Source organism: Atractosteus spatula, chromosome 2 (genome assembly GCF_055471065.1).
Source record: "Atractosteus spatula isolate fAtrSpa1 chromosome 2, fAtrSpa1.hap1, whole genome shotgun sequence".
NCBI lineage: Eukaryota > Metazoa > Chordata > Actinopteri > Semionotiformes > Lepisosteidae > Atractosteus > Atractosteus spatula.
In genome coordinates, this window is record NC_142707.1 from 46756828 (window position 1) to 46889530 (window position 132703).

At 37.5% G+C, this 132703-nt stretch overlaps 10 protein-coding genes and 1 long non-coding RNA gene across 28 annotated transcripts in view; 5 read left to right on the plus strand and 6 right to left on the minus strand.

Moving 5' to 3' along the window:
- The first annotated feature begins 4256 nt into the window (after positions 1-4256).
- Positions 4257-12708, plus strand: LOC148839757 (protein FAM162B-like). Its single transcript, XM_088934351.1, has 4 exons — positions 4257-4419; positions 4908-5007; positions 11392-11500; positions 12190-12708. The coding sequence occupies exons 1-4, from the start codon at positions 4257-4259 to the stop codon at positions 12307-12309; spliced, it is 492 nt and encodes a 163-aa protein (XP_088790477.1). The 3' UTR covers positions 12310-12708.
- Positions 12709-13546: 838 nt separating this feature from the next.
- Positions 13547-28163, minus strand: kpna5 (karyopherin alpha 5 (importin alpha 6)). Of its 4 annotated transcripts, none has more exons than XM_088934327.1 (14): positions 28033-28163; positions 25109-25242; positions 24798-24899; positions 23700-23799; positions 23272-23366; positions 22584-22715; positions 21875-21963; positions 21254-21353; positions 20642-20805; positions 20384-20462; positions 19578-19703; positions 18715-18842; positions 18329-18507; positions 13547-16487 (listed from the first exon to the last, which is right to left on the minus strand). In XM_088934327.1, the coding sequence occupies exons 1-14, from the start codon at positions 28034-28036 to the stop codon at positions 16300-16302; spliced, it is 1620 nt and encodes a 539-aa protein (XP_088790453.1). In that variant the 5' UTR covers positions 28037-28163; the 3' UTR covers positions 13547-16299. The 4 variants fall into 4 exon arrangements, with proteins under 4 accessions (XP_088790453.1, XP_088790461.1, XP_088790466.1 ...); XM_088934335.1 differs by having other exon boundaries at positions 28044-28122; XM_088934340.1 differs by lacking the exon at positions 28033-28163 and adding an exon at positions 27723-27780.
- A 611-nt stretch (positions 28164-28774) lies between these two features.
- Positions 28775-50200, plus strand: zup1 (zinc finger containing ubiquitin peptidase 1). Of its 8 annotated transcripts, none has more exons than XM_088905694.1 (14): positions 28775-28832; positions 34616-35195; positions 35847-35945; positions 37193-37272; positions 38770-38896; positions 39467-39580; positions 39698-39807; positions 41668-41836; positions 42569-42757; positions 43697-43862; positions 44042-44205; positions 44630-44850; positions 45107-45203; positions 46399-50200. In XM_088905694.1, exons 2-13 carry the CDS (start codon positions 34637-34639, stop codon positions 45152-45154), a joined length of 2046 nt encoding a protein of 681 aa, XP_088761820.1. In that variant the 5' UTR covers positions 28775-28832; positions 34616-34636; the 3' UTR covers positions 45155-45203; positions 46399-50200. The 8 variants fall into 8 exon arrangements, with proteins under 8 accessions (XP_088761820.1, XP_088761829.1, XP_088761793.1 ...); XM_088905703.1 differs by having other exon boundaries at positions 46402-46471; XM_088905727.1 differs by having other exon boundaries at positions 28786-28882; positions 38773-38896.
- LOC148839760 (amine sulfotransferase-like) lies at positions 45560-53685 on the minus strand. The gene is made up of 7 exons (XM_088905738.1): positions 53664-53685; positions 53231-53385; positions 52603-52808; positions 49215-49341; positions 48441-48535; positions 48062-48242; positions 45560-46462 (listed from the first exon to the last, which is right to left on the minus strand). The coding sequence occupies exons 1-7, from the start codon at positions 53681-53683 to the stop codon at positions 46344-46346; spliced, it is 903 nt and encodes a 300-aa protein (XP_088761864.1). The 5' UTR covers positions 53684-53685; the 3' UTR covers positions 45560-46343.
- A 3588-nt stretch (positions 53686-57273) lies between these two features.
- On the minus strand, positions 57274-68828 carry LOC148839761 (amine sulfotransferase-like). Of its 2 annotated transcripts, none has more exons than XM_088909572.1 (7): positions 68737-68828; positions 66856-67007; positions 65890-66095; positions 61419-61545; positions 60738-60832; positions 60347-60527; positions 57274-58653 (listed from the first exon to the last, which is right to left on the minus strand). In XM_088909572.1, exons 2-7 carry the CDS (start codon positions 67004-67006, stop codon positions 58535-58537), a joined length of 879 nt encoding a protein of 292 aa, XP_088765698.1. In that variant the 5' UTR covers position 67007; positions 68737-68828; the 3' UTR covers positions 57274-58534. The 2 variants fall into 2 exon arrangements, with proteins under 2 accessions (XP_088765698.1, XP_088765699.1); XM_088909573.1 differs by lacking the exon at positions 68737-68828 and adding an exon at positions 67796-68556.
- A 4666-nt stretch (positions 68829-73494) lies between these two features.
- On the plus strand, positions 73495-81663 carry LOC148839762 (amine sulfotransferase-like). Of its 5 annotated transcripts, XM_088928610.1 has the most exons (9): positions 73495-73574; positions 76219-76317; positions 76414-76575; positions 77235-77443; positions 77712-77838; positions 78289-78383; positions 79629-79809; positions 80477-80583; positions 80943-81663. In XM_088928610.1, the coding sequence occupies exons 3-9, from the start codon at positions 76419-76421 to the stop codon at positions 81018-81020; spliced, it is 954 nt and encodes a 317-aa protein (XP_088784736.1). In that variant the 5' UTR covers positions 73495-73574; positions 76219-76317; positions 76414-76418; the 3' UTR covers positions 81021-81663. The 5 variants fall into 5 exon arrangements, with proteins under 5 accessions (XP_088784736.1, XP_088784764.1, XP_088784731.1 ...); XM_088928638.1 differs by lacking the exon at positions 80477-80583; XM_088928605.1 differs by lacking the exon at positions 76219-76317 and having other exon boundaries at positions 73523-73574.
- An 11334-nt stretch (positions 81664-92997) lies between these two features.
- rwdd1 (RWD domain containing 1) lies at positions 92998-98004 on the minus strand. Its single transcript, XM_088909500.1, has 7 exons — positions 97854-98004; positions 97199-97264; positions 95817-95947; positions 94640-94783; positions 94211-94343; positions 93434-93496; positions 92998-93323 (listed from the first exon to the last, which is right to left on the minus strand). The coding sequence occupies exons 1-7, from the start codon at positions 97924-97926 to the stop codon at positions 93211-93213; spliced, it is 723 nt and encodes a 240-aa protein (XP_088765626.1). The 5' UTR covers positions 97927-98004; the 3' UTR covers positions 92998-93210.
- A 10559-nt stretch (positions 98005-108563) lies between these two features.
- On the minus strand, positions 108564-112999 carry LOC148839764 (calcium homeostasis modulator protein 5-like). The gene is made up of 2 exons (XM_088909718.1): positions 112319-112999; positions 108564-109213 (listed from the first exon to the last, which is right to left on the minus strand). The coding sequence occupies exons 1-2, from the start codon at positions 112859-112861 to the stop codon at positions 108824-108826; spliced, it is 933 nt and encodes a 310-aa protein (XP_088765844.1). The 5' UTR covers positions 112862-112999; the 3' UTR covers positions 108564-108823.
- A 2287-nt stretch (positions 113000-115286) lies between these two features.
- Positions 115287-121949, plus strand: LOC148839765 (uncharacterized). Its single transcript, XR_016094686.1, has 4 exons — positions 115287-115355; positions 117429-117665; positions 118933-118994; positions 121879-121949. It is a non-coding gene; the product is annotated as an uncharacterized LOC148839765 (long non-coding RNA).
- calhm6 (calcium homeostasis modulator family member 6) lies at positions 120979-124421 on the minus strand. The gene is made up of 2 exons (XM_088939868.1): positions 123707-124421; positions 120979-121979 (listed from the first exon to the last, which is right to left on the minus strand). Exons 1-2 carry the CDS (start codon positions 124244-124246, stop codon positions 121560-121562), a joined length of 960 nt encoding a protein of 319 aa, XP_088795994.1. The 5' UTR covers positions 124247-124421; the 3' UTR covers positions 120979-121559.
- Positions 124422-131425: 7004 nt separating this feature from the next.
- klhl32 (kelch-like family member 32) overlaps positions 131426-132703 on the plus strand; it is a 78589-nt gene continuing 77311 nt past the window's right edge. For 2 of the 3 annotated variants that reach the window (XM_088928651.1, XM_088928670.1), the window contains exon 1: positions 131426-131613. Coding sequence is in view for 1 of the 3 variants with exons in the window: in XM_088928660.1 (XP_088784786.1) it covers positions 131609-131613 (5 nt within the window). In the remaining 2 variants the exon portion in view is untranslated. The remainder of the gene's footprint in view (positions 131614-132703) is intronic. The other variant, XM_088928660.1, reaches the window with a different exon arrangement.

The following is a 132703-nucleotide window of genomic DNA, read 5'->3' on the forward strand; positions in this document are numbered from 1 at the left end:
CCGCCACCACTGATTCATAAAAAATGTGTAGCAGTGTTCCACACACACCAAAGGACCTAAGCCTCCTAAGAAAATAGAGTTGGCTCTGACCTTTCTTGTACAGGGCGTCAGTGTTACTGGACCACTCCAGCTTATCATCCAGGTGAACCCCTAAGTACTTGTAGGACTGTACCCCTTCTGTGTCCTCACCCTGGATGGAAACAGGGTTCAGCGGAGACTTATTCCTTCGGAAGTCCAAGATCATTTATTTGGTCTTGCTGGTGTTAAGCTGGAGATGGTTAAGATGACACCACTCCACAAAGTTGGTAATCAAGGTCCTACAGTATATTCCTCCTCCCTCCCCTCTCTAATACACCCCACAATTGCAGAGTCATCCGAAAACTTCTGCAGATGACATGCCTCAGAGTTGTACCTGAAGTCAGAGGTGTAAAAGGTGAACAGGAATGGAGCAAGGACAGTCCCCTGTGGAGCCCCAGTACTGCTAACAACCTGTTCGGACACACAGCTCTGTAGCCATCCATACTGTGGCCTGCAGGTCAGATAGTCTTACAAGGCCCCCTAAAATTTTAAAGACTATGAATACCACACTCTCGGGGGACCCTGTAACCCCTAGAGAGCGCATCCCCCTTGTGGCGGATGGAGGAGCCCACCATAACAGTGGGGTGGCCCAAATATGCAGAATAACGGCCCGCATACCAACAGGGATCCACTGCCTTGTGGATAGAGGAGAGATCCTCAAAGGCTAAGAGAGACGACCCTAACAGAAAACAATTTAGTGCAAACGCTTTAAGGAGGCAGCCCCTCCATCACACTTGGGTGTGGGACTGACTACCCCATCCTGTAAAAAGTAAATGTTACGAAACCAAAAGCAAGCCTCAGAAACCGACCTGATCCTAGGAATCGACCAAAGCGAGGAAAAGGATACGATCTTTGGATGGCGACCTGGAATGTTCTCAGTCTATATAGAGAGGGGGCTCTTAGGAGCTTAGTAAATGAGCGAGACAAGTACAACTTGGAATAGCGGCACTACAGGAGATTAGATGGAGAGGTACCGATATAATGCAATGCAAAGACTATATGCTTTTCTATAGCGGTAATAAGACCCATACGCTTGGTACTGGCTTTGCAGTCCGGAAAGAGTATAAGAGTGCAGTTATTGCTTATAGAGCCAGGAACAAATGCCTCTGCACTTTACGTCTCAAGACCAGGATGTTTAATGTAATATTGATATGAGTGCATGCCCCTATAGAAGAAGACGAAGATGAAGAAAAAGAGAGTTTCTATAATGACCTTGAGGCAGCATATGATGAAGCTCCACGTCATGATGTTAAAATCATCCTTGGAGATATTTGCCCACCACAGGGAAAGAGAGCTTGCATGAAGAGAACAATGATAATGGATTTATGAAAATGCATCAGTTTTGCAATGAGCAAAGGAATGACCATAAGTAGCACATGGTTCCCTCATAAGTGCTTCCGCAAGGCCACATGGGGGTCACCTGATGGACCTACACAGAACCAGATTGACCATGTGCTGATTGACACGAGGCATGTATCTGACATACTGGACGTCTGAAGCTATCGTGAGGCCGACATCGATTGGGACCACTTTTTTGTTAATATCAAAAACCGACAATGAATGTCCATCTTAAAGACGAAAAGAGGAAGTAAGAACCGAAAGTACAAGAGGCAAATACTGGCTAGAGATCCGACAAAATCTGAAGAATATCAGAAAATGGTGAAAGATCGTCTTAATGAAGAGTGACAAAAGATACAAAACTCTAGTATCGAAGAGGAATGGGCGTAATTAAGAGAGTGGTTCTGCGCACATCTGAGGAGGTAGTGGGGCGTCAAGTAGTCAATAGGAGAGAGACCTGGTTTGATGATGAGTGTAGGGTAGCGATCAGAGAAAGAAACGAAGCAAGGAAGAAAAAGCTACAAAGACCTACGAGAACCAGCACTGCCGAGTTCTCCAGAAAACGGACACATTAGCCAAGAGGTTATGCAGACATAGGAAGAGAGAATGGCAAAATCGAAAATTACAGGAAACTGAGAAGTTAAACCATAACAAGGAGAGGAGACAAGTGTACCAGAAGATAACAGAAAATAAAAATGGTTTCCAACCAAGACTGGCCATGTGCGTGGACAAAGAAGGGAATTTGATCGGTGATGAAAGAAAGATACTAGAGCGATGGGCGGAGTACTTTGAAGAATTGCTGAATGATGCCGGCGATATGGATGAGACAGGAGAAGAAGAGGAAGCAGATGAAGATACCACTGAGAGAGAATCATGAAGTTGGAACCCCACCTACTGTACTGTCTTTGAAGTCAAGAAAGCTATAAGGAACATGAAGAATAATAAAGCGCCAGAGGAAGATGTGATAACGGCTGAGATGCTGAAGTATGGCGAAGAAGAACTGGCGGACAGATTGTAGAAGCTCATAAGCATAATGTGGGTGGAAGAAAATATACCGGACTAATGGGACTAATGGAGCATTACCCTTGTTTGCCCCATTCACAAAAAGGGGTCAAAACTAGACTGCTTGAACTACTGCAGGATCTCCCTGCTGAACGTTGTGTATAAGGTTTTCTCAAAAGTACTAGCCAGTCATTTAGAAGCACACGCTGAGCAAGTCCTTGGAGACTACCAGTGTGGGTTTCGATGTAATTGATCAACGACGGATCATATATTCACTATCAGATGCATCTCAGAGAAGTGCTAAGATTATAACATTGATGTTCATAAACTATTCATAGATTACAAGCGAGCATATGATAGTGTTGATAGAGCATAATTGTACCAGACACTAGGACAGCTCGGAGTAGCGTGGAAGTTGATCAGGCTAGTAAAGATGACCATGACCAAAACAAATGGTTAGGTGAAGGTGCAGAACCAGGAATCGCACGAGTTTCAGGTGAGACAAGGCCTTAGACAAGGAGATGCGCTCTCGAGCTTATTAGTTAACTTGGTTCTAGAATCTGTGATACGGAACATCGATATCAACAAAGGAGGAACGTTACTGAATAAATTGGGCAGTATTTAGCCTATGTGGATGATATCAATTTATTGGGTAGGAACGTCTGGACACTTAAAGAAAACTTTATTAAGCTGGAAGAAGCATTGACCAGGGCTGGGCTGACCATCAATATGGCGAAGATCAAATACATGGTGATGACCAGGAAGGGAACCATCACTGGCGCTGCACCGCTCGAAATCCAGGGCTACCAGTTCGAGAAAGTCAGTACTTTTAAATACCTGGGTTCGCTGATCTCCGAGAAAAATGAAAACACCCTGGAAATTAGAGAGAGAATCAATGCAGGAAATCGATGCTACTTTAGTGTACAGGATCTGATGAGGCCAGACTTTTTTCAAGGAGAATAAAGAGGATGATATATCGGACCGTTATCCGCCCTGTGGTTACCTACATATGCAGCGGAGACATGGGTGCTGACAAAGCGAGATGTGGAACTCCTTTATACGTGGGAGAGAAAGATCTTCTGAAAGATCTACAGGCCAGTCCAGGAAGGAGGAGAGTAGTGAATAAGAACCAACATTGAGCTCTACGAGCTGTATGAGGATCCCCCAATAACAAGCAGACGTAAGAGCAGCAGGACTACACTGGCTTGGACATCTAGAGCGGACAGACGATATCAGAGGGGTACGGAGAGTTTTCAGTCAGAAGCCTAAAGGAAGCTGGAAGAGGCCAGGGCTCTTCAAGGGCCGTAGCGCCATGTGATGAGATTAGGTTAGTTATGAATACCACTTTGGTAACTCAGGTTCTTGTGGGTTGAAGATTGAACATTATGATTTTGAGGTTTTTCAAGAAAACTAAATTATTTAATTTTACAAATTCAATTATCAACTAGTTCATTTCCAAATCGAAGCCACATCAGGACCAAAGCTTATCCTGGTTTCCATGGCATTAAGCAGAAGACTCCCCAGCAATGCTTATTTACAGTATACATCTAGGTGAACTGGAGTAATTGGGGTAAAGTACTGTAGTTTGCTCCAGATACAACAGCAGTTTGCAGTGGAAGCTTGAACCCACAACTCACCAGTCGTGCGATCAGAGACTTACCCACTACACTACGCTTCTTAATTTGTTTAACTGGTAATTTCATGCTGATATACAGTACGAAACCTGCTGAACTAGAGCTGTTGTTCTCAGAGTCTGTACTGATGTCATGAGCCAGCGGACTTGCCTATAAATACAGATGTAACATCAAAGTGACTTTGGAGAAACAAAGGCTGCTGCGATGCTGAGCACAACTCTAAACAGTTTTCCCGAGCTTCTGCTCAGCAGGGTGAAAAGATTTCTTTGTGCAAGGGTCACATTCAACAATCAAATGCATCTTTACACCACCAATGCAAAGAAACCTTGTGACAAAATTGTTCTTAAACCAGAAGGGACAGATCCAGGTAAGTTGTCTGCAACTGTTTTATATATTTTTTGGCATGTATCAAAATATTTCTATGTACTGTATATTGTTTACAAAAGTGCTGACTCAAGACATTGTTTTTCATCGAAGGCTGTGTCAAATCAGTTCATACAGTATATATTTGTAACTTTTTAATTGTCTAAATTTTTGCGTCAAAATACTGCTGATGCGATGTGAGCTAAAATTAAACACAAAGTCACAGCAGATTAAATTCACTAATATTATAATACATAAGGAGGAAATTCAGACTTATTTTCATGTACTTACATTACTCATGTATTAGTTTTACCCTTCTATTTCTGTATTACTCTGGTAATTGTGTCATTTTGAAAAAAAATATTATTCTGTAAGTTTTTTTTCCACACTGCCTATCCAAAGAGTTACAATTTTTTTAAAAAGTGTTATTTTCTTCTCCACCACACTTTTTCTTTTACTGTCCTCTCTAAAAAAACTTTTTCTTGGTATCAGTTCATAGGACTCCTGGCTATAAACCCTCCAGATTTGATAAAAAAATACTTCTGTGGTCCGGCCGTTTCAAAACTGAAGATGATATACCTGCCATTGTATCGTGAGTTACCATAAATTCTATTGCTCTAAGTCATTATTCTGTATTATTAGGAAACAGGTTGGAGCTGTACTGAATGAGCGTCTTGTGGAATTTCTAAGTGTAATTTAAAATTAAAAAGTATTTTGATGTGTTTACTCTGGTAGAATTTAACACAACAGGATAAGAGGTCTAAGAATAGGGGCTGGCAGGGAATTGTTGATGTACAGTATGTGTTCTTACACACTGAGTTTTCACAAATTCAGATCTATATGGTAAATCTCACAGGAAGCTGCAGCATTAAGCATAAAAATACTCATAGGATTTTGTTATTGTTAGGTTCCATTTGGTAAATGTCAAGGCTCATATCATTCTACAATATGCATATAGGGCAGCATGGTGGAATGGTGTTTAGCAGTGCCCTCACAGCTCTTGAGTTCCTGGGTCCGATTCCTGACTGGGGTGCCTTTTTCTGTGTTTCTTCATGGGTTTTCCCTGGGTGCTCTAACTACCTTCTACCTCCCAGACAAAGGCTATATGGTGTAACTGGTGCATTTAAATGATCCCTGTGTATCAGTGTGTGTGCCATGTATTTTGTTATCCAGGGAATAGACCTGCTTTCTGTCTTCTGGGAATAGAATCAAGGTTGCATGACTCTTGTCAGGAATAAGGGATTTCGAAGACTGATATATGTGCATATTTCCAGAACACTACTGCCGTATATTAAACATGCAAAAGTAATATAAAGTTATAAAAATACTATACCATACATAGCTTTCGATATTTCCTTTTAAGAGAGACAGTTTAATTAATTCGTTACATTTATATAGTATAGCACTTTTCATCCCAAAGGATCCTCAAAATGCTTTCCATTAAGAAGTCTGTTTATATCAGAGTCAATAAAGATTACCCTAGAAGATTATCAGATACAGAAAGTAGTCCTGTAGGGCTGAATACCTTACAGATAAATACAACGGTGTATTCATCCACAGTGGTGTATCCGTCTTTACCTACTGTACAATGCTGTAGACAGAAAAGTAAAGCTACAGACTTCATCCAAATAACTTAGCTTTCCTTAAGTGTTTATTCCACAGTTTAATTTACTGTTAATGCTGGCAACCATTACAATCACTGTTATAAGTCTATATGAAAATCTAGCAAGTCCATGAAAACACTGTCATCGCTGGGGAATATCTGGTATTACATCTTAAAAAAAAACAATTCATGGAGTTTATAACAAAAATTCAGGAGGGATGACAACAACCAAGTTCAATCAGACTCAGCTGTCAGTAATGAGCAATCGCTCATGACATCCATTCCTCTTCTAAAACGCTATAAATACCTACGAGATCCCTATCTCTCTCTCTTGCACGTCTCTTGCATCCCACCTCCACCCCATCTCCACCTCTGCGGCTTCCCCTTGGTCACCCTGCATGGGAGTCCTGGTCTCCCAGTCCCAGCCAGGAGGTCAGCCATCAGCCAAGTGGGTTAAGCCACAATTTTGTTCCATGGCACTTTCATCTTGGGTGTTGTCATTCCTAGTGAACTAAAGTAAAACATTGCTTTGAAAATATTTATATTTTTAAATCTGTTTGACCATGAATGAAATATACTTTTTATTCCTCACAGTAGATGAGATGGACAGTAATGCCTTAAGATCGTGGGAATGAATCTTGGAATAGATCTAAGATGTTTAATCGGAGATACAAGTGAAGATTTGCAGGGCACAGCTGGTAGCAAACAATATCCTTGGATGTTTTGCAAATATTTATACTAATCATATATTTTTCAAAATAACTAGGCCCTTGGGGTTTAGTGAGAAGACAGTTGTTGGCACACTGGAGCTGATAGCTGTATTGCATAAGAAAACACTATAATCCCGATAAGAAAAACAACAGTAGAGCTATAAGTAGAACGGAACTTACATTTGTTATCTGTGGGGTACGTGCAGGAATACTTTACAGAAAGAAAAAACTTTCAGATCTTTACACTGCTTTTTACATCTTTACATTTTTATTTCCTGTTGTTGTTGCCTACCCTGCAAGCAGTGGTTGCAGCCTTAACAAATAACAATATTTTCTGCATCATTACCACTGGGAATTTAAATTGTTTTTTAAGTTTAAATTGAAAAGCTATTTTAATGTTAGAAACAAAATAAAATACGATTATTTTTATTGGCTTTTTTATAAAGCCAGACTTTATAATGAAGGCATTCAGATACTATTTTTTTTTAAATTCTAAAATAAAAATGGAGGGCTCTACCTTAAAAAGAAATAACTCAGTTATTACTACTTAGAAATAACTAAATAGTTCAGCTACCAAAGGAGCTGGCTTCCAGTGGCCCATGTTTCTTGAGTTTTGGTTTTGTCATTCTGGCAGTAGAGAGTCATTAGTGGGTTAACTAAATAGATGGTGCTGCTGAATTATCCCAAAGGACCTGAATATTCATATACTGTATCAAATGTTTTAAAAATAAAAACACCTCGAATACATTTCACTTTGAACCTACCATTTACTGCCAACCTTATACTGTATACAGTCAACACTGTCTTCATACTGCTGTTAAATGAACCCTAATTTAATTTGTACAGCCTGCAGATTAAACAGATGTGTACTGTTCCTTTTACTGTTAGATTGGTGGTGAATGCAAACTAGGGTTATACAGTACTTTAATCTGGTCACTGCTGTAAAAATGAATAACTGTGAAATGCAAAATAATTAGTCCAGATATTTTTTTTATTATTTTACATGTAATGCTTATTGCATTGTAGCCCCGCATAGTAATAAAGCAACAATATCAGTCTAGTAAAGGCTTAGTACTCAATTTGCATGCTAATTCAACTCAGTTTCAAGACAACTTTAAGATTCTGTTCTGTTTCAAAGAGTTAAGGGCCGTCAAAAGATGAATAACTTTGATGGACGAGCTGGTTGAATGAGTGCATCTGTAAATCTGCACTCACTCTGTGTCCCTTTTCTGGAACATGAGTAATTTTGGTCATTAAAACTGTAATTTTACATGCATCTCGGTTCATCTCTCCATTTCCTGCAGGTGACCAGGGTTTGCACCCAAACCACTTAGCTGGGAAGCCTACTGCAGTGACCCATGACACTTTGTATAAAAACCTTTCTAGTCTTCTGTCCTAAATGAATTCCCTTTTCGTTTCCCAATATTATAACATGTTTTGGTTTCACTAATGAGTATTAAATAGTCCCACTGGGTAACTCTATCTTAAAATTAAAATTAACATTTTATGTACAGTATTTGCATTATGTCTTGCCTCAGTCACCTTTATTCTAAAATAAGCTATCTCTATATCACAATCTCTTGCAACCAGCAATCATTGTTGTTGCTGCTCTTTGAAATCTAAGACTGCAATATCATCTTTGGTAAAATTGTTTATAAAGCCTGAGCATAATTTCTCTGGATTTAAAATCCACACTTCATGCTAGAAAGCAAGGCATTCTCTGAGCTTTTTTTGTTACTTGCTCACATTCTTAATGAGGACATTTAAAAATCTTAGCTCAAATTCCATTAATAAAGTTTTTCTGCAGTTCAGAATCACCCATGTGATATACAGTAGTGTACAATAGTATATATTACTGCTAACTCAGTGGATCACTATGTTCTTCTCAATGTTAAATTTCATTTGCCAAGTGTCTGCCCAATCCATGACTTTGTCTAAATATTTTTTTATAGCCAGTAGCCATATCACTGTGCAACTCACAACTAGCAGCCCACTGAGGCTCAGCAGGTGTGAACCTGGTCAGTACCTGGATGGGAGACCTCCTGGGAAAAACTAAGGTTGCTGCTGGGAGAGGTGTTAGTGGGGCCACAGGTGGTGCTCACCCTGTGGTCCATGTGGGTCTTAATGCCCCTGTTTAGTGATGGGGACACTAACCTGTAAAAAGGCAATATCCTTTGGATAAGATTTAAAACCAAGGCCCTGACTCTCTGTGGTAATTAAAAATCCAAGGGTGTTTCTTGAAAAGAGTAGGGGTGTAACCCTGGCATCCTGGCCAAATTTCCCATTTGCCTTTACCAATAATTCCCATATATGAATTGGCTTCATCACTCTGTTCTCCTCCCCACTGATAGTTGATGTGTGGTGATCATTCTGGTGCACTATGGCTGCTGTCGCATCATCTGGGTGTTCATATGTTCACTTTTGTCCCCTTAATATGAATTTCTTACTGTTACTGAATTTGTGGATTAGAGCTCCAGTCCTTAGTAGAATATCACACTTAAAACTGCAACTCTTGTTTCCTTAAGTATGACAAAAAATATGAAAATAACATTTGTGATTTCTTAGTTTTAAGCCACCCCAGATCATGATACTAAAATTACTCTCAGCGTTGGTGCTTCTTCTATAACATGGGGTATATTATTGATGTCTTCTGCTGTAAAAGCCTGTATTAAATATTCACTTAGAATATCTATATCTTAATCATTTTAATTATTAATCCCCTATTATGATATCACCATGTATAGTTTTTCCTGAAAGATTTTTTTTGCAGTATTTTCCGTCTCTCTTTAGTAATTCTAATATCTTTTGCACTTTTTTCTGAGTTTACTCTTGATATTGAATGTTGGGCTCTAGAGTACTCTCTTGATTCTGATTCATTCCACTCATTTCTGCATTCAGTGGTTTGAATTATGTTTCAGTGGTTCAGTGTAACCCTAATTTAAGGTTTAGCAGAGGCGTAATTTGGCTTTATTAGCATCATTTTCTTGGTTAAGAAATTGAGGGCCTTGAGGGCACAGCTGTCAGAACCAACCCCCTACCTCCCCTTTAAAGAGATGAACAAGGGAGCTGCTGTAAAGGCAAAGTGGGGCAGAAGAAAGGATGCAAAATGCACAAACAAGCTATAAACATGAGATTTCAGTGCATGTAGGTGGAAAAGGGTGAGATTAGGGTTTGACCTCCTCCCAAACTTCTGTTTAAAATTTAATTTCAGTATTTTGCCTACATGCACGTCTCCTAAGTTTAAGCAAAACAGAGGCATCACTTGAACTAGTTTGCTTTACCAGCAGTAACCAGTCTGGCTAAGAGAACAACAGTATGTCCATGAGGATGAGGCTGTTGTGAAGAATTAAGAGAGACCCCGTCACAAAGACTATAAGTAGAATATGACAAGGACACAGTTAGCAGTTTGAATTAATAAATGTTATATGAAAAGTTCAATGAAAGCTTTACCAATATTCCAAGTCAACCTGTTAGAGTGGAGAATTCAGGAAATGATGGTCAAAAGAACATTGTTTTGAATGAGGCTGAAGAAGGGTTTAGTGGAATAATTTCTGAATGGGAATGAGTCAGCATCAGTTTCGAAGCAAAGTTTTATGTACAGCCCCAAGTCCCTCCAAAAGCAAAAAAGAGGGGGTGGAATTTTAATGGTCTGGCAGGCTCCTATGTGACAGAATAAAGAGGGTATCGAGGAAGGGAAAGAGACAAAACAGAGAAGATATTTCTGCAGCTGAAAGATTGTGGGTAGGCATTAGGTGGTCTCTAAACTGCTTAACCCTTTTCCTTTAGTTCTCTTGGATGGAGATCATTTTTGATGATTTATTTTGATTCCACACAACCACACAACCACCACTCTTTCCAATCTGCTTGAGTCATTTTAAATTATACATTAAGCCAAAGCCATCATTCTACCTTAGCAATATTTCAGTTGTTCCTATAATCTTATAGTTAACTTTGAATGCAGTAGCCTCAAGTTCTTAATTTTATATATTGTACTTTTCAAAGTACTGTACTTTTCTTTTAAAAGAAAAAAACAGAAAGACGTATACAGTATACTGTAGATAATATGAAAGAAAGATTGAAAACTGGTGATTGTGTAAGTATTCAAACCCATTGCTGTGGGAAACATAATTAATATAGGTGCACAAAATTACCTTAAAGAACCATGAAATTAAATGAGTAATAATAGTGGTTCACATGATTCCAGAATAAATACACCTCTACATGAATTTAAGCAAAGATTCAACTACAAATACCAAGGAACTTTCAAAACAACTCAGAGATAAAGTCGTATAAAGACACAGATCAGAAGAAGGGTATAGAAACGTTTCAAAGTTCCTTAAAAGCTCTTTGATCATGGTGAAGTTGACCATTAAGAAGTAGAAAGCACCCAGACATTGACTACATTATGCTGTCCCACCAAATTGAGCATCCTGTCAAGCAGAACACTTGTTACTGTAGGTTTGCCACTGTTAGGCTAATGGCAAATTTGAGGGAGTTACTGGATATATTTCAATAGCTGAGACAGGAATAAATGTCTATGGGTCAAGCAATATCCCAGACACTCCACAAAGTGGGCTTGCATGGAACTCAAAGAAATGCCTAAAAGTATTTTATGCAACAAACTAGAAAATATTTTACTATAAATTGTCTTATTTTAATTTAGGTTTGAAATGCTGGCAACGGCCAGAAACAAAGCCCGTGTCAAGATCTGCTACATCATGATTGGAATGACTGTCGTTGCCTGCTTTGTGATGATTGCTTCTGGGAAACGGGTAGGAGATGATTCATTTGCTAGCAGCCATCACACAAGCAAGGTGGGCTTAATAGCCTCTTCACATTTGTAGCCTTTGTTACAAACCATACTGTACAGTGTCAGGTATGAATTTTCCATGGCCATTTCTATTTAGAAGTATACTGTATAATCTTCTTGAATGTTAAAGGCAGACCAGTTTTCTCAATTTGAGATCTGCTACACAGTGTGTGAAATCTCTGTAGTGGCTTAATTGTGAGAAACAGTTGCTGCTACAGCAATGACTTCCAGCTTATTTTTGTCAACACTGGATTCTTGCCCTCACAGCCTGTATTATTAGAACTCTCAAGGGCCAGAGGTAAACATGACTCTTTTGGATCATGGGTTTTAAACAAGTTATTGGTGTGGGGAGGGGGGGTGTGGAGGTTTAAAGAGAGTTGCTCAGAGATGGGGTATTTCATTTGATCATATTTGTATGGATTGGTTGCATTAATTTAAAATTAAAGGTGAACAGAAAAAAAAACATTGCAGCAGATTAACACTGCATATTGTGTATTACATTAATTTCTCCGGATGAGAATGTTACTGTTCTGTAAACCTTTTGTGCCAAACAGATTTAATATGACCCACAATCGGAGTTACGTAAAGGTATTGCAGTGACTGTGAAAAATGTAGCACGTGAGGTGTTTTTACACCTATTTGTCCCTTTAGGCTGCAGAACGCCATGAAACTCTGACCAGCTGGAATCTTGCCAAAAAAGCCAAATGGAAGGAAGAAGCCAAGCACGAGCAGCAGCAGCTCATAAACACAGCTGCTTCCAAGAACCAGTAACTGCATGTTGTAGCACTGGGGTGACGGGCAGCCATATAAACACACAATTACTTTTATGACACCACAGGTCTGTCACTCTGGGCCTGGAGAGCCATAGTGTCTTCTGCTTTTTATCACAGCTGAGCTTTGACTCGCTGAATTAAATCATTCTGTTGCCTAATTAGAAGACATTAAACATTACAGATCTCTTCTGCTACCTTTAAACCCTACAGCATTATGGTTTTCCAGAACCAGAGTTGCACACCCCTCTATTATGCATATAAGTAGGCTATGTACTAGAAGCACAGTTCCCAGGATCACACCAAATATATATATACACTCACGTTTTCAAACGAAATACTTCCTTTGAACTGTAATTTGGTATTTTGAATAAAATCTTAGACTACTTTTACAAATGAACATTTACTTATATTTTTGCATTCACTGCTTTGGAAATGGATAAAAACATCTTCCATAGCACAACAGCTGACAATGTACAAAAAAAAAACTGGTGCTGTAACTAAATGCTGAAGAAACTACAAAAGATAGCATAAATTGCTTGGCAATTTGACCTCCCATGTACACAAAACTGGCAAGAACAGGGGGGGAAAAAAAAGTAGCGGAGTACACTGTACACACCCTCTTGCTATAGTTAAGAACGACATACACTATTCACTTGAATTAAGATTCCTGAGCAAAACGGCAAGCTTCTGTGAAATTATTGATTGTGGCCCGTCTTCTACAAGTTTGCGAAACCTCTGCAGCCAAACCCATCCAAATGCTGGTAGCAGGTTCCTTCAGGTAAGGTTTTATTGAGTGCCATGGGGTACAGTAGGGTGGAGAGTCTGGTACAGCTTTCAATGGGACTGTTGAGCAAGGGATTGTTTTGGCCATGGGCTCTTAAAACAATGTGCATTTCCTGTTACCGAGTACAATACATGCATTTGAGCTCCTAAGATTTTAGACAGTGAGTATAGTTAATTTTGAGAAGGGTGTAATACTTTCCCTTTCCATCCCTCACAAGGCTGCCTTTTTGCAATGAGGGAATGACGGTGATAGGATGCTATTCTTCAGACAGTAAACTTTTTAGAAGAACTGAGTAATTTGACCAGCAGGGCTTAAGCAGTGGGGTAAAAACCATTACACAGAAGAACCAAACCCATTGAGAAGCTGGTAGACATAAGCTTTCCTCTCCATCAGTAAGCAAAAATATTTTGTTCTACAGATTGTGTTATTAACATTCCTTTGTAAGACATACTTTGATGGTGTCCGATTTCTTTATTACATATACAGAAATTACCACTCTACCATAAGACTGCCTTTTTTAATTAAGGATCTTAACTGGCTGATAACAGTCTGCACAATAATTGTCAAGCTCAAGTCTTGAGGCAAGACTATGACAGCAAAGTTTTAAAGCAAAAAAAAAACAAAACAATGTACCTCAAGCATTTTGGGGAAAAAAAAAAATACACGACTAAATATTTCCAGCAAGTCAAAGAATAATTTGATTCCTCATATCAGGAATTTCCAATATGACTAAACCATTTAACAATCTTGTCAGAATATACATGCACAAAAACTTATTAACAGGGGTGTTAAAAAATGAGTTGATTCACATAAAAGGCTATTCAACAGCATAACATAGCTTGTTGCAAAGTTATTACATATTTTAAACTAGTGTAACTTTTGGATTTTGATTACCAATTGTCCTGAACTTTAATTACCAATTTTCAAAATGCAAGGATGAGCAGTCTGTACCTTTTTTTTTTTTTTTACACACCACCAAACGATTTGCATGTAATAAATTAGTTTTAAAAGGTAATTCCATATTAATGTTGAAATGCAATGTGCACATACAATAGTTACTACCTGGTAACACTCATTTCCCATAAAATTTAAGAAACATGTAAAAACATGGTAACCAACACATTTCGCTTTGTTACTGAGCTATATTGATGAAATGAAACACTTCAAAGTGAGGTATACCAGGTGTGGCTACAACCCAGATAACAAGTTGCATTATGAAGCTTAGAAGTATGTACAGTACATTTTCCCCCAAACGGTTCTATTGGAAAGAATAATACAACTGAAAAAGGTTATGTAAAAGAAACAGAAAAACCTTCACAGTAATGAGGAAAAAAAGAAAAAAAACTGTTCTTTATTATGCTTCATATGCTTTCCCATTATGCTACCAGTAGAATATAGCTACACCATGAAACCAATTTTGAGAGAACATATACCCAAAGAATAATTTAACATCTTCAAAGCAATAGGTCAAAAATACAATTAAAAAGGAAGATCACAATCAAAGTATAGATGACTTTTCAGAACACCATTTAGGGCACCACAATGTCTGCGATATTGCGCAATGAATCCACAATTTTATACTTGTGCCTCACCCTGTTGCACTTTGCCAGGACTGCATTTCATAGCACACCGGTTGCCACCGGTACCTTGACAGCCTACAGCATCTTGGGGCTTTCCCATTACATCACGGCCCTGCACGCACTAAGCGGACGTATTCCTGACCGTTCCCCCCCCCCCCCCCCCCCCAACTTCCCCCAAAAAGAGGACCTACAAGATCCATGTCTTAATCCATAACTACAGCTATATTCAGGGAAATGGGGAAGGGAAGAGAAAAATAATTCCTAGAGAGTGTAGAGTGTAAATAGAAAATCTTTTCTGAAAAAGAAAATCAATAGCACAAAAAAAGTAAACCCCACTTCCTTCCCTACAACATCATATATTGGGGGGCTGAGTAGTGGACGTCAGGTGTTGGTGTATATTTCAAGAAATGGCAAAACTTTCCAAAGCTAAAGAAAAAAAAACTAAAACTGGAGACCAATTCAATGCCAGCAGACAGTTCCTGAACTGTCACACTAACTACTCTTCGGCCATTTCTTACCCCTACTTACATAACGTTAAGTAGGCAGAGACCATGATGCCTCTATGTGTATACATACAAAAATACAAAGCATTTAAGATTGTGTACATCTTTAATTTCCTTCCTTAAATTTTCTAACTGAGATCATAACATGAATCTACCACCCCAAACTCACTGATAAAGTGAAGTTCCTTTAGTGCAGCTCTGGTTTGAAGAATCAAAACACACCTAAAAACAGGGTCTACTTAATGGAGGAAATACACATGAAAAGAAAAGGCATTGGAATACAAAAGCCAGAGTGCATCATGTACTATTCTCCCTTTTACCTTATAAATGTTCCACAAATGTATTGCATCAAACAAGTGTTTAGTGGTACTGCTGTATATGCAAGTTTTAGCAATAGATAACTTGTCAAAAATCTTTCAAAACAATAAATATAAATCATGTAATGTGGTCAAAATGCTGTACAAATCACAATCTTCACTGCCAACTTTGAGTCCAAACTCATCAAGTGTATGCATAATTTGATTTAAAAAATAATGATGCAAGATCTCATAACTGTATATATAAGACATTTTGCATTAAAAAAATGAAGTATGAGAATGAGAAACGCTTAAATTTAAAACTTTTGAAAAGTGGAAATTTAATGTACACCCACCTTATGTTGTTTGTTTTGTGCATGGTTCTATGTCATCTCTTTATATGGAATTTAGTCATCCCAAGATGTACATTATTCATTCCAAATGAAATGATTCACAGAAGAGGTAGTTGATACTCTGAAGGAGCTGGAGGCCAATGTCCAGTGTCAAACAGTTTCACTGTATTATTAATGGTGGGGAAACCAAAAAAAAAAAGCGCCTTAAATAATTACATTGGTTTCCACTTGCCTTTCGCAAGGATTACATACGGAGAAACTAAATTTTAAACCGATATACACACTATTACATGAAAGGTACATGTTGACCTAAAGAATTTTTTTAAAAAAAGCAAAAACAAAAAGTGCTGAGCTGCCTCATATTTAGTCCGCTAAATTAAAACAGAACCTTCTGTCCAGGTGCCAGCCTTGTGCAATAGACACACTAGTTTAAACAATCAGGAAGCCTGGGCTGGGGAACTGTGTGGAGTTGTTATAGCTGAAAGCCCTCCATTGGCGCCTCCTGCTGCTGAAAGATGAACTGCTGTTGGTTCTCATCCACCTGGGGAGCAATACTGGAGTCCTCCTCATCCACACCAAAGTAGTGTTCTATTAAATCAAATGCCTTCTGGTAGATCTCCTGATTTTCATGGCTTTGCAAGAATTCAATTTTATCCAGTCCTGAAAAACAATGTGCAGGAGTTACAGTTAAAGGAACATTGTACATGACAGCTGGTATTTTGCCATTTTTGTCTGTACTACCCTAAGCTACAGGACAAACAAGGTGGCCTAAAGATTTTTCCCACAAAAATTCTGGAAGCACAGATTGGTTTATTAATAAGAGTGGAAAAAATAAGACTTTATATTGAAATATTAAAACAATAGTTACAAGATGCAGGTTGTGCTTCATTAGACAAGTTACGGGACATTTTTAAAGTTGCACTCTTTCACTTCCCTTGAAGTGAATGAGTGCCTAAACAAATTGGAACGAACCTGCAACATTCCAGTTCCCAGAGCCTTAACCAAAAATGGCAAGTTCTACAGCAGGGCCTACTGTTAAAATACTGTATAATGGAGTACTCCTAAAAATGACATGTTTTAAAGAAATCTCTTCTCAGGCCAGTGAGTGATTTGCAATCTTAAAATAAAACTCTGTTGCTGAAATTATTCAGATACATGGTCTATAACTGCCTTAAGTCATGCACGCATCAACTTGTTGACAGAAGTGTAAGGTTCTGGCCATAACTGGGGAAATAAGCATACAAATTGTCAAACATCCAAATTCAAGATGAACCCTACAACTTAAATCACAAAGTGACAAACTAAAGCAAATGTTACTACACCTCCCCGTTTTAAAGTCAGCAAGAAGATTCCTAATATGCTGCACTGTGCAGCAGTGGCCTCCTACTGTCTGTGGCTCAGACCCACCAACCCCAGAATTCATTACAGAATCCCATGAAAAAAAGGGCATTTCTAGTACACATACAGGCATACCTCGGCATTGGTGAACTAAGGTTTAATTAATATTAAATCACAAGATTGTACAGTGGCCCGATGTCTTTCATAAAGACTGAGGAACTGGTCGTAAAATCTGCCAGACTGCAAAAGCAAAAATCAGCTACCTTGAATGTGATCGTGGATTGAAAATCCCAGAGATTTCATAATTAAAACAGATGTTCTAAATAATGATGATTGCAAACAACTGCACTGTGTAGCTTGAATGTTTTAACAGTTAGCGATGTTTTGCAGGAGGTTGGCAATATTATGCAGCTATTCAAGCCAAACTTGTATAGACGTACAAACTGTAGCTATAGAGTATTCTTCATCTTTCAAAGATGCACTAAATAAGTCAGTGTTTTGTGAGGAATTTTATTTCTGAAAAGGGGTATAACGTTGTGGAATGATTAAACCATTTCAATTTGCTGAAAGCTGGTAAATCCTGTAGACAGAAGCCATCCCTAAGATGGAGTGAGCATCGGCCTTTAGGGATACACTGAGCACAAAGCAGGATGAAACCCTGGATGAGGCACCAGCACAGCAGAGCATACACATACATGAGAGAACAACAGAGACACCATTTAATACAACCAGCATGCCTTTGGACAGCTGGAGGAACCTGTGGAAAATCCAGCTGAATGCCAAGATGCTAATCAAATATTAAAAATGAGTGCAACACAAAATAGGACTGCATGATTATTCATGTTCCAGATACTGGTATTTCAATCACCTCATCATGAATATACTTTTACTGCATCTAATGAAACAGGGATGTTTCCGAGATTAAACACTTGCACTGCATGTTAAAACTTTTCGCTCATTTTAGATTTGAAAACTATAACATCACTAAATTCTAAAGTGCACACAGACACTTAGACCACACTTTAAACTTCAGTTCCCCCCCCCCCCCCATCACTGTGCATGATGGGATATCAGATATTTCCTCTTGAACAATTTCTAATGAGAATGAAACCATTTCAAAATTAATTCATTAGTGTGCAAGGAAACAAAACAAGAAGGCATACCATATGCTTCTTCAATAAGAGCACAGTATGGATTGATTCCTGTTCCATTCTGTTTGGCTTCTTGCTCTCCCAACCTTAAAATATTCTCAAGCCCATTTAGAGCCACTTGAACTATCTTGGAGTCCATGACTGTAAGTAGGTCGCAGAGAGGCTTGATTGAGTTCAAGGATACCAAGTACCTGGTGAGAAAAACGGTTTAGGATATACAACAAATTAAGCAACAGCTGAAAGTTTCAATATTGATGAGAACTGCCCACTACATATTAAATATTTCACATCCTGCTTTTCAGCAACCACCTTTGTGCAGTGAAGTTTATGACCAACTTGCATTCTACATTTGACCAGAGCATTGAGGCAAACCGTCCTTCAGAATTAGATTACCTTACCTTATTTGTTCAGGGGTTCCTCCTGAGGTGGCATTAGTAATGGCCCATGCTGCTTCCTTTCTGGTTCGAAACTCAGCTTTTTGGAGGATCTCAATTAGTAGAGGAAAAATATTTGCATCTATTACAGCCTGAAAGAGGAATGACAAATTATTAAATACTTGTATTTGAAAACCATGATAGCAGAGAGATATTTATAGATGGCCCATATTTACTTATGGGGAAAAAAAAGAAACATGACATTTCCTGGAATGAGAATACTATAGTAATAGCTTATGTACTTTCGCAAAAAGTTGTCAATTTGTTTTAAGCCCTCTGACCAGCAATACAGCTTGTGCAGTGAGGCACTGAAACTTCCTCAATCACACAGAAGCTCGTTAGGTGCACTTTTACCAAATCAGATGGGTCCAGATGGAACACTGCCTGATCAGGTCACCTTTAAAAAGGCCTTAATTTAAAGCTTAGGTTACTGCAAGAAAGGCCACATTTAGTTTTCTGTGCATTCTGTAATGCCTCAGATGTCACCAGAAGCAAGGGAGAGGGCCATTGGCATGCTGCAGGCAGGCATGTCATGTGCCAGCATGCCAGACACTATAGAGTAAGCCACTCCCACTGTGTCCCGACTGCACAGAAGGTTTCAGCAGACCGGCAAGACAAACAACCGTCCAAGATCGGGTTGCCCGCCAGTGAGCACACCAGAGCATGACTGACAGACTGGTCCATCTGAGAGATTTCACATCTGCCACCCATATTGCTGCTGAAACTGCCGGCAGACAATGCCCGCATCAGTGAGCTGGGGAAAACGGAACAACTCGAAAAACCCTATTGCCAGAAAATGGAGTCAAAGAGACAAAAGAATGAATTACCTGGATCTGAGCTCTGTTTCCTGCAGTAATATTAGAGACTGTCCAACAGGCTTCCTTCCTTATAGATTCTTTAAGACTACTCAACAAATGTAAAAGACACGGTAAAGCAGAGCAATTAAGTATAACCTAAAAAAAGAAAGGTAAACAGAGTGAAGCATTTTTCAATCTATAGGTCCTATATGAAAGCTTTCCTTTCTCCAGACACTGGCCATTGTTAAATTATTGCAATGCATAGGGACATTGGTCTTTAGAAGTTTGAAGCTACCAAGAGGATAGGCCAACTGTTACTCCCATGTCCTTATGTGTAGTAGAATGAAATCCATTCTGCACACTTCTTTTAAGTGTGTACTTGCATTACTCTATTGCTAAAAGCAAAGAATTAAGAAACGGCAAAATGTCACTACTGAGAAAAGTCAGATTTAGACCTCCCTTTTATAGTCCAAGCAATATGAAAGACTTTTTAGAGGCATTAGGATATAAATTAGCGTTGATAAACTGTTACAGCTCAAAAACTACATCAGGGTATCAAACATACCATGCATATTCTCATCAACTCTTTTTGTAGTTTTTCCTTTCATCAGCAACTACAATATTTCCTTTTTTTTTTTTTTACTTAAAGTCCTTATTTTCTAAAGCTTTGGGACATTCCTGAAACAACTTCTTTGGCAGCCTTGGCAAACCTATTTTATTTTAGATCTGAGGTTTTACCTAGTTGCTCACGGAAAGAAGAAATCAGGGGAATCGCTAATGCTTCACTGCCAAACATTTTCTTCAAAACAAATACCTTTACTCTGATGCATCATTACCTGAGTCTGAATATCGTCTCCTGTAACTATGTTCCCTACGGCTCTTAAAGCAGGAGATACCACCTTATAATCGCTGTGCCTGTAAAACAACAATGGGAGTTTTATTAAAATAATTCACAAACTTGCAGCACTTTTACAAGAAAGATGTACTATTAATGCAACTTTTAAGTATTGTACTACAAGGACAGCATTGCTCTGAATTAAAGTTTCAAAACCATCAATATAGTTAATATAAACAGATAAAATAGTCCTTCTTACATTAACAGCTCCACTAATCTTCTGCATACGCCCGAGTCAATTACTGCTTGAATTTTATCATTGGGTCCATCCGAGAGGTATGACAGAGCCCAGCATGCATCTGCTAAAACATCTGGATCACTACTGAAAAGTAGTCTTGACAGCACATTCAAGCACGGAGATACCTATGAAAAAAGAGGGAGGGGGCCCCGTCATAAAAGATTAAATTTAGTACCAAAGGTTATGAGCTTTGTCGAAGGTCAAACAATTAACCCTTTAATAGACAAATTATCAAATTCTTATTTACTCTGAAATGTAGTATTATTAAACCGAAAACATTGTTATACCAACAGCATTAAGAAGTGGAATTTTCAAACTGGATTAACATTGAATTCAACATCTTTAGTCCAGAGGTGTGCTACAATTTACCACACAAAGGTAAAAATACAATTTTCACATAGGACTTTGCAACGTTTGTGAAGTTCAAGGCTTTTATCCATCTTTAAACCCCAGAGGTAAATACATAAAATATTTATCACCATGCCTCTGACACGTCGGAAAAAATTCAACTCAAAGAACCTGCTTCTTTTGTTTAATTGAGAAAGTTTGATGCTGTTTTGATGCGTACTGTACCTTTGTAAAATCAGGAGGAGGATTTTTCCCTCTGCATAAGTTTGATAGTGCCCAGACAGCATTTCTTGTAGTTGTAAGCCGACTGGATTTTGTCAGCAATCTAAATCAAGGAAAATGTCAGATTAATGTATGCAAGTGGCAATTAATATTCACACACTCTAAAAATACATAAATAGAAGTCAATGTCTATGGGTGACAGCACTGTTAAAACATGATTAACACTGTAATAAAAATACTGCATTCAAAGGTTTGTTAATTGTTTCATCACTACCCAGATTACATCAATTTTGACCAACAGCATATACATTTAATGAGTATTTCATTTTTGTAAATGTATACAATCCTCCTCAAATGCTGAAACATTTCATTATGCTGTTCAGTAGCATCAGACTAAACCATAAGATAAGTTTAAACAATTTTTCAAAAGAATCTAAACTGCCTCAAGGGGTGCCATCTGTTACCATACATGGAATACAGGAGCACCACTGAAAATAAAAAACATGCATTAACAACCAGAAGTGACACTGTCCAAGCTAAAAATTTGCCTTCATTTCTAGAAGATGTTTAACTTTATCTAACATTTTGTCTGAATGAACAAAAAGCCCATTATAGCTTGCTTACTGTAAAAGAGAAGGAAGTATTCCACAGTTTAGCACATAGTCTCTGCATTCCGCATTGTCGCCAGCAATATTCCCCAATGCCCAGACTGCCTGAGAAAGGTTATGCAGAAAAACACTTCAAACAAATATCTTAAGGCAAAGTTTTCCCTAAAGAAAGCTTCCAGTTCACTAGAAAACAGCAATCAGGAATTCAACCAAGCTCCTACCCACTCACATGAATGGTACTGATGAACTTCAAGTAAACAAGGGGAAAATTCAAACTAGAATTATACCTAACAAGTTAAGAAGCTTTAGTACTACAGGCTGCAAAAAAAATAAAAAATAAATCAGTGGTCTGGCTAGTGGTCTTGGTTTATGCAGATACTTATCCTGTTGGCACTAATATAGCACCTGTAAAGTTTGGCTTTTGAGCAACAAGAGTTTGTGCGATAGCTTGCACAAAGTGAAATTAATTCAGTTACCGCTTGGATGCCAGCTTCATAAATGTTCACAATACATAGGTCAGGCTGCTATCATGGTGGACACAGGACCCAAATTCTTGCCACAAATGCAGTGTCTGTCCCACTTTACCTGTGCAGTACTACATTCCTAAACACCCGCTGTTTCAAACAGGAAAAACATTACAATAGTTTCCAGTCACTACCTGGAGAGCTACAGTATATGACTTTACAATTTATAGAGACATCAACAGAAGTGTATATAATAGTTACCTGCTCCTGTACATCTTCATATTCTGAAGAGAGAAGCTCAATAAAAATTGGGACTGCACCAGTTTCAATAACTACTTTAGTATGTAGGAAAGTTCCAGATGCAATATTTGTCAGAGCCCAAGCTGCTTCAAACTGTAAAATGAAAAGTTTTTAAAAAGTCACAGGTTTACATATACCACAACTTAGCAAATCAATTACTCATGTGTATGCATAGCTATATATGGCCTGTTGCATCAAGAGCAGCACTTTTGACTTAAAAGTAGGTACAGGAGACAATACCAACCAAAACTACAGGATTTGGCTGCCTGCAGTTGTGCACATGCAGGGCCCAACACAGATGCTCATGCATATTAAACTACGAGTAAACAGATCTGGATAACCCTGACATATATGCATAGAACTTTGCATAGTCTTGTTTTCTAAAGTACAAAACCATACGCGTGTTAAAACTAGAACTAGCTAAAGTAAGAGGTACAGTAAGAGCATTAATTAGTGTCCAGTCATCATCTACTGTAAAGAAAAACACTGGAAACGGATCGTACAAAATTATAAATATGTATGGCCAGGTGCACAATTTGGATTAGCATGCTAAATGTGGTAAAAGCCGAAGCACACTTGGAATTTGTCTCATTTAGCAAAAAACAAGAAAGCGTAAATAGCAGAGAAATTATCACTACTAATAACATACCTGTAATGTACAATTTTCACTTCTTTTGAGGAACTCCACAAATCTGTTTACAACTCCTTGTGTAAGAATGACTTCATCTATTGGTGGATTGGGCTCTGATTGAAAGATAAAAAGATTAAATATCAGAACTACTAGCTCATGCATCGAAAAATGACAGTACACTGCATTTAAATCCTTCTAGACGTTTTGTGGTTGAAAGTGTATTGAGTTAAAAACATTTCTCTTGACTTTTTACTCATTAAAATACAAAAAAAGCAAAGAACAAACTTGATGTAAAAACTAAGAAACTGATTTCTAAGAGCCTACTAACAAAATCAGAAAAACATAAGTTTGTTTTTAAGTGTTATTAAACATTACAATGATTTAAGATTAGAAAGTGACACTAAAGCATTAGTAACCTGGACAGCTTATCATAAACTAACCCTTACCTTTAGACAATAATTTCCTAAATCTCTGAGTTGCTATCAATTGCTGATCTGGGTCATCAGAGAAAATCATCTGAATCATTTCAGGTGTAATCACCCCTTCCTACAAAATTAAAAGCACAATTAGCACAGATACAACCTGCAACAGCACACCACACATGCAAGGCAAAACATGACCACAACAGGAAGCGAATTCTGTTTTGTAGCTTTCACAACAAATAAAAATTAGAAGCATATGCACAATGGAAATGTGGTCTCTTCTGAACACAGTAAGGATGTGTAACATCTACCACAGAGAGGAGGAAGTAAAGCCCATGCACCAGGCGGAAACATATACCAGAGGCTAAGATTAACCTTCCACTACACTGCAGCAGCCAGCCAAATCTTTCACTGACCTGCAGTGATCAAATAAGAGTAGGAAGGGGGGAAAAAAAATACACTGCAACAGAAGTGCCAAAATTATCAGGCTTGGAACCAGGTAAAGAATCCAGGATCGTAAGCAGACACCCACAATATGAAAATGTGGCAGTTTATCCACAAATATGTAAGCCATACAGCACGAACACTACTCACATTTGTTTTGAGAAGAATGTGATGCCCCCCACCAAGTTATTTAAATAATGCTTAAGGAAAATCGCATAACTCGCTAGATCTTTTTGATTTCTAGGGAATCGTATAGCGGTTCCTCAGCTTGGCTATTCACACTCCTCTAGTTTTGGAATTGCCTACAGTTTCTTTTTGTCTTCGTTCACAGTGATATCTCCTGCACTGTGCTGGGGGGGAATGAAGGGCAGACAAGTTCCTCCAGGCTGCTTACCCACTGAGCCATTCATTTTTCTGGCAGGCCTCAAGCTCCGCAGCACCTTACAGGAGAGCCGACACTGACTGGACAAGGGGCATGTCCTTCACTGAAGTCACTACACACCCGAGAAGGGCACTGCCAACCAATCTCCCCCCCCCCCCCCCACAAGAGGATTAAAAATGAAAAATGTTTCATCTAGGTGTAATAAACATGCTTGATTTTCAACTAAGTGCTTTAAAATTGTAATAACAATCAAAAAACCATGAGGCCTCAATACATGGTGGCATGTAATAACTTACACCTGAAACAGGTACCGTTGAGCTGATATCGGGGTCCTGTATCGGACTTTCCAACATCGATTCGTCATTAACAGGAAGGGAAACATTCCTCCTCTTGAACAGCTGCAGAAATAGAAATCCTTCTCATTATGTATACAAAAAAAGAGGGACAGTGTCTTCTGTATGGTACAAACTCAACCCATGATAAAAAAACATTAATTTAATTAGTATAGCTAATACACTAGAACTAGCACAGCTTGCAGTTCACATTCCACTCAAGCAAGGAAAGACGGGGTGAGGACACATTCCAAGTGAAGAGGAAATGGCCCGACCTGTTCCTCCCGCTTTTGTTTTCGGAGCTGGATCCCTTCTTCTTCTCTTCGCCTGCGCATTTCCTGCGGATTCAGCGCTTTGTTCTTGTAACTCTTCATTCGGCAGTTGTCTTTCACGGGGCTCGCCATGGCGTCTGGTTTGAATACAGATAATAGAGTCAGGAGAAGAGAATAAAAAGGTTGGTGGGTCCTAGTGTCTTTGAGCATTTCAATACACCTTTCCCCTCATTTTACATGGGGGTTCACTCCTGGAAAGCCCCCTGGCTGAAGAAATCACATGTAATGAATATTTAAGTTCAAGGGGAAAAAGGGGATGAGGTGCAGATGACCAGCATTAGACTCGTAAACCTCGTAATAGACCCCAATTCTTTCTTTCAGTCACGTACAACACATCCCTACACTTACTAACCACTTCTCCCCATTCAGGGTCAAAGGGGAGCCGGAGTCTATCTTGGCAAGCAATGGGCGCAAGGACGGGTACACCCTGGGAGGGACTCTAGTTCATCATGGGGCAGACACTGACTGACACACACACACACACACACCAGGACCAGTCTTCCTAGAAGCCAATTAACCTACCAGTGCATCTTTGGACTGCGGGAGAAAACCGGAGTGCCTGGAGGAAACCCATACAAACTCCACACAGATAGCACCCCAGGGTAAGTAACAAGTAAATCAAGTGTACATACACAGCAGAAATAAAGGTAATTTAACAAAATTTCCCATACATTAATAAGAGAGAAAGTTTCAGATGTACCATTAATCTTTCCACTGTAACACATGATTCTAAATAACTAACCACATGGTGCTACGGCCCTTGTAGAGCCCTGGCCTCCTCCACCACCCTCCTCCATGCCCCAAGCCCCGAGCCAGTCTTTGCTATCCTCTCACTCTCAGCTTTCTGAGGTCTTCAGCATCGTCCATCCATCTTTTGCGGACCCTGTAACCCCTAGAGAGTGTGTCCCCTGTGTGGTGGATGGGGGAGCCCACCATAACAGCAGTGTGGCCCAAATATGCAGAATAAGGGCCTGCGGACCAACAGGGATCCACTGCCTTGTGGACAGAGGAGAGATCCTCAAAGGCTAAGAGAGACGACCCTAACAGAGGACAAGCCAGGGCGAACGCTTTAAGGAGGCAGCCCCTCCATCGCACTTCAGCGTGGGACTAACTACCCCATCTTGTAAAAAGTTAAAGTTACGAAACCAAAACATGATTCACCTGACGCAAGTTGATCCAACACATCTGATGTTATCACAGATCACGAAAGCGAAGCAACACTACTGACTTCCTCAGTCCTAACAATTAGGAGCCATGGTTTGTCTCTAGATAATTTAAAAAAAACAGGAGGAAGCCACAGTGAAAATGAAAGAGACAATATGCAGCGAGCGTCAACACAAACAAAAAAGGACACCTTGCTGGTTTTCTGGGAAGGGGGCAGAGACGTGCCACCAGTGACCGAGGCTGCGTTAGACCATGTATACACAAGACTTTGCCCATGCTTGCTGAAAGCCTGGCATCAACGAACACTATGTGCGTCCGTTTGTAAAATGTGTGTAAAAGCCAAAACTACATGAGACAGGGAAGACCTCTATTCTGGAATTGTTACCAATTCATATTGCAGTAATACAGTGCTATCCCATTTCAGTCTCCACAAATTATATCCGCTTTAGACCTTTCATTAGTTTTTTTTTGTTGGTCACTGAACATTCTTTGACAAGTTGGTACACTTGCAACTCTGGGAGCTTCACTTTCTTTTACCTTGGGAAACCAATACTGGTCATTTTTTTTCCCCCCCCATTTTACTCAAAGTATATCCACATTGACTGAAATACATAAAGCCGTTTCAGCTTCGAAGAATGCAGTCTAGATATTACAAGCATAGATCATAGACAAAGTGAAAATATTAAATGACTGCTTTAATGCACAAAAAAATAGTGACATTTTAAACTTAAGTAACCTTCAGCAACAGCTAGCGACATGTGCAGAATTAATGACAGGGGCGACGTCAATCAACAAGACGAGAGACCAGAACTGGAAAGGATAGAAATGTGAAGCAGCGTTATAAGTAGTTTGAGGGGTTCAAATTCCGGGAGAGGCACTGATGTTGCGCACTGATCATTAACTCGAATTGTTTCCTGCCCATGCCCAGCTGTATACATGGGTACAAATGCACTAAAACGGTCAGCCAAATAACGTTAACTCAGCGGAGAATACAAACCCGAACCCACACTTAGAGGAATGCCAATTATTTTATTCGAAAAACATTACTGCCTGACCTATCATCGCCCATCAACTATTTGTTCATACGATCACTGTACATTTACGATACACTTCAAACCAGACCCATCACAGGTACGAACTAAGGCTAGGCGACGTTACCAGATATGATTATAAGAGGTAAAACTACAATATTCAACATTAACCTATAGAGACAATTATATACTGCGTACAAGTCACTAAAAAAAAGACGCAAGTCGCCAAGGTTCCAGTACAAATGGCAAACACATGTAAAGACCACGGTTGCCTGTGTCTTCAGGTGGGCTGCACCAGGCGTGCTCACTAGTATCACGAGATACTAAACAAAACCGAGGTAAAACACAATACCGCGGCCAACCTTTAGATCTTCTTCCACAGCCTGCCTAGGACTTCCAATGACCCCAAACGCCTGGTTACGAGCCAGTTGCCAGCCTCTGTGGCCTACACTCTCCGCCAACTGGCCACCTAACACCGGAGCTCAGGAACTGCAGGCACTACAGATTTTCTAGTTACATCCCCTCCCGCGAAAGCCACCTTAACTGTAAATAAACAGCTGAAACTCCTTCAGCCTGGCGCCTGGCCTCCCCCATGTACCTAAAAGAGCACGGCATGCTCCGCTTGTCAATCGAGTGACAACGATGACCGTGTAAGGGTTAGGAAGCGCTTACCCATGTACTACCTTGCGTGCTTAGTAATTGCGCAGCTCTATTTCCGAGCACTGCCTCACCAGGACTGCTAACACAGTTCAGCGCAATATGGCGCACCTCTGTCAATTGCACAGAGGACTCCCAGCAGCCCCCTTATGTCCGTCACCAGGAGATTGTGGCCAATCAGCGCTGGAGCCCGGTAAGATCCAGGATCCACGACTGCTGCAGGTTTTTCTGACAGGCGAAAACGCCTGCATTGTACAGGGACACTGTGTTATAATAGAAGCAAAAAAATAATTTAAAAGCCTGACCCGATCAGGGATTTAGTAAAAGCATCTCCGTGCGTTACGGATACTTCAATGCGCTGCTAGACTGAGATTTTGAAATAGTATGAAAGAAGTATGAGGTATAGACTCGTTGGGTTAGGATGCCTCAGTCTTCAGCATTAGACACAGGGACATTGAGTCGCCAGAGTCCCGTCCTGACCACACAGGAGGTAGACGGAGTACATTAGCACTTATTCCCAACACAGGGAATACTCTCGGAGCTCGGTTTACTCATAATATAAAAGGGTAAGCATGCTACAGAGCGTGTTTTGTACGAACAGTGCACAGAGAGGGTTAATGTGTCTATTTCTTCCCAAGCGTCGAGATACCGCATTACGTCACCCCCCCTTTCTCAAATGGCCTCGGACAATGACGTGACGTATTTGCACTCAATTGGCTCGCGGCCTTGCCCGGGCGGGTGGAATTCACGTGCGGAAGAGAGAAGTCGGTAGAATGGAAAATGAAAACGCAAGCGCCTGTGTTGTTGCCGCAATGGTGAGTGTACAGCGGCGGCGATCAAAGCGGTAGAAATACAAGAAAGAAGGGTGAGGAAGCGAGGCAAATTAAAGCGCACCTTTCTTGCCCTGTTTTTATCCGTTTTCAGAGCTTTCGGTATCTTTAAAGAGGATTTTAAGTTGTTATGCTTGTCTATCTTTCCGGATAAAAGCGCGAAATAGTGTTAACTATTTATAGGCTGGGCAAACGTTCCGAGGTCAAATTCTTCCAGCACGGGGGTACATTTAAAGCGGAGACGACGGCACCGAAATTTTTTGGCGCGCCTTCTCTTTAAAGCCCTGGCCAAATATGAAGACAGTACGTACAGTTATAATTCAAACGGAATTAAAAACTACACATCCCAGTTACCATGGTGGTGCTTGTGATCATTGCGTTTAACCAATGAAACAGGGCGAAAAATCAGTCACATGACTTTGGGGCAGAGTTTCGAAAGCTTAACCTATCAGCAACAAAGCGAAATTTACACGATAGGCTACCTCAAACTGTCAGTTACACGACTGTGTATGTCGCTTAAGCCACTCCTATTTGGCATTTTAGTTATGGAGGCGAGAAGACGCCCCCCCCCCCCCCCACCCCTCTGGGTCCGTGATTTGTCGCCATCTTTAACTGTTCCGTGTCCGAGCCGTAGTAGCTACGCGTACGAAATAAAGTTCATCCCAGCTATAAAACATATATATTTTTGTGGTAAGAGGGAGCAAAACATCAGTATTTACTGCTATTAATTACTGTACGATTTATAGTTGAAATCTGAGCCTAAATATAAAGTTAAAATCTCGACAAAGCAATGTAGGAAATACAGAGAAAATAAATCCTTTCTGACATCTAAAATCAGTTTCGATCAAGGTCTCTAAAACGAACAAGAAAAAGAGGATTTTCGGAGGGCAATTACGCTGTGTTTATATAGAATAAGTGATTTATGAACAATCTAATTTCTTGTTCGTTTAAAACTGAAATGTCAGCTGCAAAAGATCGCACCAGAAACGGCACTCTCTCTGCCTGTCATAGACGTTCAGGAAAGGCTGAATGAAGTCATGTCAAGTACAATAATTCGGTGATCAATAATAACAGTTGTAGGACAAGAAACAAAAGATAGTGAAAACTTAAGCTTTTTAAGGCTAAAACTCAAATTCATTCTACAAATTAAGGCAAATGAAAATTCAGGACGTTAAAGTGCTAGAGGTGTAAAAACTACAAAAATGCACATGAGCAAAAAGTTTTAGAAATGGAGGAGATGTTGCTTTGAAATAAGCAAACAGAAAAAAAGCCATGACTATAGTGCAGAAGAGGGATGCAGGAACACTTGCTTAGATATACAAAAAAATCACAAAAAGGTGTATGTTACAAAAGAACATGCAAACATGTTCATCATGTACATGAACATGTACATCAATTTCCCTTCGCGATCAATAGTTTTATCTATAAACATGAAACAGAGTGAGGAATCAGAAAATTAGCATGCATAAAAAACAGCAATTCTGTCAGTGAGCCCTAAATGAATTAATAGCAACCATGGTTTCATGGAGGGCTTCTCAGATAGTTGGGCATTCAGGTAGATTGCCAGGTGAAAGGATTTGTAAACATATTTTGTTAAAGCAAGTCAGTTTTTTTCCACAACACATAAAATAAATTTTTCCAAGAAAGTTTAGCCTTTGTCACTAATGAAACCACTAAATAAAGACATAAATATAGAAATCTTAAGATTTTTTTTATTCAATGTTGGTAGCAGGATGAACTGTCAGGTTGAGCTAAGTGTATGTTTTGTCGCAGAGTTGCTGCAAGATGTTAACAGTGAAAAAAGGTATTTAGAAATGAGTTATTTCAAGAAGAAAATTTTCAGAATAATTGCAAATCTAGCAGGATAGAGAAAGCACAGAAAACAGGCAGTTAGATTGATCAGATTAGTATGAAAAGTCATTTAGCAAAGGGAATGAGAAGAGTGACAAACTAGTATACTTTAGATCTTTTTTTCTGAACCAGGGAAAATCTGATCATGTTTCTCTATAACAATAATAAAAAACTTTATTTTATATACCACCTTTAAAAGTGGCATCTCAAAGCAATACAGTAGATGTAAAAACAGATAAAAGGACCACAGATTACAAAGTAAAGGGTACGTGACTGATATCACTGGGAATACAAATTGAGAGCTCTGGGGTGCAGCTAGAGAAGACCCTGTCACCCACAGAATGTAGATGTTCTTGAGGACAGCTAGAAGACCAGAGTCAGACGGACAAAGGTGGGGAGTAGACAGATAATAAGCCATATACTGTAAGTACTGAATGAGGATGAGGATTTTGAAGTTGACTCGAAACCTGATAGGTAACCAGTGCAAGGACTTGAAAACAGGTGTAATGCATCCCTGATAGGATTCTCGCTGTCATATTCTGAACATATTGAAGATTGCTCAGTGTGGATTTAATTTCCCCAGTGAACAGGATGTGCATTTATTAATTCTAGAAAAAAAGCCTTTCTTGATTTCTCTAGTTCTTAGTTTCTCTAGTTCCCTTTAAAATAAACTATTATTCCACAATGCAGAGTATTACATGGCCAGTATTTACACATGATATTTGTGATTTAAAGAAATTAACACAAGCAGCTTTTGGAGATTTAAGTGTTGGCTGAGTTATTGCAGGATAAAAGACTAGAGATGTTGGCAAGAAGAAGATAGTTTGGGGAAAGCTGAGGAATACACTTATAACAAGAACACTTCCTAATGGGGTTAGGCATACTTTTGATGAAGATGATGAAGTTAACAGACTATATGTTTACATAGATACTGAAATAAGGATTGTATTTTAGATTATGTGTAGTTGCTGGCATTGAACTGTGTGTTGGATGCACATGAATTGAAGTAATGGGCAAACATAGCTGATGCGGATCCACAGAGCCAGCATATTAAGATGTTTATAATTAGAGGCAATTTGTTTAAATAACTAGGTATGGATACTGATGTGCAAGAGAGGTGGAAAGGCTGTTTCCTTAAGCTTCCTTATGTTTTGGAGTGCGAGAGGGAGTCATATCACACATATGGAGAAAACCCATGTAACCCAGAGAGAACATGCAAACCCCACACACACAGGATGGCAGGAATTGAACCTAGGACCCCAGTGCTGCAAGATAGCAATGCTAACCACTTCGCCACCATTATAAATGGATGGATATCTTAGTTATCTTTCTAGTTCACAGGTTTGCATGCATAATTTAATTTTGAAAGCCACTGAGACATCAGGCACTACTGTTGTATTTATGAAAAAGAAACAAAACAAAAAGCATACTAACAACTGTGCCATCCTACTCCTTAGTTAATACATTTTATTATTCATAAACAGTTAACATTGTTAGCAAAATATTTTGAATTATATTTAACCCTATTTTTTCTTTAGTTTCGTATTTAACTTATTATATGATAGTCAGATTTAATGTATATTTGAACAATGAAAATATATTTTTACAAGATGCGGGGGAAAGTGCAATAACTTATTACAGTGCTAAATTTAATATTATTGATTGCTAATAGTTTATGCTAACACCTAACTTTCTTAATTAGATGTATTTAAAACAGTGAACTAAGTGTAACATACCATTCAGATATACAATCGAGAATAGTTTTGTGGTGTTTGTATGGATGAAACGTTTCTAAAATGTGTAACAAAATTAAAGACGATTAAAATCTGTAATCTTTCCACTTGTAATGTCATTAGACAGAACAACAAGTTTCTGCTTTGTCTAAGGATGGTATCAAAAAATAGTCTAAGTGGTGAGAAAGTTGTGCTTAATGATAATTAAGGGACTTAAAAGTAAAAAGAGATGGTTCATATTGCTTGATTATTTTAAAAACTAAGTTATAAGTGCAGACGCGATTGGTGCCATAAGCGCTCCAGGCAGTAGAACGTTCGTTCTGTACTGCTGAGCTCCGCGCCTCCTCCCTCTCTCGGTGCCGCGCCCCTCTCTGACGGAGCGCAGTGGGCGGTACGCTGTTTTCAGAGCCTCTGATTGGGAAAAAAAGACCTGCTGATCAGTTTCACACACCAGGAAGAGAAAAGAATGGGATTTTTTCTCTTCGAAACGTGTGTTGTCTTTATGAAATTCGTGTATTTTAAACATTTAATTAAGAAGTAAAAACCTTACAGCGTACACAAAGATTCTGAGCTGATCACGAGGAAGAAAAATCACCCATTTTTCGCGCATAAAAAGTGGTTTTTAACTCTCGAAACCCGTTTTTATAGGTTTTAAAGTCGTGCGATGTCTAAGTTAAGCAGGAACACATCATTATATCTCATTTTTTATTTCTTTTTAAAAAAAATAAAAATCGTTTGCCCAGCCTACTATTTATATTCTTTTTATCTTTGTTATGCATTGTTATTCCCGGTTAGCTCTTGGCCTTGTGTTCTTCGGGATTGTTGTCATGCACGCCGCGGTGTCTTAGGTAGTTATTTGTTTTGATTCATCTTAAAGAGATTTCTTTAAAAAACATCATATTTTCAGTGTACAGTACTGTATGTTGTGGTGTTCCGGTACAGGAGCAAATTTGTTTTGATTTACGTTTAATGAAACTTTGTATTCTTTAATTCATAGTTACTGATAAGTATTTATTTCGGATTACATGTGTCAATGTTTTTTAACTGAAACGTATACAATTCATGTAACAGCATAACCCTCAATTAGTTTTTGGATTAGGACTGAAATATACACTGTGTACTTACGTAAACGACCATGAAACCTCACAGTCTCTGGTCCAACTGCACCTTGAGTCTCGTACGTATTTTGTATTTTGCATATGTAATCCATTTCTTAATTTCATAAATCCTTTCCTGTTAAACGCCTTTTGTCAAGCATCTGTAACTTACTTTGGATAAAAGTCTGAAAATAATATTGCTTTTGGGAATAGTATTATTAAGATACAGACTCCAGCTCATGTCAATTCATGATGCATTTCCACTGGTGTCCTCTGCTGTGTGTTTTTATTCGAAAGACGCCCATTAGGTTAACTTTAGTCTCAGTGCCTTTGAGGATTTTGAATGTTTGCAAGAAGTCCCTTCATGGTCTTCTGTACAGAAGAACAGCAACAAAAAAAGTTAAGCTCTTTAAACCTGTCAGTGCAGATCAGATCATTACTTCAACCCAGGAATCTATTAAGTTTAACTTCTCTGGAGAGATTCCAATGTAGCAATATCCTTTTTGTTATTTGGTTATCAAAGCTGTACACTTAATGTAAATGACATCTTTTGCTTTGTACCATTTTAAGGTTCTGTAACATCTCTTAGTATGATTTCTAAGCTGGAATTATTTAACATTTTACTGCCCTTTTAGAGCTTTTTACAGTGTCAAGAATATGTAAATGATGTCCATACAAACACCTAGGCCTACAGAAAGTCTTGTTTTATGCTGCACAAATGGCAATTAATTTTGAACTAACCTTTTCTACGTATTGTGTCCTTTCCACAGATTTTGTACTACTTGTAAATTATGCCAGAACTGTGGTATACTGTATATCTTACAGTGTTTAAAACCAACCAAAATTACCCACCATGGTATAATGTTATTAAAGTTTAAAATACTGTCATCTTTCAATCTTTATTTTCTTTTTGTTCTGTACAGTCAGGCATTGTGTAATAATGCACAACACTTATGTTGTTTGCTTTTTATTAACATATTGATAGTTTTTGTAAATTATTTTTGTTATTAGAGGTTGGTGCTCAGATGTTCGTCATTGTGTACCTCTGTAGCAATATCTGATCACGCAGCTTTATTTTTGATTTCAGATATAATTGAAGGCTGACATCATGTTTGCTTGTGAAATCTGTGGTGAAGAGGGGCTATCCGAAGCTGACATGAAGACTCACCTCCTCCTCAGCCATTTGGAAAATGAAATTAGGTGCCCAATCTGCTGTCTGTCAGGTGTGACCTACGATGAACTGCTATTTCATATTGATGTAGCCCACTCGGAGAATAACACTGAGCTATCAGAGACCTCCACTCGGAAAGAGGTTAAATCAGGTTCGGCTATAGAGGTGGTCGAAACATCCACCACTGGCCACACGGACAACACCATGGAAGTATCCGATCCTGAAGGTCCCCAGAACTCAAAGCATGTAGTTGGTATGTCTCAAGATGCTGCACACGTGCCGGAGGATTCTCTTGCATGGAAGGAAAATGGATTAAAAATACAAGATCAAGGAGAATCCACAAAAATCCTCCAAACGCCGAGAGAAACTGGGACGGCTGCTTCAGAAAGAGCTGTGAGTCGCGCAGCGTGTACATCCGAACGGGAGCATGTGGCGAAGGAATGCTCAGGACCACAAGTAAAGGCAAAACAAAAACGCATTCATTCACCAAAGAAGGGTAGGTATTGTATAGCGGCATTGTAATAACGCTTGTCTCTCATGTAGTGCCTTTCCTAACCATGTGTATCTGGCGGTTTCCTTATGGATCAAAGAAGGAAAAATAAGCGTAAAACTAAAAAAAAAACTGCAAGTTATTTATTAACAGCTAGGCCTTGCATAAATAAGAAGAGTGCCATAAATAATAATATTTCTGTCATTATTCTAGATTTGAAGTTCCCAGCAGGCACCAGGTCTGTCACTGTATGTGTTTGTTACTCTACTGCAAACACTTGTCATCTGGATTGCATTTCCTGGAATTAGGAGTGAACAGAGTTATGTTCAGTGTGAAGCAGAATGCATTTAGGGATATTTAACAGAGTTCTTCCCATTCAGTGCTTTTTGTGGAGTTTTGATCCAGTACTTTAAACCTGTAACACAATAGAACAGTATTGACAGTATTGTTCACTTTGGTGTCTCTGAACTTCAAAGCTGTAATAGGTTCTTAACGTGGAATCTTCTTCATGTTTGTGACTGAATAAATGCAAGAAGTTGGTCTTTCTGTTTCCCTTTTTGCAGACAGTTTGCATTAGCAGCTAGACATGTTGTCTATTTTGCTCAAAACTATATGTCCTTTGTATTTTCATCCTTTGTTTTTCTTATTGTTACAAAGAGAGGATGTACCCATGTCCAATGTGTTCCCTTGTCTGCGCTGATTGCTACATTCTGCAGGAGCACGTTGAGCTCCACCTTCAAGAACAACACACTGAAGGTATAGTTAGCACAACCATAATTGTAAGATACTGTATTAGTATGTCGTCTATAGAACATTAAACAAACAGTGTACTGGCCATGGAAAGCCAGGTGATGATTCACTTTTTTATTAGGCAACTGCTACTTTTCCCCTTCAGGGTTCTCAGATCCTGTGTGTTCCTTAAAATGTCAGTTTTGTTTGACTAGTATGTAACTCCCAGTCTTAAATTTAGTCTTTTTTGTAGTTTGCAACTCTTTCCTCTTTTGCCCCGATTATCCATTGTGTTTCTGGCATGCAGGTCAGTTTAACAGTACATTATAAGAAATTATTGGCATTCTTTTATTTTCTTTTATTATTATTATTATTATATTATAATAATAATTATTATAATAATTATAATAATAATTATAATTATTATTATTTTTTATAGTTTTATAAATAATTTAATATTCATCCACTGATCTGTACAGCTGACTCCACTGGGTTATTACTGGAATGATAGAATAGTTACCTGAATTTTTACATCTGTAAAACGTTTTAGAACATAATACTCACAAAGAAGAGGAAGCCATTTGTCCATTAGTTTAATTAGTTTTTAGTAGATCTTAGCCAGAAGTTTCTCAGAAAATGCAATGGCTTGGTAGCTTTTTCCACGCTCCCACAATCCTCTGTGTAGAGATGTTCCTCCTGTTCTTAGTTTTAAATGAGCTTCCCATCGGTTTCCACTCGTGTCCTGATGTTTGTGTTTCACTGCTCTTTCTGAAGTCCATTGGGCTGTCTTTCTCAGTGTGAGTGAATACACTCTGTTCTTCTCTGAACATAAGAATGGTTACACATTAGAGTAGGACATTCAGCTCATTTTGCATGATTAATAGTAATTTATTGATCCAGGGATCTCGTTCAGCTGTTTCTTGAAGGAGCCCTTTCTTAAGATATCGTCTTCCAGATTCCAGAGCAGCAAAATGTTTTGCATGTTGGTGACCAACATTGAACACAGTACTTTGAAAGAGGCTTTAATTGTTAATTGCACAATTATAACATAACATCCCTTTATGTGCATTTTACACTTTTAGCCTATCATTGTTTGCATTTTGTATTGCTTTCCTACATTTGCCTAAAAGGTAAAAATGTTGTCAGAAACACCCCAATCTTTTTTTCATCAGTTTTCATTCATTTCAGGTAGCTTCTTCAAGCTTCAAACTGTATATTCTCTCACAATAAAATAAAAGGCGATATCAGCATTATGTTTTTCTTTACTTTTCCAGAAGGACCGTGCTTTACATCTAAAAGCATTTTAAGAGAAAAAGTAAAGAAAGAGGATAGAGAAGGACCAACCAATCATTTGGTAAGGCAAGTTGAAAAAAAATAGATAATGAGTTAATGAGATGTTTTTAAAATATGTTTTCATATATTTTGATCCTCACAACAGAATCCCCCTAACTTTTTACTTCGTTATTAAAAAAATGTGTCATTTTTTATTTGTTTTCCTTTAAGTTCTTGTTTTAGTAGATGTACTTGATAACCTTTTGAACCTTTTTAATCCACAATCATAGTTAATTTTGATAGTGGAAGCATGTTAAACTTATTTTTTTCTCCTTCGTTTCCTGTGTCAAGCTCTGCGCCAGATAGCAATTTTGCGAATCCAAACAAAACATGTAAGCTGGCTTGGGTTTATTATTATAAGTAGTAAAAGTTTCTGAGTGTCTTTTGGTTTGATTTAAAGCACCTTCCATATTGTCGCATTTTTAGAATCACAAAATTGTTTACTTTTTTAAATTTAATATTGTCTTCAAAACCTGAACACTCACACTAAGGACTTCTAAAGGTAAGATAAGTTACTGTAACTATCCACAAAAACTAAATAAGAAAATCTGTAATATGTTGATTGTTTAATTATTAGGACTCGTCAACTTTGCACACTGATGTGTCAGACCACATTGAGACCAGACATTTTGAAGAAAAGAATCACAGAATGATTTGCCATATGGTTTCAGTATCACCTAGATGCTTTGTTGCAAACTCCATGTTGGATATGAAATATTTTTTTCTGATCCATACATACTCCTTTGTGGAGTGAGCACAACATTGTTGATTTTGTTGGACATTGTCTCCCATGTCAGTCACGGACTCCATAATTCTTTCAAAGTCAGCATTTACCTCACAGTGGCATCTCTAACCAGGTTTCTTCCTTGCCCAGCTGCTCGGTTTGGTGGTACAGCCTGATCTAGGCAGTGTCTGTCCCTCCAAACAGGTTATGTTCTGCTTCACCATTCTCAGAGATATTAAGGTTTTTTAAAATGTTTTTGTATCTTTTTCTGATCTCTGCCTTTAGACAGCTTCATTCCTGAATTTTTTTGCAAGCTCCGTGATTGAATCTCGGCATGTCCCTGACAGAGGGACCTTACAGAGGTGTATATATAGTTTTTCTGAAATACTGTGAACAACTATTGGACACAGACAGAGGTCACTGATCTAGTTGTGTGACTCATGAAGGTATTTTTATGCCCCTAAATTAATTTAGGTTTGCCACTACTTGTCCCTTTGCAGCCGACGCATGTTGCTGCAGCCAGCCACCTAAACTAAAATGAAAAGTGCGCAAGGGTTTGAATATTTATTTGAAAAGCACTGTAATGTCCTGTCTCATGCTAAATAGTGCACAATTTAGTTTTTTTAGTTTTGAAGATCTGTCAATGTGTTCCCTTCTCTAAGAAACAAAACGTAAAACAAGTTGGAAAAGCCCTGCAAATCAAGTAAAAAAAAAAAAAAAGCTTTTTTGGAATTGCCAGTGGTGTTTTAGATCAGCGTGAGTTTCAACAGAGCTACATTTTATTTTATATGTAAGCAGGCAGTGAAAATGGGAGAAGAAAGCATTGCTCTCCAGGATCCTGATGGAGACGAGGAACCAGTTGAGCTCTCAGGAGCATACTGCTCAGCCAGTGACTCAGCGAATGCAAAATATACAGCTTCAAGTATGTATGGGCATTCCTGTAGTGTACTGTAAGTGTGATGGAAGCTCAGTATGCAACTGCCCTCTTAGTATTACTGTGTACATTCCTGGCAGAATAGGTTTAAAGAATAGCCATTTGAACAAAAGGACCTTAACATTCCACTGGTTCATTTTTTCTGTTTTTTAAAATGTTAAATATGCTGATGAATTTCATGGGACAGAACTGTGGGTGAGACTCAAAAAAGCAGTGGACAACAAAATATAAATAAAAAAATATCAAATATGGTAGACTTTCACTCTTGGTTGAAAGTGGTTCTTTGTAAGGCCTAAACTATTTTAAAAATGTAGAAGGGATTTAGGTACTGTATAAATCAGTCCTGAAATAACACATGCTTCCATTTGCATAGTAGCTGCAGTGAATACAAATTTAGTGGTTTGTTGTGTTGTTGCTTGTTAGTCCATTTAATTATTCACGTTAACATAAAGTAAAATGTAACATTTATACTTTGAGTGTTATTTACTGTATAACTTCATATCTTCTGTGCACTAAAGTTATGTATTGATTAACAGATATGCATGTTTTTATTTCTAGATAGTCAAGCAGGAAAACTGTACCAGTGTCCTTTTTGTTCCTTGATCTTCAGAAATACCATCATCCTGCAGGAACATGTCGACCTCCATCTTGTGGAAAACAGCATGGTTGCAGGTACAGCGTGCTTTCAGGATGAAAAACTAATAGCTGAGCTTTTGGGAATGCAAGCTCTTAAGACAGTAGTCATTAAAATTCTCCAGCTCTTATGTATTTTATTTAACTTTCTTTTAGAGAATGCCCCTTCCGATCTGGGTTTGGCCATGAAGCTACAAGAGGAAGAGGAAATACAAAGAAAAAAAGAAGAGGCACAGCGAGAAGCTGAGGAATTCAAGAAACTGCAGGTTATTGTGTTTTAATCTGAAACATAGCATTGCATGGGAGCGCATGCTCTTGTCATTAAAAAATGAAGAGTGAGACTTCAGTCATTCAGTTGTTGTAAGTGCTTTAAAGTTATTTTCATGAATGTTAACTCATGTTAAACTCATATATTGTCGCATATAAAAGTTCATAGACGCATTGATCATTATATTTAAAACACTTCATATTTAATGCTGTGGCTCTGTTTTTCCTACGACAGTGCCTTGCAAAAGTGTTCAGACCGCTGCAATGTTTTTACAATTTGTTGCTTTAAAGATTGCAGTCATGACACTCTGAAGTAGCAATTAATGTATATTTTTTATGTACCTTACTTACACACCACATTCAAAGAAAAAAAAATGAAATGAGTATTTCAAACCCTATGCTGTGACACGCTCACAGTAAATTTATATTCCCCAACGTATCTTAATGAGCCATATGTTTAGTTTAGTGGCCTGTGTCCAGTTTTAATAATAGCAGTTCACATAATTTCAGAATAAATCTCTGTAAAGTCTCAGTCAGGTAGTGAATTGTAAGCAAACGTTCAACCAGGAAGGCTATACACAGGCACAGATCAGGAGAATTGTACACAATCATTTCAAAGACAATTAATATCTCTTAGAACATCCATTCATTTTCTGACCGCTTCTTCCAGTTCAGGGTTGGGGGGGAGCTAGAGCCTATCCTGGCAAGCAAGGGCACAAGCCAGGGTGTAGCCTGGACGGGAAGCCAGTTCATGGCAGGGCAGACAGACAAACATACACTCCACCAGGGCCAGTTTTCTCAGAAACCAATTAAGCTAACAGTATGTTTTTGTACTGTTGGAGGAAACCAGCGCACGCACAGGAAACCCTTGTGAACATGGGCAGAACATACAAATTCCACACAGATATCACCCCAAGTCCAGAACTGAACCTGAGGCCCCAGTGCTGTGAGGCAGGAAAACTAACCACTGCACCACCATCCTGTCCCTCTTTATGATAAATCCAGTCATTAAGAAATGGAAGGCACCCAGATGCAGCCTAGATTAAGCTGTTATTAAGATGTTCCTCCAATCTGAGCAGCTGGGGATGAAAGAAGCAGTTTAGGTATGTCACTCTGGAGTTAAAGATTACATGATAGAGTTACAGATTTCAGTTGCAGAGATGGGAAACTTATATAAGTTTTGTCAAGACTGATGAGAATATAGACTGAGCAAAGTGCTGGCAAAGCTTGGAGGAAAACCTGCTTCAGACCTAAAACTAGAATAAAAATGCACATTTCAGCAAAACAATCGCAAGCACAAGGCCTGTCATGCTTACACTGGAATGGCTTAAGAATAAGAAGGGGAATGTCCTTGAGTCCCAGTCAAAGTCATAACTTGCATCTGTTTGAGATTCTATGGAAAAACCTGAAAACTGCTGTCTATAAGCAGTCCCCAGCAACGTGAGAGAGTCTGAGCGAATCTGCCAAAAATAATCAACAAAAAAGTCAGCAGGTGGTAAAGACTTACCCATAAAGACCTGAGGCCGTTATTGCTACCAAAGGTGCTTCTACCAAATATTGCATCGATAGGTCTGAAAGCTTATGTAATCAACAAATTCTGGATTTTTTTCTTTAGTTTTTGCTGGTATTTACTACAACATATCTTACCCTTAGTCTTCAGTTTTCAGAGTGAGTATTCAGGTTTTGAATAAAATGTTGTTAAAAAAACTCTGCATTATTTTATAGGATCACAAAATGGGACATCGTACAAAGGTTGTGAATACTTTTGCAAGCTCCCTACTTTAATATTCAAATGAACCAAAATTCATTTTCTGTAGATGTATACAATTAATAACCATTTGCTCCTTTTTCTGTGACAGGCGCAGTTTGGTTTAGATGGCAGTGGTGGATATAAGAAGCAGCACGTTCGGAACATGGAGAGGGCTGTGTCCCGTGGCCAGATGACAGCTGTTGAGTTCCACAGGAGGAAAGCAGAAATGATGAAATCCTTAGCTTCTGGGATAGATGATGGGAAAACAAGGACATCAGGTTTGTAATATTTACAGTACTTTACCTACTTAAATGACGGTTTTGCAGTACAGCCTTTATATTGCAAAATTGTTGAACTGCAACCTAGTTATTACATTAAATATTGATTTAGATATTTTTTTCCCTCAATTTCAGAAATGTAGGATAAATGTCTTTGTACAGGTACAAAATATGTGTGGATGTCTTCAATAAGAAAATTGCATTTGTAGTTCACAAGGAAATAAGCATTGCTAGTGACTTGTAAAATTGTGAAATTTCCAGAATCTATGTCTTTTAATTATAGAAGCACTAATGAAACAAGTCCATTATAATGCAGTATTTAGGAATTAAGTGCACTCTACTTTCTTATACTTTTTAACAAGTATTCAAAAATAGTTCCCTCTTCACAATGGTCCCCAAGTCATGAAGAGTTCATCCAAGTTCTATAAGGACGTAGTCCACTGCAGGGTCCTGGTGAGCCTAGCCTGGCAGGCTGTGGGCACCAGCCAGGATCAACCCTGGACAGGATGCCAGTCCAGCACCACACAGTGAACAGAATCATTTGAACTTCTAAAACTGAAATAAGTCCCATTCTTGAGAACAAGTCATAGAATATATATATATTAAGGTAAGGATTCATTGTGTGCATATTATTGGATTCATGGTTTATCAATTATTAATAGGCATTTATGTATTTGGTTCTGGGATATATGATGCCAGGGTTCAGTGAAATGTTATTTTTTTATGTTGTAGGTGTAATTGGAGCATTATATGAATACTATCAGAGAGAAGGAAGAGACACTGCACATGTGTGGCTTTGTGCTGAAACAGATCATTACCACTCTTCTGCTGGAGATAAGGGCTGGGGATGTGGCTACAGGAATTTCCAGATGCTTTTGTCCTGTCTTCTGAAGATGGATCTGTACAAGGACTGCTTCAAATGTAATCTGCATCTCATTCTGTGCGCTGTATCAATTTCAGATGTTTGTTACATTTGTGTCTGATCTACTAACTTCAAAAGAAACTATTTCTAGGATACATCTTGTGTCTGCAGTTCCAAAGTGGCAGTATTTTCCCACAGATTACTAACAGGTTGCCCTTAGTTTCTTATTTCAGGGATTCCCAGTCCAGGTCCTAGAGGTTCACACACCTGCTGGCTTTTATTCCATTCATTTAAAAATGATTTAATAATACTTTAAACTATATTTAACTCTTTAATGTTAGGGGGTGCCTTTTAACAACTGTATTTTATTTATAAAATACAATACAATCCCAAACTTCTGAATAAAAAAAACTTGCAAGTGTTCAATTAAAAAAACTTATAGTTCAACTAAGGCTTCAGTTAGGTAATTATGTTCTTCAGGAATGAAAACCAGCAGTTGTGTATTTAATAAAAACAGTACTTAAGTAACAACATTGTAAGAATCGTCTGAGCATCATGATGAAGATGAAAGAACTTTTCCAAAAAAGTTTGGAAGCAAAATGCTAAGAAGCACTGTATTTATAGAGTGTATACAGGAGAAATACAGACTGTGCAGGGTCTCACTCATAGTGCCTGACTAACCAGTTGCTTTTAAAAAATTAGTTGTTTCTCTTTAGGAAATGTTTGGGCTTTTCTCGCATATGAAATCTTCAATCTCCGCGCTTCACAATGCTTAATTATCTCAAAAAACAGAAAATTGAACCACACTTTGAGCCATTAAACCTGAACAGGACATGGGTGGATAACTGATTAGTTATTCAGTATTTTCAACATTATTTCAACAATAACGATATCTTTTATCAGTTTCTTGAGAAATGTTGTGAATCGATTTCTACCACCAAAGCTGAAAACGGGACTCGGTGACATGTGCTGGTTTTATTTCTTTCTTTGTTCCGGAGGCGGGGCAGTCCCGTGTATTCCAAGAGTGCAGGCGATGATTGAAGACGCTTGGAGAGAAGGTGCTGATCCCCAGGGAGCCTACCACTTCAACCACAAGCTGCAGGGCTCGCGCGCCTGGATAGGAGCCACCGAAATCTATTCTGTGCTGACATCTCTCAGGGTGAAGTGAGTGGCTCTTTACGAGACGGGCGAGGTGCAACAGCAAGTGCACACTATGCACTATAGCAAGAGCAAGGACCAGTAACTAACAAAGGCTGTGCCAGTTAAAACAGAGCAGTACTAACAGGAGTAATGGGCACATGTTTAAAACGATAAGAGGGATCTCTTTTGATTTCTTTCAACAGGTGTCGCATTGTTGACTTCCACCGGCCTTCAGGCCCCTCTGACACCCATCCCAGGCTCTTTGAGTGGGTCAGGAGCTACTATTCTGTGGCCACAAGCAGAGCAGCAAGACTTCCTCCCAGGGTTGTCCAGACCACAAGGCCTCCAGTATACCTGCAGCACCAAGGTAAATGTGCACTTGTAAGTGAAGGTGTGCACATCCTTTGAAAATATGAGTAAACTCAGTTCTTGAGGAAAAATGCCTGTTTTCCGAAGGAAAGAAACTTTTGCTTGCAGATCTATATGAGGTTCATAAACCTAACATCATTAACAAGGAAATAAGGTTAACCAGGATTTTCCTTTAATTCTCTGTACTCTGAATTCAGTTCTCTGTAGTACTTCAGAAAAAGAAATGTGTTACTAGTTAGAGAGTTCATGAATGTTTTAGGGGGACTAGCTACTTGTTTGTGCTCTTATCACCAAACCTGATACAATCTGAACTGTTTACAATATCAAAACATTTGTCTGTTCTTATTGGCTTTTAACAGTTCTCGTTTTCTTTGCTGATCAAAATTTATGTTCAGCTTAAAATTGTTCTTATGTCTCTACAGGTCATAGTCGTTCAATTGTGGGGATTGAAGAGAAGAAGAATGGAAGTCTTTGTCTCCTAATATTTGACCCGGGTTGCCCTTCAGAGGACATGAAGAGGTTTTTGGGAAATGACCTGAGACCTGGCAATCTTAGGCACCTCCGCAGATTCCCCAGTGGATTAAAGCATAAGCAGTACCAGCTGGTGGCAGTAGAGGGAGTGCTTTCCCCAGAAGAGAAACAAGTAACCTTTTTTGTGTCAAATCTACTTTATAACATCCATAAAATATGTATTCATAAAATGTCATTATAATTCAGATTTCCTCAGAACTCCCTGTATAAACCCATTGAGACAGTTATTTTGAAGAATAATGCTTTACGGTAGTATTCAACAATTTTAACTTTGGAAAGGAAAGTGTAAGCAAGTACAGACTATAACTTGGAGTAATTGGTCCACATTACATAATACAAATGCTCTTTGTTCTTGTTTACTACCGCAGGTTCGACTTCAAAGCTCAAGAAACCTATGTGCGGAGAAAATCCCCTGAGTCAAGTTCAGCTTGGTTTACGTCTACAGGAAAAAGTTCAGTTGCTAATGTATGTATAAAGTTATTCATATTGTAGATATGTATTCTTACTTGAAATATTATATACTTTTTAACTTAAAATAAATCTTGGCTTTTTGACTCCATTCCTAGTCTAAAAGTTATATTTCCTCTGAAGAAGAACTGTTTTAAGAAGAATACAGGTATTATTATTCAAATAATTCATTTGTTATTAAATTTATTTAAATATATAAAATTAAGCTAAAAACATGTATTTAATTAGTTAAATTATTTAAATAAATTTAACAGGTTATGTGATTTAATGACTAAAAATTATAGTCTTGAGAAACAGCTGATGCAATAGTTACTGTAAATAATCCTGATTTGGAGTTTTCCAGAACCGGAGATGATGATATCTGGTTTTGATTCAGTTTTACAAGCTAGAAAACCAAGATACTCATGTAGCTCTAATTGTACACTTTATAGAATATTAGAAGGATAAAGCACAAAAACAGCAAATTAATTAACAAGGTAATCAAAGCTTAAATAACTTGGATAGTTGTTCACTAGTTTTATTAATTTAAACTCGGATTAAGGGCTAGATACTGCTGTAAGATCAACAGTGAAAATGATGAAGTGATTTTTATTTGCACGGATCAACCACTGTCGAGATTAATGCTTCCCACAAAGTACATAGTTAATTATACTTATGATTAAGTGAGTAAAGGTGTGCTTACTAGGTGCACTGTACTCAGGGCTTCTAGTTCTCGATTGTTAACAATGTCTACCATGTATATCACTTAGTATTTTTTCCCCATATGGTTTCTGGCATTAAATTAGATTTTTATTTTTCTGTAATTCCCACCTAAGCTTGTGAGTCCTGAACTTTTTTTATATTGTATGGGAACACTTCTGCTAGTGAGGCAGTCAATCAAGCACCAGTGAGCAGCATAATAATGGGACAGTAGCTTATAACCACCACCCAACTGCAAATTCACAATTTTGATTGAGTTACATTGTTTTTTTTTACAAAGTGGGGATTATAAATGTTACAATATGTATGAGTATATTGAGAAGATTACTGAAATTGTGTGAAAGTTTCTGTATGGCAAATACACTTTATATTTCAATACTCTCAATATCTTTCTCTGCAGCAGAAGCAAAAGTAGGTTGAAGTATACAGTATGTGGCTCTATTCACAAAGATCCCAAACGAAATCTAGAGAAACATCTTTCATTTTCTTCCAGTAGAACTCGTCAAACTTCTCATTGTGAGCCACAGTGAATACATTCTTCCAGTCCCCAACTTTTCCTGAAAGGAAATGAAATAACAGGTTTTGCTTTATTACCTGCAGACAGAGCATTAATATTATCACTTAAGCACTGCAAGCGAAAGGAAAGCCAGTACCACCCCGTCTTTTGTTCTGTTCCGCTTGTTTAATCATCATGAATTACTTTTCTTTCATTACAATCTAAACTGTACCTTTAGGAAAATGTATTTTCTTCATTATGAAACATTAGCTGGGTTATAAAGGTAGCTTTTGATTGTTTTATTCGGAGGAACAGGTTTTACACTTCAATACTCATTTGTTCAGAGTGGTATTGAAAATGATCTCTTTATCTTCCACCAGTTAGCAAATATTTGCAGGTTAACAGATCGCACCTTACCATCACTGAATGCAATATCCAACTAACTACCAATACTGGCTTTTCTTCCCACGAAATGAAGTGCTCTTTACAGATACATGAATACGCTCTATACATTTCTAAGTATTGCTGCATTGTAATTTTAACATGAATATTCAGTGCTTAATCAGAATAATAGCATGCAGTAGTACAGTATTATTCATATAGATTTTTGAATAAAATAATGTTTGGGAGAACGTGCCAGACCCAGTCTCATATTGAGCTTTGTGTTAGAATTCAGGCGCAAGTAATTGGCCATTCATTTGTGTGAGAAAAGGGTATTATTATCACGAACAATGGGTTTCCAATGAAATAGGAAAGATTAAAGTGCTTGTTCAAGGAGGATTTTCTGAAAATAATAGCATTATTTTTCATGTATTAGAATTCTTTTCATTACTGGTTAACGGATTGATGAGAGAATATTTTGCAAATCAGCCAAGTCAGGAGATGATACAAAAAGGTTAAATCTGAGGACTGTATTGAGGTAGCTGTGTTTAGATATAGGTGCTGACAACTATGCCATGTCCACAGGTTTCCTGAAAAGCCTAAAGTCATGTAAAAAAAAAAAAAAGCACCAAGTGAGCATATTATAATGAGGGGGGGTTTGAGGTCTACACATCCAGCTGATTTCTAACCACTTTATCCATGTCACAGGAAAGCTGAAGCCTGTCACGGCAAGCAACAGGTGCAAGGTGGGATACACTCTGGATCCATTAAACAGCACCCATAGACACAAAACTACACACACTCACACCAGGGCCAATTTTCCCAGAACCAATTAGGCTACCTATGTTTCCTTGACTTATGGGAGGGCATTAAAGCACCCAGAGGTAACCCAAGCAAAAACAGGGAGAACATAAAAATCCATACAGATAGCACCCAGGATCCAGAATCGAACCCAGGACCCCAGTCCTGTGAGGCAACAATGCTGAACACTGTACCACCATGTCACTCATATCTGCTCGGAGTCCTTTTTATTCAACCTGATGGTAGAAATTGTTTTAACAAGGTTTTACAAATATCACAACAGTTGACCATTTTTCTCAAAGTAATGTACGTCAACATGTATTTGTTTATACCTGTAAAAGATACTGGATGGACCAGTGAGAGTTAGTTTCATCACACACTTTCTTAAATCCATGTTTCACATCCTGACATGTAATAAGAGTACACTTAGCATTGTGCACTCTGCTGTTACCTTAGGTTAAGTATAACAATCAATTACCTTTTCTAAGAAAGGAGCCTTTACTATGATCAAAATGTTCGGAAGAAATTCTCTCTGAATTGGCAGCTGAATTGTTCTTCATGTTCTTGAAAGAGCCATTTTCCACAATCATGTCAAGTGTTTTGTCATCCAGCTTCTTCCCAAGAAAGTGTGAGATTTTGAGTACAGAACTCCGCAAGTCCTACAACAAAGGTTGTAATTTCACATTGTAACTGAAGTACTTTTTTCAGGACTAAAGTAAAAAGTACCATAAAACACAATTATAACTTTTTAAAATACCATTTTTAATCATCATCAAACATCAACAGTTCAATTAAGTTTAATTTCTATTAACTTTTTAAATGTTTTTTTCTAATCTGGAATGCAGCACTGTTCTTACCTTGATCATTTCCTCGTATGTGATGTACAGGAAGTCAAACTCATGTTTATGACTGTACCAGTCTTTAATGTGGTCAAACCAAGAGCTTCCAAAAACTGTATGTATAAAAAAAAGACACAAACATGGATGTCTGGTTCAAAGTGAAATGTAATAAGTAAAATTAGTACATTAATATCACAATGAAAATAATGGAATAAGGGCATCGTTAGTTAGCATTACATAGACATTGATGCACAACATCTTCAGGATTCCACCCAAGCTTCTTATCTGAAACAATTATTAGCCCTGTTAGGCCAATTTTTTTTGTGGCATCTTGCTGTTAATCATTTCAAAGGACATATAAAATTGTGTTATTTGTGAACTTCAAGTATCGGAGTTGTGCACTGTCAGCTCAGGGAACAGATAAAGCAAATTGTTCATCGAGAAGTGTTTCTACACAGTCAGAGAATATGACCCTGATTATAAAATGGAAATGTTATAAATGAGAAAAAAAGCAACTCAGGCTTATCTTGCAAATGTTCTGATCTGTGTTCTAAGTTCAATCCCAAGAGGGTGTTAATTCTTTTTAGTAAACATGATTTGAATGCTGAAACAGTCATATTTTAGAACACTGCTAAAAGTCATATGTAGAATAAATAGAATTAGCAACAGCACACCTGGTAATATGTACTGTACCTGAATAAGAAATAACTTTATTAATAGACATATCATTTAAAATTGTCTCCATTAAGTAAAAAGATAATTTCCTTTTTTATTGTTAACAATAAAGCTTACCATTCCCATGAAGAAACATATTCAAAAAATCATCAAAGCTTTCCTGGTTTTCCAGAAAATTAGAAAAATTATGGAAATGGAAAAATGACACGGCAACATCTTTGGGATTTCTGGCAACATAGATGACCTACAGAAGTGTAGAAAACAGTACACACAATATTTGGCTTTCACAAGTCACAAAGATAAATCCAGTATATCGAATCTTAAAAAAAAGTGAAGGAATTGAAAACAAAATACAGCATTTCAACACCTAGTCTGTCACAAAAAACCCTCAATGGTGATTCCTACCAGAGGTTCCTTAAAATAAAATGAAACAGCTACATTAGAGCACAGTAATCAACACTGCCTCAACAGCACCAGAATGATCTGGGCATCAGAGAGCTACATATAAATGACAATAGGACAGAATCCAATGATGTCGGGGATGGGAATGAAAAGGCTCCTAAAGCATCATGTTAGCTGTAGTCAGACCAGCCAAGCAGATTCATCAAACCTACTTCAAGGGGTCAGGAGTAGAGTTATTGTTTAGTAAGATTTTTAGGTAAAAACAAGGACTATGCTAATTTAGATTAGTACGGGGGGGGAAAAAACAAGATTTGATTTTTGTGGAACACCAAGTGATGAACTCTTGAGAAGGGTCAAGACAGTTACTATGCACGGGAAAGGTTTTCTGTTTGCACCTAAGACAACCGTCTTTCTCCAACTAAAAACTGGTATTTTCACAGCCGTATGTTCAACCAGAGAGTAATAAAATGTTTCAGGATGCCAAATGGCATGTTCCTGTCCTGTTTGTGTTTGAAAGACTTCTGACAGTGTCCTGTGCCTTGCGTGTTCCTTTGATAGGTTAAAGTCTCGCCTACATTTAGCATATAAAAAGGAAAGTAACTTCAGTCAAGCGAGCATATTTACGGAGTGCTAGGGGAAACCCTGACTGCGTGCCGTGCTCCCCTTCAGCGGATTGAATAAAAGATTTCTGTTTGACAATCTCCTAACCTGAGTGAAGACAGTTTTTTTCAACATTTGTTTCCAAAACATCACCATATCTGGGTGCTCTCAAAAATATGAGGAAAGAGGTGCTGTTACAAACATCAGCACGCACCTCAACAATCCCAACACAACCAACAGTTCACTTCAGTTTGTCGTGTTTTGAGTGGTCTGTCCCTAGTCTTTCAGACACCTGCCAGAGTCAGAACTCTCCCATTGTTCTCCTTTTGAACAAGAAAGCAAGTCTTCTTCCTTCTAGGCTGCTCTTCACTTGGCGATACTCACAAAAGTCATTAGATCTTCTAACTTCATTTTCAGTCTTCATTAATCACCAGGAGCTGTAGATGACCATCACAATCCCTAGATCTTGCCAGCTCTTCATGGGCCACTGGACTATTCAACTTGATTAACTTTTGAGTTGCCCTGTTCTTAATCTTAACTTCAATAAACACTTCAAGTTGGATACTCCAGTGCCTGGTTGTGTTAATTCTCAGTCTTCACTAAAATCTCTTTGAAGACTGACTGCAAAAGAAAGGTCTAGAAATTTCATATACACACCCTATTCTAAACAACCTAACACCAGCTATGCCCGTGAATCCTTTTATATACCAAACCAGTATAAAGAACACTTGAGAGACTTTCTTCACTAATCAATTAATACAACACTTGTGGACCTCTACAGAGACAATAGAGGCCTGAACCTGTTACTGTTACGAAGCTTCTTCCAGGACCCTATGCAGACAGCACAATCCGGAAGGGAGTGAACAGACACGGGGAGGAGACGAGGATGTGGGCTGGTCGACGAACAGGGGGGCGTGACGAGTGTGCACTGGTGCTCGGGGGGGCATGGTCCAGGTGAACAGATCCGAAGGAGTCCAGGGGGAAAACCGGGGCGAAGTCCAAAAACCAGGGAATCCAGATGACAACACAACAAAGTTAAAATTCGGAGCGGGATCCACTGAAGGGTCGGGGAGAGAAAAAAGGGTAACGGGACCAGGTGCTCCAAGTCCCGGACTCGGCTGGTTCGGGACGCCGATAGGAGGCCTCTGCCCTCGAGCCGCGGATGTAGGGCAACTTGGTGGTAGGCGGGCCTCTGGGCATCCTTGTCGTCTCCTCCCTGTTGTTCTACTCCACTCATTTCCGGATTATACCGTCTGCATAGGCTCCTGTTCAATGCAATGTTACAGAACCACCTCTAGTAGCATGTCTGCTGAAATTCTTAAGCTAATTACTGCTGGCCTGCTACTAGAGATTGTGTAGGCCTCTATTGTACACCACATTTAGATAAACAACCCAATGAGCTCGATGGCCAGAAAGACTAGCTCAAACTCACCAGTGCCTTAGAGCACAGCAATAGTTTATAAAAGCATTTTTAAGCACCATATAACTGGCTTTTTTGCACATTTTTGTCTTTAATAATAATAATAATAATCTTACTGCCCAACCCATTAAAGAACCGGTGTGTACTCTTCCCAAAAAAACTCTGCAAACAGGGAGTGTTACACTAGGAGACCTCTGAATATATCACAGCAGAAAGCACAATAATCCCTAAACCTATCTTGTCCAGTAAGTGAAACTGCACAAAATTCAGCTTGGTGTGGTTTCTGTCACGCAAGCATTCTTTCCGGACCCTTTGCAGACGACACAATCCGGGAATGAATGAGGAGACACGGGGAAAAAAGCATGCAGGGGTCAGGACTGAAGACAAGGGGCGTGTCCATAGTGTGCTAGTGGTCAGGGGAGGTGTGGCCAAGGCAAACAATCCAGAGAGGAGTCTAAAAAGGGGAATCCACAACGGAGCAAAAGTCCAAAGCCGGGTGGTCCATCCAAAATGAACAGGATAAAAACAGGTACCGGGTCAGGACCCGCACGGGAATGGGAACGGGAACAGGAACAGGAACAAATACAAATACAGGAACTAAAACCTTAATGGAGCCAGGTGCTTCCAGGTCCCGGACTCGGCTGGTACAGCAACCAATGCAGAGCCCAGAACAGACTCAGCGTCTGGCTTTTAAGGGGGAACTGAAAAGGTGTTGGAACAGGGAACACCTTTTCCAGGAGATGAGTAAAAAACAAGGATGAGCTGGAGAGCCCTTAAGAGGAGGGGTTTACGATCGCAACAGTTTCCCTCTGTTGTAGACTATTGTTCCGAGCCTCTTATATTATGAAGCACTATTCCCACAACTCTTTTTATGAAACCCAGTGTTAAAGGTGCATTTTTTCCCCATGTTCACATTCCTTGTCAAAGAATCAGTTTTTATTATTTACTTTCCTGTGATGTCTGGATACTTGAGCTCTTGGATAGATTAGGTTTACGTTCTTACATCTAAGCATTGTCTTTTTTTTGTTTTAAAAAACTTTTTTTAAACAGACATTTCTACAGTTTTTAGATACCTCATCTTACCTTTCCTTTTTCTTTCAGACCCCTGGGGATTAGACTGTAGGGTAGGTGAGACACAAACAAACGTGGGGATGGTTTCTTGCAGTAGTCTTGTTTCTTCATGTGTACTTCAATCCAGGGAACAACCTGAATTGTCATTTTGGCATCTTCTCCCTCTACCTCATTACTATAATACAGTAGAGATAGGAGGTACTGAAACCATGTAGTGCCTGTGTTTGAAACAATTTATAGAGAAATATTCAGGAAACGTTAAACGAACATTCGGAGGAGGTTAAACCCTATAATCTTGTCCACTTCCACCTCAGTGTACAATATAAATATCACTTTTCATTCAGTCAGACAGCCAAGTTAAAAGAATAAAGCAAACTAATTCAAATCACCCCTCTACTCATTTGAACTGCAAATGATTTTGCACAATGACTACATAACATTGCTAAAAAAAACTTTGTTGCATCATACACTAGTACGACTATGTTCAATGCGTTTTTGCTCTGGTACAAAAGTTGTACCATTTGTTAATTTGGAAACAAATTCCCCAAACCTGTTTTTATGCATTTCTCATTTTTGTTTTGTGAATAATGAAAATAATAATCTTTTGTAGTAACAGAGAATTAGTAAACAGTATCTTTACCTGATTTAGGATAAGTCACGACAATAATATCAGTTTCTCGGATATCAAATGTCTCTAGAGAATCCAAATATTTCTGATCATGCACGCCGGAAATAAAATTAAATCCTTGGTATTTAAAAGTCATGGGAGGCTGACAGTCTTTTGTATCTTCCATCCTAGCGAAACAGAAACTCTGTGAAATACATCACATTGAACACTCTGTAACTAATATAACCTCTGTTACAGTATGTTGCTCCTCATGCACGGATGCATATCTTCTTCTACTCACCATTAAAATAATTGAATATTCGTTTACATTCTCTGACATTATGGTAAAAAAAAGAGTAACACTTAATATTTAAGACATTTAACGAAGTTTCCTATTGCTCCAAAATAATTACGGTAGCAATTCCAATGTTATTTTACACTGGAAATTGATATTTTGTTTACTTACCTCACGCAGATCTCACACATTAGAAAAAATATGTTTGAACCTTTTAATCCTTCGTTATTCATCCAAATTTAAATGGAAAGAAAAGGGAGTGATGACGACAGCTGAGCTCAACCAGCCATACAAATCTGTATGAAAGGAGGCCCTTCTCTCTCTCTCATTTTTGCATGAGGTGCCTCTTCATACCTACTGTACTGCTCCGACGAAGAACTTGCTGATCTTGACCAGGAATCTCCGGCTCCTCGCGTGCAGCCTGTTGGTTCCTCATTTTGTAGTTTCTCAAAATTGGACACGAAAGGAAGGGTCTGAATACTTTTCAAAGTTATACTGAATTAAGTTTAATATAATAAATATTGCTAGTGACAAATTGTGACATTTCTTTAATTTCTTATTATAGGTGCACAAGCGAAACAACTCAATTAATATAAAAATATGAATACAATCTTTAGGAATTCTTTGCACTACCCTTTGTTGGACTTTTAAAAAAGCTTTGTTTGATGCATGACTATTTCTTAATGTTGTTTCTATTCACAATGCATATCCTATTTCAAGAGCAGGTCGTCCCAAGTTCAATAAGCACTTAATTCACTGAAGGACTGGCGAGCCAGAACCTAACCTGGCAGACAGTGGGCACTAGACAGAATCAACCCTAGACAGGATGCCAGTCCATCATTTGAACTTCTATCCATCTATTTTCTAACTGCTATTTCCAATACAGGCTCATGGCAGAACAGTACCCTATCCTGGCAAGCAACGGGCACAAAGAAGGGTATGTCCTGGATTTTATGCCAGTCCATTGTAGGGCAAACAAACAGACATAAATACTGGCCCACACAGCTAAGGCCAATTTCCAAGAAGCCAGTCAAGCTACTAGTAAGTTTTTGGACTGTGGGAGGAAAACGGAACACCCAGAGAACCCAACATGGGGAGAACATGCAAACTCCATGCAGATAGCACCCCAGGTCCAGAATAGAGGGGACTCAGCACTTTGAGGCAGAAATACTAAACATTGTGCCACTCTGCTGCCCTTACTTGAACTTCTTAAAATTGAAATTCAGTCTCATCCATGAAAACAAGTCATAGAATGTATATTAAGGTAAGGATTCAATGTGCTCAATCGGTTTTAAGAATTTTCATATGCACAGTCAAGTGGGTAGTTTGTACTGGGATACATGATGCCAGGGTTCTGTGAAATATTATTTTTTATGTAGGTGTAATTGGAGTATTATATGCATACTATCACAGAGAAAGAAGAGACACTGCACGTGTGGCTTTGTGCTGAAACAGAACATTTCCACTCTTCTGCTGGAGATAAGGGCTGGGGATGTGGCTACAGGAATTTCCAGATGCTTTTGTCCTGTCTTCTGAAGATGAATCTGTACAAGGACTGCTCCAAATACCCACAAACTGGCAGGTCTTTGCTCCAGACCTTTAAAAATGATTTAATAATAATTTAAACTGTTTAACTATTTTCTACTCTTTAACGTGTCGCAGTTTGCCTTTTAAATATTGCATATAGAGTAAATAAAAATAAATTGCAATGTCAAACGTTTGAGTAGAATATACCTTGCAAGTATTTCAGTCACACAATTGGTTAGTTCAACTGAGGTTTAAGTTATATAATTAATATAACTATAATATAAATTAGTCTGGAATAAAACCCGGCAGCTGTGTATAAAAATGTAAAAATATTGTTGTTGAATTGTTGTAAAGCATCAGGAGAATATTAATCATACACAGCATGCACAAAGTACTCATGCAAGCAGTTTTCATCATTTGCTTACAACGCTTTGCTTCAGAAGCAAGCAACAGAAAAACAACATTACTGTGTGGGTTACAACATGAAGGTGAAAGGCCTCCTCCATAAACATTTGGATGCAAAATGATGAGGCACTATATTTATATAGTAGCCTGCAGGAGAAATACAGACTGTGCTGTTTCTCCCTCATAGTTCTACTCTGACCAGTTGAGTTTGGATTTATTTAATTCTAAAATTCTATTCTCTATGAAAGGTTTGTCCTTTTCTTACAATTGGAATCCATATCCTCCTTCTCTGCATTTCATGATGCCTAATATTTTATTTAAAAAAAACAGAAAATTTAATAGTATGTTACACCGTGAGCCATTAAACCTGTACTAGATTTGGTGGGTAATTGATTAGGGTTATTCAATAGTGTAATATTCAACACTATGCTGTAATTTACTGGAGGAATTTGTTTGTTTTCCAGGCATCTGAAGATATGACTCAGTGATTCCTGCTGGTTCTGTTTTGTTCTTTGACCCAGAAGCAAGAGAGTCGCATGTGTCCCAAGAGTGTTGGCGATGATTGAAGATGTAGAGAAGGAGAGAAGTGCTGACATCTCTCTCAGGGTGAAGTGAGTGGCTCTTTACGAGACGGGCGAGGTGCAACAGCAAGTGCACGCTATACACTATAGCAAGAGCAAAGACCAGTAACTAAGAAAGGCTGTACCAGTTAAAACAGAACAGTACTAACAGGAGTAATGGGCACGATAAGAGGGATCTCTTTTGATTTCTTTCAACAGGTGTCGCATTGTTGACTTCCACCGGCCCACAGGCCCCTCTGACACCCATCCCAGGCTTTTTGAGTGGGTCAGGAGCTACTATTCTGTGGCCACAAGCAGAGCAGCAAGACTTCCTCCCAGGGTTGTCCAGACCACAAGGCCTCCAGTATACCTGCTGCACATCCTTTGAAAATATGAATAAACTCAGTTCTTGAGGAAATAAATGCTTTTTGTTTTCTGAAGGAAAAAAGAGCTTTTGCTTACAGCTCTGTATGTGGTAAATAAACCTATTACATAAGGAAATAACAAGGAAATACAGTAGTTAACCAAGATTTTTGGCCCCTCAGTACCTATTTGACTTATCTTCGAGCTTCTCACCTCACAGTCGTCGTTCGTTTGATTCTGGTCTTGCATTTGTCCTGCAAAGCTCTGGAATTCTATCTCAAAAATATCGGAGAATCACCTTCCCTGAGCACTTTCACACCCAGACTCAAAACCTATTTACTCAGAAAGACATTTATTTAATTGGTATCTGTGTCCACTCCCCGTATCGTCTCTAATTCCGTATTTATTTGTGCTAATTTTGCTAACTCCTATCTTTAACTGTTTTCTTTTGTTTTACCTTTTTTTTTACTTTTCCAATAAAGTGCTTTGAGAAGCTACTTTTAGAGGTGCATTGCAAAATAAAGTTTATTATTAGAATTTGGTTTACTCTGTACAGTACTCCAGAAAAAGAAACTGTTCTTGGCAAGGTTTATTTTTATTGGCTTTTAAAAGTTCTTGTTTTCTTCAATGATCATATTTTACATTCGGCTAAAAATGTTTTTTCTGTCTCTAAAGGTAATGGTAATTCAGTTGTGGGGACTGAAAAGAAGAATGGACATTTTTGTCTTCTAATATTTGATCCGGGTTGCCCTTCAGAGGAAATGAAGAGGTTCTTGGGGCGTGACCTGAGACCTGGCAATCTTAGGTGCCTCTACAGATTACTGTTTAAGCAGTATCTGTTGGTGGCAGTAGACAGAATGTTTTCCGCAGAAGAGGAACAGGTAACTGGGTCACGATCTTGTTAATTCCATAAAAGCTGCATCCATAAAATGTGATTAGTGTTTATTAGTGACATCCCCAGAAATCCTTGTATTTTGTTGATACACCCATTCAGTCACAATTATTAGAATAATGTTTTACAATATTCAACACTTTTATTTATTTAACTGAACTGAAAATAAAGTCTTAGTCTGTACTTGCTATAACCTTTGGTACCACATTAATTGACAGTTTATTGGCCCACGTGGTCAAAGGCTGTAATGCAACAAAAGCTTTTTGTTCTCAAACCACTTCCACTGTAGGTTCAACTTCTTCTTTCAAAATCTTCTTCAAAAATAAACATATGTGCAGAGAAAATCCCTTAAAATAAAGCTTAGTTAACATCTATACTGTGTACAGGAAGAAAATTTGTTACTATGTATAAAGATATAGAAATTGTAAATATGGATTCTTATTTGACAGATTCTAAAGAATTTTTATCTTTAAATAAACTGTGGTGTTTTGACTTTTTACCTAGTCTAAGTGGTATAATTCCTCTTAGAAAAGCTGTTTTGAAATTTTTATTCAAAATGAGATAGATGTGCCAAGAATATAGTATTTTTTTGCCTTTTTATTTGCTTCCTCACATTGTCTAGAAGATATATATGATGTCAACATTACCACCTAGACTTTTTTCGAAGTAGATTCTTCTGTCAGTGTTTCCCATTTAATATTTATAGTTTACATTTTACTACATACTGTACGTGTGATACTCTGCAAATGTCTATATACCATATTTTTCATCTACCAGGTCTATCTAGTTTAATCTAAATCTTTGAATTTAATTTGCTTATTCTATAGTGCTTGCTGATCCTGCTTATTTGGTATCACCTGCAAACATGACAGGTTTACAAACTGCCATGTTGTTAACAAATTATATCATGTATATTAGTCCTTATTTTCATATGGTTTATGACATTAGTTTGGGTGAAAATAATTTGTTTTCAATTCCTGCTTAAGCTTGTGAGTCCTCTTATGATGACTGAACATTTTTTCATGTTTTATGGGAACAGTTCTGTTAGTTACGTAGTCAATAACAAACACCAGTGAGCACCATTATAAGGAAATATAGCCCTGTAACCAACACCCGACTTGTGACTGATTTCTCTTTCTTTTACAAAGTGGGGGTCATCAGTTAAAGTATGTATTAGCATATTGAGAAGGTTACTGGAATTTTGCAAAAGTTTCTGTTTGATAAAAAGCATTCAATACACTCAATATATTTCACTCTGCAGAAGAAACAAAAAGCAGATTGAAGTACATGTGTCTCTATTCACAAAGATCCCAAATGAAATCTAGAGGGACATCTTTCATTTTCTTCCAATAGAACTCATCAAACTTCTCATTGTGAGCCACAGTGAACAAATTCTTCCAGTCCCCAACTTTCCCTGAAAGGAAATCAAATAACAGGTTTCGCTTTAATTAGACAGAGCATATATATTATTACTTAACCAGTGAAAACAAAAATTAATCCAGTACCACCCCTCTTTTTTATGTGTTCTACTGTATGTTGTTTGGTTTGTTTAATCATAATGAATTACCTTTCCTTCCTTATTTAATTATCTAAACTGTACTTTAGAAAAATGCAGAGTTTCTTCATGATGAAACATTAGCTGGATTATAAAGGTGCGGCCTTTTGAATATCCTTTGTTTTGAGGGACTGGGTTTACACTCCTTCAGTACTCCAGTGCTACTGAAAATGTGCTTTCTGTCTCACCAATTGTTTTGCAAATCTTTCATCCTGTGAATAAGCTTCACAAACATTGGCAAACATTCAAAAGTAACCATGTTCCAGCAAAATAAGATAACAGCACTATGTGCAGTGCATTTTGAAACACAATGTTTAGTGCACTTTTTGCCTCCTTGGGCAGCCCTTGATGGGTTGTCTTTCACAAAGGTTTCGCTATTTTGTTTTTTCGCTATTAATGATTTCTGCAATTTGGTTCTTTCAAAGGAGTGCCCTTTGAAATGTTTGCAGGTAAATAGATGGCTCATCGCTATCCATACAGTTTCTAACCAGCTTCAACAGGCGCTAGGCAGGGTACAGCCTGGACAGAGCAGAGGGCACACAGACATACAGTAGACACACACACTCACACCAGGGCAAATTTCCCCAGAGGCCAATCAAACTACCAGTCTGTCTTTGGACAGTGTGAGGAAATCAGAGCACCACAAAGAAACCCACACAAACACATAACATACAAACTCCACAAAGATAGCACCCCAGGAAATGAACCTAGAGCCCTATAGCTGCAAGCTAGCAATGCTAACCACAGCAACACTGTGCCGTCTTGCTATTACTGAAATAAGTATCCAAATCACTAGTAACACTGGCTTTGCATCCCACTAAATTGAGTTTTCTTTCTAATTTAGCTATACATTTCTAAGTATTGCTGCATTGTAATTTTAACATGAATATTCAGTGCTTGCTTTGAAAAGTGAGTGTGTGTCTGAGTTGGAATGTCATGAGAATAAGAATAACAGCACTAGTAAACAGTAAACAGCACTAGTAAAGGAGTATTCTGAATAAAATGATATAGGAGAACTAGCCATTACCAGGCTCATATTGACCTTTGTTTTGGAATTCAGGTGCATGTAATTGACCATTCATTTGTGTGAGAAAAGGGTATTATTATCAGGAACAATGGGTTTCTCAAAGAAAGAGCAAAGAGGAAAGGACTAAGGTGCCTTTTCAAGGAGGATTTTCTGAAAATAATAGGATTATTTTTATGTTTTAGAATTATTTTAATTATAGGTTACTGAATTGCTGAGAATATTTCACAAGTCAGCCAATTCAGGAGATGATAAAAACCGGTTAAATTTGAGGGCTGTATTGAGGTAACTGTTTAGATATGGGAGCCGACAAAAATGCCATGTCCAACGGTTTCCTGAAAAGCCTAAAGTTATCTGACAGGCAAAGCATGTTTTTTTATACTTCTAATGATACTGGATGGATGAATGAGAGTTAGTTTCATCTCATACTTTTCTGAAATCCATTTTTTGTGTCCTGACGTCCAAGAAGAGTACACTTAGCATTGTGCACTCTGCTGTTACCTTAGGTTAAGTATAACAATCAATTACCTTTTCTAAGAAAGGAGCCTTTGCTACGATCAAAATGTTCGGAAGAAATTCTCTCTGAATTGGCAACTGGATTGTTCTTCATGTTCTTGAATGAGCCGTTTTCCACAATCATGTCAAGTGTTTTGTCATCCAGCTTCTTCCCAAGAAAGTGTGAGATTTTGAGTACAGAACTCCGCAAGTCCTACAACAAAGGTTGTAATTTCACATTGTAACTGAAGTACTTTTTACAGGAGTTGTTCATGTTTTTCTTTCACTTCAAATGTGACTGTCTTTAAAATACCATTATTAATTGATCATTAATTAATCATCATCAACAACTCCAACGAAGTTTAATTTCTACCAAAACGTTTTAAATGATTTTTTCTAATCTGGAATACATCAATGTTTTTACCTTGATCATTTCCTCGTATGTGATGTACAGGAAGTCAAACTCATGTTTATGACTGTACCAGTCTTTAATGTGGTCAAACCAAGAGCTTCCAAAAACTGTATGTATAAAAAAGACACAAACATGGATGTCTGGTTCAAAGTGAAATGTAATAAGAAAAAATGTGTACATTAATATCACAATGAAAATAATGGAATAAGGGCATCGCTAGTTAGCATTACATAGACATTGATGCACAACATCTTCAGGATTCCACCCAAGCTTCTTATCTGAAACAATTATTAGCCCTGTTAGGCCAATTTAACATTTTTTGTGGCATCTTTGATCATTTCAGAGCACAAATAAAATTGTGTCAACTGGGAACTTCGAGAATCTAGAACTGCTCCTGCAGAGTCACTAACAATATGACCCTGATTATGAAAAAAAAAATGTTATAAATAAGAAGAAGCAATTCAGGCTTATCTTGCAAATGGTCTGATTGACAGTCTAAAGTTTCAGCCGTACAGTATATACACAGAATAACTAGAACTAGTGACAGCACACCTGGTAAAATGTACCTGAATCAGAAATAACTTTATAAATATACATAACATTTAAAATTGTCTCCATTAAGTCAACGGAGAATCATTTCCTAAAAGGAACATTAATAGCTCTTTATTTTTTATTATTAATGATAAAGCTTACCATTCCCATGAAGAAACTTATTCAAAAAATCATCAAAGCTTTCCTGGTTTTCCAGAAAATTAGAAAAATTATGGAAATGGTAAAACGACACAGCAACATCTTTGGGGTTCCTGGCAACATAAATGACCTACAAAAGCATAGAAGAAACTTAAAAGGACAAACAATATTTGACTTTTACAGATCATGAAGATTAATCCAGTATATCAGCTCGTCTAAAAAAATGAACAAATTGAAAAGAAAAGAACACAGCATTTTATCACCTAGTCCTTTACAAAATCCCTCAATGGTGATTCCTACCAAAGGTTCCTTAAAATAAAATGAAACAGCTACAATAGTGCCCTTACAATAATGATCTGAAAGGGTGCACTAACCCACGTTAACACTGCTTTAACAGCACCAGAAAGATCTGAGCATTAGAGAGCTCCATACAAATAATCACAGTAGGGCAGAATAAAATGGGAATGAAAAGGCTCCTAAAGCATCATCTTGTTAGCTGTAGTCAGACCAGCCAAGCAGATTCATAAAACCCACTTCAAGGGGTCAAGAGTAGAGTTATTGCTTAGCAAAGTTTTTAGGTAAGAACACAGAAAATCCTACTTTAGATTAGTTGAAAAAAAGATGCGATGTGCTTTCAAAATGTTACCATAGCTGGTTACTCTCAGAAATATGCGTAAAAACTAAATATGCTAAAAAAAAAGCATATCATGTTTTGAGTGGTCTGTCCTTAGTCTTTCCGAGCCCCGCTTGAGTCATAGCCCACCTCTCACCAATCTTCTTTGCTGCTCTTGGCTATATTCAAATAAATCACTAGATCTTCACTTTCTATCTTCAGTAATCACCAGGCCATGACCATCACAATCCTATATCTTCTCGCCTGCTCTTCACTGGGCACTGGACTATTCAACTTGATTAACTTTTGTGTTGCCCAATTCTTACTCTCAATTTCAATAAACCCTTTCATCTTAAATACTCCAGTGCTTTTATGTTAAGGAGGTTTTAGTGAAGACTGAGAATTGATTCAAGACGATGATCTCAAAAGAAAAGAATAGAAATAAGTCATGCTTAAAAATGGGGAATTTAATACGTGCTCTGATAAAAAAATTTAAGGATCCAATGTAATACAGCATCTGTAGGGTGGGTGAGCGAGAATCAAAGAAGTACTTTACTGTGAAACTACTGAAGTGTATGAAATGTATGACACTGTCAGAGATAAATCAAAGGCAACAATGCTGGCTTCCCCAGATTATATTTTTACCAGTACAAAGCAAGGAATCATCAAAAGTACCTAGTCGATGATTCAATGACTGGGAAATATTGCTTACAAAAAATATAGTACCTGTCACGATCGCTACTCTCCCTCTTAAGGGCGCTCCAGCCCTTCCTCGTTTTCCCCCATTGCCCACACCTGTTCCTTTGCCCAGCCCCTCTTTAGTTCCACCTTTAAAGCCAGACGCAGGCGTCATTGAATCCCGTTTCGTGAGAGCCCGGGGTCCTGCCGCGTCTGGCTCCGTCATGGTTTTAGTTTCCTGTTCCTGATTTCCTGCCCCGCCGGTTCCGACCCGGTTCGTGTTTTTAGTTCCTTTGGATGGATTCCCTGGTTTTGGACTCTGCCTCCCGTATTGGATCCCCCCTTTGGATATACCCTTGGATTGTTCGCCTTGGATTCACTCCCCCTGGACACCTGCACTCCTCAGACACGCCCCCCGTCTCCAGACCCTTCTCCTGCATGACTATTTTCCCTATTGTATCCTCACAATTCCGTATCGTGTCGTCCGCATAGGGCCCGGAAAGAACTGATCGTTACAGTACCTGTATATCCACTGCACAGGTTGATAAGGAGTTTAGAGTATTATTACAGGGGTCGAAACTGTAAAGTGACAGAGTGCACCAGAAGTAATGGAAAAACAAAAGAGGTGAAATCCCAAACAAGTGCTCCTACAGCCAGCTAGTTGGAAAGAATACCTATTTCTTCCTTACAACAAGGGAAGGCAACTCTTATTTTAACATATTAATAAATAAGACTTCAGCCAAATGTATGTGATCAAACATTGTAGAAGCAACTAATAAAATTCAAAAATATTTACATAAATTTCAAAACTGGGCAATCACCTGGCTGACGCCATTACATAAGCACAAGGTTTTGCATATACTATAGGTAGTAAAAATATAAGCCTACCAATATAAAATGGGAAATGCTGAGCTAGAAGAGGATACATATGAAAAAGGCTGACAATGTCAGGAAACGATTAAAAAGTACTAGGATATGTATTTTAAAGTGTAGGATTCAAATCAAATGATGTTATGTTGAAATTCTGTAATGTATTAGTAAGGCCTCTTTTAGAATATTGTATACAATTATGGTTGCCAGGTTATAAAAATATATATTGCTGTTCTAGAATCAGACCAAGAGCAACCAGATACATTCATGTCCTACACTTCCAGCCTGAAGGAATCAAAGCTATTTGGTCTTGAATAGAGAACATTACAAGGGGACCTGTTACATGTACAGTAAACCCTCACTTTAACAGACTTTCGGATGTAATGGAAAAAATATGGTACAGGCGGTTGTGTCCACAAAAAGCACTCTAGTCTTTGTCTGTCTGTTTATGTGCATGAGTTATCATCTTGTGCAGGACAGTGTAAGTTCAAGATCAATACTTTATTTCCATAACAACTAGTTGCATGAAATTTGATTTTTACAGTAGAAATATACAACGTAAAGCTAATAATAAACAGCACATCTTCACATACCATCGTAAAAACATCCCAGTAGTAAAATAAATAACCACTGGATAATAATCATACATCTCACTGGGTAGGTGCTGTTACAGAACCTAGAAGTCCTTTCCTTGATGGACCTAAGCCTCTTACCAGAGAGGAGAGAAGTAAAGAGAGGTTAGGCAGGGTAAGAAGGGTCACAAGGATCTTTAGAGCTTAGCTTTTCAGTGTTGAGAAGTCGAGTGAGCTTACAAAGAGAAGATGGCATCCTACAGTTTTGGATGCAATATACACACTCTTTCTAGCTGCTTCTTGACCAGGGCAGTGATGGAAAGGGTCAGAACATTCTCAATAGCAGATCTGTAGAAGAGGGTCATTACTTCTTGTTACACTCCAAACTTCTTTAACTGTATCAGAAAGAACAGCCTCTGTTGAGCTTTCTTAATCATAGAAGATATGTTTACCTCCCATTTAAGAGTGCTGGAGATGGTGGTGCCAAGCGACTTAAATTAGTTCTCCACCTGACCATTGATGTATAGTGGTGAGATTGCTCATCATGCCTTGCCTAAAGTCATCCACAAGTCCTTTTGTTTTATTGACTTTTAGTTTTGGGTTATTTAGGATACACTATTCAACTAATTCAACTACTTCATTTCTGTATACCTGTTGTTTATGATGAGCCCTATACAAGTGGTATCATCAGCGAACTTAAACATCTTGACTGAATCAGCGTGTGCAATACAGTCATGTGTGTACAGTGAATAAAGGAAAAGTGATAAGACACAACCCTGAGGACCTCCTGTGCCCAGGATGAGAGGCTTAGAGAAGGTATCCTTCAGCTCGCCACCTGCTTCCGATCAGAAAGGAAATTCGATAGCCAATTTCACAGTCTGAATAATACCCATCTCTGCCAGTTTATCAAAAAACTGTAGTCAATAAAGAGGATCCGGGCATATGTGCTAGGTGCTTCTAGATGTTGAAATATATCACAGAGCCCCAGGGAGAAGGCATCATCGGCTGACCTGTTTGCTCTGTAGGCAAACTGGCCTGGCGCTGAAAAGCCAGCTCAAAATCACCAGAGCCTCACAGCACAGCCAGTTGTGCCCTGGGATACAGGATATTTTGGATATTTTGTCTTTTATTTCATTGTGTGATGATGGTGTATTATCATCTTATTGTCCAACCCATTAATGAACCAGTGTGTACTCTCCCCAAAAAACAAAAATATCTCTGCGGGCAAGGGTTGTCACATTGGAAGACTCTTGAATATACCACAACAGAGAGCAGAATGATCCCTAAACCTATCCTTTCCTATAAGTGAAGTTGAGAAAAGTTCAGTTTGGTGGTTTCCGTCTGCTATAGAGTGTTATCCAGAACCTTATATTATGAATGACTACTACATACTGTATATTCCCACTACACTTTTATGAAATCCAGTCTTAAAGGTGCTTTTTCCATATTCATGTTCATTGTCAAAAAACTAATCCATTTTCATTATTTAGCTTCACGTGCTGTATAAATAGTCGGACAGATTAGGTTTATGCTTGCATCTTGATTTAATAATAAAAATAGTAATTTAATCATTTTAAATGAGGCAAAAAAGGTAGTGTCACACAATAAAATGCTTTACTCTTGCTCTACCTTAAACAAAATGCATGGGCTGATTTAAGCATGGTCTTTTTTCTTAGTTTTAAACTACTGTTTTTTAAACAGACATTTCTACAGTTTTTAGATACCTCTCCTTTTATCTTACCTTTCCTTTTTCTTTCAGACCCTTGGGGATTAGACTGTAGGGTAGGTGAGACACAAACAAACGTGGGGATGGTTTCTTGCAGTAGTCTTGTTTCTTCATGTGTACTTCAATCCAGGGAACAACCTGAACTGTCATTTTGGCATCTTCTCCCTCTACCTCATTACTATAATACAGTAGAGATAGGAGGTACTGCAACCATGTAGTGCCTGTGTTTGAAATAATTTATAGAGAAATATTAATGAAGCTTTAAACAAAAGTTCTCAGGAGGTCAAACCCAAGTCTCGTCCACTTCCACCTCTATGTATAAATATCACATTTCTATTTTACTTTCTTGAGTATTTCATTCCTTTTTGCATTCCCTCCTCTGCCCATCTTCCTCCTGGAGTGACTCTAAGGCTCATACTCCTAAATGGACAGGGCTTTCTCTTCATGGCCATGTTGTTATTCACTCAGACAGCCAAGTTAAGACAATAAAGCAAACTAATTCAAATCGATACTCAACTACTTCAAGTAAGGTTGTATGCATGCATTTGAGTTGCATACTGTATTTATGGTGTGAATTACATAAAATGAAAATATTGTAACTGTAATTAATCAGTTTGTTGTTATTAAATCTAATGTTTTCTACATATAAAATGTGTGAAGTCCTCCATCATTAGTAATTGGTTTGTAGATAAACTTATCATAAACCTGAATGAATTTTCATTATACATTAACTACTGTGGGAAAACGTAATAAGACAACATAATATTGCTTGTAAAAACTTAGTATTATACCGTGCATTAGCAGTACTTCTAATACCTTTTTTTCTCCAGTACAAAGTCTTCACTAGATTTGCTGTTATAATAATGTTTGTAATTGTTTTTTAAATAATAATGGAAATTAACATGCAATTTATGCATTCATTTAATCAGACCATTTAAGAACTGGTTTCAGTAACATAGGGTAAATATTACAGTTTCTTACCTGATTTAGGATAAGTTATGACAAAAACATCAGTTTCTCGGATTTCAAATGTCTCTAGAGAATCCAGATGTTTCTGATCATGCACATTGGAAATAAAATTAAATCCTTTGTAATTAAAAATCATGGGATGATGGTCTTTTCTATTTTCCATCCTAGTGAAACAGAAGATTTTTAAAATACAACATATTGATGAAGTAACTTGGAACTATTAATGTCTGTAATGTTGTTACTCTTGCATGCTTACATATCAGCTAAACATACTGTAAAAATTCTGACATAAAATAAAGTACAATTATTATACAGTATATACAGCAACATGACCGCAGTAACAAACAAATAGTGGACAAATCTCTGCTTTTTTCAAATGATAGATTCAAATCTCAGTTTTATTCTGTGCACTGTACAATTTCAGAGTTTGGTAAAAAAAAAGATTAACATAATATGTATTAAATGCATTTTACTAAACGTTCTAATCATTACTTTTCCCAGAATAATCATGGTAGCAATCTAAGTTCAATTTCAGAAATTAAGTTTTGGTTAATCATTTTTAATACTTTATTAAGCACCCTTGGCTTAATATCCGTTTTTGACTTAAAAGCAATAAAAGATATTGTATACAGCAGTTTAAACCACTTTCTGTTCCGGTCATCTAATTAGTTAATCTCTTTGTCTTTCTCCACTGACAGTGCTTTCTTAAGTGTGCTGTAGCAAACGTTACATGAACAACTTTACAGTGATAAACATAAAATTCCAGTTTTACAGTAACGTTTACCTTCTAAATACAGTAGTCCAACCTATAGTGAAAATTATCATTTGTAAGGCAAACCATATAAAATGTTGAACTATATCATACCAAAATCCTGAAACATATCCAGGAAAATGCAAATGCTTTATCAGAACTTTCAGATTTTTACATTATAGATAAATTATTATTTAGTACCATCAGGAAATGCTCACAACTGTCACGTCCGACATCCCTCCCTAGAGGGCGCTCCACTGCTCCCATTATTGTCCTTGTGATTGTTAAGCTCCCCAGGTGTACCCTCTTAGCTTTATTATTTAAAGACTAGCTCCTCCAGTCCTCGGGGCTCATCATTAGGGTAAGGATGTCGCGAGGCCCGCCTAGCACCAGGAAACCCTACGTCCGTCTCCTGAGAGCATAGGCCTCATCCCCGACACCTCCGGCTTCCCGAGCCCGAGGTCTGTAGGATCTCACCCCGTCACCCTTGGACCCCCATGTTTTGTCTCTCCGTGTGCCCCCCCCTCCCAGGGATTTTAACCTTGTCGCGTCCCGGGATGGATTCTTCGTTGATGGACTATTGGACTGTGCCCTGACCTGCCTTTGGACCCGTTTGGATTTGGATGCCGTTCTGTCTTCCCCGTTCGCTGTCTCACGGATTGTCACTATTACTTTGTGCACTATTAAACCCCTGTGTGTTCCCTTTTACCACCCCTCCTGTTTTCTCCAGCTCTTACCGCATCGCATAGGGTCTTCTACAAGATCTGACACGGATTTCAGTCTGTGTTCGTGACAACAACCATAGCACTTCGTGTATGTATACCGGATTTTGGTAATACAGTTCTTAAGCACTATAGCAAGTATTAGATAGTTAAGCTATAACTACCACAAATCTTAAATAGCAATGATAAAGTAAATCCACAAACTTTCAAAAAGCCTGTCACATGTAATTTTGGCAGGCAAGCCACGTTCCATAAAAAGAAATAGGCCAAACACTATATACTGTATTTCTGAAGATTAACTACAAATCAGAAACTTTGTGTTTTAGTAGAATGTTATGTTATACTGTATGTTTTTGCATATTTTTACCTATGCGTCTTCATAGTTACTTAACTAGTAGTAAAGTATACTCCACATCCTACCTTAATGTTAAAAGTTGGGAAGTAGTAGGTCATCCAGGATTCACCTGTCCAAGTGTTAGTAAGGGAGCAGAGTACTTCATGCGTAAGAGAAACCCTTTCAATACACACACAGCATAGGCCCACCTACTATTGTTCCTGAATGAGAGCCAAATGTTAAGCAGACTGGGCGAAAGTCCATTGTTGGGAATTATTGAATACAGACTTCTCTGTACAACAATTAACCCTGCCTTTAAAATACTAATAGTATTTGGTAAATAGTGAATGGCTAAACAATTATAGGTGCATTCTAATAAGCTTAAAGTCAAATTAAACAATATATTAGTGATTTTACTAATCAGAAATAAAAGTAATAGTTTGGAAATTATGTATCATATGTTTTCATAAAAAAGAAAATGTCCCTCATTTCTTAATGAAAAACAGTTATTATCTGGATCAGAATTGTCTTTTTCTGGCAGTAAAAGTGCAGAATACACTTTTTTTTGGTCCAAAAAAAGAATAGCAAGATTAGCATAATAAGTATTATTAAACACATTTGACTAAACTTTCTAATTATTACTTTTCCCAGAATAATTATGGTAGCAATCTCAGTTCAATTTCAGTAATTGGGTTTTGGTTAATCATTTTTAATACTTTATTAAGCACCCTTATCTTCTTTTCCATTTTTTGCATTTACTGTTAGTCCAAATTTGTCTTCCTTTGACTGGAGAAAAAAATAAACAGATGGATTTTAGGACTTCAAGGAATGCCGTACACTGAACAACTATATTCTTGGACAGGGGATACTATGGTGGGACCTGATACAAGTATTTGAAATTCTCAAAGGTACTCACAAAGTCAGTCCTGAGAACTTTTCCACAATGAACAGTAAAACATGAACCAGCTTCAACAGCCTAATAGTGTAGTTTGTTCCAAACCATGACAACTGTTATTCACAAGGAATGACGACGCCCAAAATCAAAACGTAACGAACTATTGTGGAGCGAATGTGTAATGATCAGTTCTTTCCGGACCCTATGCGGACGACACAATCCGGGTTGAAGTGAGAAAACACGGGGGAAAAAGTCATGCAGGAGACGGGAATGAAAACAGGGGGGCGTGTCCTTGGTGCACTGGTGTACGGGGAAGGTGTGGCCGAGGCAAACAATCCACAGAATAAGTCCATAGGCGAATCCAAAAAACGGGCGAAAGTCCATGGCCAGGTGATCCATCCAAAACGAAGGATTAAAAACAGGAAGTGGGTCGGAACCAGCGAGGGGAACAGGAACAGGCATAGAAACTTAAAAACATAACTGAGCCAGGCGCAACCAGGTCCCAGGCTCGCACGATATGGGAATCAGATGCAGAGCCCGGATTAACATCAGCGCCTGGCTTTTAAGGGAAGCTAGAAGGAGGCTGGAACAAGGAACAGGTGCGGGGAATGAGGCAAACAAGGAAGAGCCGGAGCGCCATTAAGGGGGAGGGACTACAATCGTGACAGAATGTTTGGCTTAACCCGCTAGGCTGAGGGCTAACCTCCTGGCCATAGGACGAGGAGGCCAGGACCCTCCCGCAGTGTAACCAAGGCGTCGCTGCAGAGGTGGAGTTGGGGCGGAGGTGGGATGCAAAAGTCGCACGCGAGGGAGAGAGAAATCGCATTTGGTATTTATAGCGTTCGGTGGGGGAAGGACAAAGGGAGTGATTGCTAATCCCTGACAGCTGGGAATGATTGAGCGTGGTTGTTGTCATCCCTCCCAAACTTTCATTAAATAAATTCCATTAAAGAAATGTCTCCTATTTTCAATCTTGAATAATTAATTCTTGCTACTTGTCCTAACAGGTACAGTAATTGTGTTATTGATCAGATTTTCAAACTGAGGTCCACCCACTTGCTATATCTAATATACATTCCTGCTGCCCGCATGCAAAAGTCTGGGTTTTTTAACATGTCGTCTGCAGTTCACAAAAGTATTCCTGGGAGCACAGAACACACAGGGATATGGATCGCTGTTGGTTTACAGGTACTATGCCAGATCTGACAAGATATTTCCCGTGGCTCCAGCAGCACATCAGCATGTGCACACAGTGTTCCTCCAAGCCAGACCAGACATTGCTGGAGGTGGGGAGGTGGAATTCTGTGTGTGGATTGCTGCCAGCAGACAGTGTCTATCATGGGCAGATTGTGCTGGGATAGTGGTTGGAAGTTGGGAGCAACTCTTGGGGGCTTCTGACCTATGGGAATGACTATGGAAGATGTATCCAACAGACCCAACAGCAGAGCAGTATTTGGACTGCCCTTGACATGACTAGCATGATCCAAGAGTCAAGAAATAGCAAATAAGAAACTTACAGTACCTGAAATGCAGTGGCATTTTGACAATTGGTAACTAACCTCACTCCAGGATCTTTTTTTACACTTCTGTAAAATAACCACTCCTCATTAAGCACTGCAGTAATTTGGATCATCAGATGAAACTACTGAATCTCCATACACGTTTTTCAAGTTTAAACTGAATGTTATTTTATCCCCTCAAGTGGGTAATTTCTGAAACATCTATAAAGAGAATTTATTTGCAAATGTAAGGATGCATTGGTAGGAAAGTACCCAACCATTAACAACAATTTAACAGGATAATTTATTTTATGTAACAGCATCCTAAGCAGATTGGATCATTCTGTACATTTTATACATAAATAGATTACTTTGACAGAACTGCAAACTAAATATTGTGTGTGACAGATATGCCTTTAGGGGTCTTTCCAAATTGCCAATAGGAAAATTGTAGAGTGAGATTTAGTGCACAAGATTGCTTGTTATGTTGCCAATTCTTGGGATAGCTTACAGTATTTACTTTCTACATACAATCAGCATCATTTGAAGAGTAATCATACTGTTATAAATATTTTGTGTGTGTGTTTTTGAACAAGTGCTGTATCAGATATGCTGGAGTCATCTGCAGTGGTTCCTGATCTAGTGGAATATTGCAGATTGCAAGTTTAGGCCTGGAGTGTTGCTACACAACACAGATCCATACAGATATTTTCAAAACAAAACAGTTTAAAAAAACTCTTGATTTGATGTGCCAAGCATCACATAAAATATTTAACTCTTTTATTGATGTTTTCCACCTGATGGTGGTGAACTGTTTAGTGCCAAACAAAGATGTCTTTATGGAGAGATCATTTTAGCATTTGTATCAGGTAAAAGAGAAAAAAAATATATGAAAAAGTAAAGACTGCAATTAAGTCAAGGAAAAGCTTATTTTGGCTTAAGACAGTTTATAAAAAGCTGTGTTTGATTGCTTTTTTCTTTATAACTAGCAATATGGCTAATTCCATTGACAGAGGGTTGTTTATTGAAAAAAAAAGATGATTCATGTGTCTGAATTGCAGTACAAATCTTAATCGGTGTTATTTTCTCCATTTAATTTTCAGATCTTTGTCACTTTAGATTTGGCGTCTTCTGTCAGTACCTTTACTGCAGCATGTATTTCGTAATTCCTTTGAGACATATTTCTGACAGGGTGTCACATATTTCTGACAGTAGTATTGCTACCCAGAACAATTTATCTCTTTTGTTAATCTTTCTTCAGCACAATGATAGGAATGCTAAAATGTACATAGAACTTTTACAAATAATTATTACTGTTTATTACACTGTTTTTGTCAGTTTACTCATTCTAATTGTAACATATAGTACTGTCTCAACTCAGTGGTATTGCAGTGAAAAGAATACTGAATCTTTTCATTTACCTACATTAGTTGTTTCAGTTTAAAGCCCCAGACATGAATAAATGATGAATGCCAGGGTTGACAGTGCCAAATACGTAATTTTAATATTAGGAAAAAAACATGACAGTTGTCTAAAGAGATGCCTTTGTAATGTAATCTTGCAAAGAAGCAAAGTTACACCAGCAGACCAATGCAAGATCAGTCTTATATACTGTATATATATTCTGTCATTAATCTTCACATATTACCATTCAAGCAAGAAAACCAGAATTGTTGTATTGAAAGCAAAAAAGTTCTCTGCAACAGCAGAAACCTAAAGAGCTCTGATGTAAATTATACTAGAAAGAGAAAAATCAATTAAATGTGACAAAATGTCAAATCTATTCTATAGAACAGAACTATGTTTCCAAGTATCACAGCCATTGGTATTAGTAGTAAAATGTATGTACTGTACAATCAATCCCTAATAGTTATGTGCTGTAGAAAATAATGTTTTTGTGTGCACTGCATTGACCAGTCAGAAATCTGAGGAAGACTTTGTGCCAAAATGCGTAGAGTGCTGTTTGTTTGCTCCTTTGAATGAAATAGAAATCGATCATATTATACTTTTTAGAAACTTGAAACAATGAGTACCTTGTCTTAGTGTTAAGTGTGTGACCCAGTTAGTCTGCTTGTACTTTTTGAGATGAGAAGGCCAGAGTGCCAGAGAATTAAATACTGGTACACACTTTTGTTTTTTTGCTTTCATTTAAATACATAATAGCCAGCTCATTTTTTGCTCAGGTACTGCTATGCTCATTTCTATTTAGTCCTGAAGGATCGCTTGAGAAATTATACCCTCATGATATTTTTACATTTGCAGACCAAACATGAAAATGGTTGCTTTCATTCTCTTATACAGTATTTAACATTTCAGAAGTTGCATTGCAAGCTCGCTCATCTTTTCAGGCTGAACATGTTTCCCCATCTCTATTCTAAGATGTATTTATTTGAATGGCCCCAGGCTCTGACAGTAGTCTTTTCTCGAGGTGATTGTAATCTGATCGCGGCAAGGCCACCCTTAAAAGAGGAGCAAGCTCACCAATTCTTTTACACCTCAATGAGAATGGCAGCTGTATAACGAATGACAGGTAAGCAAAAAGTTTCTCGCTAATGCTGTGCATAAGTAAGTGCAGACTTATTTAAATTGCATTGTTTCCTTCTATGGGTTTACCTTTTCATGCCAAGAAAATTGTATTACAAAATCCTGTGTGCGTACAGAGCAGCCATACAAGTTTACATAATAATACGATACACGTTCTTGACTAACCTAAAAGATAGGTTAACAAAATTCATATCTGCAGGACAGAAAATATTAAGTTGCCGTAACTTATAATACATTGGTTCACATGGAGAACCTATTCTCCAAGTGTGGGAAAAGGTAAAAAAATAACCACAGGACTTCAGCTTCAAAGCAGTTTAACCGTTATTGTTCAAGAGACGTTGTAATGTTATAATGTTAGAATTCATTGGATACAGAAATTGAGAGTTCATAAACATGTATTTACAAAATCCGTTAGTAGCATGAAGCAACAGGCAAAGATTTTTGTTTTGCTATGTTTTTTCAGGAAGAAAAAACTTGTAATTCAAGTGGTGTACTACATAATCCTTTAAACAATATTGTGCAATACTTCACAGTGACACAGAAAAGAGGATAAAATCAATGTGAGGCATTTATAATATCCCCAAAGAGAACTTTCTAAATAATTGTATTTATTTCATCTGTCTTTAGAAACGAGGCAGATTTGGCTCAAAGTGAAACAAGTGTCTTCAGTCTCTTTCCACATCTAAAACCCACAATATAACCTACAATTAAAATGATAGAAATTATGTGAATAAAAGTTCCAGTTCTATTCATCTCCTTTGTTAGTATACAGTAGCTGTAAAACCATCTCCACACCTACCTTAAATAAATATGTTTAGGTCATGCATGTTATATGTCTTCATAAATATTACTCTCAATTGGAAAGTCACTAGAGATGTGTATTCCAGATTACACATAAGGCATAACATAATGTATAGCACAATGATCATGTTGTAAATAAATCCCTGAAGTTCATATTTTAAGTTTCAAAAATGATCATTTCTTAGTACTTAACATTTTTAGTTGATCTTCCTGTATCATACATAGTAAAGTTCCAACTCTGAATAAATCAAACTTCTTCATAAATGTAGACATTTTTTTTAATTTAGGAATAAGTGAGTTTTAGGAAAACAGTGTTTCAAACAGGCTTTCAGGTTAAATATTTTCCCAAATCCTATTTTTTAGAATTTTGATAGATATTTTAGTTACAAACTGAGCTCTAAGTTATTCCCATACACTGTTTGAACTAAATAATTTACTGTACATCTTTACAGAAACTGGAGATCTCACTAGAAGGTTTCATAGGCAACCGATCTAGAAATGGTCTTGAAACAAATGAAAACCAATTGTAAACCAGGCAAAATAAATTAAAATTGAGTAACTGGAATAAATCCATTCATTAACTGAAGTTCAGTAAAAACAAGAAAGAGACTTTGACCAGGGCACTGAATCTGGGTTATGTTGCAATAGCTATTGATGCTTTTTTTCTGTGCCAAAGCACTTTCCTTGGACTTAATCAGAAAATATGAAGAAATTAATTTCAGTTATAGATTAGAGGACAGCATGAAATTGATTTTGGAAGGGAGCACTGCATATAGTTCATGTGTACAGTATGTACTCCTATGTTTACAAGATGAACAAGCGGAGAATAGTAGGCATTTCTTTACACAAAGAGTAGTGGGGGGATAGAACAAGTTACCATCCACATTATTGAAGCTGTTACTCTGGCTTCTTTTAAAAAACAGATGGATGAGATCCTTGGATTATTTAGCTACTAACAACCAAACAGGCCACAGACTAGATGGGTTGAATGGACTCCTTTTGTTATAACCTTTCTATATGTTCTTATACAGCAAATATAATATGAGTTAAATATTACTTAAATAGCTTCTGCTACAATTAGGAAGCAAAACATAACATTTTATGGAAAAGCATGCAATACATGTTCGTTTATACCAAAAAAAGGGTTCTATTCATTCAGAGAACTGAGTGAGCCATGTAGTACAGATATTCCGAGTTTGATTCTGAGGGCACTGGGGAAATCCCAGTTTAAGCAGGGCCTTACAGCTGGTCTAGCACTGGTGGGTTTGGGTGAATTCGAGATTGCCAGGCTCTCCTCAGCTTTCTGTGCACCAGCAGTCCCTGTGATCTGTCAGGTGCCCAAGAGAAGGACTGTTGGAGCAAGGCATTCACTCCTCATATCAATGCTAGTTGGCACTATGCAATCATCAACTGATAAAAAGCTGATGGATGGACAGGTTTTATTTTGTTGGAACACTCCCTGTCCTCACCCCCTTCTGTGCTGCAATGAAGGTTGTAATGGTGAGATGAGTTTGACAATTGCAGAAATAAGAATAAAAATCATTGTCAAACATTTTTTTCTCAAATAAAAATTTGTGCCTTATAAAAGACAATTCTCAGAAAAAACAAAACTTGACAATTCTTGGAAAAGAACACTGAAGGTCTACAGTATATAGGTGTTACAGATGATTAGATTTCTGTAGTAATGGAAATTTAAAAGGAGATCAAATTAGGTAGGGGTCATCAGGGGCTATACAGTAGTGCCAAAGGGTTGTCTGATTTTAGTCAAACTGTGTTTTATTCCACTTGTATAATTAAAGTGATTGTTCATTTGATCCAATTTACTGTAGGTCTGGATAAAGAAACTCATTAAAATTGCTGAGTGTGGCCCTGGAACTCAGGAAAGAAAGTATTACTGTAGTTCTACCATTGCAGACTTAGTGCACAAGGTAATAGACTTTTGTTCTGGATTGCCATGATTTCAAATTGCATATACAATAACCAAAGATGAATAACTACTGATCATGCTAACGGTTTCTGTTTAGGCACCATGGCTGAGAGTGAAAACCAGATGCTGGACTATACTCTTGTTCCATACAAAAACTTTCTTCTAATATCAAATATACATTCAGCCGAAGATCTGGATCAGCTGCAGAAATGTGAAATCAGGGATTCTGATATCTTTGTAGTTACATATCCAAAGTCAGGTAAAAACAAATTTCAGATTACTACTCAAAGATGAATGCAAGGCTTTGCACCAAAGAAAATCTGCTCTGTGGTCCATGAACGCAAGAAGTGTGTGAATGAATCAAGTAAACCTGAAGAAATAAAGAAGAGAGTTCTGTTCCACTTTCAGATTGCCCAATACATGTTCCTTGTTGAATCTTTTTGTCTCCCTTCTTGTGTCCCTTCAGGGTTATCTACTACAGAATTCAGTTTTAATTTAGTGTTCTGTAGTCTCACTGGAATGTGGCAAATCCAGTTGTCAGACATCTTTTACACAATCATATTTTCTTAGAAAACTAAGGCATCAATTTACAAAATATTGTACTATAGTGGTTATCTAGTAGTTTACAAAACACAGATACCATATTCATTTCTCAAAATAATCATTTTTCATAACCACAGTACAGTTTGAGGTGTCTGATATACTGTAAAAACGACATATTTTCCTCTCTCCCAGCTGAGCTGAGATGCAATTTAATTCCACCAGGATTCCTGTTTTTGATGTTTTGCTACAATTGCTGTCTCTTCACAATATTTCACATAAAGAATGCTGATACATGCCATAACTATTAAATACAGAGCAATAACTATCTCACAAATTATAAAGACTATGTTGATTTACTCCTGTTCTAAATAATAGGGACCATATGGATGCAACAGATCTTGACTTTGATTGAAGCAGGTGGGGATCTCAGTGCAACACAAAACCAGACAACTTCCGACAGAATTCCATGGATTGAGCTGAAAGGCAAAGTGCACGATTTTGTGGCTGCTCCTTCACCTCGCATCCGGGTTTCTCATTTGCCATATAATATACTCCCAGAGGCTCTAAGGCAAAAAAAGGGGAAGGTTTGTACTTTACCCGGTCTTTCGGAGGGGTTGTGGTTGTGCATGATTGTTCTTTATATAGTCTCTTGAGAGATGTGCTTGAAAGGGAACAGATATGAAATTCAAAATGTTTAGGTAAGGGATTTCAAAGCTATTCTCAATCATATTCTCAATATGTTCTTCATATTCATAGTGTGATACCCTCTGTGTTTAAATATGAGGGGTGAAAGGTCCGTACGATATTTGGTCAATCTTTTCCCACTTCAAGTTTTGCCCTTTTTTTCTACAGGTAATTTATGTAGCTAGAAACCCAAAAGATATACTGGTGTCATACTACCACTTTCATTCCTATGCAGTAATGTTGGAGACACCAAAAAACTTTGAGGATTTTTTTGATAAATTCCTGGAAGGAAGAGGTAAGTGTATTAACAGCAAATATTACATTGATTTCAGTGTTTCCGCCATGGAACTTTGCTTTGACAGTCTCTCCAGTGTTAAATGTATATTTTACTACAGTCCTTTAACTGCAGGTTTCTATTATTTTAAACATCAGTCGATATACCTGTTTAATGTTTTTCTTTGTAAATGCAGTGTAAGAAATAAAACTATATAATATAATTTTTTGTTTTGTATTTTTTAAATAAGTTTCTTTAAAGACACAATGCATTTAATAGGCCATTCAATAAAATTAACATAATCATGTTATGATTACATTAATTTAATCTGTAAACCTTCTATGTATATTCCATCTGTAATCCTTCTGAAAGAAAGTGGCAAAGGTACATAATTAGCTGCCCAAATGCAAATTGATGTTTGTTAAAGGAATCAGCATTGTCTTTAATAATGCTACCTCATTTATTGAACAGTTTTTGGCAGCTCCTGGTTTGATCAAATCAAAGACTGGTATAGCCACAAAGATGAAATGAACTTTCTGTACTTGACATATGAAGAGATGATTAAGGTAATCATTCAAACTGAGTAACGTCTTTCTATATAATACGTAATTCAAGCTTACTTTAAAGTATAAGTCATTCAAACTTATGTAATGGTGTGTGGTTTGGTTAAAAAAAGCCTACATTGCCATGCATTTGAAATTTCAAAAATAGTTATGCAGATGCATACTTTCATTTATTTATCATGTTTAATTTATACATGTCTTTTTTTAACAAAAAAGAAAAGATGTTCCCATACTGGTGGTACATCATCATCTAGGACGATTCAGATACACTGACACAAATAGAAATACTTTTTTGTTGATTAATGAAGGACTTCAATCCTTTATTAATGAGATCGTTGAGGTCAGTTGAGGAGGGCAGCACAGTGGTAAGCATTGTTGCCTTACATTGCTGGAGTCCTGGGTTCAGTTCTGGACCTGGAGTGCTATCTGTGTGGAGCTCGTATGTTCCCCCTGAGTTCACGTTTCCTCCCACAGTGCAAAGACATACTGGTAGGGTAATTGGCTTCTGGGAAGCTGGCTCTGGTGTGAATGTGTGTGTGTCTGTGTATGCCCAGCAATGATCTAGTGTCCCATCCAGTGTGTTTTCTGCCTTGCGCCTATTGCTTGCCAGGATAGGCTTCAGCTCCCCCGCTGCCCTGAATTGGATATATTAGTTAAAAAATGGATGGATGGAAGTCAGTTGAGAACAATTTTTTAATGATGACCAGGCCAAAGGGCTGACATTTATGTTGCACAGAAGGCAAACCAACAAGCAATAAAATGTAAATAACCTAACCAGACATAGCGTAACTGGATGTGATAATATTAACACAGGCTAAAATGATTTAACCATAAATAACTGAGTATACAAAGATGGATAGTTTTGGTTTACTGATATGTCTTGTACCCCAAAACAGTAGTCGCGCTTAGAAAATGAATCACTAATATTTCTTGTTCACAAGAAAGGATATATTATATATTTATTATATATTATTTATATTATAGGTGTATATATCTGCCACCTTTATGAACTGCTTTAAACAATCTCTGTGTGTTACACATACATATGTGGTTATTTTTCTTATTTTCTTTGTTCCCCTGATTCCAAGGTATAGCTGCTTCCTTAGTTGGCTTATCAGATTTAAATATTTTGACTACTCAAAAGAACAAACCCACTATAAATACTAATATTGACGAACAACTGTACGTGGCAGATTTAGATGACCAGATGACTTTCTGAGATGTTTCTGTTTTTATTTCTCTTCTAAGGACATAAAGACCTCAGTCTTGAAAATATGCGAATTTCTGGGAAAACAGCTTAATGACGAACAGATTAACAATGTTGTGGAGCACTCTACCTTTAAAAACATGAAAGCCAATCCAAAAGCCAACTACCAGTTAGTCTCTGATGACCTGCTGAACCAGAGAAAGGGAGCTTTTATGAGAAAAGGTACTCAAAATTAATTAAAAAAAATATAGCTTTGAGAAATGAAAAATAACATGTTAACAAATGAAAGTTATTAACTGACATTCGGGAGGGATAAAGACAAACAAGTCAATTACATCCAGCTTTTTTATATCACAATCATTACTGATTTTTGCTATATACAGTATACAGTATGTCCGTTGCCCACACATTCTCGTCTCATCCACATCTCAAACTTTGTAGCTACCCCTTGGTTAACTCCTCTCACTGAATGGTAGTCGAGCCTCCTCGTCCTATGCCCACACCAAGCAGGTTAAGCCAAAACGTATTGCACTTAAATACTCAAATATTCACAAGGAATCTAATTAATGTGTTACTCCCAGTGAAACTGATTTTGGTGTGTGTATCACTGATTTTTTTAACTCCAAAGTAATTTTAACCAAAATCGATACGTGATTCCATTTCTGACTTCTAATTTTTAATGATGGGATATAAAACATATTCCAGTCAATGTTCTTACTGCTCATGATGTTTTAGTTAAAGAATTTTGAAGTCTGCTTTCTTTAACAGCATGATACTGGAAAAGATTAAATGTAAAACCTGTAGTTTCTGTAGTTTATTGAGTAGTTAGAATAGTGAAGTCTGGCATTACCCACTTGCTGTAGCTGAGGGTCAACCTTCTGGCCTTCAGACGAGGAGAGCAGGACCCCAATGAGAAGTGAGAAGTTAAACCAAGAAGCAGCTGCAAACGTGCAGGTAGGATGGAGGGATGCAGCAGGTGAAATGCAAGAAGAAGAGGTATTTGTGCACTATATACTGTATATAACTTTGAGAAATAATGTTAGGAATGATTATGATTTCGAAGAGCTGGGGAGGATGGCTTGGCCGTCGTCAGTCCTCCCGAACTTCAGTTAAGAACTTCAGTCCACTTGGTCCCCATGGCTACCATCCTCCAAGCCAGTAGTGCATAACTTGTAAGCTGTCATGCCTACATTACCTTACAATAAACATTACATTTGTTTGTCATCTAATAATAAACTGGGTTAAGATGCAGGATGGTCTCAAAATCTCATAAGATTGTGCTTTTCTGATTAGTAGTGCTTGGGCGATTCTTGTACAGTTTGTTTATTGTTTTCCATTTTGTTGTTTTTAATCAGGCACCATTGGAGACTGGAAGAACTACTTTACAGTTGCTCAGAATGAAAAATTTGACAAAATATTCCAGGAGAAAATGAAAGATTTTCCCCTGAAGTTTGTGTGGGATATCTGTGACTAAATCATCACAGGCTAAAATAAGAAGTACAGAAGAAAAAGAAATGTTACAATACAAACTGTAGTCACCTGTACCTGGGCTGTTTCTTTTGATATGCACTCCTATTCACTCCTCAGATTATGTTTATTATTTTAATGACTTTGTAAAAAAAAATTTAACTTCACTATAAATATATAAATACTATGCTAATTTGCTTTTGTTTCAAACATTTTTATACAAATTCCGTTTAGCAAAACAAAGTAACTGGCTAGGCTTTTGTGAATGTTACAGTACTACAGAATTCTCACCACAATTAAAATATTTTATATTCCATCATTGAATTGTAAAGCAGTAGTTTGGTCTCAGAAGCTTTTGCTGAAATTCACTGAAATTGCAAAAAAAATATTTTGGTTTTCTCCTTTTCTCCTCATCGACTTTCTACCAAAAAAATAGAACAGATTCACCATATTGCAACAGTGTTACTGAGATTGGATCGCCTATATGAACATGACACTTTCCTTTCATTATTATTGAGATGTAATGTTTGCAATTAACCTACTGGATGTAACTCCATTCATTTACTCAATTGTAATAAACAGATTTGTTTTAAATAAAAGCTAATCACATTATTCATTAAACACCTCTGTCTTTTCTTTCCCTAACTATACACAAATTTCTATTGTCATTTTAATTTTGGGTAGAAAATAAAATATATAACATGTAACATTCAAAGGCAAAATCTATCTTAATGGTTTTGCTGTTGTACAGTAATATTTTTGCATAGAAAGCAAATATAATTCCCTTGCAGAATAAAATACTTTTTAACATTTTGGTTAACATGGTTGTTTTTAACAACATTTTGAGTTAGAAAACATAAAATAACTGTAATTATTATATATAAATACATAGAAAAAAGATATCTAAAATTGTTAGAATTTCCAAAAATATGGTCAAATGACAATGACAAACAAACATCATCAAAAGGGAAGAGAATACAGTAGTGTTACAGGAGAAAAGAAACAGGAGACAAGGTGATGACTTTGCATTGTTTAAGAGTGTAATTGCAGTGAGAATGGTGCACAAATCAACCAGTCACTGTACACAGAAAATGCTGAAAAGTTAAATGTTCCCCCAATTATTGTTGAGGGAATTTGTTTGCTTTAAAACTTTGCAAGAAATCTGTTCAAGCTCAAATACACACGGTTAGTGCTGAGCAATGTGACATAAGTCAAATAATAATAATGATAAAGAGTTGCAGACCCTCTTCTGGGTGTGGGCAGTGACTTCAGGTGGTGTGGTGCTGCCAAGACCTGTATCAGCAGATGTCCAGCACTTGATCTGACAGTACTCAAGCAATCAGCCCTTACGATAACCTGCAGCTAGACAATTCAGTGTCTTGTGAGTAAAGTGAGTAGGAGAACCTTAGAGTCTCTTCTACATTTGGCAGGAAGCCAGAGCACTGTACATTTCGTGGGAGGTGTATCATAAGACAGAGTAGATTCAGTTTGCCCATGAAGCCTCAGAATGCTGAAACCTCTTTAGCACCTTAGCAGATGCCCCAACAAGTAGAATTACAATTAAAAATGTCAGCTGATGGTCGACATTGGAGCCTAATAATGTAATAGTGAAGCATCACAATATATAACAGATTTCCACCAGAAAAAAAACATTAAGATTTTATGTTTGATCTCCTATAACGTACAGCATTTTCAGTCTTAAATCCCTGTGAAATAAAATACTACATTATTTGTAACCTGTGTAACCAACCTGATCAACTGGTTATATACATGTCTATCATCTTCAACTTCATGTGTCTCATGATGTCTTCATGGTTTTGTTATCCGGTCTTGTGAAGGTGTTGATGGGTTTCTAGGATGTAATACTTGCCTGCTTCCCAAACATTGTGGTGCTGCAAATTGCTAGGGCAATGGAGCACAACCTCAACCTTGGTTACGGAGTGACTTGTGTTTGTCTTCTGATTTTCATACTGATTTTGGTCTCAATCAAGATAATTTACCCTTAATTACGGAGACTCCAAACAAATTGAATGGGTTCCCCTCTAGTCTTCTTCAGTCAACAACAGAATAGAAGAGTTTAGTTTTTTTTTTACTTATGTGGAATGTGGAATAAGCAAATTGACGAGAGAATGGATGGATCTCTGTTTGCTACATTTCTTTGAAAAATCATACCTACATTAGGGTTTTTCTGAAAACAAAGGCTGAGTGCATAGATTTACAATGGTTTTAAAAGGGTCTTATCCAGCATTCAATTACAATAACAAGAATCTGTTAGCCTCAGTGACTAGGAGAACAGAATCACAAAAAACAGAAAACACAGAGAAACAGTATTACAATAACAGTTCAGATCCACTGGACTACAGGTCTGCCCACAGTACATCCACTGTCCTTTAGACAGCATATAAGAGCCTGGAACAAGGTGTTCTGTTGCAGCATAATGCTATAGATTTTTTTGTTACTGTCATGTCAGTTACAAAAATTGTTCGCTTTTCTGAGTGTAAAATTATAATTAAATTACAATTTAAATATAATTTAATTATAATTTTAAGTGTTACCTTTTACTAGTATCTATCCCTTCTAATGCCTTTTCAAAATAAGAGATTCACATAAAAATTAACACAAATTCTATTAGAATTGTACATGCTGAACAATATTAGACAGAAAATGCAATAAATACACTGTCTCTGTTGTATCTCCTTGTTCTCTGGCTAGGATTTGTATTACCCAGTTTCTTATAGACCTTTAGACATTCTCACAGAATCCTCAGGCCTCTTCCTTCTTTCTGATGTCTGCATCAAGTCTTAAACACTCTTTCCATAATATTGGAGCTGGCAGTCCAAGCAGTCCAGTGGCTTTTGCAAAGTTCAGAACTATGTTGGAAAATGCCAGAATTAGCAAGGAAAATGATACAGCCAGGTTTCTTCTTCCTACGGGAGCAAGTCAGATTTCTGCTAATCCAGAATTACAGAATTACAGAACTGCAAATATAATGTCAATTATCAAGTCATAAAGTAACTAATGTTACAGAAATACTGAGAACATAAAATTCCATTATGTGTGATACTGCACTGCAAAATACCAAGATCAATCAAAATAAGCTAAAAAGAGTGGTTAGCAGAGAGAAAAGATTTTACAGGGCAAAGGAAGACAGCTTCTTCATATATAGGATGCTGCCTGCCTGAGGTAGAGGTGTGTGTCTATTGTCTTAAACGTCAGACATATGGACTTTCCCCCAATGTAACAGTAAATAATAGTAATATAAGTAATAATATCTTACAATGACAATGACAGACTATGAGTGAGCAAAGCAAAAAGATAATACAAAGACATGAAGCAACTAAGTAAATAATATTTACACTAGGTTTGGCAGTGGCATTGTGGTTAGCTCTGCCTTACAACTCATCAATCTTTCCTGTCAAAATGCCTGCACCCTATACTCAGAATTGTGAACACTTTTACTAGGTGAAAACCTTTGTTTATTATTCACGATTCACCTTTATTTGTGGTAAAGTGGTATGTACCGACCAACTTCTTATATAAAGAGTGGAGTAAGTATTCAACACATTGTTTACCATTAGTTAACATTACAAAGCTTTCAATAACTGTTATTAGGTGAGCCTATCTAATTCCATGTGCTTGTAGATGTGTTCTTCATTTCCATGCACAAAGCACTAATTCTCATTCAGTATTGTTAGATTGATAGTTATCTGATAGATTGAGTTCTTGGGAACTCTCATGAGTTATTATTTTGATGTCCTTATCACACAGGCCGGTAGGTAAAGGTTATTGCCCTTATTGCTTACACTAAATGTATTCTGTTATCTAGTCTTTCTCTCTTCCTTCACTTTCAAATCCACAGTACATTCTGTACATTTTGTTCCCTTTAGGAATGTCAAAGCTGCAGATTGTATTTTCTTGTCCATCCAGTTATATTCAAATGACAAAGATAAACTGTAATACCAGAAGTCTGTGTCAGGTACTTCAGAAATGCAGATGTGATATGTATCTATGCTTAATCTGACAGATTCAGACATGTTCCTATGCATTCTAAACCAGGTATCTTTGTGTAAAATGTGAGAATAAAATGTTGTCCATCCACACCCCCCCATTGAAACTTTCTGTCAGAAAATGAGATGCTTATCAAAAAGATGCCTTAAAGTGTTTCTTTTTTTAATTACGAACTGACAGTTTTCAATAGTGGTTACTTGTATAAAAGGGCATTATTTTGAAATGTACAAATCAGATGTTTCACTTGATATTATCAATATCTATTCAGCAGTGAAAACACTTTATTAAGCTTTAAACATATTCCCCTTTCCTTTTTCAATCCCTTTTCAACATGAAAACACTTTTTGTGACAAGTGAAGTAAAGTACTTTCAAATATATTTTTAAAAAATTAGTTGTTGTGACTGTTATTGTAGTTTATTGCAATGTATTAAATTGCTTTTGAATACTTTAAGCCAGGTGTAGAACTTCAATTTTTTTTAAACAAATGATTATTGGATTTAGATTTAGACAACTTTTTTTTAAAAAAAAACTGTTATGTTTCTTAATACTAGACACTTAACAACAGGCTGGAGAGGCAGTTCAAATCTCACCTTATTTTTATAGGTATATCTAGTGATTCACAATGAAAACACAATAGAGAGATGTTTTAGAAGTATTGTTCCCTGGGATACCAAAATACTAAGTTTGTGGTTTCATAAAAATGCCAGGAACAAAGTGAAAATAAAATTGCAAAATAAGTTCTTTACGAATTTGTATAAACAAACAAAAAACAAAAATGACATGTTCTTAATGCAAGACTGGCAAAAGATCTGGCAATGCCCTGCTTGATTAATGAAGATCACCTGGTTGCTCCTGGCATGATTGAAGGTGGATGTACTGTACATGCCCAGAAATGTTCTGTATTAATAATCAGGTGTCTAGTTCAGAAAACCACGGAACCAGTTCTGTACAATAGTGAACAGAAAACCAATTCTGTTAGAAATAGGAGAAGGTCACCAGACCAGTACAGGATTGTCATAATCTTGTGTTCAATTCGATCAATCTTCGATCTTTCAGACTGCAGGGGCTGCAGCGTAATGAATTCCAAGGAGAATGCTTTTAACCGTACGCCATTGGAACTATCATGACAGAAAATAGTTTAAAATAAACATTTCAAAACATTTCCAAAATAATCACAAGTGACTGAGTTAAAGATTAGATGCTCATGCTTATGAAAAAAGTGGAATACCCTACCACAACCAGCTATATATTTATATTTATGCATATTAATAAATTAAAATTGTTAATTACATTTAATAATGCATTTTTATTTTCATGTACCAAGATTACCCTTTAGTAACATTACTCCATGTTAATACTCCATATGAAGTGGATTTAAAAAGTACTTTTTTATTGCCGAAAGTTAATGTTCTTTCTAACATCTAATACACCACAAGTCCCACCGATCTCTTGTCTTTGGCCAGCAAATCACAGAGCTAATCTACACTATGGTACAGCAAAGCCACAGTCACATTATCGTGTCAGTGGGCTCTACAATGCATTTTGAAGAGCTGTATTTGTAAAAACTAATATTCTGTATGCCTTTTGTATTGCTTCCCAATAATTTCTGGATGAAAATGATGTGCATATTATTACAAATGGAAGGTTAAGAAACTGGTGAAAATCAGGAATTGGCTGAGCGGTTTAGTCAATAAGTGAAATTATTCATAAACCCCAACTTGTACGTGATTTCTATCCATATACAGTACCTGAGCGCCTGGTATAACTAGAGGCACGTTCTTTATCCTCTGGCACAGCTTTGTTAGAAGAGTAATAATCCAAGCACACTTGGTTGAAACAAATATTTATTACAATAATAAAACACACAAACAACATTACACATAAAAACACAAAGCTATATTATATACAGTATTTACAGACAAGGAGTTTCAGAGGTCTAACATTCTGCTCACCCAGAAATCTCCAGACTGCTACTAACCACTGAACTCTTAATATGCCTACAGAGGCCACATGAGAGATGAACTGCCTACTAACTAAATACAAAGCAACTTGCAGTTAAATCTCTCTCTGCATCCTGGATGCCACAAAATAAATGGGAGCCTATATCCCTATCCATAAAATGCATCCTAATCAGGAAAGATGTTTCTAACTGAGGCATCTTTTACGCAGGAAACATAAGTTCCCTAAACACACAGAATAGCATGCTCTAATAAGGTTCAAATATTTAGCTCCAATCAGGTTTGGTTGATCTCGCCTGGCACAAGCTTCAAGTCCCAACTCCTCTGGACTCCTCTTTGTTCTCCCTTCTCTCCTTGTTTCTTCCTTCTTCCTCCCCTTTTTTCTCTTCATGTCATCTTATATAGTCTGTTTCTTTCCTGCTTCTTGACAATCATTAATCTACAACTTCCCTAGGTATACTAAAGTAACTGTCCCATTGTTTCTCCTCAAGGGACCCCCCAGACCTCAGCAAACATCCTCTCTCCTTTGAAGTTAGACATTTTAACTCTTCCCAGTGTCACAAACTTTATCTAAAATCTAAGAGACACTTCTCAATCACCCAAAGCTGTACCAAGTTTACACTTTCGAACTGTAGTCTCTTCAATGTCAGTATATTAATACACATTTAATATACTGAACACAGTTTATAAATTTGCTAGTTGTATGCTAGTCCTGACTGTGGTCTAAGCCTTTAACAGCTTCTACAGTGTTTACTAATATTCCTAATTCAGTATCATCTTCTAACTTGACCAATTTACTATTTACAACTGTGTAGTCTGGGAACAGTTTGGCTGGATGTGGCATATGTATAGGACCATATATGGGTTATATATGGGTTACCTATAACTGTACCAGCTGCTCGGATATATTCTTGGCTGAAATCTTTACAAATTGAGGGTTGTGATTGTTTATTTTACTTATTGACTAATCCACTTGGTTATTCCCTGGTATTCTCTCATTTCGTAACCCCCATTTGTAACACTCTCTAATACTCATAAATAACCAAATAAACTAAGAAAAACATTCCTGTCACACCCCACACTCTCCCTCACAAACGCCGTTGCATTCCCAAACCCACTGTTTCACAATCTCATTCCTAATTTAACCCATCACATTCCAACATGCACTAGATTCCACAAACTCTGTGTGTGTGTGTGTGTGTGTGTGTGTGTGTGTGTGTGTGTGTGTGTGTGTGTGTGTGTGTGTGTGTGTGTGTGTGTGTGTGTCCCAAGCCTTTTTGATTGATCTTCTGATACCAAATCTTTGCTCCTGCCTTTCGACCACGCCTTTTGGATTTCTCTTGTTGCTGGACTCATTGCCTCCCTAATTGACCTAGCCCCTGGATTTCGTCTTTTGGATTGTCCCTGTGCTCCTCCGCATTCTGCGGGATTCACAGTTACGCATAAGGATCCTCCTAGTCTACTAGTTGGTTCCCTGACAATTACAAGATTCACTGCAGCTCTGGGAGTTAAGACAATCCTGGCCTATGAATCCCAGCACTACACCTGGCAGTTTAATGTTGGCACTGCATGGAGAATTCCAGTTCCACTCTACCAGTGCCTGGGCAATGGAGTTCAGCCTGCACTGTGAACAAGCACCTTTGGTACTCAGCCAATCAGAGGCCCCAGGTCTTTGAACACAATCTTTGATGTCGCAAAACAAGTCAAGACCTGTTAGTAGTTAAATTTATATCATCCTCTTCATCTATACATACAGCAGGAATAGGGATCTCTTAGGAAACAATTCTTTGTCTGTAAAACTGAACCTTTGCTCTTCATCTCAATTATTCTGCTAACCGCAGTAATTACGAAAATCGACCCATGGTTCCAAAACCCAGGGCTTCAAATGGACCAAAAATACGCAACACTTACTGTATAAAGCAGAAAGCCAACGAACAGACTCATCGTCTCATAGTTCAATGAGCCATAACTCCCTCCCAAAGTTAATACGTTAATTTGATTAGAATGTTTTGAAGTATTGCAGCCTAATGTAAACTGAAAATATTGATTTAATAAGCCATGTGGGTTTCAAAGTTTAAAGTCTTCATTTGGAGTGCAAATCCAAATCTAGGTTCTGTGTGCTTATTGGCTCCTGTCTGAGGTATTAGGATATCACTTGTCAATGTGGCAAAGCACCGTACCTCTGCCCTACAGCTGAGAGTGAGAGAGTCCACTAGGCACAGGCTGAACTCACAGGTTGTTTAGTGTGTGCAGTTCTATCAATTAAAGAGCAAAATCTGAGAAAATACTGTCAAATAATAGAGCAGCTCCTGAGAACCAGACCATATTGGGACATTCCTATAATACAAATAGCCCTTTTAGAAACTAAATGGCATCTTCATTAAAAAGGTCAAAAACTGTTTCAGGTCTATTGTGTGGAGTTTCATTTAATGTACAGAAAAGTAAATGTGTGGGTATATATTGGGAGTATCCCAGATTTGAACTGTTCAGCTCCTGAGTACTCCCTGTACTTACCAACAAAACAAACATGCTGACTCAGATAGTGAGAAATGAGGGAGAAAAACAAACCGGCTGCTTCTGTGTCAGGGATACTATCACTTACAGAGCCGTATTCCTGGCTGGAAGATTTGTAAGAGATGAGAAAAGCTACCTGTTGTTAGTGAATACTCGGTGATTACTGTGTGTCTTAGTGATTACTGAATATTGCAATTTGATGACAGATGCATCTATCTAAACATCTATTTACCACAACCTGGTTGTGTTAAAGTGTTAAGTAAAGTGAAGACTATGAATTGGGTGGTACAGAGTTAATTGGGTTGAATACTCCTATGCCTGATGATTAATGAAGACAGAGACTGAAGAGTAAAATGATCTAGTGAGTAATACCAAGAGAATATAACAACATTTTGTTTGCCTTTTCTATTGCTTCATCTAACAACAACAATAATAATCATCATCATAATTTATATAGTGACTTTAAAGGTAACTTCTCAAAGCTCTTGTCAACCTTCTTCCAAAAGTCCTTAGAAGACATTTTTCAGAAGAAGCCTCTTCTAACTTTCCCCATTTTATCATTTGGTTTTCCTACCTGCATGTAATATTCTCCACAATGTTTTAACGTCTGCTTTAAACATCATTAAACATCATCTAACAGGTGTTTTCCCAGTCAATAATTTTAATTAAATAGTTTCAATTCTATTTATTGCTTCTACTGTGTTTTTACGAATCCTCCTATTCTGGTATTTTTTGCAAACATTACTAGTTTAATAACTAAACAAGAGTCTAGATCATTAATAAATTAGGAAATGTGGATATCCACAAATTACAGCACCCCAAAATTTAGTTTTCTGCCCTAATCTGTACTCTGTTTCCTATTTATCAAACTTGTTCAATTTTAATACTTCCCCAAATACAGACTGACTATAATTTAAGAATAAAACTTTAATAAGAAGCTTTGTGTAATCATTGTCCTAATTTGAGTAATATATGAAAAATCCAACTGGTTTACAAACTATACCAGTGTCTAGATCATCTATATTAATTAATAACGGTAATTCTAGTACAAACCCCAGTGTTACTCCACTAATTATGGCACCACAGTTTGAATATTCACCCCTCATATTTACCTTCTGTTTTTTATTGAATTACCAATCCTTAATCCACTCATTTCTCTGAATGCCTACCACATGCAAATAGTAAATTAGTCATTTATGAGAAACTTTATCATGTTAACACCTCCTTACCTTGTGTACAATATGTGATATACCCTTAGGTCCTGGGGATTTATCTTGCAGCCGTATAAATGGCTGACCCTGCGCTCTGACCCCAAGCTTCTCTCTGTGTCTGTGTGTCTCATGGAGAGCAAGCTGGGGTATGTGAAAAGGCAAATTCCTAATACAGGAAATTAATAAAGCGATCTTATCTAATTTAATAACTTTGCCCCTCCCCTGTCTGAGGTATGTTCTTCTGGAATGACGACCTGTGTGGAATACTCTTTCACTGCATCGCCGATTTGGTTTGCACTGTCTAGTGGTTCTTTTGGTGGTGTGGTACTGAGATATTTTTTTTATTATTTAGCCTGCATTGCAACATTCCCTCCCACCTCCCTCTTGGCCTTTTAGCCTGTTCTTGCATTTCATTTTCTTAAGCTGGATCCTGCTGGTTTCGAATCATTTGATAAAGAGCTTTCTTTTCCCTAAATTGATTTGTTGAACTGTTTGGGATACTGTTTTGTTGCTTTTCATTTACTGAATTACTATTTGGGAATTGAGATTTACTGTTTACTCACTGTTTAAACCGTTGCCACTCATTCTCCACTGGTTCCAAATTTATCTTATCCCTTTCTATTTCATTCCTTCATTTTGTCTTTTCTTATATTGTATTCATATCCTGAGTGAATTCAAGGAATACATGTCATTGTCTTTTCAGGAAGTAAGCTATTAGAATTGAGTTGAAATCCTAGAAACTTCATGAGCTAGGTAATATAGCCACAACGTGCAAGCAAAATGTGTTACTACTATAAATATTTTACTACACACCTACAAACAAGTAAAAAACTCAAGTTAATATTTTTCAGAAAGTAGTATTTCATATGCCTTGTGCATAAACAATTACCGTAACTTTTAAAGATCTTTTTTAATCCCTGCTGATGTTTATGTAACATTTTGGTGAGGCAGATGGAGAACAAACTGCATAGTGAAAAAGAAACTAAATGCTGCCCTCTCCTGTTTATTGTGAGAAGTGCCCAGGAGAGGAAATTTTGCACAGCACTGGTTTTTACTGTGTTGTGGAGTGACACTCTGTCATATAGCTTTTATTCCATCTTAGATGCCTAATGAGCTATTTAAATAGACTCTTATCTTAATGTCCCTGTATTACCACTGTCTGCAAGTCTTTACTCAATGCGAGTTATACAGTATGTTGCCTATAAAACCTAGTGGAACCTGGTCCTCTAGTAGTAGTAGTAATAATAAAATAATAAAATAATAATAATAATAATTGCTTACACTTATATAGCACTTTTCTGGACACTCCACTCAAAGCGCTTTACAGGTAATGGGGACTCCCCTCCACCACCTCCAGTGTGCAGCCCCACCTGGATAATGCAACGACAGCCATAGTGCACCAGTCCGCACCCCACACACCAGCTCTCGTGGGGAGAGCAGTGATGAAGCCAGTTCATAGATGGGAATTATTAGGAGGCCATGATTGGTAAAGGCCAGTGGGAAATTTGGCCAGGACTCCGGGGTTACACCCCTACTCTTTTCGAGAAACGCCCTGGGTTTTTTAATGACCACAGAGAGTCAGGACCTCGGTTTTTACAATTCATCCAAAGGACAGCGCCTTTTTACAGTGTAGTGTCCTTGTCACTATACTGGGGCATTAGGACCCACACAGACCGCAGGATGAACCCCCACTCTACTGGCCCCAATTACACCCCTTTCAGCAGCAACCTTAGTTTTTCCCAGGAGTCTCCCATACAGGTACTGGCCAGGCTCACACCTGCTTAGCTTCAGTGGGCTGTCAGTTATAATAATAATAATAATAATAATAATAATAATAATAATAATAATTGCTTACACTTATATAGCACTTTTCTGGACACTCCACTCAAAGCGCTTTACTGGTAATGGGGACTCCCCTCCACCACCACCAATGTGCAGCATCCACCTGGATGATGTGACGGCAGCCATAGTGCGCCAGAACGCTCACCACACATCAGCTATCAGTGGGGAGGAGAGCAGAGTAATGAAGCCAATTCAATTCAATTCAGTTGTGAGTTGCAGGGTGATATGGCTGCTGGCAGTCATTAAATACCGAATATCACTGTGTATAGTAAAAAAAACATTCAATACAGGTCTATTATAACTATTATAAAGACTATTTTTCATCTATTTTATGCTGTTTTCATATGCAAGTATACCAATTCATATGTTCAGCCCAAATGAAAAGAAAAGCAGTTTAGGTGAAAACTAGGTTGATTTCTAAAAAGTTTTATTTTTAAAAGGTGCATTTTTGACATCACTTTGATGGGAGATTAAGTAAGGCTGCATAATTTTTAAATTTTAATTTGTTTATTAATTACAGCCAATAGAATATAAACAATTGACGTTTAAACCAAAATGGATGCGATCATGCTGGATTATGCTGAACCACAGATACTGTGGCTTACAAAATATGAGTTCATGGTTAATCCTCATCACTTCCCAATGCAGCCGGATCAAAATCTGGATCATCTTCATCGAGCTCTAAATCATCCATGTCCTGGAATAAAGACTCGTCCACTTCCACATTATTTCCAGCTGTAAAAGAGAAATATTTTAATATTTTTTAAATTTCATTAGAATTAACTATGTTCATATTTCTATAATCAAATTTAAAAAATGTAAAAAAAATGTGTTAAGCTACCCACCTTCCTCCAGAAATTTAATGTCAGATGTGTCAAGATTGTGGTCTGTTTCAAATAGCTGTTTACCTGGAAAAAAAAAAGGTCAGGTTTAATTTAACACTTTTTAAAAAATGCTTTTCTGGTTATATCTATTACTATCCTCAGTTACTGCAATACATTGCAGTGTTCAAAAGATTTCACCATAGCAAAAACCTCACCAGTGTGATGATTACACTGCTGTCACAGGTGTTCTTCATTGACATATTTTGTACACATATAGAGGAGGCTTTGCCATCGACTGTTCAGGTCAATTACTATTATTATACACCTAAATAAAACCGGATGATCAAGATAAGAAAAACACAACAGGCTTTCAAGCCAGCTGGGACTGGGATTCCTGAAGGTACTGCGCAGAACTGGCCGAGAGCAGCCAGAACCATGCGGTGAGGACTCGCCTGGTATACTTGGCATGAAACAGGGATCCCTGGGACGTGCCAGTTGCCCAAAAGCTAACATGTTGCCAGTGTGGGCCGCACCCATTCTCCTATCAATGCTAATTCTTCCGTATAGGCACTGTGGGCATCATGGCATTAAAAATGGCAAATCACCCTGACAGGTGCTCATTTCTGCACAAAAATGTACATGGAATAGACAGTATCCTCCCACAACAAGGTTCACTCAGCCAAGATGATTAACAACTGATGACTGTCATAATTCTGCAATTATTTCTTGGGTGAGAACAATAACCTGTAATCACTGTAACCTGGCTAATGTATCATTAGACAAGAGCAAAGTGCCTACCAGTAAGTTTACACTTTCCAGATTGCTCCTCCTCTTTCATTTTTTTCCTTTTCAATTCTGTCATCTCGAGCTCAAACCTTGCTTTCCAAGAAAGGAAATTTTCAATTGTGACAGGCGTGCCATGGAACTGTACCTGTATAAAAAGATACAAACACAGACCACTGTGCTTAGAAAATTGCAAAAGCAAGCAAATGGTGATTGATCCAATGCTTCAATTTCAAAGTAGTTATTATTAATTGAAAGCAAACTAGTCGCATCAAAAGCCATCTTGCATGGTGCTTAAAAGATCAAACAAACTATAGTGAATTTTCACTACACATAATTTGCATAATTTCAGAAAAGCCACATTACAAAACTACTGAAAGATGCATCTCAGGGTCATCTTTATTTCTCCACAGAACAATTTGTGCAAAGATTTCCTATACAGACCTTCTCCGCTTCCTCTGCCTCTTTCTCTTTCCTTCTCTTCTCTTCCTCTCTTCGTTTTTTTATCTGGTCAACAATTTCATTTAGTTTTTCCTGCACTGCAGTTACTAATGTGAAGATCATCACCATTCCAAGATTTTCTTCTGCCTGTAGGCAATGAGAGAAAAAAATGTGTCAACACTGTAAAAAACAGATGAAAATCAAGATGTCACAGACCATGAACATAAAACCCTCTAGCTGCAACACCTTAACACCTTTTTTCATCTCTCTAAAACTGAAACCCACCACCTAAGCTCTATGAATCCATATTCCAATACATTGTCCTGTTTTTAACATTTAACATTTTATTCCATCTGTATACTCAAACTGAAGACTTTTAAGGGTAAATTACAGTAAATACCAGCAAAAGCAAAACAGAAACAAATGAAATAAGTTGACTGAAAAATTGAATATGCTGATTTAGAACACCAATCACACGATCATATTCTGTCACTGATTCACCGATCATATTCAGATTGCCTCCAAGTTCAGTTGGGGCAATTTTGGTCATTCTTCGTGGCAATCTTCTTGAGATTTGCTCAAGCTCTCTCTAGGTGCTTGGTGATCACATATGGACAGTAAGTTTTCAAGTCTTTCCAGAGATTATCAATCAGATTGAACCATTTAAGAATACTTTCTTATTCTTAAGCCACTTAAGGGTAGCTTTTGCCTTGTGCTTTTGGTCACTGGCTCGCCGAAGCCTGATCCTTTTTTCAATTTTAGATCTGAAGCAGTTTTTTTTCTTCAAGATCCGCCAATACTTTTCTCCATCTATGTTCCTATCAGCCTTGAGAAATTTCACAATTCCTACTGAGGAGAAGCAGAACTATAACACAATGCCAGTCGTCTGCCTTGCCAGTTTTCTCCTTGCCCAGCTGCTCAGTTTGAAGGGACAGCCTGATCTAAGCCATATGTGGGTGCCTCCCATTTCTTAACGACTTCATCATGCTCAAAGAGATATTAAGGATCTCGGAAATGTGTTTATAACCTTTTCCTTATCTGTGCCTTTATACAACCTTATTACTGAGTTGTTCTGAAAGTTCCTTGGTCTTCAGAGTTGAATCTTTGCATAAATTCACCATCTAACTGAAGGACCTTACAGACCTTACAAAATGCACAGGAATAAAATACATCTCTTCACCTGTTGCTGTAATAGTGTTAGAATGTCTGTGATGTCACTGTCTTCAAGGTTATCCTGTGAAAAAATTTCATAAAGTGGAGGTTCATCGGGATACGTCTCTACATACGTAAACTTCAAAGTAGTCTGAACAGCTAGAAAAAAAAGAAAGAATTTTCAGTAAGTATACATCAAAAAAAGATCATGGATTTTGCATAACAATCACATTTTAGTCTAAATCTGCAATGTTAGTTTCTGTTATAATTATATATTCTGATACAGTTAGTTATTTATACAAAGTCACTTTAACACAAGTGAAATCTCCATATTTGCAAACATTCATTATCCTTTCATAAATAAATAATACCTTCTGAAAACAGCTGTGCACCACAAACACAACCACTGTCTTAAAATAGTTGGAACTCAGGTCATCTGGAATGATGACCACACTCCTAAAGGTCAGGGGGCAGTGTTTTTATTTCTCAGTCAATGACTGACTCTGTGTGAAGTAACTCCCTGGCTGAACAGATAACATTCTGTGGATGTTATAGACACCTGCATGTTCTGCCATATTTACCAACTACCTTTGACAGTTTATTCTCTTGCTTCTCCGCAAAGTCAGTATAACCAGTTCTGTTAGCTTTGAGCTACCAAGATGTATGAAAACTTCATAAATAACCGGTCAGTGACTGATGGCAGAACATCCAGTGCCATAAAGATTTCCATCAGGCTTCTAACAGCATTTGATTAAAACAGCAGCACTGTAAATATAATCTACCAGAATCACCAAATAGATTCATCCCATGAGTAAGTAAATATAACCAAGAAAGCAGTGACACAAATGGTTTAAGAAAATCTAAGACACTCAAGAAAAAAAGGTTAGTTAAAAAAATTGAATGTACTGCAAATACAGGTAAAATTCAGATATTAGAAAGCAAAAGAGCTGTGATAGTCTAAGTATTTCAAAGAGAAAAAAAGGAAATAAAAAGGAAACGACTAATAAATTAAATTAGATCTGGTTCTGGAGATCTGCAAGTTAGTTTAATTCAGCAACCAAATGAACTAGATGGGCTGAATGTCCTCCTCTCGTTTGTAACTTTCTTTATATACAGTATGCATATATACTGTACTTACACATCGATTTGTGTTTATGTGCATATTTAATGTTTTATAATAAAAGACTTTGGTTTTTGTGAATATGCATGATACAACTGATACACACACAACAGATATTCAGGAACAAGTAAAGGTGACCCGAAGTGACACCTGAAGAAGGCTCCACAGCCGAAACGTTGTGTTTTTTTTCCTCCCTTTTCAGCACAGAATAAACCTTTAATTGTTCCTTTGCAGTCTACGCATGCTGACGCAGCTAACTACTTGAGCTACAACGGAAATGCAGTACTTACTTTCATCATTTTCGCCTGCGTCAGAAGTCACAGTAATAGTAAAACTTGAAGGGTTTTCTGAAAGCACTGGCCATAAAAAGAACAATACAAATTAACCATTACAGTATTATTAAATTACTAAATAATAATAATAATAATAATAATAATAACAACAACAACAAAAGCGTATATTATACGAGATATGAATGTGTATCAAATAAGGCTTATGCATATATGGATTTGATAGCTTTTATTAAAATATAATAGATAACCAGTACGTTTGTACAGCGAATGTGGAAATGTATAAGCCTGAGTTATTATCGGAAATGCTCGAATGTTTTGCGTCTACATTTAACTATTGCATTGTATATTCACGCACTGCATAACTGTTTTTACTGCATAAACTGAAGCTGCTTTATTCGACTGCCCATCTAGCCTTGCAAACATGACGCTTCATTCAAAACCAAACAGCACTGGAACAATAAAACCTAATATATTAAGACATATCTAATTTTGTAGCAGATATACAGTTTTTCGAAAGCTTAGAAAATAAGAAAAAAAATAGGAAACCCAAGTACAGATTCCTGACAGAACTTACTGCAGCTGCAAACACTACACGTTTTCTCTGAAATTTCTACAAACTCTATGGTTAGTTTAAAAATATTACAGTACATACCTGTAAACGAATCCGGGTATATGGACTCCAATGCCTCCAACTCATTCCGCTGCTCCTCTCCGTAATCTGTCATTTTTTCCCACAATTTCCCATTGATTACTATATTACAAAAAATACAAATGAACAACCCGCAAATGAGGCCTGAAACAGATCGACTTCTCGGCAATCACAAGTCAGGTCTTCATCGCTGTTGATAAAACGCGTTTAAAAACAATATTGGATGATTAATTATTTCTGTGTACAATGAAACACTCGGAATATTTTCTTTGTATTTAATTTTTCATTTCAAATACCATTTTAAATCGTATTTAGTTGTATCTTTAATTGATTAGTCTGGGCCTTACGTGGAAGGTCGCACAGTAGTCACATGGCATGGGTGTATGGTTTGGAATGAGTTTTTCTTTGTAGGTGGTGAGCTCTAGCACGTTAAAGTACAGTATTCTGTGTGGTGCGATTTATATGTTAATTAGTATGTGTACGTTAACGATTCATAATGTTAAGTATAAAAGCCACCTTGGCTAAAGGCATTAATTATTAAAAGTGTTTCTATGTAAGGAAATGAAGTGAATTTAATACAAATGTTTGAAGAATTGCGGGAATAATTCTTCCTGTTTTCAATATGAGATATACTGGAGTACTAACTGAAAATTAATGTAGGTTTTTCGTATTTGTTTTCCTGCTCACTTTTTAAAATATTAAAAATTCTCTTTCTGCTGTACGCTAGAAAGCAACAAAATATTGTAGTTCGCAGGGCTTGATCAGGGCTTCATCATTATATCATCATGCCCATATCAGGCCCCCTTGTAATCTTCACTGTTCAAGACTAAAAGGGTCCGTTTCTCCAGCCTGTCAGTGTTGAATATACCCTTAAGGCTGCAGTTATTTGGTTTGTCTTCTCTGGACAGATTCCTGAGCAGCAATATATTTCCTATAACATGGCGATTAAAATAGTATACACTATTCTAAATGTGGCCTAACTGGTGCATTAGAAATTTTAAACATAACATTCTTTGATTTTGAACTCTACATTTTTGAAGTATATATTATTTTGTTTGCCTAATTTACTGCTTCCCTACATTGTCTAGAAGAATTAAATTGATATTAATTAAGAAGGGCAGTGGTCCAAGTACATACCCACATAGTAATTCAGTATTTTCCTCAGTTTGAATATTCATCCCATATTTTTACCCTCTGTTTTCTATCTTATAACCAATCCTCAATCCAAACACTCATTTTTCCTGAATGTCTGCAAAATGCAAATTGTAAATAAGGCATTTATTAGGAACTTTATAAAAAAATCAGAGAATCTAAATACACCATATTGCATGTCCTGTGTCTATCCATTTCAATTGTTGTTTGTCCAAATAAGTAATAAATTGGCCAGGTAAGACCTACCTTTTCTAAATCCATCATGAACACCGTGCCACCCCCAACCTGAAAATTACCAAAACAATTCCATTTTGTATGTTTCGCCAAGGCCATATCAATCAGAAAAATATTCAATTTAACTTTTGCACGCACACATTGGAGCCAATGGCAGGTTACGGTAGTAGAAAATAGAATGAGAGGAGATTTAGCACCACTAGATGGCAGAGACTTGCACAGTCTTCTTAGTGAAGACCAGAGAAAAAATGGTGTTTGGGATAAAAGAGCAGGTCAGGAAGGCAAACCTGTTATGCCATGCCCATAGATGAAAAATAGGGTGTAGCAAATTGGTAATTACCAGAGTCAGTTCTGAGGCAAGGTTTTAATGAGTTTATTGAACAAGAAATGGAATATTAGGAGAAATTAGAATAGGAAGAGTCCTGGGGCAAAACCAGCAACTCCACATGCTATTTTGACTCAATATCTGAGCTTAAATAGTGAATATGGTTCCTAATTAGTGGATAAGCCTGGCCTGTGCTTAATTGAGTTGGCCCTGATGAACTTCTTCCATGTGTGGAATGTTCAGGTGTTGATACCACAATACTGCATGTCATCAGGGCTCATCAGAGATTTCCAGGGAGCAGGTGGTTGTGCTGATGACAGTCTGGCCAACTCCTGGGGCCTTATAACCAGTGCTGCTCATATAGAAGACAGCAGCTATATCACCCTAAAACTCACAACTGGTAACACACTTAAGCTAAGCAGGTGTGAGCCTGGCCAGTACCTGGATGGGAGACCTTCTGGGAAAAGCTAAGATTGATGCTGGAAGAGGTGTTAGTGGGACTAGTAGGGGGCACTATACTGTAAAAAAAGCACTGTCCTTCAGACATAAAACATAAAACCAAGGTCCTGACTCTCTGTGGTCATTAAAAATCCCTGGGCGTTTCTTGAAAAGAGTAGGGGTGTAACCCTGGTGTCCTGGACAAATTTTCCATTGGCCTTTACCAATCATGGCCTCCTAATAATCTCCATCTATGAACTAGCTTAATCACTCTGTTGGTGCTGGTGTGTGGTGAGCGTACTCTGGCCGCTGTTGCTTCATCCAGGTGGTGGTGCGTGATAGTGAAGGGGAGTCCTGATTACCTGTAAAGCACTTTGAGTGGAGCGTCCAGAAAAGTGCTATATAAGTTTCAGGAATTATTATTATTATTATGATCGCCTGTAGAGTGAAATCAGAAAGAAGAGGAATAGATATCTGAGGGAAGGGCAAAAGGGTTGTTAAGGTAGAGTGAAAAAAGATAGGGATGAGGGGGGACATGCATAGATACATTGGTTAGTCTTAACAATGCACTGGCTGTGCAGTTATTAGGTGAAGGCTGTCCTAAGTATACAGTATATTAATAATAATAAACTTTATTTTATAAAGCGCCTTTAAAGGTGGCTTCTCAAAGCGCTTTACAGGATGACAATAACAATAAATAAGAAGATTACAACAATAAATAAGAAGAATACACAAGATAAGACACAATTACAATTACAACAATACAACAATAACAATAGAGGAGACTGTGGAAGGTGGTACTAAGAAGAGCAGAGGGGTGAAGAATGGAACCAGTTAAGTAAAGGCTTTTCTGAAGAAGTCTGGATTTGAAGGAGTTTAGAGAAGGTGACTCTCTGATATCCTTGGGCAAAGAGTTCCAGAGCTTGGGGGCATAACAGGAGAAGGCCCTGTCACCCATACAATGTAGACAGGCTTGGGGGACAGTAAGGAGGGCAGAATTTGAAGAGCAGAGGTTGCGAGGTGGGGAGTAGGGCGATAATAGTTCAGACAGGTATTGAGGTGCCAAGCCATGCAGAGCCTTATAGGTGAGCATGAGGATTTTAAAGTCTACGCGGAATTTGACCGGAAGCCAGTGCAAGGACTCCAGGATAGGAGTAATGTGAACACTTGCACTAGACCTGGTCAGGATTCTGGCTGCTGAATTTTGGACATACTGCAATTTGTTCAGAGTAGATTTAGATACCCCAGTGAGTAGAGCATTGCAGTAGTCAATTCGAGAGAATACAAATATGTTGATCAGCTTTTCAGCCACAGTTAATGATAGCATAGGGCGTAGTCTTGCGATATTTCTAAGGTGAAAAAAAGATGTTTTGACAGTATGCTGCACATGTGGGTCGAATGTTAAGCCAGAATCGAATATAACCCCAAGGTTTTTCAATTTTGATTGAAGCTCAAGTACAGAGCCATCTACAGATAGGGTTACAGGACTGGCTTTACGAAGTTGATGGGGGGTACCAATAAGCATGACTTCAGTCTTGTCACAGTTAAGATGAAGGAAGTTTTGAGTCATCCAAATTTTTATGTCAGAGATGCAGTTAGATAGAATAGAGACAGCCACATCAGTGTCAGGTTTGGTATGGATGTATATTTGAGTATCGTCAGTGTAAAAATGAAAGCTGAGGCCATGTGATCTTAAAAGTTGACCAAGTGGGAACATGTAAATGCTGAAGAGCAAGGGGCCCAGTATTAAGCCCTGGGGGACACCAGACTTGACAAGACCAATTTCAGACCTGTACCCATTGAGAGAGACAAAGTGACAGCAATCAGTGAGGTAAGATTTAAACCATTTGAGGGCAGTGCCAGAAACTCCAAACACAGTCTCGAGATGAGAAAGTAAGATGTTATGGTCAACAGTGTCAAAGGCAGCACTGAGATCAAGAAGGATGAGTATGGAAAGAGAACCAAAATCAGAAGCTATTAGGAGATTGTTGGTGACTTTGACCAGGGCAGTTTCTGTGCTGTGAAGTTGAAGGAAGCCAGATTGGAGGGGTTCAAAAAGGTTGTTTGTCATGAGGTGGTTATGTAACTGAAGTGTGACAGCACGTTCTAGAATTTTAGAGAGAAAGGGTAAGTTGGAGATGGGGCGAAAGTTGTTAAGATTGTCGAGAGCCATGTTAGGCTTTTTTGGCGCGGGGGTAATGGCAGCAGTTTTGAGGACCGTTGGTACAATGCCAGTGCTCATGGATTCATGTATAATATTGAGGACAATGGGACAGAGAGAAGAGAAACAGGACTGGAATAAATTGGTGGGAATGGGATCTAAAATAGATGTGGTGGGTTTCGTGCGTGTAACTAGTTTGTTGAGGGATGCTGAGTCAAGAAGAGAGAAGCTGGAGAGACGGGAACCAGAGAAGTTGGATGAGGAGGGAGGAGGTATGAAAATGATATGCGTAGTGGAGAGAATGTGATGCCGGATATTGTCAATCTTTGAACTAAAGAAATCTAAGAATGTGTTGCAAAGTTGTGATGAGGCAGGTAATGTGGTAGGGCAGTTTGGCTTGAGCAATCTATTGTTGGTGGAGAAAAGATGTCTGGGGTTGTTTTGGTGATTTTCAATGATGTGAGAGAAATAGGTGGATCTAGCAGACTCTATAGTAACCTGATATTCAGATAAGTAATCTCTCCAGGCCTGATAATGTACATTTAGGCCGGAAAGACGCCACCTACGCTCAAGTTTGCGAGAGGCTGCCTTCATGGATCACAGATGGTCATTGTACCAGGGGGCAGGGCAAGAGAAAGAGATGGTTTGAGTTTTTAAAGGAGCAAATGTGTCGAAGGTAGATAAAAGAGCACTGTCAAGTAACTGTATTTTGACCTCTAGAGGGTCAGAGGAAGAGAAACAGGATAAGGAGGACAGAACAGAATTTGCAAACCTTGGGTGATCAATTGATCGCCAGTTGCGGAAATTGCGGAGATTGAAGAGAATGGCTAAGTGCTCAGAGAGGCCTAGATCAAGGGGAGAGCAGTGGGAGACAAAGGAGTCATTTGCAATAATTAAATCTAAGGTGTGTCCTTTGTTATGTGTAGGGGTACAAACAAACTGAGTAAGGTCAAAGCATCCCAAAAGAGAAAGGAAGTCTTTAGCCAGACTGGAAGAGGTTGAATCAATGTGTACTGTATATTAAAGTCCCCTAGAATAAGGATCCTTTTAAACTTAAGGCATAAGAATGAGAGAAAATCAGCACACTCACCTAAGAAGGCTCCACTGGGTTTGGGTGGTCTATAAACTGTGGCAATAATAGTAGATTGGGGGATAGATAATCCCCCAATTCCCCAAGCTAATACCAACCTCATGCATCTCAGCTATAGACTTGGCGAACCTATCACATGCTCACATCGGGACTTGGTTATATTCAGCAGAGGTGAAGGAGAGAGTAACTTCAACTACTCCTTGAGCACTTGGGAATATACAGTATCTTGTACTCTTCATGGGATTCCAGTGCTTACATAATTCACACTTCGGACCTTTGACCAAGGTGTTATATGATCTGTCTACAGCTGCATTAATAGAAAGTATGACCAATTAAACTCTCCCAAAACATACAGTATCTTCAAATATATATTTATCTTATTCCTCCCTCTCTTCATCTGCTTTTCCATCTGCTGGAGTAGTTTTCGGACCTGTGCAACCAGCCATCCTTGGATTATGTGATAATTCCTGTTGCAATCTGGACAGTTCTTTTGTAGAGGGACATAAATAGCACACACATCATAAGCATCAGAAACAGTTACCATATTTACATTATACAAAAAAGTATTTGTTTGGACCAGATGGAAAAATTCCATCTGCAGCCACAGAGTGTGTTTGTGGACATTGGGATGGTTTCCTGGATCCATAGGGAGAGGTAAAACAGAGCTCACATTGACATCTTAATCTGTGAACAGTCTTTACATTTTCCCTGACAGCACTGCTCTTCCATGCCTGGTCCCCAGAGTAAGGAATGTCTTTTTACCCTACTTTTACCCCATGATAAAAAACAGGTATTAAGATAAGATAAGATTTTATTGTCCCCTGAGGGAAATTGTTTATGGACACACAGCACTCTTGTACATTTAAATAGAATGCAAACAAAAAAAAGAAGAAGAAAAGAAAAACATTGCACATTATGCTATTACAAAAAATAAGAAAAACTTTGCACATCATTCTATTGCACATGTAAAGTAGACAGCATAACAACATGTAACATTTACAACACATCACAAAACATATTGCACTTTGAGTTGTTGTAACAGACAAATAAGTTCTGGATCCCGAGATGAAGTTTAAACAGATGAGTTTTATTGCATGCAAGGAACAATAAAACCGAAGTATTGTTCGAAATACCAGTACAAAACTTCCAGTTTATATAGCACTTTTCAGCTGCTTCTGACGTAGCTCGTTACCATGGTAATGGGGGGGAGGTCACGGTGTTCGGACAGTCCCCCAGGCTTTGACCACTCTTAATGGTCAGTTTTAGGTTTCCTTCCTTGGGGGGGGGGGGGGGGGTTCTAGCTGGGATCTGGAATCCTTATCAGTAATCCCCCTTTCCTGCCATAACTTGCCTGGAATGTCTTGTGAATGTGGGAACCCTAAAACGTTTGCCAGAAGGAAGAAGTTGATATTCAGAGCTGAGGATGTGGGGAGGATCTTATATAATTTTTCCAGCCTGTTTGATTTCGGATTTTTCAAAGATTGTCTGCAGGGAGGGATGCTGTTTCACTCCCATGACCTTCAAAGCTGTCTGGATGAGGCAGGTAATTTGCGATTTTAAATGAATTGATAGATTACCAAACCACACTGTAATACCATATCTGATAATGCTCTCCATTACAGCATGGTAAATGAGTAGCATTACTTCCTGTCAGACCTCAAACACTCTTAGTCTTCCCAGGAAATACAAACGCTGCTGAACTTTGGATCAAACACTCTCAACATGAGTAGTCCAGCACAGGTTACTGTCTAGACTCTATGTGTACACCTAAGTACTTATAATGAATCAACCTGAGTGATAAGTTCATTGTGGATTCCTACATGTCAGTGATCACCAACTGCTCTGGGATCAAAAACTATTTATTTTGTTTTTTGTATTACATTTGTTTCATTTTGCAGTTGTTTTATTTTTCTTTCAGGCTCTAATTCTCTCTACACACAATAAAAAATGACTTTTCCTGTCTTTTCTCTGACCAGTCCACCACTCCAACTGATAACAACCTTTCTTCTGGTTTTGACAGTTCTTAAGCTCTTTTCTTCATTTAGCCCCCTCTACAGTGCATTAAATATTTTATTTTCATCTAGATTCTGTGGCAGTTAGCACAGATGTACAGGTAATGGAGAAACAAATGGATACACCTGGGAAAATGGGGGATACTGAGCATTTTGAAAGCAGGACTTCCACACAGGTATGGCTTTTGCATTAATTTAGCAAATAACATCCCAGCATGCTTAGGGTTAGGTATACAAATGATGGACAGGTGCAAAGGCAGTGGACCACTGAGCAGTAGAGAAATGTGACCTGGTCAGATGAATCACCCTTCACCATGTTCTCTAAGACAGTAGTATACACTTCCATCAAACAGGTGTGAGTTGATTGGCTTTCTTGTGAAACAATTGTTGCATCCCTCCTGCAGAATTCCATATACTGGTAGACTCCATGCCATGGCACATATAGGCCTTATTGGTTACATGTGGTTGGCCAACAACCCTATTTAGTGACTTTACATTGGTGCTTCCATTTGATTGTTTACTGCCTGTGATATGGCTGTTGGAACTCCTCTAGGATGCTCCACATGTCACACAAGCTGCTGTAGTGATGTTAGGGGATTTAATTTACTGAAGAATTTAGAAATGAGAAAAGTAAATTGACAGAGTGCTTTGGCGACTGCTAAAAATCAGTCAAACGCAATAACAAGCAATTAGACATGCAGATCCTAAATATACAACACACAATTTATAAACACAACACCAAAACATGCATAGCGCACCAACATGTGCTGTTTTTGTGAATTGATCTGCCATGATACAGATGATTTATCATTCACTCAGGAATTACAGAGATAATCATTAATAATGTCACAGTTAAAATATATTAACTATAACATTCGTTATTGTCTACCTCTGAAGTTATATCAGTTTCAAATAGTTAATCACATTCATACACTCAAAGACAAGTAAATATGCATTTACTTTTGGGATCAAGAGTTTATCATACATGTTTAGAATAGTAGTTTTATACTCAAAGATCCACTGGCCAAACATTTCAAGAGTTTTGAATTTCCTACTGAAAACAGACCTAGACTGCATTCGTCGCAGTGGTCCAATCTCCTTCGGTTTACTGGGTCTAGGCTAGTAGTGTCCTGGTGTGCAGAGAGAGAGGAGGGAAGTAAGAGCATTGTTTAGCTGCTGCTGGAAGAACAAGAAAGCTAACAGTGTACGCACAGTGTCTGACTTGGTCCGGCCTTAAGTGATGCGGGTGGGAAAATCTCAGTTTGTCCCAGCTATACCTCTATACTGAATATGCTGTGATATTCAGAATGCCAACAAAAAGAGTTAAACTCGAATCATTTTGTTGATCAGGTGAAATATCAATTACTGTAGTTCGCATCTCGCAAGATTTCTTTTGTTGCAGAAAGATTTGTAGGCAGAATTTGGTTATGTCTGGCTAGGCCTGGCATCTTGAATAAAGTTAAAGTCCTGAATCTGACAACTTGCAGTCCCGTGATTGGTGATGTTGTCAGATTGCAAAGTAAGATGGAAAGAGAAAGAAGCTGTCCTTTTGAACCGGATGATGATTGGTTGTGATGTTTTCAGGTGGCGTGGTATCCACACCCTGCATGTTCCTCATTGGTTTGTCATCTTTTGGATGATTGATTGTGACCTGCAGCTTAAGATCATTGCTCAGTTGTGGTAGTATAGTATACAGTATGTCTGTGGACACATGGGCATTCATACCTGTGCATCCGTCCGCCATGAAGAGTACTCTCCTGGTTTGTGTCACAGTTGCAGGATGTGCTGCTTTTTAGAGATGTCCTTTTCAGCTGCATTCCTAGTGCTTTAGACAGAGTCCTGAGCTTTTAAGTTTTTATCTTCTCAAGGTCAAAGAAAGATTATTAGAAAACTTCTAATAACTTCTTAGTGTGATAATATGTCTTGCTGCTAAACTGAAGATTACTGGTTTAAACATTTTTTTTAGGTTTGAAGTGTACATTACATTTGGAGAATTATTTGTTTGGAGATGGCAGCTCAAATGCTGTCAGCCTCCAAGCCTAGAATTGGCACCTCTGACTAATCTCTATCTGTCATCTTAGAAAAGCACTTTGAAAAACAGTTTCCAAAAGTAATGTCAGAATACAAACAGACCTATTTGTATCTGTGACACAACTGCAAAAGCAGGGAGTACTTCAAATACAAGCACTGTAATCTTTGAATTTTGTATAGCCATGGCCTTGCAATGTCAGCTCTCTTACCTGTACGTAGAGGGGGAGGTTTTTACATGCAATGCTGTCCACAAAAGGGGATTTTTGTTTTGTTTAAGAATCAGTGATTATTTTTTTTCCGTATCACTTCTTGCACACTTCAAGTAATAAATGATCCATTTATGAAAACCCTACCACAAATACAGGACACAGCATGTTTTTACATGATTCTGTAACACAGCCTTTTGATAATCCCCAGAGGAGTTTTACACACCCGAGTCCTTCATGCACTCTGGTCCCACAGGCGTAGTAAAATACTCTTCCTTTGTGCTGTTGTCAGCTATACTGTACCTCGCAAGCTCTCGACATTTATCCCAGCGTTCTCTTTTTACAAACAGTAAAATACAATACCAAAGATAAAAGGAAACTGCAGACCCACTATTAAAATTCAGGCTCAAGACAATTTCAGGACAATAACGTATTACCAATAATATCTAGCTAATGGAATGGATGGTATACAAATCCATTTACTTCTTAATATAGGACTCCATTACAGGTAGTTGCCCAAGCAGAGTGATTTTGGCAGTAAATAAATACACCTTTAATGGAGACACATGAGTTGTGCTAACTGTAAGGGAATACAATATGATTTGTGTTTAGTTAATTGATTGTTTCTCAGAATACACTAAGAGTTGTCCTAACTTAAACTACTCTGGTTATTGTCAAGACTTGGATAATCCTATGTGGCAAAGACAAGACTTCATTTTCCTAAATTTATGTTCTACAACTGGAGGGTATCCAGACAAGAAACACAATTAATTTTAGCACACTGTGAGTGGTATTATTTTGTGTACCATGTTATTAAGAGTACCTAAGGTCTTGTATTAAAATGTTTAAAAATGTCTTTGATTAAAAAAATGAAATGTTAGTTAAGGCATATTGTTATTAGTTAATTGTTAAAAGCTTGTATTTGTGCAAAGAGATTTACATTAGTATTTTTTTTAAAACAGGCTACCATGTACAATATTAGTGAAAATTGCACTGGAAATATTTTGAAGCATTAATTGTTGTAAAAAATGATCCAGTATATTTTTAAAATGAAAGGCAATACATGTTTGACAAAAATATATTTTAGAGTTTGTTAATAATTCTGGTCAAAAACAGAATTGCATTTGAATTGCATTAAAATACACAAAGAAAATTGAAATAAAAAATATTTTTAGAGAGCAGGAATTCATACTATTACAGTACTGAATTGTAAATAATGGAACTTTATAACAGAGTTTGTGTTCTGTAGTCTTTAACAATTACTGTACATTCAATGAATTAAAAAAGGCTTATGATGCTTTATGGAGAGGGAACTTCCATCTCCTTAAGACATTTCTATTCCTTCTTCAAAAGCCAAAACTGGTTTTCTTTCATCTGTATTGTCCCTCTCTGCACGATCTACATACCTCTGCAAGGTGCTGTAATACTGCTCACTTGTAGAGAAGGTGTACAGTTTTGAAATTTCTTCCCAGGCAGTGTGATCTGGGAAAGGGAATGCCTCAGGATCTCGGTTTTCAAAGAAGCTCTTCAGATTTCTGTTGGCCAGCTTGGTTGCGTAATCTTCGGCATAGTGTTCAAACTGTTCCTTTTCCTTCTCAATGTACCTTCTCCAGAAGGTGAGCTGTAGGTAGCTCACTTGAGATCGACAGTTCTTACAGCAGATACCAATCAATCCGGCCGTTGCAGCACAAATAATGATACACCACCCTAGAATCTGACAACACAACAATAGTTTATTATTATTATTATTATTATTATTATTATTATTGGTGGCAGAGTGACCCTGTGTTTAGCATTGTCCATTTTGTTGCTGAGGCCCTGGGTTCAATTCTTTGAATTCTGAACTTGGGGTGCTCTCTGTGTGGAGTTTGTGTGTTCTCCTTGTGTTTCATGTTTGTTTGTGTGCCCTGTGATGGACTTGCGACCTGTCCGATGTGTAACCTGCCATGCAGCCATTGCTTGCAGCATAGACTCCGGCTCCCCACTGCTCCCTGGTACAAGATCCCTGACAAAAGTAGGTACAAACGAATGTGCTATATAATATTTCTGCACTGTACATCAAGAGCTTTTTTAGGATGATACTGTTTACACATTTGGAACACCATGTGCAGAGAGCATATGGAGGAGGGTGATAATGCTCATTCTTCTTTACTATGTCTCAAAATTTGCTTTTACCTTTGAATCGAGGATAATGGCCTCCTTTTTTTTAATACAGATATCAGATATTGAGCCTAGTATTTCAAATTGTATGTATGCTAACATAATTAGACCACACGCATAATCTGTCCAAGTGATTGGTTCTCCTCGTGTAAGGACGGGGCATCTCTTGCCTTCACACATAAGAGACAATTATATATTAAAAGACAGGATAAGTTATTTGGGGCTGAGAAACTATTAGTACTCCAAAGACCTTTCAATTGAATTCAGTTTGCCTTTATTAGCTATCTTATGGTGCCCAGTCAAGATGAGCTCTGCTCAATGTTTTCACTTTGCTTCTTTATTCTGACAACTTTGTGTCTCAAAGTGCTGGACTAGCTTCTCAGATAGTCTTCTTCCATCTGGTTCAGTCAAGGGCGGTGATAACCTAGCAGCTGATATTGATATTGATCTTTATGCTTGCCTTAACCTTATCTGTAAAAGCAGTGTAGGGGTCAATTTTGAATTAAATTGACAATTGCTGATAAACCACAAAACTAGTCTCAATGATAAAGATTGGAATTTAAATTTGAATGAAAGGATGTAGAATTTAATTCCACAAATCTTAATTATTTTAAAAACATGAATGCCTCATTTATTTTATATATCAATAGAAACAACACTAATGTGTTTGTACAAAAGCCATATCTAAAACAGTAGAAAATATAAATGAAAAAAAAAGATTTATTAAATGAGATGCCTGAAGTTTAAAGCAGACTGCTACTTTGTTCCATTCATTTTCTAACCACTTATTCCAGTTTGGGGTTATAGGGGAGCTGGAGCCTGTCCCAACAAGGTAGAAGAAAGGGTACACTCTTTCCAGGACAACACACCAGTCCATCACAGGGCAGAGATGGACACAAACACACTTACACCAGGGCCTCTTTTCCCAGAAGACAATTAACCTGCCGGTGGATAGAAACCAGAGCACCCAGAAGAAACCCATGCAAACAGAGGGAGAGGGAACAAACTCCACACAGATAGACTCCCAAGTCTGGAATTGGGCCCAGAGTCCCAGCGCTGTGAGGCAGCCATGCTAACCACTGTGCCATAGTGACTCCTGTAACTGTTCATAATGCTCCCCAATCCTTCTATGATCAGGCTTATCTTCAGAGACATGAAGATGGCAAAGATCAACCAAGAAACTCGGAACCATTTAATCTGAAATGAAAGGGAGGAGAATTGGGAGAGAAAATGTTCCCACGTAGATGCAAAAAGAATAAATACACAAAACAATATATCCATCATAGGGCCAAGTCATTCATTTCTCACAGGTAAAAGAAAAAAAAGGCTACAAGCCCTTGCAGTTATACTAGCAGGCAACTATGGAGTAAATTGAAACATTTAATTGAAACAGCAGTAAAGGGATAAGACATAATTCCCATATTGATTAGGGGATAAAATTGAATCAATGGGAATGAATAGCAGCATTTAAAAATAATTTGCTTGAGGCATAGAACTAATTCATTCCAAAAGTAAAGCAACAAGCAGTGGCCTAAATGATTACACAGAGTAATTCATAAATATACAGCATATATCAGGAGAAAACAAGCACTATATGGGACAAAGACCAAAAGCCAGGTTAAATGCATGATGAACTGCAAGCACAAGATGTTAGAAAGGCTAAGAGAGAGATAAAATGGCTGTAAACCAACAGTAAGGAATGAAGCATCTTTTAGATATAATGGACTATGAATGGTTATGTAATGTAAATGTAAGGTTCTCAATAGGTTCTTCCTCTAAAACATTAAGCTGTAATCAAAATATGTTATATTATAATTATACAAAGTATTAGTAAGACCTTAAACAGAACATGAATTTTGCATTGCTTTTAGTAACCACAGGAAGAAAGGACTTTGCTGTGCTGGATCAGTGGAAAGAATATTGACCAGCTGCCAGGCAGGGCTCAAAGACACATCCTACAGCACACTGATTACATTCTGGACACATCCTACAGCACACTGACTAGATTCTGCTTAATTCTCCACATGTCCGTGAAAATAATTCACATGACCTTTTAAATGCTTATCTTAAAACTTGAATAAAAATATATTTTTAATTAACTGACCAAAGAAATAAAGGCAATTAAGAACACGAGAAGTCAACACTGATAACAGAAACACCATTGGAGCATTTGCACTTTACAAGCATTTACTAACTCCCCCCCCCCCACAGTTTCATCTAAATAATAAATGAAATACTTCTTACTGCATGTGCAATTTCTGTCTTGTCAGACACACTGCTTATCTTTATAGTCTTGTTTCTAATATAGGCCTGACACTTTCTGGATATCAATAAAAGACAGTCGTCTTCTTAAACTTTTATGGGGAGGAGACCATTAGCAATCAGAGACATAGAAAGGCTGTTGTTTGCACTCATGAAAGAAATAATTTATATAATTAAGTCATATGGAATTAAGCTGCAGTGGAATTTACAAGACACATTGGCTCCCAGGACCAACATCTCTTGACCATTTTATCAAAGCATGCCAATATTGCTGTGAATCTGAATTTACTGTATTTAAGAAAATTGCTATAATCATAGACAAATATTCTTTATTCATTGAAAACCAGCACAGCTTTGTTTTCTCGTTTGTACTTTTTATCCCCCTCCCCCCCCTTACCTGAGATTGTGCACGCAGCATCAGCAAAAGATCCTGATTGTCTTCTTTGGGCAGGTTCGATTTCCCACAGGGTACTCGCGGCAGCTCCATCTTGCATCTGTACGTTTTATTCTTACAGAAAAGGTTGACTACTTCATTGGATTCCAGACCACTCACCGCACATTCATAGAATGTCCCGTTCAGCAGAGCCACGGAAAGCCACATTACAGGAGCCACACAAGCCCCCACGGAGATTCGGATGAAGACTTTCACACAGCCCAAGCAGTTGCCTCTGGGACACAGTTTCAGAGGGTTGAGGCAACACCCAGTGAAGAGCCTCCACATTCTCGTACTGAAAAAGTACCCAAGAACTAATAAAACAAAAGCTGGGCTTAGAAGGAAAGTCAGGCCATAGAAAAAATTTTGGCTTCTGTTGCACGGACACTGGAAAGAAACCATAGAAAAGATACGCTCTCCCCCAATTGTCAAGATAGCCATGAAACTGTATCCTATTGTAGATTTCTGATTAATTACAAACCGCAGCACAGATTGAAAGGCATCCATGTTGAAGATAATAATATTAAGGTTCGCACACTGTTCAGACGGAAATCAAAATGCACAGAAGCCAACTCCACACACGACATGCAACAACTCTGTGTACTTCCTTTATCAGACACCCAAACTGTGCAGCTGCTTGACTGAATGTTTTTCTTTGTGCTCTGCTTCTGTTTTTTTTCATTGCTCCTCCCATTCTTCCTCTCTCTCAAAGTGAGAACTAGACACTGGCTGCACATACATATTTTAGACAAATGGTCTGTGATTAATCAGACCTGAAACCGGAAAATCAAGTTTAACTGCTAGAAGCTGTAAGTTACAGTAGTTTTTCTCTAATGAAAGTATAATCATGTCAGGTATTTTGCTACTTGAGCAGAAAGCTATTTTTCATACAGTTTATTTTACCCGCATACAGTATGTAAAAGATTTAAATAAACATTTTTCTGACACAACAAGGCTTTATAAAAATAGCTCAAACTTGATTATTATTATTAAATGTTACCAAAAACTATTATTTTGTACCAAATTCTTTTTGTACCATTTTGAAGATATAACTCAGTACAAGACGGCAGACTACTTTACGTATGTTTTTCAGATATTATAGTGCTTCAAGTTGCCCAAGCTTAAAATATACTGGATCCCACTGATGTAAAAAGGCATTTCCTAGCTGAGGAATAAATAGAAGAACACATACAATACAAATGCAAGTTGCTTCAACAGGCTAAGTGAATTAATAATCTGTAATAGGTGGTCAATTATGTGAAATGATAACCAGTAGTGATTTTTGTGGGCATTTTCAAGTGGATAACTTTATCAAAGTGATAAGCTAAACCACTGGTGCACATCTTTCATCCTCAAGGCCCAAATCTAAACTGGGTGAACTTTTCAAACAAATACTTCCATCTTGTTCAAATGTGGCGCATACTGTACGTAGCTTAATGCTCAGGGGGAACTTAAATCTGGCACTAAAGCCTCTGACTATTGGAGTTAACCTTACATCACAACCACTGCTAACCACGTGTAAGAAAAATAGTGGCCATAACAAGACCTCTGACCAGTTTCAGTTTCTTTGCAAAAAGTGAAGCAAAACCTTTGTTTGCGTTATCAGACATGTAACTTTGTTCCATTACTAAATGCAAATCTCACAAGCGCAATAGAGAATTACAGGATACAGACTGTGTATGTGCAAAATGTTAATATGGCACATACGTAATTTATGACTAATTTAATCAATCCTTTTTATGTCTTAAGAAAAACAATTTTATCAACAACATCTGTGCACTGCAAAACCCAGCTTGTTTTGGGTTTAGAGCAAAAAAAAACCTCACATGAAGAAACAGAACAGTCTTTACCATAAAGAGCTTTACCTTGGCAAATACCCACAAGACATCTTAATGTCCTCTTCAGCAAACTATTATGATTAATAGATGATTAAGCTACAACACATCTGACTAGAACATATGGAGGTACAGTAGGCTTTATTCCTTTGCAGATGGACTCTCCTAGACAGGGCGTGCAGTGCCATCCCAGCATGACACAGAGTCATGTTTCAGATTGGTTCCTCTAAAGCACATTAAGATTGCAATTGTTTTGCCACATTTAATTCATCATGCCATGGGATTGCTGCTATTATGATTTTTTAAAATTCCTCTTTTCGCAAAAACTGCAGGCACCAGAAAATAACACTCTCAGAGAACATGACAGGACATGTATTTTCCTATGCAAATTCTAATGCTATACATAGAAAAATACTGTTTATTACATAGTTTTATGTTTCAAAGGAGTTACTCCTAGTTTCTGAGCACTAAAGCAGTAGCAGACCAGCTGTCATCTTTAGTATTCTGTCTGTTGGGAAAATGCTCACTTAAGGGATCTCACATGAGGCATGACTGATGCATTTGTCTCTGATTCATTGGTGAAGGCAGCAGCAAACCTAGCTAATGGGTCTATTCAGACAGCTTCATTCTTAATTGGGCTAGTGGGTCAATTCATACAACTTCAGGAGTGTTTACAGGGTGTTAATGAAAGATAAAAAAGATACCAGTAGGTAGGACAATTCGGGCCAAAAGAACTGCTATGCAGATCCACATTTCATGCCATGCAGAGCTGGGCTAGCAGCTGTTGGCTGTTATCCCACATCTCCGAGGGCACCTGTGAGCATCCAGTAGGATCATGACTGTAATTTGTTGCAGATGTGATTGGTTCCGTAGTTGGTTTGATACAACGGAGCTCATAGCATCGTGGAAAAAAATGTTATCTATGAGAATATGAGTTCTATTAGTTCCGCCTTGTGCCTCGTGTCCTGTGGAATGTAAACTGATGCACAGCTTGTAAAACAATTATAAGAGAAGACAGAGTTATTGTTCGCCATCCAAGCCAACTAGCTGTCTCCTGATTAGCAGAACTTGTTGCTAATTTTAATTCCTCATTGAACTCACAGAGACACTTGAAACATAGGACAGAATCTAGAGTTGCTGTGCCGTACATTATGTATCTACTGATGGTAGGTTTTTGTTTTACATTAATCTATGTTTGTAAAAGTCTGTATTTTTTACTCATGCAGATGATTTAATAAGTATACTTCCTAGTGTGTAATGTGGGATAATTTACCACTGAATGAGTACCTTGAAAATGTTATTGATAAGAAATGTTGATGAGAACCTTTACTTTCATTAAACAACACTTAAGTATGAGAACAAAAATAATTTCCATACAGTCTTACCCATATGAAGGAACAGACAAAGGTTTTCATATATTCTGAACTAACGATTATTAAATGCTCTGTAGCATTTTTTGTTAGTTTTAAAACTATGCTAAATAGAAATGCATATGAATTTTATTCTCTTACATTTTTGCAAAACAATCTACATTTCAATGACATACATGTACAAATATTTTTGTCAGAAAATTATTGATATTAATCTCATTTTATAAATGTATGCATTTTATTCAGAGGAATAAAGCTTACCACTAAATACCATTAAAATGGTATTGGTGATGTCCATGTTAGGAACACATTGAGGTACCAATCTTGGGCTCACTTCTAATTTTAAAAAAGAATACACATTGGACAAAGTTAGAAAAATTATAATGGTGTCTCCATACTTCCTCTCATCATCCTACCATCCTGCATGAGAAACATTAATGCGCTCATGTCTGCCTCTCCTGTAGTATTGATCTTGATTCAATTTGACTTTTCCTAATGCATAGAAATGCAACTCTGAAGAAACATGAGAGGTTTTTTATGATTTTCCATGCTGAGTAACAGTAATATTATTCTTATCACTAAAGACTGCAAATAGCTTATACACTGTAAGCGCAATATGGCTGGATTTTCTAGATTTTGTAAAAGATTGCATTAGAGCATTCACATTGGATTGAAATGGTATGGTATTATTTCTTAGTATACAGTTTAAATCAATTACATTGTGTATTAGAAAGCCATACTGTAGGTGGACTCAACCCATTCCATATTTTTGTATTGTTCATGAAATATACAGAATGTTAGGATATTTTTCAGTACATTAAAAAGCAGACATGGATATTAAGTGGTTTTCCAGGTTAAAGGAGGATGATATTGTGAGTGCTTGTTCTAGAACTCTCTTCTCTCTCCTTGTATGTCTTCAGTCTCAGTCTAGATCAGTATGTTAGTTTTATAACCAAAAGCAATTTTTCCCCAATATTCTGTGCCTATGGCTTCTTACTCCAGACTTCCCTAAATTAACACAATAATTTCAAAACATCCTATTTCTGACAGCTCAAAAACTTTTATCCCTTACAATACCTGCTTGAAGTGACACAAATTAATTCACTAAAATGCAAGGATTGTTTCAGCAAGGAAACTAAATTAGCAATTCACAACTTAATTAGCTGTTCATTAAAATATTTTTATTATTGAACAATTAATGAACATTACAGAGAATTTTACAATTATAATCAAAATTGATTTGCCTTCACAGACCTACTGTATACAGTAGCAAGAGGCACTCCTTCACAATATTTTTTTCATTTAATGATTAGGTCACAAAAGTAAATATCTACATTTTGGCCCTAGGGGGCTCTGTGAAGATTACTTTCCCAAAACAGGCCTACTGTATGTCTTGCACATTGTCCAGTTCTCTTTCCGTTATTCTCAGTTTTGATTGTAATGCAGATACCATGCTTGTGACAAGGCAAAACATAGTCTGGAATAAGAAACTTCATTAAACAACATTACAAAAGTGCAAGAACAAAAATATTGTTAAATATCCTGTAGCATACTTTTTGTTATTTAACGATCTATGCTAAACAGAAATGCATATGAATTTTGTTCTCTAACATTTTAGCAAAAAAATCCACGTTCTAATTATCGAAGACATACAGGTAATTTAATTTATGTACACATTAATTGTACCAATGATTTAATTCTCTCTACATTTAAGCATTAAATGCCAAACAATACGCTGGAGAGGAAAAGGAATTGGTTTTGGATGGTTTTCTTTTGCTGAAACAATACCCTGAAACTCTGTATACACAGGACTGTTTGTGCATGAGGTATGAACGTTCTGACTGGTGATTTCTTTCCCTGCTCCTTCAGGTAAAAGGAGAACAACTTCAGCATCGCGTATTGTCTTGCTAAAGGATAGGATCTACTGACCTTCACATGTGGAGGATCCAATCAGATAAAAAGCCCAGAGTTTAATGGAGAAGTCAAATAATAACCAGCTAATGAACTTGGAATTCCCTGCTACTGACAAGCCATGTTCTTGAAAGACAGACAGCAAAGGAGTTCAGGCTCTAGCAGAGAAGCAGGGGAGATTGTTGTGTGCCACAGGTATCTATTTTAGGCCAAGTATATCATCAGTTAGTTCTGGTTTAATTAATAAACTTGTCAAAAACAATGATTCCCAAATATGGTGTGTGGCAAAACACAGCAGCAAGGGGGTTTATAGAAAATCATGGGTGTGTTGACACCAGTCAAGTGTAATTTGACATGGATAATTGATTCTAACATTTTAAAACACATTTTATAAGAAGCATGATGGACTTTTTGTAAATATCATAGTTAATTATTTTAGTAAAAACATGTTTTGCAACAAGTAAATGTATAAATACATGGGAAAAGTTTTTTTTAATACAGAAGTATTATTTTTTGCCTGTTACTTTGGTAAATTAGGATCTGGGCGTTTGCTTTGAATATGTAAATATACTGTAATAAAATACTACATGGTTTTGTTCATAAAAGGTTAAACATCGCAGTATCTTTAAAACTATGCTGGTTTATTTAATTATGCTACATAATTATAATTTTTACAAATATCATTGTATTTTGATATACAAAATATGCAGTTAGAATTTATTCGAAGTCATGTAGGAAAATAGAATTGTAATTCCAGTGATTACTCTAAAAGGGAACACAAATTCTTTCAATTTCATGCAACCTGTTGTAGTGGGTAGTAAATATGGGAGTGGTTAGAACATATATTATATATTTTAAGGGAGTATTTTGACTGTACAAGTAGCATTATAAATTCTATGCCAAAATCAACGCCCCGTTTTCGTTTAGATGAGTGTTTTGAGTGTACTACACAAGGTTAAAGTGCACTTGTGAGTGCAGCATAGAAATGTCACACTAAAAGTACTCAAACTTTTTGCATTACTATTTATTTCAACCCCATTTTCATTGCATTCTATACATTCTTTGAACAGTCTTCATATTGGCATCCTTGAAAATAATTAAACAGGAAATGGTCAGTGCACGAGAAACCACAAACATTCCATTTCAGAACCTGCAAGTTATAAAAAAATTGAAGAAGGTGACTTCTTAATTTTCAGGTTGATTCATCTTTACTTGATCTCTTAAGTGGAAAGGATTACAAGAGTAATCTTAATATACTTAAAACTTAAAACTTAAATACAGTATAAGTCCCAGTATGGTACAGTACATTATTCAAAATCATATGACAGATAAAAAAAACAACTTGCAAAACAATCTTCTGTTTATATTTGTATCATATTTGTAGCCTGTTAAAATAATTTCTGTTCACTTTGATACTATTATGATAATGCCACACTGAAAAAGTTGTCACGTTACTTCACAGAGAGAAAACAGAAAGGGAAGTACTTGACAGACAGGAAATCCCCATGACTGCGCTCATTTACAGTAAGTGTTTTTTTTTTTAATTTCACTAACGTGAAAGTCAAACAGGTATGACTGGAAAGAAAGAATGAATAAATCTGTAAGAATTCTGTTTTTGGATTCTTGAGATGTTTTTCAAATTAAACATCAACGTTTATATGAACTGTAATTTAGTCTGGATTACGCTTTTGCAGGTACATAGTAATCATGAGCCATCGCCCACATTCATAATACAGGTCTATCTGTAGCAAAAATGGGATTACACCAAATACATACACAGATACTTTTATTTGGTTACTGTATGTAAACACATATCATACTGTACCTTTGGTCTCTAATTTATCAATGATTTTTTCCACTGAAATTCTATTTCTTCAGTCCCCAATATTTGTTGTTTAATAATAATGGAGATTAGGCATGATAGTGTATTCATAGAAGCAAAGCCAGCAGCTGTATGCCTTCAACCATATAAATCATTCTGATTGTGCTCATGTCATTCATTTTCCAATGTATGATCACAATCTCTATAATTACAATTAATTTAAATATATATGATAAATTATTATTGACAAGTAATTTGCTCGATTTCATCCTGCTCTGCTCTTTTTTCACCCAAGACCCTGTCTACCAGACTGAATATTGAATAAGCTAATGTGTGAGTGTTAAATTCACAAATGCCGAGACCATACTATAAAGGCAAAAGAGATTTTGTTTTGAAAATGTGTAAAATGCACATTGCAACCAAACATCTGATCAAACAGTTTGAGGCACAACGTGAGTGACATCGTCTTTGATATCCTGTACATACCAGTTCAGGCATCTGTTGGCATCACAGCACCCATTCATTCATGTTTAACTCCTGAATCCAAGGCTTCTTCATCACTTCACTACAGATGATGCCGCCAGTGTTTCAGCACCTTCTTTAGCGAGCACTGTAAATGCTCATGTGTGCGGTCAGGAGCTTGTGGCTTTCTGCCGGCTAGCGTAGCCAACAGACGGATGTGTGCACATCTGTGAGTTGCTTCAGTCCCCGAAAGTCTTGGACTATCCACGTACAATGATTTTCATGGTAGCCAAGAAAATGCAAAGTTCGCAAAGGCAGCAGGCTAATGAATCTGTCTTCCCTACTTATGTCTTCAGTGTGGCACATGTTCTCATCTGTGAAGGAGGTATTTGAATGTCCTGGTCTCTGATCATTAATAACATCTCACTGTTAGCAAAGGCATTGTTTCGCAACCCACCATGTTGTGTGACAAGGGGCTAGGCACCTTCCTGAGTTGGCAAAAAACTCTTTCACTCAGAAAAGTGGATGGATCATGCTGGACACCTCAGTGTTTAACCACATTTGCACATGGTCATTTACAGGTATATGTAAAGTAATACTTTGTGTTATTACAATAGAGTTTACCAATAAACAATACAATTTACTGTAGGTAAGTAAGGCGTTACTGTACTATATAAAAATCCATTGGGATAATTTATTTTCAAGCAGAATGGCTCTTATTACCTTATTACTGTCACGATGTGTAGTGTAGGACCCTGTGCGGGGCAGGAGTGAGAGTTACCGAAGTCCAAATCGTATAGCAGTACCGTGGTCAGGAAGGAGGGCCAAGATCTGTTATCCAGGGGGCTGAGTCGGAAAACCAAATCCAATCGGAGAGGCAGGTCCATAGTCAGTGGGAAGGCAGTATTCGTTAACCAAGAGTCGGGAGAGATTTCCAAGTCCAATTCATAAGGCAGGTCCATAGTCGGTGGGAAGGCAGTATTAATTATCCAAAAGGTAGCAAAACAAGCAGGCGATGAAAGGGATAGCTCGGGTGAATAGAACTCAATAGTGAGCATGGAGAGGCGAGGTGGAAAGGTTTAAGTAGAACAGAAGGGGAACAGTAGTTGGATAATAGGTTAATTGGGGTGGAGAGAGCGCGTTGGAATGCGGCGGCGAGTGCGTGGATGCGTGGAAACTCTGACAATTACAGTAAATGAAAAGCTCACTCAATGACATAAGCCATTTTGTTTATTAATTTATTTTAAATATGCTAATAAAATTGTACCTAATTGTACCTTTCACTCCAAGGGAAGAGGTTCGTTAACTGTGGCTCAGATATGAATGCAACCATTACAACTCTCTCGGGCAATCCTAAGTTCTACAGTAGGTCTGTCTCAATGAAAGGCTTCTGATTCATGGGTAACTTCAGAAAACACTCTAAATAACCTCACAACCTGACATGGGACTCTCTAGCTTGCATAGTTCTGCAGACAATCAATGGATCACTCACATGAGTAAAATCACAAACTTACATCTATATAGTATTTGGATTTAAATGTAAGTGACAACTTCCTTCACAAATTATACAATTCCTTTATTCCTATATATTGCTTTAAGTATATTTTTTTCTGTGTTATGGATTGTTATTGTAAAAAAATATAAGATGAACATTGTTTAATGATAAAACTTTGTACATACAACAAGGCACACATTGTGTTTTTATCTAAGTTGTTGTTTACAAGATCCTACAGTAAAACAAAATTAGATTATTGAAAGCTGCAGCTTCTGATACAAAACTTCACAGGATCATAATTAATTGCATCTTAAAACATGGCTTTTCCATCATCCACAAAGCTGAGAACTGAAGGATTTCCAAAACCTCCACTTTCAGATTTCACTGATACTCTGTTAACATCTTTACAAGTTTCTACATATTTATGTAGGATACTGTAGTAGTGATCAGTATTTCTAAATTTATAAAGGCCTGAGACTTTTTCCCAGGCCTTGTTGTCAGGTGTCACAATCGGAGTGGGTTGCTTTAATTCAAAAAAGCTGCTCAGATTTCGTTCAGCTAGCTTCTTTGCGTGTTCGTTGGTAGCGCTCTCAAACAGGTCATTCTCGCTTTTTGTATATGCCCTCCAGAACATTAACTGCAGGTAGCTGACAGGAGATCGACACCGGGCCACACACGTCAGCAAAAGCGCCAAGGCAGCGATGGAGGTTATCACCAGCCAACCCAGCATCTACAACAAATCACAAGTTCATATATCAGCTAGGATTTTGTGAGATGCAGTTGACTTTGTTTCTTTTTTAAATACTGTAGGAACCCCAAACACATTCCCACAATAAAACATTCACTGACTAAGTGTGACATCAATAAAAAAGCCCTGATAACTGCAAACTTATTAAGTACAAATGCACAAAAGAAATGCAATTCTCTCGTCTAAAGAAAACAACATTTTAAACATGGACATAAAACCAATTCACAGAAAATGTTTGTACAAAAACTGAAAAAACCTCAAGTGAGGTTTGTACAAAAACTGAGAAAACTGAAACCTCAAGATCTGGCCAGATAGCTTGCTCTTGTATCAATGACTTTGTCACTGTATCACTGATTACTCAGTAATGTTGCCTTCAATCTGCATAACAATCATTTTTATGTTAAAGGAGATTCACCCCACATCTTCACACTTCCACCAACCCACAAGCTGGATTCACCAATCCAATTGTTAGCTTAGTGCCCACAACCATGTCCCCTGTCACGTCTGTAAAGGGCAAAACAACATTCATCGGTGAAAATAATATTCCACCACTTTCTCTGGCCCCATTCCAGATGCTACATGACAACAAGAACATGGTAATTTTATCTTTCATCTGTCATTTTACCCCTGAAAAGACACCAAACATGCTAATCGATTTCATGTTGACATGTGGGCCATTTCTTCCTGGAACTGATCATGCTGTAGCCACTACAGTCTGAATATAATGGATCTGTTCCTGTTCCTCCCAGAACTGGTACCCTTGGTTACCTGAACTAGTTCAGTTCAGATAGTTCAGATAATAAATCTCATTATCTGCGCATCTTCTCTCACAGACAGTTCAAAAATGCCAGGAACAACCAGGTGATCTTAATTACTCTTGTGGGGGCATTGTCCCCTCCTTTGCTGTTTTAACATTCAATAAAACCCAACAATGAGCATGTGGCATTTTGTATGGAATCACGTTTGATAAAGAGATGGTGAGACACTCAGTTTTAATAATGATTAGCATAAAAACATATAGTCATCAAATCTCTTCATGTCGCACAGAACTACAGTATAATCTGATTCACTGTTTTTGTTATAGTTTTTGTGTTCTTGTAAAGGGTTTTCAATTGTTTTTTAAAATATATTTCTGTAGTTTCTGGGACGTTCTGGGAAGTTCATACCACAACCTACTTTCACCTTCTGTATCACACATTTACAGTATGGTATATCCCAGTTTTACTTCTGTATTTTAACACTCATTTCCATTAAATTGTGAAAGTTTGGAACTTCCATACTAGTTTGGTAATTCCAAAATGATGCAGCTCTAACTCAGAAGACAGAATGCATAAACCTTTTCACAAATTGATACTTTTTCACAAAAGCAGAATACAGTAGAATTTGCAGAGAAAAAATTACAACTAACACAAATAATGTTATTAATATCTCCAAATACATTATTACTGAAAAAAGTAACAGTTTAGCACTATAAAGCAACCAAATAAACAAAATGAAAACCATTTATAACTATTCTGGGACAGTAATACTTAATATGTATAATATGTATACAGTAATAACCCTGAAGCTAGAGGAAGTTACATTGAACCGTACAATGGAAGTTCATGAAAGTATTTCGCCAGGTACAGAGGAAGTCACTTGGTTCTGCTTCGCATTTAATTTAAAAAGTGATTTATTTACATGGTAAACTTTGAAAGAGAGTTTCCTACCTGTGACTGCGCTCGTATGATCAGTAATACATCTTCACTGTCAAACGGCGACATCGAAGATTTTCCGCAAGGAAGCTTGTGGAGATCCTTAAGACAAACCTCCGATTTTCCGACACAGACTTGCTTTTTGTATAATGTACTATTGAAGCCTGTCATGGCACACTCATAGTAGCTGCCGTTTAGAAGAGCAACCGCAATCCAACTGGCAGGCGCTACCACTGCATTTAAAGTTATTTGTGTGATCACTTTAATACAGGAACACAGCTTTTCTTTTCGACATACTTTGGAATTATTGGTACAGGCTCCAGTAAACAATTTCCAAGTCTTGTTACTTAGCATGTATCCCAGTAAGAGCAAAACGAGAGCGGGAACTGTAAGAAAAACATTGCCGTAGGTGAAGTTCATTGAACTGCACGGGCATCTGAAAACAACAGTAGAAAATATCTGCTCCCCACCTGCTGTCAGCAAAGCAACTGCCCCAAAACTGAAGGTCGCTTGCTGTTTTTGGAAAATATTCAGAACCGTTTTAAATTTATCCATCTTCCACTCGCACGTACACGTCAAAAATAAGGTGCAACTTCACTCATGTTTTACTGATGATGGTGGTGATTTTTTCCCTTTTGCTTTTACTAGTCAACTTTCACTTCCTGAATCACAGTTGAAATTTAGCCCAACCGCGAAGCAACATCTAAATATGAATTGATTGCAAAATGTGTTTTTTTCCCCTCTACAAAATGGTTCTGTTAATTTGCAAACGTTTACATTTTATGTTTACTATTTATGTTTTATGTTTTCAAATAATTTGGTCGAATGTAATTTCAGTTTTAAAGCAACTAATGAAAACGAAGACATCTTCCTACCACCACCAACAACAACAAAAAAAAAAACATCAGAAAAAGAACAAATTCTGGTAGATTATCACCAGCAAGGATTTACTAGGCAGGCCTATTACGAGATACTGTACTTTAAATTCGAGATATCCTCGTGGTATTTCTACATAGGAAGTAAATGACATGAGTTGGTAATTCTACATACTGTAGGAAGTAAATTACATGGGTTTTATATTCAACTTTAAAGGGTTTATGAGGAAAGTTCATAAGAATAAACATAAGCAGAGGTTTACAAACAAGAGTTTGCCATTTCACTTAACTAGCTCCTTTAATTGCAAGGAGCTAATGACTAGCCATGTGTTTTTGATGCTATGAAACTATTTTCATTAGGTTTTTTTTTCCATTATCAGTCAATATTCTGTTTGTCATACGATTTGTTTTTGGAATTTTTCGAAAATTCAGGCTTTGTTTGAGAATACCACAATTACTGTACTTAATACCAGACTACATATATATATAAATTTAGTACATTCTAAAACAAGTACACTATCTGCATAAAAACACTGGTCACTTTCCATCATATTCAACAGGGGTCAGCCCAACCACATTTTCTTTGCAAATCAGATTTTCTGTGTGTAGCCACAATATACTACTACCCGAAACTTCAATCTGTGAGAAAAAAAAACTCTGGTTCAGTTTCAGTTCAGAGAAGATCTCAGATGCAAATTGAAGTGTCAGGTCAAGAGTCTTTAGCGCAAAGAACAGTATATTTTGCTTATAACATGAAATAATGTAACCAACGATATTAACCAATTACATTGTACAAGTGATGAAATACATACAAACATGGCAGTGAAGTTTATAAAGATAAGTAATCAATTTGCACGGCAACAGGTTTATAGCAATAGCATATTAGCCTTGAAGCATTGACGACCACAATGGTAGAGCCCATTGTCTATGGTCAGCAGCACACAGATGAGTACAAACTGCAATTCTTCATCCACTAAAAAAAGTACTTTGAAATTTAACCTTTATTGTCTCTCATATCTTTTAATACAGTAAGAATGTTCAATATAGGAATATATAGGAATAAAAACTACTACTTAGCTGGTTGTCAGTAGTTACAGTAGCTGGAAATATAAATTGAAATATGAGCACATACTGTATATTATATAATACTTGTAATCAGTGAACATATTAAGAGTGATAATTTTTCAATCTCAGGTATAAATTAGTATGCATAATGCAAGCTTTGCATGCATTTCACAGTGCATATACTGTTTAAAGCATTGAGACAGTTAAAACATTTAACCTTTTTCCTCTCAATCAAACTTTCACTGTTTTCTCTGTGGGTTCTGCACATTAGAACATAAGAAAAGTTACAAATGAGAGGAGGCCATTTGGCCCATCTGGCTAGTTTGTACTGAGTAGTTTATTATTCCAAGGACCTCATCCAGCTGTTCTTGAAGGAATCCAAAGTATTGGCTTCAACTACATGAGAGGGAACCTTGCTCCAGACTCCCACAACTCTTTGATCCTAAAGACGTGTCTCCTAAATCCCAACCTACTAGATCATATCCCATTGTAGAATAACACAAAAAAATCATTTCAACAAACTATAATTAACCTTTGTCAAGTCATCAGTGTAGTACAGAGTGTGATTACAATATGAGTAAGTCGTCAAGCAAATCTTGATCAAAACAGGACATTGTGATAATTGCATAATAGCAAAAACTCAAATTGAACTTCTGTGATATGGTACACTTTGAGACATACTGTACTTTGAGACATACATTTGTTGTGTTTGCAAGAATCATCTGTACACCTACAAAAAATGAACTGTGAAACCAACTCATGCACTGCATTATTTTCTCATTTACTTTATGTGATACATTCTTCACAACACACATTGCTGGAATCATCCAGTGTGACAACATAGAATTTAAACATTGTTGTGACAATTCTGCTCACAGCTATTGTTCATTTGTGCAATCTACTGTAGCTCGGAGAAGTCTTTCATCTATTTCTCTATAACTAATTTACTAGTTATCATCAACACAGATCAACATATTTAATTAACTAGTTAAATTCTTCACTTTCTGCAGGCTTTTGTTTTCATCTTTGACAGTGTCATTGTATGCAGTGCCACTTACTGCAGAGTTTTGAGATTAACAATCCATGCAGTAGTTCACAAATCTACGTCCATTTACAAATGACAATTATAATGCGAATGTTATAAAAGGACAATAAAATACAGCATAAAATAACAATATATAACATAACAATACAAAATAACAATACACACTATTTTGACATTATTGCTAGGAAGGAAGCTGGAGGAGATGCAAGTGGGTGCCTTCATGATATCATGGATCACCGACTGTCTGACAGGCAGACCACAGTTTGTGAGACTGCAGAAGTGTGTGTCTGAACAGGTAGTGAATAACACAGGGGCTCCTCAGGGGACAGTTCTATCTCCTTTTGGCTAAGTTGTGTTTTCTTTCTGCTCTTTTCAGCATAGAATAGAATAAACCTATTACTTGTTCCTTTGCATACTACATTATTAACTTCAACGGCATGTCTTTGGACTGTGGGAGGGAGAATTTTGCTATTATGCAATACAAGAGAAAGCTCACATGTCCAGGGAAAGAACACACAGACTTCACACAGAAGGCACACTAGGCCAGAATTGAACCCAAGACCCAAGCAGTTCTAACTGTCATGTCACTGTATCACTCACTTTTAAAATACAAAATTGCTCAATTTACTCAGCTTGATGATAAGTGTTTTGATTAGTAGTGATGACAATTAAAGTGTAGACATGATTAGTCAATTTGAAGACCTGTTAGTCTTAGCATTTTGTAGTTATGGAATCCAGTGCTTGCTACATTTTTAATGATGCCCCCACCTTCAGTTAGCTGACTAAAATACCCTTAAGTACAATACAATAATAAAAAATAATAATAAACTTTATATTACAAAACACCTTTAAAACTGGCTTCTCAAAGCACTTCACAGTAAGAAAAAAAGCACACAACAAGGGAAAACAAGACAGCAAAACTACACAATTACAATACGGGTTAGTATTGCAGCGGGAAAGCAAAGCAGCCGACACAGAACCAGTTAAATAAAACTTCTTAAGAAGAAGGTTTTGAGTCTAGATTTTAAATAGCTTAGGGAAGGTAACTCTGATATCTTTAGGAATAGAATTCCAGAGCTTTGGGGCATAACAGACATACAGTTTAGATTGGCTTGGGGGACAGACAGGAGACCATAATTAAACAAACGAAGGTTGTGAGGAGGGGAGTAGGACGATAGTAAGTCAAACAGGAGTACAATTATTCTATCTGTTAGAATGACACATACCAAGTAAACTCCAACTGAGTTAATATTTCTTGATATTTGTCATGCTTGAACATTGCAGCTGATTCCTTGGTTTCTTTCAAGAAACAGCTGGATGAGATCCTGGGATCAGGTAACTACTAGCTACCAAATGGCTCCTCCCTTTCATAACCTGTCTTTTGTTCTTATGCCGTTCAAACGAATTGTGGGTGAATATTTTGAAAATATATGTAAATATACTGTACAAGAAGAAATAAAACATACACTGATCATGTACTGTATATTGATGGTTTTAAATATGGTACCTCTCCAAATTCCCTTTGTAAAATATTTCAGAAATAAAAGAACTGAAATACTTATGTTTTCAGTTTAACTCTTTCGTTCCTAATAAATTAAGATGTTTGGATACAGTATCAAAATTGGTACATTCTGTGTGTTTTCACTGTTAGTTTTTACAGTTTACAGATATTCTGGGTAGAATGTACTGTATAAGAACATAAGAATAGTTTTAAGAGAGAGCAGGCTTATTTGACTGCTAGTAGAATAATGGTCAAAGAACTATTTTTATTAGTTCTTATAGAGTAGCACAGAATCAGCTTCAACCACATGACTTGGGAAATAGTTTTAGAACCATCCATAAAAATAATTGTTTACATTTTTTTATCTTTTCAGCATGTAGTTAGTTCCTAGGTTTGAGCTAGTAGCCCTACTGTCTATCCCAGTCTCTGACCCCTGGATGCTTTTAGCTGAGAGTCCCATGAGGTTCAAAGTGATTACTTTGAAACAGTAAGGTACTGATGAAAAATAAAGAATGTAGGATTCTTCTGAGGTCTTGCAATTGGAATGGCTGCACTTTGAATCCCTTAACGAAGATCCATGGGAGGGCAAGTCTGCTGCTTGTAGCCTCTGTAATTGTTTGTAAAGCCCCTGCAATTTAAACAGAGGTCATACGGCCATAAACTTAACTTCCACTTGGGTTCTCATGTGTTGTAGCTGATCTTGATGTCCCCTGGGGCAACCTGGCCAAAGCCTTCTAGGACTGAATATCTGAATGAAGCCACAACATAATTGTCTCTGTTCCAGTCTAAAAAGGTTCAGTCTTAGTCTGTTCCTTAGTCTTGTTAGTCTCCCTTCAGATCTGAAATTAACCCGACTGCTGTCCTTTGTATTGCTTCTACTGTAGATTTACATTGCCCGTCTCTTAATGTGGTGAAGAGCAGTGAACGAAATATTCCAAGTGAAGTCCAACTAATATACTATTATTTTTTAATAAGACGGTCTGTTGATTTAAATTTAAAATTTAATTTTTTAACAATACATACACATATTTTGTTGGATTGTTTTATGTCTAGTTGAAGTAAGACCATCCATTTAATTTCTTACATGCACTGTAATACCTTGCACTTATTCAACTGTCATTTATATTTAACAGGTTTTCAATAAAATTACAGTAGATGTAACAGAGATAAGACTGATTGGTCTTCAATTCTCCAGCTCAGTTTTAGCCCACATGCAGGACTGGGAATTATATTTGTAATGTGAAAGTTGTGTTAAAATAAGCATCTAAGTCTTCTCCTTAAGAAGCCCCTTCAAGCCCAATGTTTCCCATTTTCTAATTACAGTTTATGTTTTTGCTACCTCCATGTAATAGTTTGGTATTGAATGAAGCCCTTGAAATGAGTTTTCACTGCCACATATATTACTTTCTATACTTAATCATATTTTCTAAATACTGTTGCACCAGGCCCAGTGGAAATTAGAGTCAATGAGCCAGGATGTGCAGCAATCAAGACTATTTATTCAGAGACTGAAGACTACTGTGAAATACTTCTGAGAAGCTGAAACTGAGACAAACTCAAAGCAGGGTCAGTGACTCAATGTCTGGGCCCTGAGGAACGATTCCTCAGGGCTTAAATACTGTGCAATGTTCCCTTATTGGCCTGATAGGCCCGGCCTGATCTCGTAGAGGATGGCCCCAGTGAGTCTCCAGCATGTGCGGAATGCGCATTGGCAATTGGTGGAGCTAATGCAGCACTGCTGGAGCTCGTTGGGGCATAACAAACACATGTAAGATTCCTTGGACTATTAAGCAAGCAGTATTTGAACAATTTAAAAGATCAATAAAAATCCATATATGGAATGTTAGATAATCCCTTAACAATTTATAGATATAATGGTTACTTTGTCACAGTATTCCCTGCTATTTTTTTACTACAGGTTAATAGTTTTTGAAATGTCAGAATCATGTTTAGTCACCAGAATGCTAATTTCGTGTTTGTGTGTCTGCCAGGTCAATACTGTATTACCAGGACAAATGACTGCTTTTAGAGGTAATTTAATTCTGAACCTTTTTATGATGCTATTTATTTCTGTGACTTCAACAAATACAGAATGACATTGGAAATCTGCTGCTATAAGATTGTCATTGTAAATCTCTGACTGCTATTCATATTAATAATTGTCATTGACTACTTCGACTCTTTTTGTGATATTGGAGTCCAAAAACTGTATCTGTTATAGTAAAACCCAAGAGTTTTACAGTGGGGTTATTGGTGCAAACAGTTTAGGTATTTTCAAATAGTCATCATTTTTTATCCAATTTAATCATCATCATTATCATTTAATAATCGAATTAATATTATGTAGCGGAGGCTTGTATGCATTTTTCATGTTTCCAAACTTTCTCATTCAGATCAAGTCAAATCTTAAGTGTTTCCAGCAAACTCAGGCCTGAGTGCAATCACCAGACAACTGGAGTTTGATCAAAAGAGAAGGGAATACGAGACGGCATTATGGAATCTGCTTAAATCATCCCCATGTTTCCTTTTTACCCTCCTTTCTTGTTTATTCTACTACATGTCCTGCAAGATTCAGTGTTTTTCACGCTATAATTATTATTTGATACATTGACACACGGGTAACGACGATACTATGTGAAAGCGGATGAAAAGGAATGAAGTAAGGAAGTACCATTTATAAAGTAAATGCTGTTTTCACGGGAATTCGTAAAAAAAAAACTTGAGCAGCAGAATCTAAAACATGGACTAACTGGTTTCTCTCGTATATGCTCAATGGGAATAAAACATGAGAACTGAAATTAACAAAGCAGGACATGATGAAAGATGAATAAAAGAAACAAAACTAACTGAAGTCAAAATTGAAGTCTTAACATTACGTGGTTGTAACTACATCTATATGTAGTCCAAAAGACACTTCTATGTACTGTACTTCAAATATATGCTGCGCAGAATGCTAATAAAGATAATATTTTGTATAGGGAATTTGGTGTCCTTTAAAATTACAGCTGGAAGTTAACGTGGATTAAGATGAAGCCATTGACAACCTACCGACTTCACTCCAGACGTAGCCACTTAACTACCCGCTGAAAATATTTATCTATAGTAGAGTATACTTGTACTGTATATCGCACAGCAACTTCGACATGTCCATGTATTGTATGTTTTTCAAAGAGTCAACGTTAGATGGAGCTGTATCCTACTCGGAGACTTGCACGTGACCAAAGCATGGAGGCGGAGTTTGGATCTGACAGTAATCAATACAATGTAAACGTAAACTGGATTAGACACCACTGTCATAGAAATAACGCTTTGCCCGGTACCTTCTGCCTTGCTTATGAGTATCATTACCGGAAGAAATGCAGACGATCAAATGACAAGAGTCATTTTCTTTAGAAAGGAACGAAAACATTAAGGACAATTCAACAACCTTTATGAGGTAGGTAAATCCTGCAGGACAGTTTGCTGCTGGCGTGAATATGAGAAGGTGAATGTGAGTGAGATACAGTTGCTGTTATTTACTCAGGCAGCATAAGGCATTCAAGGTCAGAGAGACATCTAGAAGACGCAGTCAAGTTTAGTAAAAATGTAGTTAGCGAAAGGCTGAATTATTTTAGAATACATTTTTTAGCTGCCTTATCCGTGGTCTGAGCTGCCCTGTTGCTAAGAAACCTTGGACAGCACCTTAGGTTCAAAAGTGTAGGGAACACGCAGTCGAATCATTTTGAGCCGTACAGCTCACTGCAGAAGACCGTAACCTAGGCAATACCATGTTATCAGTGTGAAATGCGCTTATTGATAAATTTGCATTCTATTTATAATCAGCGATGCGCTAATCAAAAGGACAGAAGTCTTTTATTTATTCTAAAAAGGATATATTATTCAAGAACGGAACGTACTGTACCTTTTAGATTATTTAAAAAAACCGTGATAGGATATTTTGACTAACGATAACTCTACTAATAGCAAAAAGCACCCCTGCACTCACCTTTACAATGTGTTATGGAAAGATGAAGTATTTTTATGTTTTGTTACGTCTGACCATGATCAGTACCATCCGAGTTTACAGGAGACAATGCCTGTTACAGGAGTGAGCTGAATACTCCTGCGATAAGGGTGTCCCGCAGTTGCTGTGATTGGTTTGTTCTGGGCAAAGTGCTATAGTGTTCTGTGGTTTTTATATTGATATTTGCATCGCCATCATTTAGAAATGTATAGGAACAAGTAATAGGTTTATTCCATGCTGAAAAGAGAAGAAACAAAACACAACATTTTGGCCGTGGAGCCTTCTTCAGGTGTATACAAAATACCTGTTTTTGTTATGCCACACGCTAAACTATATTAACACTATCAGTCTTTCAAAAATCAGCAGTCTGAAAACCATATATTAATTGAACAATAACACTTGTACTGTAAAAAGAACTACGTTGTATTGCAACAAGCTTCTGAAATAATACGATCTAGGTGTACAGTATGCTTGGCATTGTTCTGAACTGTGTATTTTGTGTTTTATTATAAATCCAATTTAT

Bases quoted from the DNA above. Each gene is read 5' to 3' on its own strand.
- LOC148839757 (XM_088934351.1), top strand. From the start codon at position 4,257: ATGCTGAGCACAACTCTAAACAGTTTTCCCGAGCTTCTGCTCAGCAGG. The intron at 4,420-4,907 runs GTAAGTTGTCTG...TCTTGGTATCAG, and splicing joins ACCAGAAGGGACAGATCCAG to TTCATAGGACTCCTGGCTAT. The intron at 11,501-12,189 runs GTAGGAGATGAT...TTGTCCCTTTAG, and splicing joins TGATTGCTTCTGGGAAACGG to GCTGCAGAACGCCATGAAAC.
- kpna5 (XM_088934319.1), bottom strand. From the start codon at position 25,739: ATGGGTTTCCTCCAGGCACTCCGGTTTTCTCCCGCAGTCCAAAGATGC. The intron at 25,243-25,687 runs GTAGGTTAATTG...TATTCAAACCAG, and splicing joins CGCAGTCCAAAGATGCACTG to ACGCCATGGCGAGCCCCGTG. The intron at 19,704-20,383 runs GTAATGATGCAT...TTCTTTTTTTAG, and splicing joins GAGACGATATTCAGACTCAG to GTTATACTTAATTGCTCTGC.
- zup1 (XM_088905694.1), top strand. From the start codon at position 34,637: ATGTTTGCTTGTGAAATCTGTGGTGAAGAGGGGCTATCCGAAGCTGAC. The intron at 39,581-39,697 runs GTACAGCGTGCT...ACTTTCTTTTAG, and splicing joins GGAAAACAGCATGGTTGCAG to AGAATGCCCCTTCCGATCTG. The intron at 42,758-43,696 runs GTAATCTGCATC...TTTGTTCCGGAG, and splicing joins GTACAAGGACTGCTTCAAAT to GCGGGGCAGTCCCGTGTATT.
- LOC148839760 (XM_088905738.1), bottom strand. From the start codon at position 53,683: ATGTGTGAGATCTGCGTGAG. The intron at 48,536-49,214 runs GTAAGCTTTATT...TTATACATACAG, and splicing joins TATGTTTCTTCATGGGAATG to TTTTTGGAAGCTCTTGGTTT. The intron at 46,463-48,061 runs GTAATTGATTGT...ATTTCCTTTCAG, and splicing joins AGGCTCCTTTCTTAGAAAAG to GAAAAGTTGGGGACTGGAAG.
- LOC148839761 (XM_088909572.1), bottom strand. From the start codon at position 67,006: ATGGAAAATAGAAAAGACCATCATCCCATGATTTTTAATTACAAAGGA. The intron at 66,096-66,855 runs GTAAGAAACTGT...TTTCAAACACAG, and splicing joins CATAACTTATCCTAAATCAG to GCACTACATGGTTGCAGTAC. The intron at 61,546-65,889 runs GTAAGATAAAAG...ATGCTTTTGTAG, and splicing joins GTCTGAAAGAAAAAGGAAAG to GTCATTTATGTTGCCAGGAA.
- LOC148839762 (XM_088928605.1), top strand. The intron at 77,839-78,288 runs GTAAGTGTATTA...TTTATTGAACAG, and splicing joins TAAATTCCTGGAAGGAAGAG to TTTTTGGCAGCTCCTGGTTT. The intron at 79,810-80,476 runs GTACTCAAAATT...TCTGGCCTTCAG, and splicing joins GGGAGCTTTTATGAGAAAAG to ACGAGGAGAGCAGGACCCCA.
- rwdd1 (XM_088909500.1), bottom strand. From the start codon at position 97,926: ATGACAGATTACGGAGAGGAGCAGCGGAATGAGTTGGAGGCATTGGAG. The intron at 97,265-97,853 runs GTATGTACTGTA...TTTTATGGCCAG, and splicing joins ATACCCGGATTCGTTTACAG to TGCTTTCAGAAAACCCTTCA. The intron at 94,344-94,639 runs GTCTGTATAGGA...CTTTTTATACAG, and splicing joins AGGCAGAGGAAGCGGAGAAG to GTACAGTTCCATGGCACGCC.
- LOC148839764 (XM_088909718.1), bottom strand. From the start codon at position 112,861: ATGGATGCCTTTCAATCTGTGCTGCGGTTTGTAATTAATCAGAAATCT. The intron at 109,214-112,318 runs GTAAGGGGGGGG...TTGTGTTGTCAG, and splicing joins TGCTGCGTGCACAATCTCAG to ATTCTAGGGTGGTGTATCAT.
- calhm6 (XM_088939868.1), bottom strand. From the start codon at position 124,246: ATGGATAAATTTAAAACGGTTCTGAATATTTTCCAAAAACAGCAAGCG. The intron at 121,980-123,706 runs GTAGGAAACTCT...GATTTGTTGTAG, and splicing joins TCATACGAGCGCAGTCACAG to ATGCTGGGTTGGCTGGTGAT.